Here is a 144,179-nt window from a genome sequence, read left to right as displayed (position 1 = left end):
TTACTCATGCGTAAAGAAAATAGTGTAAATTTGACTTTTTGGAAAATTTCTCCGTTACCAAGTGGGTTTTTCTTTAGTATCATGGGATCATTTTTGACGTATGTGCTTTTAGTTGATGGAATCATTCAATATAAGGGTCATTCTCACAAAAACAGTCATTTTCATGTCCCCAGTATATTTTATGTTTGTTTTACAGCTTATGTGAAAAAAAAAATTCAGGGAAAGTGTCCTTCAGAATGCAAGCTAACTAAAGAATAAAAGTAAAATTATCAATTTTTATTTTTTATTTATTTTAGGTATTTAAAATATACCAATATGTCATTCCCTCACTTGTCCCCACTGCTGATTTAAAAAAAGAAAAAAATTGTTTCTGAAATAAAATTTTTTTTTTACAAATTCGTGTTTTTTATTTCAGAATACTGAAATATAGAATTCAGAAAATCAATTTTAAATTTAATTTCTGATAAAAATATTAACACAGCACTTATTTAAACTTTGTCCCCAGTGTTTCGCGTCATTCCCTCACAACAATGTTCTTATCACCTGCAATCTTCTTAGAATAAAAATATTTTAATAAAAACTTCAGAAGTTAACAACTGGCATCATAGAACAAAATTGCAGTATGTCTCCATCTTCAACTTAAAGAAGCTTTGCTGTGGAATAAATTTGAATGAATCAAACCAGGTAAAATTTTTTACATTTGTCATTCCCTCATGTCATTTTTTAGAGTAAAATAAAATACAACTTCATCGAAAAAGTGGATAATTATATTTTGCTTTCTTGTCTGAATATAATTGTATGTGATTGATTTCAGAAATCAATTAGGCCTAACTGTTATTTTGAAATTTTATTGAATTTGTCATTCCCTCACTAATGTATAAAGTGAGGGAATGATTCAAGAAGAGTATATTATCAAATTTTGTTTGTTTAATCGTGCCAGCCAATTTTATTTCCCAAACCTGTAAAAACTATTAAATATATAAGACTAAATCATAATAAATATTAGATATACTTAGTATGTTATCATTTTCAAAGTTTAGGTAGATGTAACTTAGATAAAAACATGTATTAAGATAAAATATCATTCCCTCACTATTAGTTTCATTCCCTCACTCTTTAAATAGCGAAAATAATTAATTTACTTATTAATTAATTTGAAAAATAAATTAAAAAATTCATAAATTTATTTATTAAATTAATTAACTTATTTATTAAATTAATTTATTAATTATTAATTATTATAAATTAATTAATTATAAATTAATTAACTATAAATTAATTATTTAAAAAATAATTAATTTAAATATTAAGTATAATTTACAGGATATATACTTTCTTTATAATGCCATTACATATTTCTATTAATATAAAAAGTTTCAGAGCTTTTTATTCACTTTACTTTTTTGGGATTTCATGAACTGAAAAATGGCAGTTTTCGTGAGAATGACCCATAAATGAATACATCAAGAACTCTTGTGTCCACCTCATTCATTATCATCTTAGTATCATATATGGCAACGTTACTTTTAAAAAGTAACGAGTAAAAGTACAAGTATTTTTAAAAAAAGTAACGAGTAAAAAGTAAAAAGTTCGTGTTTTAAAAAGTAACGAGTAAAAAGTACAAGCAAAAGTACAAGTACTAAACAAAAAAAGTAACGATTGAAAAGTACATTTTTAGGAAATCGAAAATTCAAAGTAACATAAAATTTTATTGAATAATATTCTTATGTTCTTTAATGTTTTTGCAAAATTGTTATTTATTTAATTATTTTTAGTTTTGAAAGCTTTGGACATTAATTTATTTTTAAATTCGGAAGAATATTATAATATAATTTTATAATATAATCGTATAATATAATTTAAAAATCAAATGTAATTTTAATATCAAACTTTTTATGGATTTGCACGAAAAAGAAATTTTACCTATTGATTTTAATTTTTAGTTTATTATTTTTATTTATTTAAATTACCATTGATTTAAAATTGTTTTACTCTACAGAAATGCGTTTTAAAAACACAAACAAACATAAACAAAGCAAACACGGGGTTTCAAATAGCTTTGTGATCTTTGAGCTAGTAAAAAATAATTGAATGTGCAGTATAAGTTGAAACATAACAGTCTACAGTTTTATTTGTAACAATGGCTAATGCTGAAGTCATGCGAGAACATCATTTTCCGAACATTTCTGCCTAACGGAATAATTAAAATTTGTAAACGAATTTTAGTCAGCGGCTAAATTAATACCTTCGAGTTTTCAAGAGTTAAAATAGTAATTATAATAGTTTTCAATAGCACAAATAGTTCTGAAGTTCTTAGAGATTTGACTGGGCGTTACTTGACAAGGTAAACATAAACATAATTTTAGTAAAAAATGTGCTAGGTAAAAATGTATTTAGCTAAAAATGTATTAAGACAAAAATGTATTATTAGTGAGTTCAAAAAGAAAATTGAAAAACGTAATAACAAAATCCATGATTTTTGATTTAAAATGTATTAAATAAATGCATAAAACTCGAAAATGAATGAAAATAACTTGCTAATTAATATTTTTATTCATTTTGAAAAATAATTGCATTTCGAAAGTGGTGTCACTGAGCCTGCTGTGAGAATTTCTTAGAACGTGCTTAGCTACGCTGAATAAGCACTCTACGGGAGCACTAGAAGGTACTGCAGTATTATATTTCACATATAATTTTTTTACAATTGGATATCGATTCAAAATTGATATGCTTTCCGTTTCGACATTTGAGCTCATGTATGCCATATATTCTTCTGTCGTTGGTCATTGGCATGATGTTTTAAGCTTTAGAAAATTTAAAATCCCTGGTTTTTTTTCTGTTAGATTATTAGTTATAGCAGGGTGTTCAGCTTGGACAAATCTTTCAAATTTTTTTGTAGCCTCCTCCCTAGCTTTCTCTTCCAACCAATTAAATTTGATGCAAGGTACAATTAAAATGCAAGGTACAAGATACAATTAAAAAAACATAAGAATTTTTTTTAAATTTAATTTTTTTTTCTTTTTCGTTTTTAGAAAGCTTACCGAGTTTTAGAAAAAAGTAACGATTTCATTTGACATTTCCGTTACAAATACTTGTACTTTTTCCCTAAAAAAGTAACGAAAGTACAAGTAAAAGTACTAAATTTAAAAAGTAACGAAGTACAAGTAAAAGTATGTACTTTTTACTTGTACCGGCGGTACAAGTAACGAAAGTAAAAGTACTGCCATATATGCTTAGTATAGACATTTTCTCTATATTTATTCCGCACGTGTTGGTATTGAATATCAGTCAACAATCGCAATTATGAACTAATTCAACTTGTTTTGCTCATGCGTAAAGAAAATGGCGTAAATTTAACTGTTTGGAAAATTTCAACTTTAACACTTGGGTTCTTCTTCAGTATCATGGGATCATTTTTGACGTATGTGCTTTTAGTCGATGGAATAATTCATTATAAATAAATACACCACGAACTCTGGTGTCCACCGCATTCATTGTCATCTTAGTATAGAAATTTTCTCTATATTTATTCTGTATGTGTTGGTATTGAATATCAGTCAACAATCACAATTACGAACTAATATAACTTGTTTTATTCATGCGTAAAGAAAATAGTGTAAATTTGATTGTATGGAAAACTTCTCCAAATCGCATTGATTTTTTTAAAAGTGTCATTGGATCATTAATGATACATCAACTTTTAATAAATGTACTAATTCACAATTCACATTACAAACTTTAGTTTATTCACTGTCATTTTAGTATGTTCGAATTTTTACAACATTTATTCTGTATTGAATATTCTCCCGGCTCAGCGAAGAAAATATCCACGTTCTACTGAGCAGCAATTAATTATTTTAAATTTAAAAAAAAATTTTTTTTTGAGAAAGTAGTTATTTTTGTTTGATTAAAAAATATTTAAAACTTGTTTCCTATCGATACCTATACACATTTGCTATTAATAAAATAAGAAATTGGTGTGGGTCTGCTTGAATTACTGCATCTGTGTGTTGCTTTTAACAAGGTACAGTACAGTTATGAAATTTGATATCAAAGATGTCGACAGCATTTGTATATCTTTGCGCCACTTTCCGAATTTCTGACTGGTTTTTTATTGATAGTTTTTAAAATTTTCCAAAAAAATTAACATTGAATTGAAAACTAGTTTTCATGAAATCTATTACTTTTAGAGGGTATTGTATATCCATTATTTTCTTGGAGTTTAACTTTGATTACGAGGGGGCCTTTTAGGTCGGGTCTTTTGAGGCAACTAACCTGCATTTGCGTTACACTGAGAGGAAAATCACAAAAACCACCCACGATTTCAGCCTGAGGCAAGGGGACTCTGTCCAATGATCCTTCTACCACAGAGGATATTTTACTTCAGCACTGTTGACGGTGCGAGCCAGGAGCAGGATTCGCATCAACCAGCCACTGTTGAGATTCTAACTTGTGTCAACTCATATTTTATTAACTTAGAATTAAAAATATTTTGTCCCCGGAAAAAATATTTTGTAAAAACAAATGTTAGAGATTATGCAAAAAATACCCTTGAAAGGCAAGCTATCTTGTCTTTGAGTAAATTTCACTATATCATTGTGTTTTAAAGGTGTGAAAGTATTTCAAAAAGAAAAATACTATTCTAAACCATCTTTTTAAACAAATATATGTTTTGAATTTATTGTATCAGTGACAATAATTTATGAAACTCGAGGTAATATATATTAACAATAATTGATATTAACGTTATGATTTATATTGACAACATTAATTTCTTTCTCTTATTTCAATTTTATTTGCCCTTTTTTTGGCGCTTTTGACAGCAAGCCAGATCCAACCAAATAAAATGATAATATAAAGAGAGATAAATTTTTCGATAACAATGAATAAATAATCTTTAAAGTAAAAAAAAGTGAAAACAATCACGAAAAAGCACTTTAAATTGCAATATGTTTCGAACAATTTAAATAATTTTTTTTTAAAAGTTTATAATTCAAAATGGCCCTTTCATTACGTCTTTCTTTTTTGTAGTTGCATATCAGCGGTCAAACATAGATTTTTTTTTTAACTTTCAGTTAAACAGCTGATAATGATCGAACTGATACTCTAATCTTAACTTTCTGAATTCCGTAAAATTCGTTGAATATTTTTCTACACATCTTCTTAGTTTCGAGTTTCAAGTGAAACAGGTTTTACGTGGCAATATAAAATGCAACATACAGAAAGAAAAAAAATAATAGACTTTGCAAAAAAAAAAAAAAAAAAAAAAAAAAAAAAAAAAAAAAAAAAAAAAAAATAACGATTTTTGTTGGAATAATTTTCGAACAAATTGGAATAAAAAATAAGTTACGTTAGATAAGCAAACTGCAAACAAAGCTCTTTCAGCTTGCCATACTTCAAATATGTAGTAGCATTCCTGCGGCTTATAGAGTGGGCAACAATATGTTCAGTCCTACAAGCTTAACATTCTCGAAGTGGAAATTGAAAACTATTTTTTTAATTCTATTGTATTTCGTGTGCATTTATCAACAAACCATCATAATTTAAAGTTTTCAAGTCGTATAGTGTTTGCGTAGCAAAATTAAGTTTAACGTAAGTTGAACTCCCGAAACAGTGGCGTTGGAGGCCCTCACGATTTTTAAACACGTTGTTGATCAGTAACGAGTTAACTCGTATTTTAATTGCCTATAAGCTGTTGACCGATGACGAGTTAACTCGTCATTGCGCTAGCACTATCTATTTCAATTTATGAAACCTAGGGTGATATAAAATACAAAAGTTTAGCCCATTGCAAGAGCTTAGCGCGTTATAAAGTCTATAAATATTAAAAAAATATCGGTCTAACAAAAGCATGAATAATAGGAACATAATGTATAACGAGAAAAATTAAAATAAAACGCACGAGATTTTTATGGAAAATCAGAGAGTTGCTGATTTTGAGGTTTATACAAGCCCTTTTTATATATTTATTCCATTATTATTACTAATCTGTTACGTGTACTTTACTCATTTTGTTCATTTATGTGTGGTTTTAAATAAATGTGTTTTTTTTTAATAAAAAAAATAGCGCGTGGGGTCCCTCCTCGCGGAAGAAGTTAAACTTCGTAACCTGCGACGCTAATTGTAGAAGAATCAGCAGTCGTAGAAGGATCACTAGTTCTATTCAACGACTCTTTTTCCTGCTCCGCTCGCTTCCGTGCTCTGTAATCACGGTAATACTGTGCATTTTTCCCTCTTGAACCAGTGGAAGTGCTTGTGGTTGCATTTGTATGATAGTCAGTGTATTTGTATTAATAATGTATGTGTATTAATAATGTATGTGAATGCGTCATAATGTAATTTCAAAACAGAAACAATCAATTGATATTCACAAGAGACGTATCTTGACATAAACCTTAAATCCGTAGCATTGTCCGTGGGATTGTTTTCACTCATTTTTTACAATTGTTATCCACTAAATTTGAAAATAAAAAATACTACCCTATTAAATTATGTGTGTATCAAAACAAATTAAAGAAAATATTTATAGAAAAGCAATACTTTTATTATTTTTATGCTAGTGAGAACCAAAACAATATGGAAATGAATGAGGGAAAACTGGATCCTACCACGTGATTTTCCGGCCAATAAAAATGTAGCGTTAAACGTTTAACGCAACCTTGTTGGAAGTCGCATAAGAAGTATAACTTCAAAAAAAAAAAAGGTGCGTGGAGTCCCTCTGCGCGGAAGAAGTTAAACTTCGTAACCCGCGGCGTTAATTGTAGAAGAATCAGCAGTCGTAGAAGGATCATTAGTTCTATTCAACGACTCTTTTTCCTGCTCCCTAATAAATTATATGTGTATCAAAACAAACTAAAAAAATATTTATAGAAAAACAAAAGTTTTATGACTTTTATGCTAGTGAGAACCAAAACAATATAGAAATGAATGAGGGAAAACTGGATCCTACCACGTGATTTCCCGGCCAATAAAAATGCAGCGTTAAACGTTTAACGCTTCCTTGTTGGAAGTCGCATAAGAAGTATAACTTCAAAAAAAACTGTTTCTTAATATATCTTGATTTGTTACAGCTATATTTAATTGGTGGCATCGGTGGGAGTAACTTACCATTTGCTTTTAAGGAATTGTGTAATATTCACTTGTGACGAGCAAAGAAGTGTGATTTAGACGAATTATGTGAGGACTTGGGAGGAACTGTCATTGGCAATGTTACTCTATGTGAGTTGATAAATCTTAAATAAAACTCTAGAAATTACGAATTAGATCTGGTTAAAGAAACGTTAAAAGTAATTAAAGAAAGAGGAGGAAAAAAAGCCAAGAAAGACTAGAAGATAAAACTCGCCAAGAACGGAAAAGACAAGAAGAAAAGAAAGAGGAAGAAAGAAAATTCCAAAAAGAAAAAGAAGAAGAAAAACGCCATGAAGAAAAAGGAGAGGAAGAAAAAATACAAAAAGAACGGCAAAACAAGAAGAACGTCAATTTGAACTAGAGAAATTAAGACTTAGTTCCCAATCAAGAGGTCCTTCAAATCGAAATACTTGGCACTACTCAGCGGAATACGTTGAATATAATCTGATATAACAAAGCTAATAGCAAGAGAATCTGAAGAACTTGAGAATCTGAAATAACTGACAATTATGACCACGTTAAGGAAATTTTAATTAAATAGTTAAAGCTAAGTCCAGAAAGATTTAGGATCAAATTTATTCAGCACCTAAAAAAGCTCGATAATAATTGGAAAGATTTCGTTATTGATTTAAACCTATGCTTTGCTGATACAATAAATTGACCAGAATGGCTTCTTCATGCTAAGAGCCGTACGCAAAAGGTTAAGGAACTACCTAAATGAATGAATTCAAGGATTAGGAATAAAAGATTATGAAACCTTACTGGAACTAATCGTTACCTATCAAACTAAACTAAGAGTGCCCAATGAAATGAGTGAGCATTTTATAGATACTTGGTCAAAAAATAACCTCATCTACAAATCTGGCAGGTCGGAAACGAGTTTTATTAACAAGTAAATTATGAAAATCGGAGATTCAAGTGGCGAGAAGAAAATATCACACGGAAAAATTTACAAGGAGCTGCTGAGAAAAATGGCCGGAATGAAAAAAAATATAGCGAAATATGAGTACAAGCAATCGAATTATGAACAAGTTGATAGACGTAAACCTTATCAATGATACTAATATGGATTTACTAATCACATTCGACCTCAGTGTCCAATACTTAATAACAAAAAGAAACCGAATCAGAATAGGACAAGAAGATGACCAATTATTCAATGATACCAGATTGAAAACTCGATTAAAATTTGAGAATGAAGAATATGCGCAACAATATACGCAAGATATCGGAAATTCATCCGAACTAACGCATCCGAAAAACGGATGCCGTTAGTTCGGAAATGGCTGAAATATTACCAACTTAAAATACCAATTCTGATGAACTTTCTTTGATACAGGTAGATCACGATAATCTATCGAAGCACAATAGGAAAGTTCCGAATTTAAAATCACTTTTCAAAACTCAGGAAGAGAAGGTATTCAGAATCAAAATAGTAAACATCATTATCTTGTTGAAAGAAAATATCTTTTTAGGTGCCAAGGAGGATGGTTAGGAGAAATAAAAAAACTTCTAGTTATACCCGAAGAATTTAAAAGCCGAATTTTAAAGTTAGGTCATGAAAGTATTTCCGGACACCTTAGCGTAGCCAAATCCAAAGATAGATTGGCATGATATAATTTTTGGCCTGAAAGCTGTGAAGTGATAGAAATATGCTCACCTGTAAATCTTCTGGCCTTTAGTGCTGTTACACAAACTGAAATTTAAAAAAAGAAGAAATATTGAAGATATGATGGTAACAACAATAAGTGCAAAGAAGATAACTGGTACTAAGATGAAAAACTGTTCTGAACTTGGCGAGGGGAAAAATAGAGAAAAATGCAGAAGAAAAAGAAGTGAACAAAATTTTTTAATTATCTTACTCAATTGGTTACTGGAGAAATTACTCCCTGGAAATCTGGCTGTTCAGTTACAAAACAGAAAGCTACTTCAGTAAAAGATGCCTCAATATCACGGTGTAGCTCCGCAGCAACACAAACTGTTGCAAATTCTGAATCTCATAAGGGAATAAGTAACAGGAGCAAAAGTACTTCTCAATCCGACTCTAATTCAAAAAGTGGTTCAGAATCTCTTGCCACTAGAATCAAATCAACTGGACGTCCAAATACTTCAATTATATATTGTAGCATGGAGCCTGAAATTGCTGAAACTAACCCATTTAAACCTAAAATAAAAGAATCAACGTCTACTCGGACTTGTCGTAGAAGAAAATTTATAACTGGTGTTGCTGATGTGTCATCTGATGTTAAATCAAAATTATCAAGAAGGGCTAAATTCCCATCAAAGCAAAGAAACTCAAAAGAAAAGGACCCCTCAAAGCTTTCAAGTGAAACTATATTCGGAGGATGACGAAGAAGACTTTGAAGAAATTGGCGATTCGAAACTGAAGAAAAAAATGTTCATGGTAACATAGAATGGTAACATCACATAGAATGGTAACTTTTCCGTTAGGCGGGCGCAAGCGAAAAATCGCCAAACAATGTAGAATTCCACCAAATTTCTTGCAACCAATTTCTTGCAATCATACCATTTTACAATCAAATTTCTTACATCCATAATTTGGCGGAAATCTACATTATTTGGCGATTTTTCACTTGCTTCCGGCTAACGGAAAAATACCAAAATAACTTACCCTTACTAATTAAAAAATGAAATGAAAACGGTTGAGAGATCAGAAGCATAAATGGCAAACAAATAAACCCTTTTACCTCTTTTCTAACGAAATTCAACTTTCGCGTAGGTATACATATCAAACAACCAATCAGATTTAGGAATTTTGGTGGTGTAATCGTGGTGTGATCGGACGTTCAAAAAATTTTCCCGAAATATCTTCAGGAAACCTATTTTGGCGAGATTTTTAAAATATCGCCACGGGGTAGGCTATTCTAAGAACCATCCAAATTTATAAACTGTTAATAATTTTCATCTGAGTTTTATACAGAGGAGCTTTTACGAACATGCGGTTAGTGTAGAGTTATTTATCAATCGAAGTTTCTTTGTACATTTTGAGAGATTGACGAATCTGTGTTACACTTTTATACGTAGTTTCATGATAAAATACTTGATTTGAAAACTTGAAACACTTGAGCAAATTGTTCAGGTGGAGAAGTTATTTCCTAATTCTTACTTTAATGTTGCAACTTCAATAGTCACATTAAGTTTTCCTTCCTTTTAATTTACCAATAATAAATTTAAGCCATCTAAATGATTTCACTGGGCAAGTATGGACACATAAGTGCTGGCTACTATGAACATGTAATTATTCACAACGTTTGAGATTGAAATAGCTCTATAATAGAAAGAATGAATATTCTTTGATACATTTATATTAAAGTAATCGAGCTTTAGTATTATTTACAGTACTTTCATATCTTTATAACTAAAAAATATTTTAATCCAATAGTTTTTTTATTATTAATATGGTAATTATATATTATTTGGAGTATATTCTAATAGGCGTTTATTTAGAGTTATATTTTGATCTCAAGGTATCTGAAATAGGTATGAGATGCCCCTTTCAGAGCATAGACAGAAACGTCTTCACCCATGCTAGATCACTGACTAAAATACTTCTTTCTAACACAAAATTTCCTAGAATTCCAAGTGCCATTCGTAGAATCAAAACATTAAGAACACCTGAAATTGCGGACTGTAAATTAACTGAGATTACAATTTAACTTCAGTCAATGTCTGAACTTGTAAACCTCGCATTGACTCAAAAAAGAATGATTGGACAGTTCTTTTTTGGGTGATCTAAAACTCCAATCAATTATTCTAACGAGTAATAGGTCGAATAGTTTAGATAATAAAATATTTGATCCAGTGCCTAAATTCACGTTTGGTCAAACTGGACATGAGCGATTTCATAACAGCTTATTTCGGAATCCTAATTTGATGATAATTTTCTTCATTTGTTTGTAATTTTTATATGTAGTGATATGATAAAACACTTGATTAATTAGCAAATTGAAAAAAATATGGTTTTTAGGATGGGAAGGTAATTTTCTAATTTGTGCTATAATTGCAACTTTAATAGTCATATATGCTATACTTTCCTTTTTATTTATCAATAATAAGTTTAAACGATCTAATTACTTCCCGTTGCAAGTATGGACATATAGATGTGTCGCTTCTGTGAACATATTATTATTAACAACGTTTGACATAGAAATAGCTGTTTAAGTACAAATACTGAATATTTTTGCCACAATTAAATTAGAGTGATCCAGCACTTATGCCAGTGTTATTTACAGTATTTTGTATCTTTATAACTGCAAAATAGTTCTCTTCACATATATCAATTTTAATCCGTTTATTAAAAAGAAATTACAAAAACGAAAATCTTGTTCATTCGTATTCATTGTAAGGGACAAATACTTTAAACTTAAAGGTAATTATTATTTATTATATTATTAAGAGTATTTACTACTGGGTCCTTACGTCTGTGCTAAAAATTAATAAATAAACTCGAACAAATAATAGAATACTCTTATAGAATTATATATGTTATGCTATAAAAAATTATTAACCAATGCATAAAACTTTATATTAATCTGGCATGTTAAATTCCTCATTATAAAGTAGATAACAGAGATAACTATTTTAATAGCATTTTGTATTTCTTTTTCGCAGAGCTGTAATGTGTATGTAGGTCGCAAAGTGATTGTTGGTATCTACATTTGTGTTCAAACTGATATTTTTAAAGTGTATGTTTATCACTAACAACTTCCTTCTAACAGAATATTAATACGTTGAAGATAATCTCTTTTCCTTAAACACATTTTATCAGAATAAAAAAACTTATTTTTTATAGTTTATCGCTATTGTAGGATTGATTTGGCGTAGGATGGTTGTTTTTTGGATTAATATACTACCTGCTACTACTCTTACAGAATAATTAGTTCTGATAATTAAGCTTGAGACTTATCTGCATGCCGGTTTTCTTCCAAGAACTAACTTTCACTCTTTGCTATCATTTCCAAAATGAATGTTACTTTAGTGATTTTAATTGTGATGTATAGCAATTTTTTGGTAGCTGATCCGAAACAGAATGAGTGCATTATGCAATTTGGGAAGGAAACCAGCAGACTGATTTGCAAAAAGGTCGATAACTTATATACTATTAGAATGTTCTTGGTTCCCCACTTGGAATTAAACGTTTTTGATCAAGTGCTCGTCCATTGCCATGGGGAAGAAAGATGGCAAGTGTCACATTTATTTGATGATATATTTTTTAATGCCAAGATTTATCATATAAGCATGAGATGCCCCTTTTTAAGCATGGAAGACAATGCCTTCTCCCGAACTCATTTACTGTTTAAACTACATCTTTCTCACACTAAATTTCATAGAATTCCAAGTGCTATTCGTAACACCAAGACTTTGGAAACACTTGAGATTGTGAACGGTAACTTAACTGAGATTACTACTGAACTTCAATCAATGTCTGAACTTCTAAAACTCTCATTGTCTCACAACAAAATAAGTTCATTGCTGGGCAGTGCTTTTTTGGGTGATCTAAAACTCCGATCAATTATTCTAACGAACAATAAGTTGAGTAGTTTAGATAATAAAACATTTGATCCGTGCCCAAGTTTACAATTGGTTAAATTGGACAAGAACAATCTCATAACAGTTGATGGTTTATTTCAAAATCCAAGTTTGATGGTAATTTTCATTATATACTTCTATTTTTATCTTTTTCCTTCTGCCTTTAGCATTTATTTCGATAATAAAATTAATGAAACCTGAAATGACTCATGTTTAAAGCAATGAGTTGTAATCGTGAATTATTGAGGTTCCATTCCCTGTAGTGGCTTGAATCTCACACCTAGCTTAAGATCAAAGTTTCGGTTTCATATTCCTCCTAGTATACAGCAGGATATTGCTGTTGTTTGTTTTAATAATAGTAAACCATCGGAAATTTCAGGAAACGTGTTATGAAAAGAACAAGCAATTTGAAAATATTGCATTAGTAATTGCTATCGCGCACTTCAAATCCAAATAAAATAACTAACATCTTTAAAGAAATATGTTTCCCTAATATCAATTTTTAATGCAGTTCTTTTGAGCTTTCATTTTGAAGTAAGCCGTAATTATCTTATTTTATTCATTTAGATATAGCACAAGGACTACAAATTCAACTACCGGATATAAAATATTTTAAAATAGTATTTTTTAGGTTATAATGTTCAAAATTTCTTTAATAAACTTTATTTATAAAGTCTACTTAAAGAAGATTGCTTATTTAGGGTTCTAAACCAGACAAAAAATTGAGAACCACAGCGATAACTTATGAATATTTAACTAATTACGTACTTTTTTTTTTTTTTTTTTACAGAATATCGATTTGAGCTTTAATGCATTGTCAACCATACCTGAAGATCTTTTCAACAATTTGGAAAATATGATGGTTATTAATCTTGAAGGCAATTTCATAAGGAGCATTGGAAACTGTTTCGCTCAAAGTCATCGTTTGGAATATATCAATTTAAGTAATAACTTTATTAAATCCTTCAATAAAACCTTTCACTCATTAAAGTCGTTGAAGACTATTGATTTGCGAGATAACTCTCTTCATAGTATATCACGAAATTATTTTTCATCACTACCATTACTTGAAGAATTGATAATAAGTCAGAATAATATTTCTCATATTGATTCGGAAGCATTTTCTCAGCTAGAAGGATTAAAAAAGATTGATTTGTCTCTTAACAGACTAACAACTTTGTCAAGAGAATCGTTTCCTAGAGCCTTAAGGAATCAAAAAATAAATACAACTGGTAAGCATATTTTTTCTCTTTCAATTGGCATCGAAAAATTCGAAAAGATATTTATCAACCGCAACGAGTGCATGTTTGTTCATCCAACGTTAATATTTAATTCAAAGTTAATTTTCAACGTCATGACTTACATTCAATTTCAACATGCATACATGGACATACGTATGCTATTTACGTAAGCATATATGTTTGTTTATACATGTGTATACACGTATATTATGTATTTCAAAACCTCTATATATGTATATTGTATTCTTGTTAGGTTTCAAGTAACCGAAAAATACGATATACATAAACCTAAAAATTGCATGGTAAAAACTTTCGGCATTGGGAAGAGCAAAGAAATCTCTTCTTAGAGGATGAATCACTTCAGTAGCACTTTAGAAATAATCTGAAATCATAAATACAATGAATTTTCTCATAGATTCAAGCAAAAGCATTGAAAAACATTTAGTATTTTAAAGGGAAGATTTTAAAGCAAAATCGCGCAGTTGTGTTGAAATTTATAAATGCATGTTATGTTTTCTTATGGGTGTTTATGCTATATTTTTCTTCCTTTTATTTGTTTTAACATTATTATAATTAATTTCAATGGAAGTTTTAACATCCCAGTACATTATCAAAAGGCTGTTTTTTTTTAACTTATAATGAATAAATAATACTCCCTCCGTCCGAAATTAATTACTACATTAAGGTCTTAAATTTTGTCTCAAATTAGTTGCTGTATTTCAAGCATGTTGAGTCATGAATAACTTCTTATGCAATTTAGAGGATCGTCACGTATAAAATTAATGCGTAAACCGCAGTATGCTAACTCGTTCGTGAAGTAATGGGAATAAAAAGATAATCACAATTGGAATGAATACATCGTCAATAACATTCGGTTATCGAAGAACATTGGCGTTCTCAGTTGGCAATGTGTTAACAGGATTTCTTTATCCTGATTTAGCTTGATGTATCAAGTATCCCTTTGACGCAGAATTTTTATTTATCCTATTTTTTTTTCATTATTCCGTATAATTTTGGTTTAAAACACAGTTCACTGTTTGTTTAACACGTTCACGCCGGAAAAAGAGAAAATACTGGTAGAAGAACTATTTCAATATTAGATAATATTCGGGAGGAGTTAATCTATTCTCAACAATAGCAATTCACTATAAGGAAATTTATCACAGCGAAGAAGCAATTCAATATAAAAATTGCATCCGTTAAAAACAATTGGTAGTTACGGATTTTCATTATTTTTTTAGGAAAAAAACTAATAAATGAAATTTATTTGTTACCAGTTTTTACTCCGGTGCGACGGCCGATGAGACAATCTAGCGTGACCCAACAGTGGGTCATCCCGGCGTGAACGTGTTAAAACACTGTTGTAAAATTTTAAAAGGTGGTAAAAAAATTAAACAAATGTCGATTATTTAATTTCTGTGCAACCAACATTAAACACTGTTTTCCAAATAAAGTATATATGCAAGAAAATTCCAGCTTCTAAACCACTTAACGAGGAAGTGGTATTTTAAAATAATTAATATCTTCAAGCATTAACCTAAATTCATTACCACTACTAACATTTTTCAAGGACCGCGAGAATCATGCAAAAATAAATGAAAAAGTATTGTATTCAGCATTTAAAAAACCTTTTAGAATCCGATTAATTTAAATACTGATCTAAGGAGAACTGCCAAATTAAAAGCTGGTAGTAGGCTTTTAAATAAATATGGCTTCTTTTATTTGTTTTCTTTTATTTATTTTTTTCTGTCGATTAATTAGCAAATGAAATGTAATACCTTAAAACATTTTCATTTTAGCAATTGGGCAATTATCAAAGCATAGCAACATACAAAATAAATGCGTGACTAATCTCACTTGCCAAATGACAAAGGGTTAATAATTTATGGTTATGAAATATAGCATGCAACACCGGTGTTTCCTTCCTGAGTTAGTGGTAAAATCTTTCATACACGGCTCACTTCCAGACAATAATTTTTTTCTTATTATTTGCCGTTTTAAATCTAAATGAAACAGTTATTCACCATAATAAGTTCTTTAATTTATAAAATCGATATAAATCGTAATTTAAATTATTGATAAATTTTGAAAATATGAGTAGAAAAAAAACTCTACAAACGACTTTTTTTTTTACATTTTATATTTTATAGTAGTACAAATATAATTCCAATAATCGAACAGATTCTTTTAGAAATTATTAATTGTTTTTATATAATTAAAAAACACCAAAATTTATTTTTGCTTGTAATTAAATCATGATATATACAATATATATATATATATATATATATATATATATATATATATATATATATATATATATATATATATATATATATATATATATATATATATATATATATATATATATATATATATATATATATATATATATATATATATATATATATATATGCATAAATAAATACAAGAAAACACGAAGAAAGTTAAGAAAAACAATAAGTTTCATTTATTGCGCTTAAGCTGCAAGTAAACAGAACTCATTAGATAAGTTCAAAATGAAGAATAAAACAAAGAAAAATTATAGACATATGAAAAAAAGGGGAGGGGGAATATTAAGAAAAAAATAACAAACAACAGTTTATATATATAAACTGTTGTTGATAACAACAGTTTATATATATAAACTGTTGTTTGTTATTTTTTACTTAATATTCCCCCCCCCCCTTTTTTTTTCCATATGTCTATAATTTTTCTTTGTTTTATTCTCCATTTTGAACTTATATATATATATATATATATATATATATATATATATATATATATATATATATATATATATATATATATATATATATATATAATAAATAAATAAATAAATACAAGAAAACACGAATTATTCATCTCTCTTAGCTAACTTATTTTTGCATTATTATGAAAAAAATTATACTCTGGATATATTGATAATTTAATTATCTTTAATTTCCAAGATTTTACTATTTTAATAAATGATATATACCCTGAGGAATTAATCTTACTTCGTAATCATGATGATAATATTATTTTCAATTTTTTTTGGATTTGGGTATTATAAAAGTTGAAAATATTGTTGAAATTTGTTGAAATTTCACAATTGTTGAAATAAAGTTGAAATTTGTTGATTTATACGATAAAAAAATTATTTTAATTTTAATATTAATAAATTAATTACTTGGAATTCCAATGTTTCTAGGAGCATCTATTTAAATACCACTTTTAATGAAATGAACAGAATTAAAAGAATATGTAGTAATATTTATTTATCCAAAAAACAAATCGATAAACTTTTTCAAAATTTGATAAAAAACAATGGATACTCAACTAAAGTAATAAAATTTTATATAAAATCATTGAATTAATCGTATATTTTTGTGGATATATTTACTAAAATTTTTTTGTTGTTAATTTATATAATTTTCCCACGTGCAAATCCATTTCCGGTAAATCCATTGCAAAAATTATTTACTAAATAATTTCTTTGTTAATTTGTATAATTTTTCCATGTGCAAATCCATTTCGGGCAAATCGGTGGTTAAAATTATTTACTAAAAAATTCCTTAATAAATAATTTCCTTTGTTAATCTATAAAATTTTTCCATGTGCAAATCCATTTCGGGCAAATCCGTGGATAAAGTTATCTACTAAAAATTTTTTCCTTGTTAATTTTTCCATGTGCAAATCCATTTCGGGCAAATCCGTGTTAAAATTATCTATTAAAATTTTTTTTCTTTGATAATTTATATAATTTTTCCATGTCCTAGTCCATGTCGTGCAAATCCGTGGCTAAAATTATTTGTCAAAGAGGGAATTTATGTTTCTCTTTTCTATTTTATATTTTTTCTTAAATAAAGATCTATATTCTAAAGCAATTTATGGTCAATTTTTAAAATTATCCAGTATAATATTGCCTTGCGCACATCCATTTCGGGCCCATCCTTGGTAACTAACAAATCAATGCACAGAATAACAAATCACTTCAGCAGTGCAGTAAGAATGACACTTTAAAAGCCTCTATTTACACTCAATTTGCGCTTTTGTTTTCATATTTTGTAATCTGGCAATCTTTCAGCGAAAACACTTTTAAATCATTCTTGAAAAATTTCCCGTCCATGTAAGTTGATCTGATTTCGCTACTCGCGTTATAGCCCATTTTTTATACTGTTTTATCTTTTTATTTCATTTTCTGTTTTTACAAGTTATTTTTACTTATTTTTACTTTTTGTGTTCTATTTTATTTATTGTAATTTTTGTAAAAATTTTTTTGAGTGCTCCTCACGCTATTGTATTAATATATTTTGCTTTGACTTTATTGAAACAATATCAGAAAGCACTCTGTTTTGCGGATATAATCGTGTGGGCTGATGAAAAGATTATATCTTTTTTTCCGGTTTTTTTTAAATAAATTTTATTTTATTTTCTTTCTTTCTTTTTATTTTTTTAAGCTGTTGTTTGTTATTTTTTTACTTATTATTTCCTCCCCCTTTTTTCATATGTTTATTATTTTTCTTTGTTTTATCTTCTTTTTGAACTTATATATATATATATATATATATATATATATATATATATATATATATATATATATATATATATATATATATATATGTGTGTGTAATACAAAAATTATAAATACTTTTGTATTAATAAAAGCATTAAAACTCTTTCGTTTTCATATAATATCTTTGGTAAAGGATAAGGGTAGAAATTCTATTTTGGGACTTCAAGGCTAAAAACATGGCAATGAATAATAATTAGATTTATATTTCAAAAGAGAAGTTATTTTAAGATATTTCACTTCCATATAAGGAAAAATTAAACGGATTTCTATGAGTAATAAATAATTTTGATGAGGCGTAAGAATACACAGAAAAGGCAATATGACTGGCCTCTTCACGCATTTTAATTATCGTATAAAATTGAGGAGCAATAGTTTTTGCGTGGCTTTTTGCGTGGCTAATGTTCTCTTACTTTGAATGACATAATTTGAATAAAATTAACATTAATGATAACTGTTTTCATTTTTCAAGAAAAATACAAATTGTTATCAAATTTATTCGTACCAATTTATTATTGAATTAGTAAATTTTCGCAATCTAACATACAAGCAAGCAATTAAATACACTGCCTTGCAAATAAGTCAAGAGTTCATAGATGGTCACAGTGCCATTAATGCTTAAACCTAAAAATTGTATCATAAAATTTTTAAGACTTGAAAAAAAAATTAAACAGCACATGTTTACCTGAAATATTATTTCACTAAAATGTTTAATAAAATGTGGAAAATTGAAGCTATAAAACTTAAAATATCAATCAAGAAATAAAAACTCGGAAACTATAACTTACCCTACAAAAGCCCCAAGGGAAGTGTATTTTCGGGAAGTGTAAAATAAGTTCTCGTTATCAGAGATGGCAACTTGCTCCCTTTTGTGGAAATTTTTTTCTATTGGTAGCTTCGCTTATGTTTAATCCATGGTTTTTGTTTAAGGAAATTTTATTGTGAATTATTTTGTCCACCACTGCAGATAAGTAATTTAAACAAATGTTCAAAAAAAGTATAGTCATTCTTCATTTTTTTATTCCCCAGAAATATTGTTTAAGCAAATGACTACTACCACCTCTTCCATTCTCTCACCATTATCTGCATTTAATGCTAAATTCCATTCGCCCACGGTCATACATTCATATGTCTCAGTCCAAGTTCATATCTTTCTCTGTGGAGCTAATCAAGTGTTAGAAAAAATAAACATAATTTTACAAACTTCGTTCTTACTTTCCTACTTTTCTTAATATAATGATAAGCTTCAATTTCTCCTTCATTCTCGGTGTCGAGTTATGAATCATTTTAACGAAAAGAAAAAGAAAAAAAAAAGAATAATTTTTCCTATCAACTATTATCTGATGTTGTGGCTGTCAAGATATATTTTGGATTAATTAGAACTTTATTCAGCTACGTATCCTTTAATTTTTTTAAAAACATTTAATTCTTTGATTTTTAGTGATTAATAAGAAAAAGAAAGTGAAGTGCGCGAATGATTTTTTTTTCTCTCTTCGCCAAATATTGAAGGAGAAAAAGTGATATATAAATTATTTTTTTTTCTTCTTTCTCAAAATTTGTGATACTATTATGATTACATATTTTAGTGATCAAAAAATTTCTTTTTATTCTGAATAATTGAGTATATTATTAATGTTGGATTGCATTTCTTATATTTATATTCGTTTTATTTTTAAATTATGATATATATTTTTTTTCTTCTCTTCAACGTAATTGATGAAGGTCGACGTTGGAGAGTAGGGTGTCTATATTTTATTGAAATTAGATATGAGTAATGATAAAACTTTTTATTATGAATAATTGAATAGAATGTTTTTAAGAGTTAGATTGCATTTCTTGTGTTTATATTGCTTTTTTTTTTAAAATATGATATCTTGTTTCTATAGTGCATTTAAAATGTTTTTGAAGGAAATAAATGCGGTTCAAACGTCAATTAAATTAGTAACGGCAAACAAAATTAAGTTTTTTTTTAAACTTTTGTTTCCTAATGATTTATCACGATTAAACCGAAATAAAAAAAAAACTTTAAGGAAATTTGTAAAAATTTTGCTTTTTCGGACTTGGTCAAAACTAAATATTCCTATTAAAAAATGTGAAAACTTATATGTTACCTAAACAAAAGGACAGTTAACACTTAACAAAATTTGTGAGTCTCCCTTATTACGATAGGCGAAATTTTTAACTCAGTTAAGTTTTGTTCTTGATACTGATTTACCATATGCTTTAGTAGGGTTGTAGACTTGCAAAGATTTTTGTTTGTTTATTGATTGTGTCGGGCCAGTTGTTACTTAATTTGGTAAGAGATTGATCACCTCTGCTAATTCAAACAATGACAACTTATCTTTGCATATTAGACAGCAAACTTCAAAAAATGTTAAGGTTAAAAATTGTGGAAGAAAAAAAAAAGAGTTTGATGTTTCAATAAAAGTAAACATCGAAAAAAAAAAGGTGAAGGGTAACAAAAAGAAAAGAAAAAAATAGGAAAAAGAAAGAATGACCAAGAAACTGATTATGAATTAAATAGAAATAAAAATGTAAGAAAACAAAATTTTGAAATAGTACATGTATCAAAGCTTAGGAAATATCACAGCCCACTAATGTTAAAATTAAATCATGAATAATGTCCAAAATAATTTTTTTTACTTTCTTCAAGGGAAGAAGTAATCCCTATATTTTTGAGAGATCCGAATCGAGTGTGGAGATGTTTGGCGAGGAAACTTGAAAAAAAAATTTCTCAACACAGTGAGAAAAAATTTTCTAAACTATTTTTGTATTGTCCAGTCTGGATCTCTCAATTTCAATGTGCTTCATGAAATTCTGTTTTCCTCCATTTCAACGGGGAATACAGAATTTCATCTAGTAAATAACCCCATTAACCATACAGAATCTTAAACTCTGATTAAATGACATTTGTTGTCCAGTTCGTTTTGCATAAAAATTTTGTATATTTTTGTGTGGAAAATTTTTTGAAAAGTTTAATAGAAAAGTTTATGTTTAATTTTTCTTTCTGTTTAGTTCACTAAACAGATAAATTTTATTATTATGTTTTTATTGTTGTTACTGTAAATAATTTTTTTCCACATGTTGAAAAAAGGTTATTTGTAACAAAGAGGAGTCATACCAACATAAAGTTTATATATTCATAGTATTCTAAAATTTTTATTTTGGCTTACCAAAATTTTTTTTTTGGGGGGGGGGCATGTAATACAAAAATTATAAGGCTAAAAACATGCCAATGAATAATAATTAGATTTATATTTCAAAAGAGAAGTTATTTTAAGATCTTTCACTTCCATATAGGGAAAGATTAAACTAGTTTCTATGAGTAATAAATAATTTTGATGAGGCGTAAGAATACACAGAAAAGGCAATATGACTGACCTCTTCACGCATTTTAATTATCGTATAAAATTGAGGAGCAATAGTTTTTGCGTGGCTTTTTGGTGTATAATGTTTACCAACTAAACTCCGTCGGATCTGACTAAAAATCTGTCTCCTCCCTCTCCGGCTGGAGAGGGGTGAAACTGCTATTTCACCATCGTTTAGTAAAATAAAATATTATGCCGAAACTGGACTCCTTAATCATGCTGCTTTGATTACTAATTAACTAAAAAATAGCGGTGTGGTTCCACCGTTATTACATATATATATATATATATATATATATATATATATATATATATATATATATATATATATATATATATATATATATATATATATATATATATATATATATATATATATATATATATATATATATCTGATATGCGGTGTATCCACACCGATATTTTTTAGTATTTAAGTTAAAAAGCAGAATTAAAGAGTCCAGTTGCGCATTATCTGTTTATTTATAAGCTATTGTTTATTAATACCTCGACCCGCCCTATTCAGGGCACACGAGAGTAGAACAAACATTCTACAGACAAAACATACATAAAACATACATAAAACACATAAAATTACAACAAGAATATATGACTTATACAGAGAACAGAAAAAGAAGCTGAAAACAACGTCGAAATTTTTAAGGTAAGAATAAAAATTATGAAACTAAAAAGCATTGAAACACTTAAAAAAAACAAAAGGGAAATTTAGAAAAGAAAAATTCTAGACTATAATAGAGAATTATTATTCTTTTTTTTTTTTTTTGAAAAATAAAAAAGAAAGTATTTTTTTTTTTTTTTTACATATAATTTTTCGAATATGAAATTTATCAAAAGCCTAAAATTGAATGCAAATTAAGAAAGTCTATTAGTTTAAAAAGGGATGGAAAGAAATATTTTACTAAGTTAGAGAAATTATAATAATTATCATTTATTTATTTTTCTTTTTTAATGAAGGAGTAAGAGCAAATAAGTTTATTTTTTTCTTTTGAAAAAGAAGGAAGTGTCAAAAGAAAAGAAAAAAAGAAAAACAGTAAAAAGAAAATTAAAGAAAAAGAAAGAGAAAAAGGAAATTAAATCTAAAATTATTATTATTAGTTATTTTTTCTTTCTTCATTAGAAAATTTTGGAAAAGAATGCTTAAATGCATAAATAAAGAGCAAGCGAACCTATGGAACGAATTGTTAAATTCGATGTTGAACCAAATTTTTAGATAGAAGTTTTTAGTGGAGACATTAAAATAGAATTAAACAAATGGTTTGACCTGGGAAAGGAAAGTGTTAAAAACTTTTTTCCATCATTTAAATTGGAATTTACAGAGTCAATTATGATCTGGGAAGATTGAATCTAAGTTCTTTTAGTCTAAGTAGATATGTTGGGCATAAAGCTTCGGATGCTTTGTGGTTGGTGTTGAAATTAGCCTCTGGGTGATCTTGATTGTAGTATAGGCAGTTGACACATTGTATTTGATTTGAATGACAATCGGAGGTTGCATGTTCTTCACCACAGTTTTCACAATAAGAGGAGTTGGCGCTACAGTTGTTTTGGTGATGACCAGGTTCTTGACAATTCCGGCATCTGATAAGGACTAATCTCTTTTTAATAAAGCATCTCGTGAAACCGACAAAGATGTAGTTGAGCTGTAACAGTCTGTTTGCCAGGAGATGTGAACATTTGAATGTGACATGGTGCTTGAGAGGATATCTTTTGTGTGGCATGGAGGTTTTGTTGACTTCCACTCTGTCCCTGTCGTTAACGAAATCACCGTTAGTTTTCACAAAATCGAGAATTTCATCGGGGGAGTAAGCAATTGGAACATTCAGCAGAATAAGAGATCTAAGTTTTGTTTGTTTATCGCTGAGATTGATACCAGAACTGAGAAGTTTTTCTTTAAGACAATTCTTATGTTCGTTGCTATGGAATTTGACCTCGATGAAATTATTATTTTTGTAAATTTTCTTGACCAATGGCTTGGCAACGTGTTTTTGGATATCTTCAAGTAAACCGTCTGTTGTCTGATTCTCATTAGGTTTTATGATGATAGGTGTGGGAGGTTTGGCTTTTTGGAGCATCTCACTGTAAGTATAATCTTTCGATGGTTCGGCAACATGTCCCTTGATTATGTCTAATTTTTCAGACACCACGTTGATATGATGTTCAATGGATGTGAGTTTGTCATCTTGGCTCGTGGAGTTTGGGTTTTGATGTTTGTGAAAGTCTTTGATTTTAAGCAGGGCCTCTTTGCAAGCTTGTCTCTGGGAGATAGGAAGTTTAAATTTTCCACCCGATTTGTAGTCGATGTTTGTGGCTAGGATGGCAAGCAGATTGTCCAATTCATCAGAGGAGTCTAAGGCCGGCCTTTCTGAGACATCCTTCTTCTCAATGACGATTGAGTTAGATGGGGATAATGTTACACTGGTGGATTCCAAATTGTTGTTGTTGAGAGTTCCATCACAGGTTGATGTGTTGATAGGTGGTGATTTCTGTAGCAGACATGGACTCGGTACTCTAATCAATTGAGGCTGTTGGGATGGATGTCGAGGCTCACTAGAGAAGGTTGGACTTAGGCGGACAGTACGCTTAAAAGGAGATTCGAATGATCTGTGTGAAGATGGTAGGTAGCTGTTGCTGCGTTCAAGAGATATGTCTCGAGGTGGCCTGGATAAACCATTTTTGCTTCCGTGAGTCTGTTTGAGGGTCTTATCACTTCCACTATTCGAACTCATCATAATAAATTCAAGGAAAGAAGCAAGAGGAAACAGAAATTAAAAGGGGATGAATTAAGGGAAAAATAAAACAATGGAAAGAAAAGGCAACTGTGAGTCTTTTCCGAGCCCCCAATAGACCCCTTTGAAAATGATGAATTATCAAATGAGTGAGAGAAATCCAATACTCCAATGTTGCTAATGATGATTGCTGATGCCACCATCAGTTGAAAAAAAAAGATTATTTGAATTAAATTCAGAACAACGGATATTATTTAGAGCAATCCGAATAAAATTAAGAAAGCTTGTGAATGCCCTAATCTATGTGGGAGAAGAAACTGTTATAAACAGATCATAGTTGATGTTGGAATTGTTTGGTAACTTCAAAAAGACTTAAAACTGAAATTGAAGGGGGAAAAGAAATGTAAAAGATTTTTGATGATTAGAACCACCAATTCTTATGATAGGAACAATGTGGTGATGATAATGGAATTGATGATCCAAATCCATTAGACTGATATTTGATAGTAACCCCTACGTATGTGGGAGAAAAAATTGGGTTGATTTTCAGAAGATAATTGGCTAGAACATGGCAAAGGTTTAAAAAAAAAAAAAAAAAACAGAATAAATTAAATTTGTACCAACCTATGTGGGAAAAGAAAAAAGAATTAGTTTGATTGTAAAAAGTTAAAGTCCTGAAAAACTAACATAACAGAGTAAAAGTAGACTTAAATGTAGAATTTTGTTGCATCCGCAAATTATGTTGGGAAAATATTATTATTATAATTATTTAGGCAATCTTGACGATGGGCATAAAATTTTATGTGAAGTTGATCTACTGTGATAAAACAAACATAAGGTTAAAATTTTGCACTATCCTCAACCTATGTGGGAAACCAAGACTTATCTAAAATTTGGCGATTAGTTGTGGAAGGTGTTGGTGATAGAAAGTAACAGCAAGAAACATTGTATAGGAGAAATTAACAAATGACCCCAACAAATGTGGGATAAAAAGAATGATACTAAAGCAGGATTTTGAGCAACTGATGGTGACAATCAGACAAAATCTGAATTGTAAGAATTGAAATTTATGCTAGAAAGAGAAATTTAATACAATGGAACTTTAGAAAATTAATCCCAACAGGTGTGGGGGAAAAAAAAAGAAAACAATTTATTTTGAGGTTGAGTTGTGTGAAGTATACAGAAAATAAGATTACTAAAAGATTAAACTAATAAATGCAAATCCTTATTCCATAACATATGATTTATGGCATAAATATACATTAAAAATGAAATAGGTTAAATTTGACTGGCACTAAGCCAGGGATAATGAATTTGAAAATTTTAATATCAAGTGGTAAAATAGGCAGTCGCTATGCTAACACAAGTGAATTTAAGCTATTATTAGGAATGTTAGCGATAGCAGTATATGATTTGACCAGGGATTGTGCTGTTGGAAAGATATATTAACGTAAACAATAATTACAGAGCTACCCGTACAGTGATTGAGATAATTAAAGGCCCTAAGCTATGTGGATATAAACACCTCAATATTTTACAAACGTATGTGGAAACTGGAACAGGGAAAGCTTACATATGAACAAATATTAAAGATCAAGCAAGTAACGCGAAGCAAAATAAAGGTAAAAAACCCTAAATGTCGAATAATTAAAGATAACATTGTACTAAGCTAAGTAGAAAAGATAATAAACGGAGACACTGTAAATGAACATTTTAATAACAAGCCTGTATGAAATTATGCATAAGAGATAATGAAGCCCTAACATGTGTTAAATAAGTGGAAAAAGCATTGAATTAACCAAAAACAATATTAAATGAGATTGTAAACACTGACTTTGGTATTGATATATGTCAACATTAAACTATGAAGAAAAGTAACCATTAGATAAAATAATATTTAGGAAGAGATTGGTCAGGCGTGATGAGAAGAACTTAACTGTATTTTTCTTCATATGGTTTGTTTTGATTTTGTTATGGAGAATAGAACACCATCTACGATGGGAAAGTGATGTTACTTTAAAAATTTATATAAAATCACAGGGTGGGAATAAAATTAAAAGATAGATATCACTTATTCGCAAACATTTGGGAGAAAAACATATTAAAAATTTGGGTAAAAATATTAGCGAAAATATATTGATTTTAGTGTACTAAGACAGCGTTTAAAAAGTGACGATCTTTAACATAGCGAAAGCCTATACCCAAGTTACATATTTTAAAAAGATAACTATAGAAAAAGTACCAGACCACCGGGAAATAAAAAATTTACAATAAACAAAATAAATTTAGAAAGGTAATCGCATGGGCAATTGCAAAGAAATAATTTAAATTAGAATTGAAAAGGAAACAGTATAAATTTGAGAAGTCAAATTTTGCGATATATACCACTTGCAGTGGATGACATGTTAAAATGGCGATCTGGCATCTAAGCCTAGATCAATGGAACATCGGATTTCAAACACTCAATTAAGGAGAAATAGGACAACCAGAGGCCGGAAAAGACTCACCAGAGATGCCTTGTTGGATTACATATTGTAATTAATTAACTTTGAGGAGGAAAAATGGATGTTCAATTCTTTTAGAAGAGATTATTTGGGACTCCAAAGAAGACGTTGTTACAAAGGTGGGGATCTAGTTCCTCCTCTTATTTATAAGCTATGGTGAAAGCATACACATTTTTACCTCCTCCCGCTGGCGATGGGTGGAGACCTATGTCCCGTCTAAGCAGACGGATTTTAGTTAAAGCATGATAAACAACAAAAAGTCACGCAGAAACTTGTGCTCTGCGTTTTATAGGATGATTAAACAGTGTAAAAAGGTTTCAGTCATATGCCTTTTCTGTATTCTTACGCCTCATCAAATTTATTTATTACTCAAAGCAAATCGTTTAATCTTTCCTTATATGGAAGTGAAAGATCTTAAAATAACTTCTCTTTTGAAGTATTAATCTAATTATTATTCATTGGCATGTTTTTAGCCTTGAAGTCCCAAAATAGAATTTCTACCCTTATCCTTTACTAAAGATATTTAATGAAAAGGAATGAAGTTTTAATGCTTTTATTAATACAAAAGTATTTAATTTTTGTATTACATCCCCCCCAAAAAAAATTTTTGGTAAGCCAAAAAAAAACTTTAGAATACTATGAATACATAAACTTTGTTCCAGACGCAACTGCGTGAACGCAGATGCGGTGATTATTTATTATATTATTTATTTTATATATTTCTTACATTATTCTTTTGTTGGCAACATGTATATATTCTTTGTGTACTTTTGTGATAGTAAAAAGAGTTTGTTCTATGAGATATTTGTTTCAGTGTTGATTGTAATTAGAAACATTTACGTTTACAACCAACACATTTTGGTGCCGAAACAACTCGGTTTAAAATTAAATACGAATCAGATGAATAGTTTACGCAGTCACTCTTTTAAAAACTAGCGAAACGTCAAACATCAGTATTGCTCAATGATGGAGAAACCAAACGATAAAGAACTTGGCGATAGTCTGGCACTTTTGAAAAGAAAAAGAAGAACAGTGCGAGGTAATGTTACTCGATTTATTACGCAATTAAATTCCGATCTTTCTGCAACCTCTGACACTTTAAATGAAAAGGTCGAATATATTAGTCATCGGCTTTCCGATTGCTTGTTAGAAATGAAGAAATTGGATAATGACATTCATAGTTTATTAACAGATGGTGATTATGACAATGACATTATTCAATGTGAAGAATACGTGGATAATGCCGAACTCGCTATCTTTAAAGCAAAAAAATTTGGTAGTAGAAATAATTTTGAATTTAATACGTTCCAATCGCCAGAAGTAACCGTTTCTCAAATACCTGTTACACAAGTACCCGTTTCTCAATCTCACACAGTGAAACTTCCTACTATTAAACTGGATACTTTTCGAGGTAATATTGAATAATGGCAGTGTTTCTGGGAACAATTTAAATCTTCTATTGACAATAATAATAGTCTATCATTAATTGATAAACATGTGTTTTTGCGAGGATATTTAGAAGATGAACCTAGACGTTTAGTCGACGGAATCAGTGTTAGTGCCAGCACATATGAAACTACGAAAGCTCTTCTTCAAAATCGATATGGCGACAAAAACAGAATAATTCAAGCCCATTTAGACTTTTTGGAAAATATTTCGCCAATACGTAATCCCACTCCTATTGCATTAAATGAAGTATTTATAGAATGCAACAGAAGACTAAACGCTTTAACGGCTTTAGGAGAGGATATCAACGCTTACGGGCGAGTTTTAGCTCCAAAAATTTTACGCACCTTTCCGGATGATATTTGTCGCCGATGGATCATTTACGCAAAAAGAGAGAAAATATCAGAAGGTGATATGAATAAACTAGTGCAATACTTATCTGAAGAAGTAGAAGTTGCTCTCACAACACTAAAAATTCGAGGTGAGCAAAACTTTGATTACACATTTAAGACATCTACAGCAGCCTTGCATGTGAATTCTAAAAAGATTAACCAGACTAAAAAAACATCTCCATTTTGCCCCTTCTGTGAAATTAACGGTCACTGGCCGCAAGATTGTACGAATATAACTGATATTGATACTCGAATCCAAAAATTAAAAACCTCTGGTAGATGCTTCCTGTGTACTAATCGTGGCCATAGTATAAAAAATTGCCTTCTCAAAGATAAAGCGTTCTGCATAAGATGCAAAAAGAAGCACCATGTCTCAATTTGTAGAAACAACAGTTCAAATCAACCTAGCCAATCTATTTCTACAAATAACATAGATACTCGTACAACTAATTTTACTCACTTACAGACTGCTCGAGTATATATAACTGGCCCAACTGGCATTACTAAGCTTACAAGATGCATTTTAGATTGTGGAAGTCAAACCAGTTTCATTCATTCACATCTTGTAGACTACCTAAAATTAGATGTTATTAGCTCTGATTCACTTGAAATTCATGCATTCGAATCATCATCAAATCAGGCTCAATCGAGACGAAAAGTAAGATTTAAACTATCAAGTATTTCGAATCAGTCAGAAATTTATCTACATGCATTTGAAAGTTCTAATAGATATGCAATTCATCCATCAGTTCCATTAGAGATTGCTTCTACGGCTCACAAGAAAAAATTTAAACTTGCTGATCCGAATGACACCATTCAAGAGATGCCTATAGAAGTTTTGATTGGTGCAGATTTTTACTGGACGGTGGTGAATTCTGAGATTCCTTTCAGACTTTCGGAAACAATTGTGCTCATTCCATCAATCTTTGGCTGGATTTTGTCTGGATCCAGATCTCATACATCTGTTGCTTCTTTATCGTCAGTTCATAATATTAGCATCAAATTACCATATACTTTAGATGATCAAGTTAGGAAATTCTGGGACTTAGATACTTTAGGTATTAAAGCATTGCAAGACAAAGAAATGTCCATTCGCAATTCTGAAATATTGGAAGACTTTCGCAGTTCTTATGAAGTCCTAGAAAATCGTCGCGTTGTTAGATTACCTTGGAAGAAAGACGTTACTCTTTCTTCAAATAACTATCACGTAGCATCAAAACGCTTCAATACATTGTGCAAGAAGCTCCAAACAGATCCTAGCTTAAAGGAAATGTATGTTACACTCATGGAAGATTACATAGACAAAAGGCAAGTTGAAATAGCACCGGAAAATCATGATAAAGAAGAAAAAAGCTATTACATACCCCATCATGTAGTCATTAAAGAGAAGAACGCAGAAATTAAGGGACGAATAGTGTTCGACGCCTCTTCTCACACACCAGGCCATCCATCATTAAACGATGCTCTAGAACAAGGTCCCAACTTACTTCCAGAAATTTTAGCCACCTTATTACGATTTCGTCTTCACAAACAAGCAATTATTAGCGATGGAAGTCAGGCTTTCTTACAATTAACTTTGTGGGAAAAAGACAGATGTGCTACTAAGTTTCTATGGTTCAAAACTAGGAAAAATGATGATGGGCATTTGCAGCTAGAGAATGAAATTGTGATCTATCAATTTACACGTTTACCCTTTGGATTAACCAGCAGCCCATTCCTTCTTTCAGCTACACTTGACGAATTATGCTGCATGTACTCCAACATTTATCCCACAGCAACTAAACATCTAAAAGGCAATATTTTCATGGATGATTTCGTTGTGGGAGTTGATTCAGAAATCGAAGCGAAAACCCTATTTCACGAAATGCAAGAACTCACGAGTCTTATAAGCCTTCCCTTAGCGAAATGGAGTACCAACTCACAAGTTTTGAAAAACGAATGGAAGAAAGAAAAAATAAAGTTTAAAAGTAAGACTCAAGTCTTAGGTGTTCATTGGGATACAGAAGAAGATTCGTTTCATCAAAATATTAAGGTGCATGACCACAATTTATTTAAGGAACCGATCACTAAACGCTTACTTCTGAAAACAATCTCAAAGATTTTTGATCCCTTGGGAATTTTCTCACCATCTACTGTAATAGGAAAAATTCTCTTTCAAGATACATGGCTATGCGGTATTGAATGGGACGAACTTTTACCCCCATCTATCGCATCAAGGTTTTCAAAATGGATTATAGACTTACCACATTTAAACAACATTCGAATCCCCAGATGGATTGGAATATCTTCTGCTGATGTTACCATTCACGTTTTCTGCGATGCTTCGGAACATGCTTACGGAACAGTGTTATTTGTACGATTCAAAGAAGATACTAAATTTCATGTTCGAATGGTTTGCAGTCGTAATAGACTTTCTCCTCTGAAAAGAATAACACTTCCACGCTTAGAGCTGTTAGCCGCATTATTGGGTGCTCGATTACTCCATTATTTTTGTACAGAAACTAAACTGGATAGGAACACAGCGACACTTTGGAGTGACTCAACAGTTGCCTTAAATTGGATACAAGGTGATCCAAATCGTTGGAAAACCTTTGTCTGTAACCGAACGAACGAAATTCTCAATTACACAAATCCAACACAATGGCGGCATTGCCCTGGCAATGAAAATCCTGCCGACCACTTGTCTCGTGGTGTTGCACCAACAGAGCTTAAATCATTGGATCTTTGGTGGCTAGGACCTACCTGGCTGACACAATCATCAGAGTTTTGGCCTTCAAAACAACTGAGTTACGCTAATCCAGATATTCATGCTGAACTACGTAAACCAGCTTCTCAATCTTTATTGATAACTTCTTACCAACCTCTTATTGATATATCGCGCTTCAGTTCATATATGAAACTTCTTAGAGTTACAGCATGGATATTTCGATTCTTGTATAACTGTTGATCCAAGCAACGCATTTCTATTGACCTCACATGTGATGAACTTAACACAGCAAAAAACTATTGGATTCTTACAGTGCAAAAGCAATGCTTTCCAGCAGAGCTTCACGCTTTACAAAATAATTCCCCTTTGCCAAAATCTTCAAAAATTAGCCGTTTTAACCCGTTTCTTCAAGAAAATCTCATACGATTAGGAGGTAGATTACAGTTCACATCGCTCAAAAATGAGCAAAAACACCCTTTGCTTCTTGATGGTTCTCATCCTTTTGTACATCTTTTCATATACTACACACATGTGAAGCTTCATCACTTAGGCGTTCAAATAGTACTTTCAGAGATTCGTTCCAACTTCTGGATAATACGAGGACGTGAAGCCATTAAACGAGTGCTCTATAAATGCCTACTTTCGTGTTGTTGGCGCATATTGGAGAGTAGATGCTGCTCGCCAGAGCAGGTGGTTTCCCGTCTCATGGTATCGATCATTAACAGAGATCAACTTACTTTGAAGTGGGAGATATCTCAGGGTGGCGTAGCTAAAAGACTTCTAGACATCAACTACATCATAGATACTTTTATTTAATCGTCACATTTTTAAGTGAAGTTCATGGAATACAAGATGAAGCATTACCAAGTTCAACACGTGGACTATGTCCTCCCTGTGTGCTCCAGGGAGTATAAATGTAAATTTACTTAAATATCATATTTTAGATAGTAGTAAAATTCTCGAAATAGATGACTTGCTATACGTTAAATTTATGGAGTTAAGAAAGGAATAAACTTAAGATGAATTATAACGGCGTGGAGCACACAGGAGGGGGGGGGGGAAACGCAGCTCAAAAAAAATGAAGCAGCTACACTCCTCAAAAATCCACGGGGAATACTGGTCTATCTCCAAAAGATAGCGTCCCCTCCTTAGCGGTTGCAAGAATCTCTAAAGACGAGCTATGAGTCGAGCCCTAGAGATCCTGCAAAGGCAATGAAGAGGGCGCTTCTGTTGGAGACACCCCAGTATGAAAAGTAAACATTGTGGTGATCCCATGATCACACCACGTCTACCTTGTAAACTCTCACAGGCATCTAGAAGTCAACAAATCGAAGCTCCTTTACCAAGGGACAGAATTACACCTTGCCTTCCATTTACTACTATTGGCATAGACTTCGCCGGCCCACTTTATGTTCATAACTTGAAACCTTTAAATACAGCCTATATCGCACTTTTCACTTGCTCAACTACTCGTGCCGTACATATCGAACTAGTCTCTGATCTCACTACTGACAAATTTCTCATGGCCTTAAAAAGATTTGTAGACAGAAGAGGAATTCCTCATACAATATACACTGACAACGCCACTACCTTCCATGCCACTAATAAAGAGCTATCCATTTTATGGAACAACTTAACATCGTCAAAAGTTCAGCAATATTATGCCCAGACGGGAATTAAGTGGAAATTTATTGTTGCACGAGCGGCTTGGTGGAGAGGATGGTGGGAACGTTTGATCGGACTAACAAAAGGATGTTTGCGAAAATCCCTACGTCGAACCTTGTTAGATGAAGAAGGTCTTTCTACAGCATTAGTTGGTGTTGAAGCCGCATTAAATAGTCGACAGTTAGTTTATGAACAAGGAAATGATGATCCTGAAGAAACATTAACACCATCCCATTTTCTTACCGGTAAAAGACTTACAACCATACCTTCACAACCTGCAGCATCTAATAGAAATCTCCCGACCTGTTCAACTGATCATTCCTCTTGAGGTTGATCAGGGTGGGGAGGATGTTCCAGACGCAACTGCGTGAACGCAGATGCGGTGATTATTTATTATATTATTTATTTTATATATTTCTTACATTATTCTTTTGTTGGCAACATGTATATATTCTTTGTGTACTTTTGTGATAGTAAAAAGAGTTTGTTCTATGAGATATTTGTTTCAGTGTTGATTGTAATTAGAAACATTTACGTTTACAACCAACACAAACTTAATGTTGGTATGACTGTCCTCTTTCCTACTATAAATAACCTTTTTCCAATATGTGAAAAAAATTATTTACAGCAACAACAATAAAAACATAATAATACAATTTATCTATTTAGTGAACTAAACAGAAAGAAAAATTTAAACATTTAATAGAACTATTCTAAAATAACTTTTCAAAAATTTTCACACAAAAATATACAAAATTTTTATGCAAAACGACCTGGACAACAAGTGTCATTTAATCAGAATTTACGATTCTGTATGGTTAAAAAAAAATATTCACAATTTTTATGTCAAAGAGGTGGACAACTAAGTGTCATTTAATCAGAATTTAAGATTCTGTGTGGTTAATGGGGTTTTTTACTTGATGAAATTCTGTATTCCCCGTTAAAATGGAGGAAAACAGAGTTTCATGAAGCACTGTGAAAATTGAGAGATCCAGACTGGATAAAACAAAAATAGTTTACAGTTTTTTCTCACTGTGTTGAGAAAAAAAAAGTTCATGTTACTTCGCCCTCACTCCTAACTGATGCTGAGGTAAACATCTCCACAAAACGCGATTCGGATCTCTCAAAAAAATAGGGATTACTTCTTCCCTTGAAGAAAGTAAAAAATTTTCTGTTGGCGACTATTCATGATTTAATTTTAACATTTGTGGGCTGTGATATTTCCTAAGCTTTGAAACATGTACTATTTCAAAATTTTGTTTACTCAAATTATTCTTTTTATTTATTTTGTAATTAACTTCTGAAATTTTTTGAAGAATTTTATACGGTCCACTGAAAGGAGGTGACAATTTCCTCGTATTAGGATAAGTAAATTCTTCAAACAGAACTAATTCATCATTTTTAAAGTCTATATCTAAAAATCTAGAATCATAATAAATTTTATTTCTTTCATGATATTCTCTAGTTCTTTGAATTGCTATTTTCTTAGCTTCTTCAACAGGTGGATAGACTTTTTCATTTAAGGGATTTTCGTAGGGGAGTCTATCATGCATCAGGTATGCAGGTGGAAATTTTGTTACAGAATGGGGAGTTAAGTTATAAGTATTAACTATATCTTTCAACAAAACAGGCCAGGGAGTTTTAGTAGGTTTTTCATTAATTTTACATTTTAAACGCGTAATTATTGTTTGACCAAGGCGTTCAACCTTGCCATTAGACTGCGGATGATGTGCAGTTGTCAATAATTGTTGAATTTTATTATGTTTCAAAAACTTTTTAAAATGAGAAGAAGTAAAAGCAGCGTTTCGATCACTTAACAAGGATTTAGGGATTTGATTTTGAAAAATTTGATGCAAAAAATTTGTATAAGTTTCTGAGCTAATGGATTTTGATGCAAAAGCCCAAATGTAGCGTGTAAGGTGGTCAATAATTAAAGTTAAATATTTTTTTGTTGAATTATAGTAATTCAATCCACCAACACTATCTATTGCTAGTAAGTCAAAAGACTGATTAACAGGTGGTAAGGATTGTAATAATCCAAATCTTTTTTGTCGCGGTTTTTTATTTAATTGGCACGTATGACAATGTTTACAAAATTTTGTTATATCTGAAGTTATGTTGTTCCAATAATAAACAGGGGTTATTAAGTTAATCATTTTCTGTACTCCTGGGTGATTAAACTTATCATGAGCATTTTGCAGAAGTTTTAATCTTAACGAAAATGGAACAACTATTTTAGTAAAATTTTTCTTACGTACACACAAGACATTATTGATATCAACAAATTTACCTTGTAAGTTATCTTTCCTTTGAGCATCCACTATTTCACTCAAACTCAATAAATGTGAAACATAAACATTATTATTTTTACTATTACTTTGGACAATTGAATGTGTTGCATCTCTCGAAAGCCAATCTGCTTCAAAATTAGCAGAGCCTTTTGTGTATTTAATATCATATTCATACATACTTAACAATAATGACCATCTAAAAAATCTACCTTTTAAATTTTTAACATTTTTTAGCCAAACTAAAGCAGCATGGTCAGTATGTATGGTGAATTTTTGTCCAAAGAGGTAATGATGGAATTTATTTAGAGAATCGACAATAGCAAGACATTCAAGTTCTGTAATTGCATAGTTTTTTTCATACTCCCTTAAGGAACGAGAATGAAAAGCTACAGGATGCAATACACCACATTCATCTGTCTGTTTTAGCACACATCCAATTCCAACTAATGATGCATCAACAAAAAGATGACATTCATGATTAGGGTTAAAAATTTTCAAAATTGGTTTACAAATAATAGCATTTTTTAAAAGTTCAAAAGATTGTTGACATTTTTCTGATCACACCCATTTTACATCTTTCTTTAACAAGTTATTTAAAGGATGTCGAATACTCGCATAATTATCAATAAATTTATTGTAAACATTTATTGATCCGAGAAATCTTTGTAATGATTTTACATTTTTAGGGGGCACTAATTTTTTAATAACCTCAATATTATGGTTATCGGGTGACACAATTCCATTTTTAATTTCATATCCTAAAAATTCTATTTGTTTTTGCAAAAATGAACATTTTGAAAGTTTTAATTTTAAGTTTTCCTGTTTACAAATATCAAAAATCTTTTTAAGATGGGTTAAATGTTCATCATAAGAATTAGAAAATATAATGATATCATCAAAGTAGTTTGTAGCAAATTTAATTTTATGTTTATTTAAAATTCTACGAACTGTACGTTGAAAAATGCTCGGGGCATTCTTCCAGCCAAAAGGTAATCTTAAGTATTCAAATAGACCATTGTGAGTAGCGAATTCTAATTTCTCAGTGTCATCAGGATGAATACGAACATGATGATATCCCTGTGATAAATCTATTTTAGAATAATAACTACTATTAGACAATTTTTCTATTAAAGTTTGTATTAAAGGTAGAGGTTCAGAATCTGTTTTTGTAATTTGATTTAGTTTTCTATAGTCGATACATAAACGACTCTTTTTATTTTCATCTTTTTTAAAAACTAAAGTTACTGGGGCAGCATAAGGGGATGAACTTTCTTTTATAATGTTATTTTTTTAACAATTCCTCTATTTGTAAATCAATTTCCTGTTGTTGTTTTGGGGATGTTTTGTACGGCCTTAGAGATATAGGTAAATCTGAGGTTAACCTGACTCTTTGTGGTTCCATTCTAATTTCTCCTACGTCGTGTTTGTGTTTTGCAAAAATATCATCATAACTTTCTAAAATTTCTTTTAAGTCCACATTTTCTATTTTGCTTTCCTTTTTTATTTTTTCGTCGATATTAACCTGATAATGTGTGCACCCATTACCTAGATCTATCTTCGCATCATTTGAAATTTTTGGACATTTTTTCTTTTTCCTATTTGTCCTTTTCCTTTTATTTTTGTTACCCTTTACATTATTTTTTTCAATGTTTACTTTTACTGAAACATCTTCAACTTTTATTTTTTCAACATTTTTACCCTTAACATTTTGAGAATTTTGCTGTCTAATGTGCAAAGATAAGTTGTCATTGTTAGAATTAGCAGAGGTGATCAATCTCTTACCAAATTGAGTAACAACTGGCCCGACACAATCAATAAACAAACAAAACTCTTTGCAAGCCTGCAACCCAAGTAAAGCATATGGTAAATCAGTATCAATTACAAAAAACTTAACTGACTTAACAATTTTGCCTAATTTAAGGGGAAACTCACAAATTTTGTTAAGTGTTAGTTGTCCTTTCGTTTGGGTAACCTTAAATTCCTCACATTTTTTAATAGGAATATTCAATTTTAACACCAAATCTTTTGGTATTACATTTAATGTTGACCCGGTATCAACATTCAATAATATCTCTTTTACTTTTTCATTTTTATTTTGTTTTGGACGTCCCTTTACGTATTTATTTTTCACTTTACCTCCATTTAGGTATTCATTTTCAACTTCATATCCATTACGGTACTCATTTACAGTTATATATCCGGATACTAGTAATTGCTATTGATTACTTGTCATATTTTGAACGTTCACATCAACCACATTACTAGGGTTGTTTACACACGTAGAACCCATGTGAAATTGATTCAAAAGTCCTTTCTTTGAGCAATATTTACATTGATTCAATGGGTTCTCTTGTGTAGTATGGTGTATTCTGGGTTTTGTCACATTCGGGGTTACATTTTTATTTTTAGGACAAGCCGGGGCTTTATGTCCTGGTGCATTACACTTAAAGCACTTAATGTCATATTTCGGGTTTTCTAACTTCTTAACATATGGTCCCTTATTAGCTTGAAATTTATTTTTATCTAAGTCACTTTTAATTTTTTCATAAAGTTTAAGTTTTTGTTTAAATTCAAAAAGATTACTGGCTCCATAAAGAATTGTTTTATTATTTGTTTGGTCTGGTATTCCTTGAATTATATAAGTGATTAGAGCTAAGTCATCAATATCACTTTGAGTAGCTATTTCTCTCATTTTTAGGAAATATTCTTGAAGAGTTTCATTATACCTTTGTTTTCTTTTTTGCAACATTGCATGTACTTCTGCACTATTGCAACTAAGTCCAAATTCTTCAAGCAAAAGATTTTTTAATTTTTCATACGAATTTAACTGAGTTTCACTTCTAATTAAAGTTAATGCGTTACCTTTCATGCATCTTTTTGCAAATAAAAATTTTTGCATATCAGACAATTTAAATAAATTAGCATGAGTTTCAAAATTTTCAAACCAAGAATTTATGTTATCATAGCGGTTTCCATTAAACATAGGGGTAACTGCTTCAATATCTGAAAAACTAACTACTAATTTTGTTTCATTTTCCCTATTTATATTATTACTAGAACTTTGACTATAGGATACCATATCTTCATCAACACTACTTTTTGTACATATAGAATTTAAATCAACTTGAGTAAATTTATTTACATAAGTTTTAGTTGGTAAATGTGGTTCAAAATCAGTTTGAGTTTGTTTACTTTTAAACTGAATAGCTTCCTCCTCATCTTCGGAGGGATTTTCATTTACGATCGAATTTTTTAAGTGTTTAAAATCACATAAACAATTTAAAATATGCTTTGCAATTTCCTCCTTATTTCCTTCACTGGAAATATTTAGAATGTCTGAAATTTTGATTAAATCCGAAAAATTAAAAGTATCACAAATTTCTTTCATTTTGTTTGCAAATTCATTAGTGTTAGTTTCAAAAGAAAATTCTGAAAAATTAAGAATTTTGTTACGGTTTAATCTAGACAATTCATTTGGAAACAAAAGTTTAAATAATAACTTAATTTTGTTTGCCTTTGTTACTTTAATTGACGTTTGAACCACATCTATTTCTTTTAAAAACATTTTAAAAGCAGTATAAATGTATCATAATAATTAAACTATATATCATAAAAATAAAAAAAAACAATATAAACACAAGAATGCACTTCATATTATTACGAAGGAGAAAAAAAAATGCAGATATGCACGGGATTTATCTTTGTAATAAAAAAAAAATAAGCACTTTTATCACACTTCGAAGGAGGGAAAAAAAAATCTTTTTCCTATAAAGGAATTTTCCATAGGAGCAAAAGCTCCTCTAATTTTTCGAATAAAAACGCGCACATAATTGTTTTCTTCTTCTATGTTTTGATTTCACAACTTTTCTTTTTTCTTTTTTCTTTTTTCACAACATCAAGATTAGGACTTTTCTAAAACACTAATCCAGATAAATTGCACACTTCATTGCTTCTGAGGGCACTAACAGGCAGTGTAGACACAAACGTTTTCATGGCTGTCACAGTTTCTTTCAACATTCTCGTAGCGGCGCATGTACCGGAACTAGTACCGTAAAATCACCGATGAAGCAATTTTTCTCCCGGGTGGTAGAACGGCGTTAGGCGATTTCTTCCGGGTGGGAAGTCTTTTCATTTTCCCCCCACAATCTAAAGCTTTTTAATCTCAGGAGTCCAATGAAGTTTTTTCTCTTCAAAACAAAGGGGGTGAAACAGGGATTTCCAAGGCGACGAAGTAGCAGTCAGTTTAGGCATAGTTCGCAATAGTATTGCACAAAAATTTTCTTTTAAGGGGTTTCCTGCACAAAGCAACAGTCCTGCCGTCTTCTAATATGCGGTGTATCCACACCGATATTTTTTAGTATTTAAGTTAAAAAGCAGAATTAAAGAGTCCAGTTGTGCATTATCTGTTTATTTATAAGCTATGGTGAAAGCATACACATTTTTACCTCCTCCCGCTGGCGATGGGTGGAGACCCATGTCCCGTCTAAGCAGACGGATTTTAGTTAAAGCATGATAAACAACAAAAAGCCACGCAGAAACTTGTGCTCTGCGTTTTATAGGATGATTAAACAGTGTAAAAAGGTTTCAGTCATATGCCTTTTCTGTATTCTTACGCCTCATCAAATTTATTTATTACTCAAAGCAAATCGTTTAATCTTTCCTTATATGGAAGTGAAAGATCTTAAAATAACTTCTCTTTTGAAGTATTAATCTAATTATTATTCATTGGCATGTTTTTAGCCTTGAAGTCCCAAAATAGAATTTCTACCCTTATCCTTTACTAAAGATATTTAATGAAAAGGAATGAAGTTTTAATGCTTTTATTAATACAAAAGTATTTAATTTTTGTATTACATTACAAGTACTCCGCTCAGACAATTTAAAAAGTGAACTAGTTGCGCACATGGAACCCATATTCTATTCTAAAGTTGACTGAGAGAAATGTATCATAGATATTTGAGAATTTAATCTGTAGTGGTAGACAAGGGAATAAGTCAAACCAACCATATTCATAAATTAAACAAATTTTTAGACATATATTTGCTACCACTCTCTTATTTTTACTAGAATTTCTATTAAAGGGTACTTTTGTAAACTGGTTTACCTTGATAGTGGTCTGATCGGACTGCCTATAAAAAACCATGTGGAGGCTTTCAGTTGTAGGAGGCTTTGGGTTGACACGGTCAAATAAAATTGTAAGCTCTGGTAGAAACTCAATTAATCTTTGTTTATTTAATTATTCAATCCTAACTTCTATTCATATATAAAGTGAAATCATTCTTTGCAATTAGTTTCAATAGTAGACTAAAAAAATGTCAAAAAAGATGTTCATTTTAATACATTTTTGAATTTTATTAGTCACCAAATTTTGTATTTTTACTCACTCGTGGCAACCCTGCATTCACCCAAGTGGGAGTTTGAAAAAAAGTTACCCGAGCAGATATGATTGGTGGACGGGGAAATTTAAACTACATCCGTCCCATAATTTTTTATATGTGCTTGAATAATCAAATTATTGAGGTGATCTGGAATGTTAAATGTTAACTTTCTACTTTTTTACTTTTATTTACAAAAATTGGGCACCTGGGCCACTTAGCGGCCCCTATCCCATACATCTAGAAATTTACAGAAAATTTATAGTAATAACATTTTGAATTTAGCAGTCGATGTGGTAGCTAATAGAAGAACAAGCACTTTGCTTGAGTAAATATAACATTTGAATATCTGATTCATCGAATCTAAGTTGACATATATAAATATAAACATAATTTGACATATATATACGTAAGTTGACATAAATAAATATTAACATAAATTGATACATATTTCACTAATTAAATTTCTATATTATAACTAGCACATATTTAATTATGACATACATTGAAGTTCATTCGAATACATTGTGATAGCCATAAAAAAATCAACCCGTTCACTTGTGAAATAATAAAACAATGAAAAATTCAATATGACAAATTGACGTTTTTACATAACATTAGAAATATTGATTAGAAAATTAAAACCATGTAGAGGCTTTCTCATGTAGGAGGTGATGGCCAACCCGAAGAATGTGCAAAAGCCCTAGCTTAGTCTGGTACACAGTTAACATGGTTTCTCGAAGCTCTGATGCAACAGAAAATGAAAAAAAGCCGCTGTTTAAGTGCTTTAAGCTTAAAACAAAGTGATAATTTTAAACTATATATCTCATCCCTCAGTTATGAATTATCCGAGCTTTACAACGGGCAATTAACTTGAATATCTTAAAAGTTGTTATACTTTTTTTTAAAGTCTCCAATTAGGAGGCATTTTTCCCCCTAGATGAAAATTATCAAAATCTCTGTCTCATTCCCAGTTTTTACAAATTTTTATGAGTCCAGATAGGACAGCATTGGAGTAAGTTTTTAAATATTCAAAAATTAGACCACAAATGCTTTTCGTTTTCACAGAACTTCTGCTTTTCTCCATACTGGCGTTTTACGGTATTTTCAGCTAAAGCCTAGACACCCCTAGGCTTAGAGAGACTAAACTTGTCCTCACATTTATCAGTAACTGTTGCCTACTCACAGCAGTGATGAAAATAGTATATTATTCAGAAAAAGAGCATAATTTCTTATGACGACGAAGCCTTCGAAACGCAATCTTAATGTGATGGTACTTCATAAGGTTTCCTTTTAGGTTAATTTATCACATTGTTTAAGGCTTTCTGCACCTGCCTATTGATCTAAATAATTTGCCACGATACAAGAAAGCGACGATTTGACAATAAACAAGAGATAAACGAGTTATATACAAAATTACAAAAAAGGGGAGAAAAAACTATTTAAAATCGAAGGAATCTGGATTACATGAGAAATAAAAAGCGAAATTAAGCTCATCATCTCCCTACCTCACCTCACCCCGGTTGGCCTTCACGGTACACAGAGGGATTGCCCCGTCAAAGCATATTAAATGAACAAATAAGTTCGAAGAATATATAAATTGTTTACGCTATCTACTAAAATACTTCGTGAGAGTGGATTCGGACAATTTCAGAGACTACAACTATTACGAATGTACCGCAGTTTCAAATTATATTTTTCAGTGATAGTGACCTTAAGCAAAATTTTTTTGAAATGAGCAGATATGTTTGTAAATTTTTTTTTCAAATATTAGCATTCGTCTGTATATTATATGTATTTTTTTTTTAAGTAACTTCGCACTGGACAAAATTCTTTTAATTCAACTTTATTAAAATATAAATATAATATTGAATTTACTTTCTTAAACTACAGAAAATCCGCAGTAGTTGGAGTATCTGTAAGTTAGCTACCATTATAATAATTGTGAGGGACACTGGGGACCTGAGAAACAGCTCTAAAACAAGAAAAACAAAAATTCCAAAAGAGATCAATAGAAGCATTTTTTTTCAAATTTTATTTAATTAATCGCTGAAAAGGAATGATCAAAGGATTTATGTTTTAAATCGATCGCAGAGATGCCAACTGCTCCGGACACGCCAAAATAATTAAAAAAACGGTAAATTACTACAAAGTAAATTTGGCAAATATTTGACTATTTTTTCTTTCTTTTTAAAATGTATATGATGACATAAGAACTATAAAGTGGTGAATTTTATAAGCCTACGAATTATTTAGAAATAGTGGCGGGTAAAAATCTACTAAATTGAATTTATTAAACCAAGAATCACAATTGATAAACTACCACTTTAAAATATATATTTGCTCTCCGGAGCAAGTTGGCATCTCTGCGATCGTCGATAAATTATGGTAGTTACGAATGCAAAATTAAATTAATCAATTGAATGGAATGAAAAAAATTAAAAATTTTTTTTAATCAGATCACGTTTCATCACTGGAATGCCTTAGATTAATTCTTTAAAAAAATTTCTTCTATTAATATTCGTTAGGAATGAAATCGGCCCGATTAAATCTCAAGCAAACTTCTTCCAAAGTTGGGAAATTTAATACATTTACGATCTTTCTATGTTGCAGGAAATAATTGGGTGTGTGATTGCCGGCTTTTGTGGATCAAAGAATGGAATGAAGATTTGACTAATAGATTGAAGAAGAATAAATTAAAAAACTTCAGTTATGAGTTCATGTGTTCATCACCACTCATTTTCAAATCAAATATGCTGAGTCAATTGACTAAGCAAGATTTATCTTGGCCTAAAGAAGACTGCCCAACTCGTATTTGTGAATGTTCATGTGTTCCTTACCAAGACGAGGGATATGCGTATGTAAATTGCTCTTCGAACAGACTGAGCCGGGTATTTATTATTATTTTTTCAAGAAATCTATTTCTCTTAATAAATTTATAAATTGCATAATATTTAGTTAAATTAAAAAACTTACGTTGGTTTGCCAAATACGACGTTTTGCCAAAACCTACAACACAATAAGATGAAGTCTGCCAACTGCTCCGCTTTCTGCAAAAGTTTTAATAAATTGGTAGAGAATTATGTAGTAAACTTGTAATCAAGGATAATTCCGCCTACTTTCTAAGAGTGTTACCACGAGATGACTGCAAAAAAGGTTATACTTCATATGATACTTTGAATTCTTCATATGTAGCAGTGGAAAAAGTACTTGAAATAAAAAATACCAAACTAAACATCACTTAAAATTCGTTACCACAGCAAAATATTTTTTTTTCTCAGAGCCAAGATAGTTGGCACATCTGTAAGATAACTAGCTGGGGCTTGAAACAAGTATGTTGAACACTTTTCGAACAACAAATTTCGATCGAAAATTTTAATCAAGAAATACATTAATTCCGACAAAAGATAGTATACTGAAACGATATACTTTATCTCTTTGTTGTTTAAGGAAAAGTGCAAGCGCTTGAAAGCAATTAGTTTTACAATTCTAGTAGTTAATAGTATACCTTTAATTAGTGTTACGGGACTGGCTACTATGAACCGGAATAGGTTCTATTCAAATTTAACGGTAATACAACTCAAATTGAATCAAATTTGTTAAAGCAAGAATCAATTATAAATATAAAAATAAAATGTTTAGCAGAATGCAATTGGTAGTATAAATTGGTTTATTGGAATTGCATACATTTTCAGGCTTGTGTAATACGTTTAGGCTTAAAAACCTTTATCAAATAGAAGGACAGATAGCAAAATACAGAGAATGATATCAAGAAAATACATCCAGGGTAACAGTGGGGTTCGAACCCGCTATCTAGACGCTTTGTACAGAGCTAGGAAGGTGATACCGGTCAGCCAGGGACGTGCCAAATATCAATCACTAACCAATCCTGTATGCATTTTTTTAGAATAAGTGTTTTGCCCTTGTAGGTTAAACAATTAAAAACTTACCTTTTAAAATAAAAGATTTTTACGTTGAAATATAGAAGTTTCTACCAATAGAAAAATCTCATCGACCGTTCGAGGGGACACTTATACCAATCCTGTTGATACCTCTTGAATCTCCATCATTACCGAACTATTTCTGGGACGATGTTTATCATTTTATTATGCTTCGCATTTTTCTATTATTTGATTGCAATGAATTTTATTTGGAATAAGAAACAAAAAAGATAATGTTAGCACCTCTAATTCTTTTAAAGGAGTCTTATGGATGAAAAATTTCAGTACCTGAGTAATTATACAGCAAAAAGTGAGATTTGACTAAGGATTTTGCTTCTGCACATTAAAAAATAATCATTAAAAAATATCTTTTTATCTACAGTTTTTTCACAGCTTGTTATCATTCCTTTTTTGTTTATATTGAAATAAGAAAAAAAAAGTAATGTCAACCTCAAAATTTCTGAAAGCCGAAAATGTCAGATATTTTTTTTTTTGTAGTGAAATTTTTTTTAATTTAAAATACATAAGATCGCGCTTAGAAAGTGATTTTAAAGTAAAATTAAATTTATAGCTTACTATTTCAAAAATAAATAAATAAACTTATTTTTAATTTAATATTTTTAAAAAATTTTATTCTTAGTTTACATAACTATGATTATTTGACTTACAATTTTAACAGCATCAAATTCATATTGATTATTTAAATATTTCAAAAATGTAATGTCTGCAAGTAAGTTACTGCACATCTTGATAACTTATTTGTATTTTTACTAATTCTATTCTGATAGATACAATTTGAGCCCTCTTATGGTGTACAATTGCAATCGCAAAATGTAAAGCACAGTGTGTAAAATAAAACAATAAACCATTCTGACTATATTTCGAACTAATGATCGGATATCACGTTCTACAACTCAATCTTAATGGTTCGTTGGGATTATCTCAAATATGCTAATTAATTAGTGCATTCGATATTTTAAGATACGCAATCAGACTCAAATAAAGTACTTTCTCTGCATAAACAGACCTTTTATAGACGGATAAACATGCCAATTTCAAAAATACGACTTTTTAAAAAATTCAATTTCTCTAGAATTACTCGATCGATTTCACTCAAATTTCATATTTTTCCATCTAGAATTGCATTGCTCAAAATGATATAAGAAATTGCAATCCTTACAATGCAAAAATTTTCTGACAATTATTAAATATACACTCTATAAAATCGACGCACCAAGAAGCAATCATCCGCTCGCTTTGAAATTTCGTATGCATGAATGTTTTGAACAGATATGGCTGGAATGATGCCGACTGGGGACGTATAGTCTTTAGTGACGAGTCCCGCTTCCAACTGTGTCCTGACGATCATCGAAGACGTGTTTGGAGACGCACAGGGCAGAGGGCGGATCCTGCCTTCACTATTGCACGCCACACCGGCCCTCAACAAGGCATTATGGTATGGGGTGCCATTTCCTTTGACAGCCGGACCCCTTTGGTCGTCATTAGAGGTACACTTACTGCACAGCGGTACGTCGACGACATACTAAGACCAGTTTTGCTACCGTTCCTTTTGCAGCGCCCTGGGCTGGTTTTTCAGCACGCAATGCCGGACCACATACGATGCGAGTTGCTATGAACTGTCTGCAAGCTTATCAAACACTTCCTTGGCCTGCCAGATCATCAGATCTCTCTCCCATCGAGCATGTCTGGGATATGATGGGAAGGCGATTGCATTTACCACGGAATGTTGATGACCTCGTTCGACAATAGGATCGAATTTGGCAGAAAATACCGCAAAAGACTATCCGGGAGCTTTATCGGTCTATGCCACGCCGTGTGGCAGCTTGTATCCAGGCTAAAGGCGGGTCAACACCTTATTGAACTTGTTATTGTAACTCTGCAATAAATTATTCAATTGTTCTGAAATTTTAATCATTTACTATTTTGTACATTGTCTTCCTATCCACCAATTTTCGTTTCAATCGGACAACTCCTTCCTGGTGCGTCGATTTTTTCGTTATAGAGTGTAATAATAATAAATTACAAATAATGCAATGCAAAAGTTATTTTCGCATATTTTTACATAAACAGATTTTATAATTATGTGCAAATTTCATATATTCGTTTAAAAAATATTTTTGAGATATGGTGAAATACGTAAAAAGTGAAATTAAAATTAAGGAGTCCAAACGATATTTCTCAGATTGCGGCTAACCCCTGAATTGTAGAGTTGAGACAGCCGAATCCATTGCAGAAAAAGGTACGTTCATTCAGAGAAAGTGCATTTTTGTGTCTGTTTTCGTGCTTTAAATTATATCATCTATGTGTATTAGCATATTTGAGAACACCCCCTCGAACCATTAAGATTGAGTTCTAGAAAGAAAAGAACCGATCAATAAATCAAAAGTTATTCAGGGTGGTCCGTTTTCTAGCTGGCGCAATGTACGTGAACATAATTCTGAAGATTTTTCTATTCATTAAAATACCTTTACATTTTACTAGATTCCAAGTAGATTTCCAGAATTGACGATTGAACTAAATCTTCGAGAAAACATGCTATCTAATCCAATCGAACTCAACCTTCATCCAACGTCCAAGCTACGTACCTTGAATCTGGAACGCAACTTTATTTCACAATTGGACTTTACACTTCCGAATAACGTAGAGACTCTTCTACTGGCAGAAAACAATATCACAAGATTCTACAATAATCCGCCGTCTAAAGTCCAGACTTTCACTCTGTCTCATAATCCATGGCAGTGTGATTGTGATACTCTGCCTTTCAGAAAGTGGATGCTGGCAGAAAGTTCTAAAGTAAGGTATAGTTTGTCTACGGTAAGAACTCCCCTCAGCAAAAAGTCTGAGATCATTTGCTGCTATGGAAACAAGAATAGCTCATTTCAGGGAGGGTAGCTTCCTTTCACTCTAAGGCTAACACAGTAGACCAAAGAGAAAGATTCCCTTTCTCTCTTCAGCCACGAGCCAAAACCTATCCTATGCAATGACCCAACACCCCTACTTGAAATACCTCGTTGCCATAGTAACCGCTACGGGTCCATGTGAATAGCTAGGGGAGTTCTAACTTTACACAAACTATACAACTCTCTCTCTCTTTCTATATATATATATATATATATATATATATATATATATATATATATATATATATATATATATATATATATATATATATATATATATATATATATATATATATATATACACAAATTAACATGAAAACATGAATAAAATAGAGAAACAAGAATGGTAAAAGCATATAGTCGTTATCAAGAAACATCTAATTGCTATAAATGCGATATTTCTGAATAAAGAATAATTATCCTAAGATAAAAATTATTCTTTATATGTGTCGATATCACAAAAAACCTTATGCTGTAAAAAATCATGAAATAAAAGAAAAATGTAAAAAGAAATCGAACTTACCTTCGGGAATTAAAGCGCGGTTTAGGTTTAAAAGTACAATAATAAAACAGTTAACAAAAATCGCGAAGATGTAAAATATTGGAAGTTGTGCTTATAGCTTGAATCGAATAAAATAAAATTAAAAAAATATATATTTGATCGAAGAAGAAGAACAAATTTTTAGTAAAATATTAGTGCTGCCATCTATGAGAAAAAATTAAAAATTTAAAAGAAATAATAATGAAAATGTTTAACGAATTGATTAAATTAGCAGACTAAAAAAAAATCATTCATAGGGAAATTAATTTAAGAGTCAGTCTGTACAATTGGATAGAAAGCCGTTTATAGACTTTATCCTTCATTCAAAAACCTTACATAATTTTACAGATTACACATATCCATATTTCATAGGGTGACTTATTTAAAAATCAGAGCCTGCATACAGGAATAGAAAACCGTTTATAGGTTTTATTTTTCATTTATACAAACTTACATAATTTTAAAGTATACACGTATCACCTGCATTCATTTGGGGTTGTTCTTTACGAACCAGAGCCCATTCCACTTATACAAAAATAATAAATAAATAAATAAATAAATAAATAAACTGTTTATTATACTGGACAATTAAAATTAAATTAATTTCAAGAGGCTACAAATACTAAAAAGTAACTAAAAAATATTTAACTAATCCAGTATAAAAGGTCATACATCCAAACTATTCCGTCCAGTGGCTTTAGGAATAGTTTATCATAGTTAGTTCCTACCTTGAAAAAATCAGAGCTCATTCTTAAAGCAGAAAAATTAAATAAAAATTAAAAATTAATGTACCAAGTTTTTTAAGATATTTTTAAAATAGAATTTAAGAAATGAACTAGGAAAATGGCTTTTAATTAAATTGTTTTTATATATATCAGTATCTAATAAAAACTCGTTACAGTTAGAATTATTCCTGTAAAATCTATGAATTTGATTGGTAATAATATTAGAAAAAACCTTATTGGCTAAGTTAGAGTTAAAATCAATGCATTTTTTAACTGGAAATTTAAAATCATTTCTTTTGTCAAAAAGTTTAAATGTAATATTTTTATCTACATTAATATTAAGAGTCAAATTTAAAAAATTTGCTGAAGAATTACTATTATTTGTTTTATTAAGAATTAATTCATTTGGATAAATATGTTTTGCTAGAATATCGAAATCATTAAAATTAATAACTAAAAGATCATCAATGAATCTGAGAAAGAGAGAATTAATTGGAAGATTAACATGTGATTTTACAAATCTATATTCTTGTAGAAAAAGAAAAATATTACAGATGTTAGTACTAAAATTATTTCCCATGGGAATACCATTAATTTGTTGAAAAAGGTGGTCATTGAAAAGAATATAATTGTTGTTAAGGTTAATATGTACTAGAAAGTTCCAGTTATCTTCATTAATAATATCACTGAGATTAAACATGCTATGAATTTGAAGAAGGTCATCATGAATTTTATTAGTTGGAAGGGAAGCATATAGGTTTTCGAAATCAAAACAGTGAATTGAATCAACATTTTTTAAAGTTTTTAGTGTATTTAAAACCTGGATGCTATTTTTAATATTCCAATTTAAATAATTATTATTTTTAGTAAGTTTATTAATTTTGCTATAAACTTTTTTAAGATTATTCTCAAAGTAAATACCGATTTTTTTCATGTTACTATTAACGCCACTTGCAATAAACCTGAATTTGGTTGGAGTCTTATGGAATTTGGATTGGCAAAAAGAAAAGGTCACTATACAAGACAATTATTTTTCGCTCTGATAAATAATATATATATATATATATATATATATATATATATATATATATATATATATATATATATATATATATATATATATATATATATATATATATATATATATATATATATATATATATATATATATATATATATATATATATATATATATATATATATATATATATATATATATATATATATATGACGCCCGGTGGCTGAGCGGTAGCGCTTCGCGCTGCCGTGCCGCAGGTCCTTGGTTCGATCCTTGGGCCGGGCAAGGCCGACTCAGCCTTTCATCCCTTCAGTGGGTCGATAAAATGAGTACCAAGCTTGCTTGGGAACTAACACTGGGGGTTCCGCGTTCGGCTGACCACCTGACTGGAACACATGCTCCTGCACCCCAGAGCCCAAGGTCAAGAAAACTGAGATGGGCACAGTCGGCCTTGGCCCTCTTAATGGGCTGTCGCGCCACTGAGTTAGTTAGTTATATATATATATATATATATATATATATATATATATATATATATATATATATATATATATATATTATTTATCAGAGCGAAAAATAATTGTCTTGTATAGTGACCGTTGAACAAGCAGTTTAACAAATTTTATCCGTAAAACAAACAAAAATGGCTGTTGAATCATTATAACTATTTGTGTTTAGTGCAGTGTAAATTGGATGGATATATATTTCTCAGGGAAAATCTCTGAAGCATTGTCTGCCAAAAATCAAAGGTTTTCAACCTATCTGAGAACTAAGGGCAAAAAGAAGCCATACACTTATGAGAATGTGGATGAATCCAGCATTTTCCTGACTGGCATTGTTTTCAAAATTCCATCTCAGAGAAAACAATTGAGGCCGATGAGAGAAAACAAATTGAATAGAAAATTGAAGTTTCGATTAGAACATCGGCGAATTGGATAAGAGAAATTTTTTTTTATCCTGAGGCAGATTGGGAAAGAAAATCTTTCAAGATTTTGACAAACAGCATAAGTCACATTATGTGCCAATATGTACGTTTTCTTTTTTTTTAAATTATATCTTCTCACAATTTTCAATTAGAATTTTAAAACCAGGAACTAACAATTGAACGACTCTCTAGCGCGTAAATATGATTTATAAAAATAATAAATATTAATAATAATAAATAATTCAATGAGGTAGACTGGAGAAAAAACTTTTCAAGATTTTGTCAAACAATGAGTCCCATTGTACGTTAATATATATTTTCTCATTTTTTAATTATTTCTGCTAACAGTTATCTATTAAAATTAAAAAAAAATATCTAACAATTAAACGAGCAAAGAAGATTTATAAAAATAATTAATGATTAAAAAAATATTTAACTGTTTAGATGCATACTTTTGCTTATTTGACCCCCCCCCCTCATAAAGGAAATATTTCCAAAAAGTTGACTTTAGAAGCAGTTGGCGTAACTACGTTACGTGACAACTTGGCGTAACTACGTTACGTAATAAAGTACGCCGGTAGTAAGGATATGTTTGCCTAACACATTTTTGAATTTTTACTAAAAGGGAAAGTAATGAAAGCGAATTTAAATATTATAATACCAATTTCTCCCACTAATTGGCGATTTTAATTACTCTCTTACTGAAGTAAGCGAAAAATTTAATCGAAATTTAAAACTAGGCAAAGTAACCCTAATTGACGGATTAATGCCATTTTAGAAAATTTCTAAAATTTCGAAATATTTTCAGATTTTAGATGTAAACGAGACACGATGCAGCTTTGAAGAAGACAGAGAGAATATGAGAGGGAGAGTAATAATTACTCTAAGTGAAATCGAGCTTTGTCCTAAACTAATACGGAACTATATCTTAATGGGGGTAGGTGGTGCGGGTAAGTATCAATATCAAACATGTCTTGAACTACAGAAAAGTTATGTTAAAAGATGCTTTTCTTTTATCATTTATGTTGTTGTTTTTAATGTCACTTGCCTATGTAAGCAAGTAACCTCGGTGAAATTTAATGCCGATGGTGCGTTTCTTGCTTATCAGTGCTATGTCCAAAAGTACGACTTCAGCTGTACACTCCTCACAGCCCTTTTTATAGGGCGGAGCCATTCACATATTCATTCATTCATCCACAGAATCGTAATTCTAACCTGAACAATAGAACAATCAATCTCCAATTCAGTCCTACGAGAGGTATAATTTGTTATGGGAACATGGAGGACTTCATGACCCGACAGATTTAATGCGCACCAGTTACCACATACTACAAGAAGAATCTCCGACAGAACGGGATCGAATTCAGTACCTCTTAGATATGGGCCTAACACCTTTCCAACCAGGTTATCCCGGCCCTTCTATCATCTATACCAAAGTAAAGCTAGTTCAAAAATCGTCAAAACCCAGAAATCTCCTCCAAATAAAACGTTATTAAACCAATTGCAAACTGTTGTGTACCTTTTACATTGTGAATGAAAATCCAGATAGTACGCAACACTATGTTAAACGTTGTATTTTCATTTGGTCGGCATAGAAAGATTGATCAATCAATCTTTTTTAGACTTGGAAGAAATATTAGTATGCAAAATTTACAAAAATGAGATATTTTCGTCTTTTACTGTAAATCTTCTTTTTGCCTTTTTCTTCTCTCTAGCTTTGTCCAAGCTCTGAAATGCAGAATTATGTTTGCGTTGAAAACTTGTGATTAGGCTAAATTGGTTTTACTTTTTCACTTTTAGAGCTTTAAAGAAAGTGTGAAAAGCGCGAATAAACCTTGTTTAAGTGAGGGTTATAAATTCTAAATGAAATCTTGGAAAGGTGAATTTATCCTCGGTTTGGAAACGCTTTTCTACTGTTGATTTGAAAAGGATGATTTATTCGTGATTTCAGAACGTTTTTCTAGTCTTGTTTCGCAAAGCCAGATTCAATCTCGATATAAAAGGGTTGTTTTTGCGAAATTAATGCGAACATTGGTAGCATAGTTAAATTTCAAGCTTGCATGGTTTATTTGCTAATCATTTATAACCCTAGTACAGGGGTTGCGATAAAGGTTGTTGATGTCATTAAAATCAACCTTGCACTACTATCTGGGATTACTCGACCTCATGTTTTCGGCTTTGGATGGATTGGGTAAGTAGGGGGGGGGGGATAATATTACGAATCAACTTTGTAAAAATAATTTGCATTTTAGAGCTTCCTTTTTTTAATTTATTAAAACTGACGCATTAAATTGTCCATAAGAACAAAGCAAGGAAAATATAGCAAGCATATGAAGTTGACCTTATTCATGGACAGTGCATATTTCGATTTTATTAATACTGCTCAGAACTGTATGCAAAAATCATTATCTTAATATTAGTCCCATGTCTCGATATTGTTATCCAACGGTTCAGGATATTAAAAAATACAAATGCAGTTTTGCACAAATGCAGAAGCAAATTTAGAGAGGAATATTTGTTTTCTCTTCCCCGTTTCATTTAAATGTAGTGGTGTGTTGAATAAATTTGAATCAAATTTACAAAATAAAGAATCATACATTAAAACATTAACTCAGCTACCACTAGAAGAAATTTTCACAAAAAGATCAGAAAGTAGGCAGCCTAGCGTTTTTTTCACCCCCCAGATTCGATAAAACTAGAGAGTAAGGTTAATGTGGGCAATTTTTATTAATTTGCCAGTAAAGATTCCTAATCATTATTTTGAGCATATTAGAAAAACTGTTATTTCAATTTGAATGGTTGTCAAAATTTTGAATGATATATAACCTAATTTTGGGTGTATATATTACTAATAAACAATTTTCAAAAATAATTGTTTTTTTTTATTCATACCTTGCAGTGATTCTAATGATGACAGTGGCCTCCATTTTGTTGTATTTCCGATATCGATATCATTTAAAAGTGTGGCTCTATTCGAGAGAATGGAGATGTTTCAAGAAACGAGACAAAAGAGATGACGGAAAACTATTCGATGCTTATATTTCGTTCACTGATGAAGACGCTGCTAGGGTCCGAAAACACTTTCTGCCAGGTAAGTTTAAAAATGCCTTAAAATCTCAGCTTCTTGCTTTACATTTTCTTAAAACAATTCATAATCGTGTGGTAGCAAAATCCTCAGAATGCCAGATTAAACTTTTATATTATTTTTAAGTGCGACAAAAGCAGGCCTGCCAACTACTAACGCTTTATTCAAAATATTTTGTAGAGTAGTAGACATTTAAAAACCAAAGCTTTCTGTGTTTTTTCCAATGTAGCCAACATTTTAAAAGCCTCACCATGAAAGAGCTGGAACAAAATGGCGTTGAATATGAACTTTTAAATCATTAATGCACAGTGGTGTGGAAAATAAGTTTAAAAAAACTAAAATTAATACATTTAAGCATAATAGTAGCTACCACTAAAATAAACCTTTTAGTGACGTTCTGGGAAACATTCCTGAGGATGATCTGAAGACGTGCCATCCGAATTTTGATCCTCTGCAAAGGGGTGCTGCCCTGATTCGGTAACAAGACGACCTTCGAGAAGTCGAGCTTTTCACGGTAGAACAGTTTAACGCACCTCACACTCTAGATCCATTTGCAGGCAGATCAAAGTGGTCACTCACCCGCGCACTGACCACAGCCAGTGATGCTTGACTTCGTTGTGCTACTATGAACACTGTCTAAACGATCAGCTCAATGAGGAACTGTTTGCAATTATAAATGTCATTTCACAGAGTTTAATGAATTTTTTTGTCAAATTATATAATTGAACATACGGTGGTTGCAATAGTTTTATTTCTTATGACATAAATTTATATTTTTATACCATTTTTCTGAGCAACATAAATTTATATTTAAATTGGTTTTCACCGGCATTACAAGTAAATAAATTAAACATTCATGTAAACATATGATAGTTAGATGAGGGTGTGTTTAATATCTCGCGAAATAAAAAAAAGGTCTCAAATTGTAATTCAATTGCCATTTTACGAATATTTGGGGAAATTGATTTTGGATGAAAATTTTCTATGTTGGGTTATGGTAAATGTAATTTTTGTTTTACTACCACTAGTAAAAACATCTCTTATTTCGTGTAAAGTTCGGCAGCTATGTACTATTGTTTCATACATATAGGGAAATGTTCAAGTTTTAACCCTAAACAGGTAGACGGGATTTGATAATAACATGGGATTTCATAACTTCTATTCAAAAGAACATATAATGCAATTTCGCCATGAAAACTACATACTGCTGTTTCTTCATTGATCAGCATTTAATTTTTTTTTATCCTCTATTTTTTTTTCTTCTATATTTTTTACTTCTTTTTATTCTTTCTCTTCATATTCTTTTTTCTTCTTCTTCTACTTCTACTCATTTTCTTCTTCTACTTCAACTCATTCTCCTCTCTTACTTCTATTCATTCTCTTCTACTTATTCTCTCTTTTCCTCCTCTCTCTCTTCCTCGCCTTTCTACTTTGTCTTCCATATCACCATCTACTTCTTCTTCTCCTACATCTTCTTATTCTTATTCATATTCCAAATGGGTGAAAAATATTATTTAAGTTAGAAGGAGGTAATAAACTGCATTTTTTACCATTGTTTATTTTGCTTTTCCTTAGAACTGGAAGAGAAACATCCATTTTATAAATTATTTGTCCCCCAGAGAGACCTCAAAGCTGGAAATTTCGAAATAAACAATCTAATGGAACGAGTGGTGGATAGCAAACGAATCGTCATTTTGCTCACTAAGTAAGTGTCATTTCTCTTAACTATTTTCAGCCTAAATTTAATCGATATAATAGCAGTTTAACACAGTGAGATAAGCTGTTCATGTGGTTGCTGAATAAGTAGTTCGAGTACTTTGCTGGAGTTAATTAAAATAATTGGAAATAATAAGAAACAGCATGCTGACAAACTTTGGTTTGAAACTAAACTGATTTTAAAAATAGAAAATCCCTTAATAACCAATAAATTTAATTATTGAAAGAACAGTCTCTTTTATCGAAACAAAAAGGTAATTTTTTTTTCTTCTTAATTCCTAGATTTTATTCTTGCAAATATAGAAATGGCAACTTGCTAAACATTAAGTGATAACCAAATTCATGTCTAATATTTAATATCTGATACTAGGTTTCAAAAATTAAGGAAAATTAATTTTATTTACAACTCCATACAACTAATTAACATATATATATATATATATATATATATATATATATATATATATATATATATATATATATATATATATATATATATATATATATATATACGTATATATATATATATTATACTAGCTGACCCAGCAAACGTTGTTTTGCCATATGAATTATTTCTAGAGTATGAAAATATATCTTATTTATTGTAAGTGTGTCAGTATGTGGTATATGAGTGGAAGAAGCATGGAGAGCTGTGAACGATGACGGAATGTGAAAATAACAACACACCAAATAATAGTTTTTTTTAATTTATTGTAACATTTTTTTAGAAATTATATATATATAACGAATTCGGAAAATATTAGTCAACAAAATTAATCTCTTAGTGCAATGGAGTGTACAATATTTTATGCCATTCCATCTTTAGCTAACACAAATAAACTGAATGGTTTGCCCACTCGAGAGCATGCCGCGTATAATTGTACGTGTGAAAAACATGGTGTGCTCAAATCTAAGACACAAACAGACATAGTTTGGCTTTGTCATTGAAAATGTCAATCTAATGGGAAACTGAATGCGTTTAAATTGAATTGGCACATCTGTGGGTATAATAGGGATTCTTGGAAGTAATATACTTTCACCCCGGAAATTGTCATTTAAAATAATGACTTCGATTGCGTTGTTCATTAATTTTGTAACGACTAATCGCGTGCCGTTGCACAGCCGTGGTGGGTTCAAATTACGAAGCAAAATAACCGGAGATCCAACTTTGAGTGCTAAATTATGCGGTGGTATGCCTGGTAAATCCAATGAGTTTAAGAACTCTGTTGGAAAATGTGCAGCTTCAATGGGATCGAAAACTGCATCAACGGATTTATTTGTCACCTAGTTATCTGGCAATAACTGTTATATCTTCAGATTCAATTCGTTGACGTTCACATTTTTTGCTGCTAAAATCACCCTTTCTGACAGCCACTCATGATGAATGTATTGTGTGTGTACAGTCAGCAAAAAAAAAAAGATATCACCCTGAATAACTTTTGTTACAATGATCGGATTTTCACGATCTAAGTGTCAATCTTAATGGTTCCCGGAGGTGACCTCAAATATGCTAATTAATTAGTGCTAACTATTAATTAAGTTACGAAATCTGACACAAAAACGTACTTTCTCTGAATAAACATGTATTTTTTTTTACATATTTGGATTCCTAACCTTCAAAATATAGGGGGTAGCCGCAATCTGGGAAATGTGGTCCACATAGTTTGGTCAGGAGAGCGATCCAAAGTTCGTACCCCTTAATGTTAATTTCGCTTTTTGCGTTTTCAGTCATATTTTCGAAACTAATGAAGCAATTCAAAAAAAATTGCACCCACTCATAAAACTCATTTACCCAAAGATAATTTCATGAAAAAAGTAATTTTTAATAATTATTAATTATTTTTTATTATTTAATTAAATTGAGGATGAAAAAATTTTGAATTATAAGGTATGAATTTTTTTATACCATAATAATTTACATATTTTTCAATAGAAAAATCTAAAGTTTCAACTGTTTTTATTTATTAGAAGCTGAAAAAAAATTAAAATTAATTATTTTTAAAAAAATAATTTGGCGACAATAAAAAAATGATTAAATGGGGCGATTAATATTAAAATGTGATAAACTTGCGAGGAACTTGACTTCGCGCGCGTAGTGTAAAATTTCATTCATATTTTTTTCGCTAATAATCGTTTGCTAATCTTTTTATTTTTATTTCTTTCAAACTATAAAATACGATGTTTCTTTTTAGTCATTTAATAACGTATTTGTAATTTAGTAAAGAAATTATGAATAAAACATTTCGAATAAAAAACACTTTATTCAACGAATGTCTAGTTTTATAAAGGCGTGCTTCTGATAGAATATGATTATGCACCAGATTGTGCTTACTTAATGTGATTATTTTTTTAATTTTTGATTTTCTTTTTCAATAACTGATACAATTCCAATAATATACACACGTATGCATAGATTTGGAATAATATATTTATCAATTTCCTGAATATATATTTTATAATTATTAATACGAATGCGTAGTCAACATTTTTAATCATCTTAAAACTTCCCCCGGTGGCTGAGCGGTAGCGCTTCGCCCTGTCGTTCCTCGGGCCGGGCAAGGCTGACTCAGCCTTTCATCCCTTCAGTGGGTCGATAAATAAGTACCAAGCATGATTGGGAACTAAACACTGGGGGTTCCGCGTTCCGCTGACCACCTGACCGGAACATCTGCTCCTGCACCCCAGAGCCCTAGGTCCAGAAAACTGAGATGGGCATAGTAGGCCTTGGCCCTCCATGGGCTGTCGTGCAGCTGAGTTTAGAGTAGAGTTTTTTGAAACTTCTTTACATCTTATATATCGCCTTAATCTTAAAATAAATTTGTAAATTACCTGTCTATGCGTGTTTCGCAGAATTATTTTTCTAACTTTTTTATTGAATTTTAATGCAATTTTTTTTAAACTCTATTATGTATATTTTTTTCCAATAATATACTAATCAATTGTTTAAGTACTTTAATTTATGTTTTTCTTTAAAATAAAATTACTTTTTAAATTATTGCTAAGTTCTTATTGAAAGAAAACTTAAAATTATTGCCAGCTATCTGAGAATTAAATCTTGTTAAGAAATTAAAAATATTCTACTGATCACACTCAATATCATTCGAAGCAGAACAGCTGACTATTTACTAAAAATACTATTGTTTACGAAAAATGTAGATAAATTATTAATTTTATTTTTTTTATTACTTCTTATTTATTCGAGTAATGAAAAGTAAATGCGTATGTGCGTACAGGGGAAAAATTTAACAGATTGTTTTGTTTTTTAAATGAACAAAAAACTATGGGCATGCAATTTTAATTCAACATTCAAAGTTAATCTTGTGCGCTAACCCTTTTAAGTTACCCTTTTGTCTTAAAAAGTTGAAAATATTTTCTTTAAAAGTTGTTTGTATAATTTCTCAACTTTTGCACAGTTCAAAAAAATATTGCTATATCAGGAAAATGTTCGATATGCCTTGTTTTGTTAAACAACTACTAAAATAAAAAATTGCACAAAGATTTGAAAAATGTGCTATTTTTAGAATCATCATCTCAAAAATTGTTCTTTTACTCCATTTGACTTTTTTCTTCTTAAATAACTTATAATCATAGTTTTAACACACGTTTTGAAGAAATTATGTATACAAATTTCTCCTAATATTTCGTAATAAAAAAACAAGAATATTAATGATTTATTTATACAGTGAAACCTGCCAAGTTGACCACACTTGTAAGTTTTACACCTGAATAAGTTGACCTCAATTATCAAGAACGGAAATTTTCCTACATAATAAAGAAGCAAAACCTTTGTAACTTGACCACCTGTCTATCTTGTATGTTGACCACTGAAATAAGTTAATTTTGTCTAGGAGTATTATGAAATTCTATTCTAAAACCCTCATAAATTGACCAGAAAAAAAAAATTCAGAAAATTTTCTGTCATTTCGCAATGTATGTTAATATTTCACTTGTTTGGTGAAATAGTGTAAAAAGCTAATCTAAACCTTTTTGTGAGTTGACCATCTGGGGAAACTGTAGGGAGTCAGCTTTTGACCATTTCTTTCATTCATTCATTGAAAACAGGTGTGTTAGTTGAAAAGTTGCTCTTCCAGTTGCAATAGTGAGCAAATAGGTTTGTATGCGTAGTAATAACAGAATAAATTTTAAAGTGTTAAAATAATTTTGTTTTGTTAAAGTTTTCAATGTTTTCGTGTTCTGATATTTTAAGAAATTATTTTTATTAAACACTTCACATGCATAACTAACAAAATAATTTTTTTTTAAAAGTTAGTTAAATATTAAAATTATTTCTGTGTAACAAATTGAAGTTCGTTTAGGTTTAAACACATTTCTTGAGATATTCATTTGGCCATTTGCTAAATCAAATTTTTAAGTCAAGTAAAAAAAAAAATTTTAATGTATAGCAACATGTAGGAAACGAAAAAGTAAACAATGTCCCACCCCTTCTATAAGTTGACCACTTGTCTACGTTGGCCACTAAAACAATGCACATGAAGTGGTCAACTTACCCAAGTTTTACTGTAATTGTTTCATTGAACCAGAGTAGTTAATTGTTTTCGTAATAATCGGCCTTACAACTATTTAACTTAGATTCTTTGGACTAGGCGTCACTTCATGCATGTCTTTCGAGATTGAAATTTCAAAGATAAAATGTAAAAATTACAAGAATGCGTAAGCTGGTTTCAACTAACAAAAAAAAAGGGACAAAATCGTTGGCAAAAGAAGTTATCTCATGAAAAGAGTGTCAGAGTTGAAAAATTATTGTAAAAACTGTAACAATTGTTACTCTTGTTTAATTAAGGGTATTATAAACCTAATTATCTTTTAATCATGTTTTTTAAAGAACTAACGAAAGGAGTGTGTAAATAACATCAACTCTTTTTACTGCAAACTAAGTTTACTTAATATCATTTGCAAATATTAAGAAGTACAAATTCTTGACTTGCTCCATAAAATAAAGTTTTATTTTAATCGTAGTTGAAGAAGTACGGATATAGTTAAGGGAGGTATGCGACATTCGGAAAAAAAAAAGTCGTGTGATAGAGATAGTTTTAAACAGAACGAATTAGTTCTTTTAATTGAAATGCTGACAATATCATTACAGCATTTTGGTTAACAAGTGCCATGAAAAAAGGTTCTGAACTTAAGATATGGATTTTAATATATTTTCCTATTTACATACCTCCTTGATCTCCGCACCGTTTTAATATTCTGTGAAGCATAAAATGAAATAATGTTGAATAAAAAAATAGATTTCAAATGAAATATTTTATTTTCCTTAATACAGGGTATCTGTTACATTTTAGATTTTCAAATTCATAACTTTTCATGTCTAATTCCAAGAATTTTCATGATTTAACGAAGTTACTATTTTCTCCGATAAAAACAGAATAATAAATTCAAAAAGCATTATAATCACATTATATAAAATAGGTATAACCAAAACACTGCAGTAAGAACGCACTTTAATACAAAACCCCTCTATTTAAGCCTTTAGCTCAATTTCCGCTTTTGGTTTCATATTTTGTAATGTGGCAATCTTTTTCGAAAATATTTTAAATAATTCTTTAAAAATTTCACGTTCATGTAATAAGTTCATTTGAATTCGCAGCTCGCTTTATAGATTTCGTTTCATGTTTTATTCTGTTTCTTCTTTATACTTAATTTTCTGATTTCGCTTGATATTTTTACTTATTGTGTTCCATTATGTTTGTAATTTTTTTGTAAAATTTTTTTGAGTGCTTCTCAAACTATTGCATTGATATATTTTACTTTGGCTATATTGATACAATAATAGAAAGTACTATTTTTTTGCTGATATAATCGTGTAAGCTGATGAAAAGATTATATCTTTTATTTTCCGGATATTTTTAGAATTTTTTTTCCGGTTTCTTGCTGTTTTATTTTTTATTATTATTTTTCTTCCCCCCTTTTTTATTGTTCCGTAATTTTTCCCAAGTTTTTTCTACATTTTGAACTTATTTACTTATTTTATGAGTTCTATTTACTTGCAGCTTATGCTCAATAAATAAAACTTATTATTTTTCGTAATTTTCTTCGTGTTTTTCTTGTTTTTATTTATTATGATATATATATATATATATATATATATATATATATATATATATATATATATATATATATATATATATATATATATATATATATATATATATATATATATATATATATATATATATATATATATATATATATGTATATGTATATATATATGTATATATATATATATATATATATATATATATATATATATATATATATATATATATATATATATATATATATATATATATCAAAATGCTTTTAAAATGCCTTATAACATTTATTAAGTTTTACAATTTTATCGAAAATAAATACCGTGATTTCTATAAAATTTTGCGATTATGCATCAGAATAGCTATCTTTTTTCAGGTCCACCTTTGCTTGATCACTTTTTTTTCCTTTCCTAAGAAACTCGAAGTGCGGGGCAAAAGCATTTAACCCTACAACTCTTCATAAATTTATGATAACTTATGAAAATTTGGTTTTAATTCAAAACTGTCATACAAATTACATTAAAACAGCTTTACAAAAATAAATAATGTCAGATAAAAATTCAAAGATTCTATAATCTTGGAGAATCAAAAATAATTTATTAATTTATTTAAATTTCCTTTTTAAAGGAGATTTAAAAAAAAAAAAAAAAGCCCAGAAAGCAACGTGAAAAATTCTTTTGGTTGCTTAGCAACGAGAAGCACTATCTTTTCCCATCCTGTCATTCATTCAGTTTCTTTATGGTTGTTATAAATTATTTCCCCTTCTATGGCGAGGTAATTTGGCATATTTTTAAACCATCGCCAGATATATAAATCCCTATTGCGACCTAATTTACAACCCATTTTTTTCGAAATTTTGTCTACCCCCCCTATTTTAAGGGTCAGAATTCCAAATATGTAAAAAAAAATACATGTTTATTCAGAGAAAGTACGTTTTTGTGTCTGATTTCGTAACTTAATTAATAGTTAGCACTAATTAATTAGCATATTTGAGGTCACCCCCGGGAACCATTAAGATTGACACTTAGATCGTGAAAATCCGATCATTAGAACAAAAGTTATTCAGGGTGATATCTTTTTTTTTTTGCGGACTGTACATCGGGAAATATTAGGTTAATGAGACCATGTTGTGAATCAATGATTGTGCAGAAATTGTCCGGCAATCTTATGCATCCAGTCTCATCCTTAGTAACTTTTCCATCACCGATATCTAACAATTGTTCTGAGAATGTTTCAGCAGATGGATCTTGAGGCATTTAGACACGCATATTTACCTTCAGTTGAATTTTTTCAACATTACGCAACAGTGGAGATGATTTCAAGCAAGCATTGATCTCATCTGCGTACGTTGAACGCGGAATGACGGGAAGTGTTTGGCTGAAAACACCTGAAAGGAGTAACAGAGAGCAGCCAAATAATTTGTCATTGTTTTTTATATCTTTCCATGTCCTGCTCAACGCCTCAAGCGAATGTTTGTGAGTCATAGTGCATTCATCCCAGATGATAATTTTACAGTGTTTCAACACTATGGCCATAGACGATTGGTTTTTTATGTTGCACACTGCATCTGGGTTGTTTTGAATATTCAGTGACAATTTAAATACTGAATGAGCTGTTCTGCCTCCATCCAATAAAGTTGCCGCAATGCCAGATGGTGCAACGGCCAACGCGATGCCATTATTTGATCGTATTTCAGCGAGAGTTAGTGAAATAATAAATGTTTTGCGAGTTCCACCTGGTGCATCCAGAAAAATCCACCTTGACCTGCCGAAACTGCAAGCATAATGCGTTCATAAATGTTCCTTTGTTCCTTATTCATTAGTGGAACATTGCGAGTAACAATCGCTGCCTTTTCTACCGTATTGTATTGAAGTTCACGACTCATGTCAGTGTTTAATAACTCAGAGGCACTTCGGTTTGGCTGAGGCATAACGAAATGAATGAGTGGCAACTTGGCAATAATGATGCAAAGATCCTCAATAGCAATCAGTGCTTCATTGTACATAGCATCGCTGAATGCTATCGTTAGATCGTTGCAACGTGTGCGATGTTCATACCGCATATCATCCGTCATCGAATCTTAGTGATTGTCCCATAACGTTTCTGTACGGACCGGGAAACATGTAGTTAATACTATAGCAAATAGAAGGCGAATTTGCTTTGCAGTACAGTTCAATGCTGCTTCAGCAAGCATACATTCCCATTGATTGTCGTCTTCCAGCAAGCCGATTGCAAGGCATGCATCTTATTACGTTGGATGCTCATGTCCATCGAATTTACGTATATCTTGAAATGACAATGAGTCGGTGACATTAACCAATAAAAGCACTCAGTCTGCCTTGGATTGACTGTAAATACTATCCCCAAGGCATTTGATTTGAATAAACCGTGACAGGCATCAATCGATGTGCCTTGCTTGCGGGGTGTCCATTTTTTTTGTTTGAGCCCATGTGAAATAGTGTGGTACTTCTGAGTAGAGTAATGTCCGTGCAAAGGCACCAAAAGCATCCGCACGATTACACAATTCAAAAAAATTCTATGAGTGTAGTTTTTGGTGGATTTAGAGCTCGGTCAATCGCTGTCTCGTTCGTGAAATATACGCTCTGACCATTTTCAAGATGGACGGCTAAATGACTAACGGTTGGATCCCGTTCATGAATTGGGAATCCAAAGATACGCCAAATAGCTTCATTGGGGCTGATGTACTGTCCAATTTGGCACAGCGTTATTCCGTCATGGTTATTCATTGGAAGAGCAGTCACTTTGGTATTTTCAACTCGAAATACTGCCATACTTGCAAATATGCTTGATGCTCTTCTTTTAAGGGCGAGCATAAGTATTAGAGTTTAATATGACTTGTTGCAACGTACTTGAATAATGTTTTTTAATTGTTATGTTTCTATGTCTAGCATGTATCCGAATACGATTAAATAAAGATATATTTAAAATATACTTTAAATTTGTCCCAAAAATGAAAAAAATTAGTTATAAACCTACTCTCAGACCTACTGAATATACACATAAAATTTCATCAAAATTGGTCAAGCCGTTTCGGAGGAGTTTAAACACTAAAACTGTGACGATATATATATATATATATATATATATATATATATATATATATATATATATATATATATATATCTTATTTTATATATATATATATATATGCTGACATTCACCGGTGAAAGTGAGAAATAAGGGTATTACTCAATTAAAAAGTAAATTAAACAATAAATAGATGACGATTGACAGATTCGGTAGCCTATCCCCGAGAAAATTAATTAATATCCACTTTTTTTAAAAAAACACACAACTTTGTTGTTTCATGTCATATTGAAATATGCAGAAAAAAATGGTCTGAATTAAATCTGATGTCTGATTCTATTCTTGGATAGGCGCTATCTGAGAAACGAGTTCTGCATGGAGATACTTAGAGTGGCATTTGCGAATTCACTGGAGGAGAAATCGCATCGGATCATCCTTGTGAAATTTGGACCCTTTCCTCCCATGAAAGAGATGGATCAGAGTCTGAAGATAGTGATGGAATCTTCAAGGTGTCTCAAGTTCAGAGAGAAGTTATTCTGGGAAATGTTGCGATACGAAATGCCTGAAAAAAGACCGAATATTGATGATTATGAACTGCTAGATGACCAACCTAACGATGTGCCTTTGATACAAGAATTCTAGATGTGTCGGGAAGTTCTAGTTTTATAAATCTAACCTTTTTTGGACCTATATTTTTATTTTTTATAACTGAAAATTGCAGTTGGTAAGAAACATTGTAATTAATGTACAGTCAGAAAAAATTAAACACTATGGAATACGTTTTAAATTTTTTCAATTTTGATTGTAACTCAAAGAAGCTCACATGAGATAGATGCTATTTAATTCATGGAAGCTATAGACGCAATCATATTAACTATTCAGAATGTTTTGGCCTATTTTCTCCTTTTTGCTGAAAATTATCACTCAAAATAATGTATCTATGAGTCAACATTTCTCATGTGTAACAAAAACAACAGTTTTTTTACTGTTATGCACGAAAACATTGTAACATATGCTCAGAAAAATAAACACCATGAAATGCACTGTAATTTTTTTACATACAGGGGGGAGACATAAGGGATCAGGAGAAAATTTCTTTCCCCTACGTATAATTTGAGGAGCCTCACAAATTGCGATGGCATGTCTTCGGTTCATCCTCAGGGATGTTTCCCAAACCGACGACAATAGCTCATTGTGCAGCTCAAGTGCAACGTGAATTAAATATCTACCTTCCTATGTTAGGGTATCACAAGCAAAATAAACGTCAAGAATTTCACGAATTATGGTGATGAGGCAATACCTCCTGAATCAGAAAACCTTCACACGGTTTTTTATAAGTTATCTGCTCAAATTATTTAAAAAGTGAACCAGTTGTGCGCATGAACCCAAATTCTATTTCGAAACTAATTGAGAGCAATGCGTTATATATATTTGAGAATTGAATCTGTAGTGGTTGACAAGGAAATGAAACGAACCAATCATATTCATAAATTGAATAAATTTTTTAGACATATATTTGCTACCACTTTCTTAGTATTACTAGATTTTCTATTAAAGAACTCTTTCGTAAACTGGTTTACTTTGATAGTGGTTTGATCGGACTACCTATAAGAAACCGTGTGGAGGCTTTCAGTTGTAGAATGCGTTGGATGAAGACACCGAATTCGTATTTTAAAAGGTATATGAAACTGCGATCCTGTTATAATAATATTTTCTCTTTTAAAGCATGTTTATATAAACTAAAATTATAGAAAGGGAACTAATAAAATAAATTTAAAGATATCAACTAAGCAATTGGAAAATTGTCGTAAATTCTGAATAACACGTTTTAAATAGTTACAGAAAAAAAATTATACTTATTTTAGTTTATTTAATTGTGTTGTGATATGCTTTTCAGTATTGAGCATGATTTTTATTTTGTTGATTAATACGATTTGCTAGTTATTTACTTTCTCGTTATTTTTCATCCCTTACGAAGAACTAGCATTTAACTAGTTAATAACAAAAAAAAACCATTTAATAAATTAGTTTATGAATAAAGTGCAGTAAAATATGAACCTCGAGAGAAAATTATGAAGTTTGTATGTACAATTTAAGAATAATAATAATCCGTAACAAAAAAAAAAGAATCATGGAAACTTTTGTTTTACAAGAAGAGGGTGGAAAATTATGTATTTCTGCTTTAAAATGAAAAAAATCTGGAGTATTGCGGTTATTAATTATAAATTTAAGTCATATACTTGTTTACAGTCGTAATTATGTTTTTAAAGTAATACTATAATTAAAATAATTAAATAAGTAATAATATAATTAAAATAGCCAAAATAATGCAGAGTTTAAGTTCTTAGTAAAAAAGGCTTTTGTATGGAATAAATGTTGTCTCATTTCATCTCCGCTAGTTTTTTTTAATTCAAGAGAGTTTTCTTTAAATGCAGAGAAAATGACTTTGACTTCTTAATTCTAAGAGTTTTATTAGTAATATTCCATCCTCAATTTCTTTTTCAAATAAAAAGAATGAAACCTCTCTAAAACCTCTATCTAGATTTGCGGCACTCTTCGACAGGGATTTGCAAACTATGTCCTGTGCAACAAAATCACAGTAACTGGCATTACATTGTTAAATATCTGGCATAAAATAACGTATTTTTATTATATTTTAAAATTTAAAGCGTCAGTAAATCTTGCAAAATAATAATCAGGACAATCGCAATAATTGGGGATCACAATGAAATGCACGGTTTGAATTGTAATTAGTTATAAAATTTGTCCTGAAATTAATCACGAAAAACAGAATAATTTTTTACTGATTTACTCTTATATCCAGTGCTAGAGGCTTGTTGGCTTGTTTCAAAAGCACAAATTATCACTCATTTCAAAACTACTGTACGTTTGTATGTGATGAGCTAGTTAAAAGGATAAACGCCTTAGAATACCCATAATGCCTTAAATCAAAAGACTTTAAAATAGGACTACGAAATCGAAAATGAGAAAAATTTTGAAGAAGTTGGAAAAATTTGTTGTAAATTTTTCGTTGTTGTATTTTATTTATTTCGTAATACAGCAGATCGATGGTCTATTGGCAACGGTATGAGAAACATCCCTGAGGATAATCCGAGCACATGACATCACAGTTTTGATCCTCTGCAGAGGGAAGGGAGGGCATCCCCGCTTCGGTAGCTCGACAACCTATGTGGGAAATGGAGCATTTTACGGTAGAACAGTTTAACGAGGATCAGGCAGGATTACATAGTTGACTTTTTCATCTTTGTTGAAGTGGAAAATAAATTAATGTTTTTTTTTAGTGTAACTTTTTATATTTAAGTAAAACTATTTATATCCATTTGTTAGAAAAAATATCTTGCAATTCGAGAGGGGTTGAATCCAAAGATTCCTAGGTGCTTTTATGCCAAAAAATGCTTTTATACCAAAAAAGAACCATGACTTCGTTACCTATTCACTGTTAAATATTTTTATACTTTTTATTATTTTATGCTGATTTGAACCAAAGATATCTGGATTTTATTTGTTCATAAACGAATGTATCATGTGAATTTTCTATACACTGCCTGAAAACAGGAACTACTTGGAAAATGAGTTATACATGGAGATATTTAGAGTGGCATTTGCGAATTCAATGGAGGAGAAATTGCATCGGATCATCCTCGTGACGCGTGGACCCTACCCACCCCTGAAAGAGATGGATCAGAGTCTAAAGAGAGTGATGGAATCGTCAAGGTGTCACAAATTCGGAGATAAGTTGTTCTGGCATATGCTGCGATACGAATTGCCTGAAAAATCTCCTGATACTGGTATTGATTACGAACTGCATGGCGATAGCTCTGATGATGTTCCTTTAATACAAGAGTTCTGAGTGCTTATTATATCTAGAAATAAAGTGTGTAAATATATTTTGATTTCCTATAAAAAATAAATGTTCAAGAATCTGTATAAACTTTTGCTTATTTAAATTTTAAGCAAACATGGTAACATGCAGTCGGTAAAAATAAAGCAACATTTAATACATTCTGAGTTTTTGTATGTGACTTTCCCGACTCAGTTATGAATATAAATATAGTTATAGTTTTAATTTATTCATTGACCTTATTCATAATGATTATTTATTTCATTCTACTTAAAAAATACGGTATTCATCTAATATTCTCATTGACATGTGAAAAAGGCATAAAAATAATATAAATAAATTTTCAGTTTGATATAATGCAGGGTGTTTATAAAGTCCCGAACCCATTTTGATGTTTAATAATTCATAAAATAATAAAGATCGATTAAAATTAATAACATAAATGGTTAGATAGACTCAAAAAGTTACATGACCCTTGTCAATGAACTTCCACGTGTGCCCCCTTCGTCGCACGGAGAATATCAAGTCGATAGTCAATTTCACGCCAGGTAGCGGCAAAGCATGTCGGCATCCACAGAGGCTATTGCGGTTGTTTCCAGTTTCTAGAAAATTCTTTTTCCACAAGATCCGCTTTTGGATGGAGGATCTTTTCGGTAAATTCTTCAGCAATTTCTCTGTGCTTGCACTATCGATTTCGTTTCTATGAACCACCATAAAATCTGTGCTTTCTCTTGCCGCGTATGCATTCTCTTTAATATCCGCTCGAATAAAACATCACATGGAAAAGTATTACATGGAACAAACACATCAAAAGTAAACATAACATTGCAATAAATGCCAAAAACAAAAGAGAGAAAAATGCGATTAATAAGCAGACAATATTTAGAAAAGTATAGTTATTTAGACTGGAAAATGAAATTATCTGAAACTAACCACACGCGCGGACGATATTTACAAAAGTAAAGATATTCAAACCTGAAAAGGAAAATATATGAGTTATTCCACCAATAAATACCATAAGTTTGTTTATATCTTCATTATTTTATGAGTTATTAAACATCAAAATTGGTCCGGGAATTTATAAACACCCTGTATAATATAAGTTGATCAAAAGATCGCAGAAGCACGTCCAGAAACCAATATGTGTTTGTTTAACTATAAGTTGTTTTGCTAATTGCAGTTCTGATGATTTTCCTCTAAAACAAGAGTTCTGAATAGATATGGAAAAAAAAATTCTAGAAATAAGAAATATGTATGAATAAATATTCGTTTCTGAAGTTTTATTATAATTTTCTACAACCAAAATAAAAGTCTAAGAATTTGTAAAACTATATTTTTCTCATTTAACTTCAAGAAAGAATGGGAACATACTGTCAGAAAAAATTAAGCTACTTTTTAATACAATTCGAGCGACTTTCCCGACAGAGTTATGAATTATTAATGTATTTATAGTTTAAATTTATATTCATTAATTTTATTCGTGATACTTATTTTATTTATTTCAGTTTATCAAAAAATGGCACGGATCTAATATTAAAATTAGTATATGTGCCAAACATAAAAATAAGAAAATTTTTTTTTCAGCATAATATATTTTATGTCATCTTGCTCAAAAGACTGTAGAAAAACGCCCGAAAATACAAATGTAGCTTTTAGACATAATAACTTAATATTAAATGTAGATAATTCCGCTTAAAAAATCTTCCAAAAAGGTGTGTTTATTCATATGCTTGACCAAAAAGTCCCCTTATCTTAGGGCTTGGGTACAAAAATGGACAACGCTATTGAATAGTTGCACGGACAAAGTGAAAATTGCATTGAACGAACAAAGGAGTTGAAGAGCTGATCATCCGTTTTTTAGATCAACAGTTAAACAGCGATAATGAATAAATGAGAATAAGAATAATTCAAAACATGACTTTAATTTTAAAGTATAGCTATTGGGATTATTTTCAATAAAAAATAGATATTTATGTTGTTAATTAAATAGGATGACCATGAATGTCTCGTCTCTCATTGATAAACTTCATGATTTAAATAGTTAAGTGACCAGTCTTGCTCTTTTTGAAAAATAGTTCATAACAGGCCTTTGTGTTTTACTCGGTTTCTTTTTCCACAATAGAACTTTCACAGTTTCATACTTCCCTTTCTTGAAAAGAAAAAAGTTTGGCAAAAATAATTCATACTCACATTGTAATACGTAAAAAATGAAGTTTTTACGGTATTACAGCTTAATAAATGCACGTGACCATTAATTTTATATTTACTAATTGACACTGCCCTCCTCTTCTACTCACTTGGCTCACCAACCTCCATGATTTCTGTAATTATTTTTTGTTTCTAGAATATGAATGGTTGACTGAACGTAAACAATAAAAAGCTTCACAAAACAGGAAGAAATTTTGAAAACTTCCCTCCGCTTATGTTATGCTTACGAGGCGATGTAGGAACAGGCTTTTAATATTCTAGGAAGTTTTATAATTGTGATTTTTATTGGGAAATTTTAACATACATAAAGCTTTTCTGTAAATTATATACACTGAAGAGCCAAAAAACTGGTATAACTGCCTAACATCGTGTAGGGCCCCCGGGAGCACGCTGAAGTGCCACAACACGACGTGGCATGGATTCGATCAATGTGTGAAGTAGTGCTGGAGATAATTGACACCATGAATCCTGCAGGGCTGTCCATAAACCAGTGGGCGTAAGAGGGGGTGGGGATATCTTCTGAACATCACATTGCAAGGCATCCCAAACATGTTCAACAATGTTTATGTCTGGAGATTTTGGTGGATTTCCGATACTCACGGTATACTCGTGAAATGGTCGTACGTGAAAATCCAAATTTCATTGCTATCTCGGAGATGCTATGCCCCATCTCCCGTGCGCCGACTATAACACCACGTTCAAAGTCACTTAAATCTGTATAACTCTTTAATTAATTTATAATATCAAGGGAGAATTTAATTAGATTTGATCACAATACATATGATCAGAGGCTTCTTAAATTTTCAATATTTTGCTGTCAGAAAGAAAAATGATTACTTTTCTAATAGCAGCTTCCTTTAGTTTAATTTCTAAGAATGAGTAATATTTATTTTAAAAAAAGTTATTGTCCTTAAAAAAAAAATTAATAGCATTATGTCTCTAATTATATCATGTTTGAAAAACTTTAAAATCTGACTTTGTTTCATTAAATCAGTTAAGTTGTCACTACTTCTCTTCATCTGATACTCGTATAATAGTGAATAACATAAATATTTTATAATTACTTAATGTTTCGAATTTACCCATAAATGCAAGATTATTAAAATTAGAATAGTTTTTCTGCAAATCTTTGATAACATGTAATACAATTCTTGACTATATAATTCCTTTGATAATCCTTTTATTTTGCATCGATAGAAAATACGTCTTAAAGTGCGCCGATACGAAAATTGTCACTGGAACTGTTTCTCCAAGGTATGCCTCTGGAGGGGGGGGGGGTTGTAAAATCTTGACGGTCTTTTAAATTCAAATTGGTGGTGGTATCACTTTTCTTTTGGTAGCGGCACACGTTTTTTTCTCTTAAAAAGTAATGTTTAAACAACCAATACTTTTGGCAACTATATATGTATTTTTCTAAATAATTTATTCGATGTTACTAAACCAAACATTTTGGGCACAAAATTTACATTTTTAGGCATTAAAGATTTAAAATATGAAAGCTATACTTCATTTAATTAAAATATAATACGCATTTAAAAAAATTCTAGAGTTTTATTATTTCTTTGATCTTGAATAAAAATATTTTCGTTATTTTTTCGAATTTTGCCATTTAAACTCTTAATTTATGACATGAATAAATTTGAAAATAAAACCTTAGTGCTTAATTTTTGATTATGCGAGATTTCGCAACGGAATATTTATATCCCAAATTAAGAAATCTTCATTATTTGAAATTCTAAAATTATTCTCTTTTAAATTGAAAAAAAAAAAACTAAATATAATTTGTAATTTAATGGCTTTCAAGAAGTTACATGTGTATATGAGCAAATTTTTTTAAAATTTTTTTTACTTATTTCCTTAAACAAATGTTACAATATTTATCGAATTTGATCTACAAATGTGTTTATTACTACAAATTGAATAGTGGAAACAAAATTTCTAACTTTTTAATAGTATTAAAATTAATAATTTTATTTGCAAACATGGAATTTTGTATTCTGAATACTTTCATTGTTCACTATTCCACGGAAGTTACATTTTCATTCATTTTAACAGTTTTATGCATTTAAATGAAAATTGAGTATGTTTTAAATTAAAACTATATTTTTTCTTACATTTGTTTGATTTAAGTTTATTTTGAATTTTCAATTTTCTTGAAATGTACTTAAAAATCGTAATTGTCTTGTACCTGTACTCTTACGCGTACTCGTTACTTGTACTTTTTTACTCGTTACTTTTCAAAATCAAAACTTTTAACAATTTACTCGTTACTTTTGCCTAAAGTAATGATACTTTTACTCGTTACTTTTTAAAAGTAAACGTTCCCATGTATGATCTGGAGTAGAGAATATGCAATGTGGTCATCGACACAATGGAATTGTATAATGTTTACTGATCAATTCCTGTTTATCTTGCAGTCGGATTTATGGCGGACTTTTATAAAGAGAACGCCAGGTACCTGTTACCTAACGAAACCGTTATAGTGGTTCAGGATTGCTCGTTTCTGGTGGAATTATACAGGGTGGAATTATACAGATCTGCATGTTCAAGTCGGAACAGTAAAAGACAAAATTTATCGGGACATTATTCTAAAACAACAAGCACGTTTGTTTAGGAGTGCTATAGGAGCAGAATTTGTGTTTTCGGAGGACAACACCCGTCCTCACCGAGCAAATATCATGAACAAATGCCTTCAATCCGAGGATATCAACCGAAGGGAATAGTCAGCATTCTCACCAAACTTGAACACGATAGAGCCTGTGTGGGACATTCTTGGCTGACGAGTTGTAGACTGTCAGCCACCTTTCAAAACTAGCTCAATTATTTATTACTCAGAATACCTAGGTGTTGTCCAGAGTGTGTTTCATTGCATGGGAGACGTAAAAGGAATTAACCATCATACTCACCATGTAATTTTAAGTATTGTCAAATAAGTCACTTCTGTTTTTTTCTGAATCTTTAATTTGCCAGAGCTGCTATTATCCTTCGTTTATGGATAAGAGTAAATAGAACCAAGATGTCTTGATCTCTTTTTATCTATAAAGGACTAATCTATGTGATGTATATGCCCAATGGAAATGCGGGAAACAGTAGTACCACAATATAAGTCTTTTCAATAAATACCGTTTTGTCAAAGAAGTACAATTCTTATAATCACAAAGTAAGTGTATATTTTTTCAAATTTCGCTTAATACTGCAGAAGAATATTATGTAGAATATCTACACATAACTTTATTGCTTCATTTCAAACTAAAAAATGTAGGAAATTTTTTTTTGAAAAATAGACTACATTAAATCTGATGTCTGATTCTATTCTTGGATAGGCGCTATCTGCGAAACGAGTTCTGCATGGAGATATTAGAGTGGCATTTGCGAATTCACTGGAGGAGAAATTGCATCGGATCATCCTTGTGAAATTTGGACCCCCTCCTCCCATGAAAGAGATGGATCAGAGTCTGAAGATAGTAATGGAATCTTCAGGGTGTCTCAAGTTCAGACAGAAGTTATTCTGGGAAATGTTGCGATACGGAATATCTGAAAAAGATCCTGATACTAAGAATGATTACGAACTGATAGACGTCAAATCTGATGATTTATCTTCGGTACAAGAATTGTAAATATGTAGAAAGTATTTTTCTTCTTCAGAAAACAGTGAAGTTTTATAAATCTATCTTTGATGGCTTTTTATTTTTATTTTTTACTAACAAATAAATGTCCAAGCAGCAGTAAAAATTGCATTTTTGTTACTAATATTCAGAAAAATACAATCTGGAAATATACGCAAAGTACCGTTAAGAATTGTTTTAGTTTTGATTATAATTCGTGGATCTCCCTTGAGATGTTAAATATTTTTCATGGCAGTTATTTCCCACACAATCTAATAAACTTTATTAAAAAATATTTCAGTCAATTTTCTAAATTTTGTCGAAAATGATTACTCAAAATACTATATCTTTGAGTCAAATTTATTTATCATTTCTTTCTTGCAAATACCGTTTTTTTAATTATCAATGAAGTTTGGTAATTGTAATAATTTTCAGCTCACCTGGCTAGAGATTTCCAACGTGCTTGCGCAATGTATACTTCCGGCTCAAACAGCTGAAAAATATAAGTTGTTTGTTTACTTTCGATGAAGACACCCACACTTTCTATGCGTTGAATGAACATAAACTGCGCAAAAGGGGTGGATAGTGAAAGATGTTACAATTTTTGACCTCTGGCACACCTAACGCATCTGGACAAAACTTCAAAAAAATGGAGTACAAGGGAGTTTCAGAATACTTGTAGCAACCTTACTTACAGCTAATTTTGGCAGCTAGAATAATAAACTACGCCTTATGTTCGCCAAATTGAAACCACTGCTTTCATACAATAACTCTCAATATTTTGAGTGAATAAATTATGCAAAATATTTTGTACTTATTAAATTTAAAAAACAAAACAAATTTGACGAATAAAATATGATATATTTGATAAATAAATAAATATGAAAGGAAATAATGTGATGTTTGTACAATCAGTTACACTTATCTGTTCCTGATAAGTTACACACCCCTCTTGAATTAAACATAAATAAGCTTAAAAAAAGTCAAATAAGTAAATAAAGTATTCCTCTACGTTTATATTGTTACCGAAAGGCTAAAAATCATGTTATCGCTATAAACAGACCTTATCGAAACTTTTAAAACGTTACTTTGACGTGAGTAAATATAAAATGACATCTCGTAACTATGAGATGACAATTTCGCTAGTTTTAGTGAAACCATTAGAAAACAAACCAGCCGGTAGGCAGAGAAATATTTTTATTGCCTCAGTATATTTTTGAACTTAACCCATGCGTCCTTAACAATGGACCATTCTTTCTCTTTTAAAAAAAATTAACATAGCCATTTAATTTCGTAGCATTTATTTTGCAAATACAAAATTGTCCTGTCTACCATAATGTATTATAATCATAAATATTCATATTAGGATCTAAAGTAGAGGCTCCATCTACTACGGGGTCTTAGTAGTATCAGAAAATAATTTCCCTAATGGTGGAAAGGGTAATGTATGAATAATATCTATCTTATTATATAAAACGATAATACGTACGTATGTATGTATCAATAAAACCGATGATATTTCTTTTCTCGCGCTGGCAACAGTTTTCATTTTTAATTGATAGGCTTCGGCGCGCAAGAGCACGTAGTGAGCATCATATGTCTATCTATCTCCGATTGTCACCGAGAAAAAAACGGTTGGTTGGTTATGAGTACTGAAATAGTTCCTTTTCATTGGCAGAAATGAGAAGTGTTATGCTATTGCTATTTTATTTTGAATTGAGCGCTTTACTATTCCACGTTTTGTTATATTATCTTTACATCCGGCGTTCAGTGGCAGACTACTATTTCATATTGTTTTACAACACATGGCTTTAGTCCTTTTGTGGGAAAGATTTTAAAACAAGACATACAACAGTTACTTTTCTCAACAACTGAAATGTACAGGTTTAGAATTTTCTACAGTGAAAAGTTTTCGGAACTTCAGTGTTCAAAAAAGTATACAAAAGCTAGACGTTAAGAACGTATCCAATGAGCGAGTAAAGCGAGCATCGGATTGCGAAGCAATCCGAAATGAACTGCGAAAGCAGTTCCGGGGGTTGGCGAGCGCCAGCGAGCAGGGAGCGAAGCCACCTAGTATTATATAAAACGCTAATACGTACGTATGTATCAATAAAACCGATGATATTTCTTTTCTCGCGTTGGCAACAGTTTTCATTTTTAGTTGATAGGCTTCGGCGCGCAAGAGCACGTAGTGAGCATCATATGGCTAATCTATATTATATAAAACGCTAATACGTTTAAATTGATAGGCTTCGGCGCGCAAGAGCACGTAGTGAGCATCATATGTCTAATCGGGTGAATTCTCACCGAATTATCAAAAAAATTCTCACAAAATTATCTTCATCGAAGCCGATGCTTTACATCCGGCGTTCAGTACTATTTCACATGGTTTTAGCCCTCTGGTGGGAAAGACTTTAAAACAAAACTTACAGCAGTTACTTTTCTCAACAACTGAAATTTAGAATAGTGTGATTAAGAAAAATATGTGAACTGTTTGTAATTTCAAATTAATATTGAAATGCACAGGTTTAGAATTTTCTACAGTGAAAAGTTTTCGGAACATCAGTGTTCAAAAAAGTATACGAAAGCTAGACGTTAAGAGCGTATCCAATGAGCGAGCAGGGGGCGAAGCCTCCTAGTTTTAATATATTACAATTACAAGTATTTTGCACGCCACTAAACCCAAGAAATTTAAACAAATACATGTAACGTCGCATTGACAGACCTGTCAACTTTGTACGCTTTTTGAGAGAATATATTCTTGTGGCATCGAAGCTTATGTTTTAATGTATAATTCTATGTTTCGGAAACTTGCTTTTATTTTAATATTACTAAGCTATTTTTCGCAACATTGCATAACTATTCAAAAAGTTCGTATAAAACACCGCATTCTTCTAGAATCTTGTAAGGGTAATGTATGGATCTAGAATCTAGATCCATCGTGGTGAGGCTTTTAAGATGTTGGCAAAACTTTTAAAAGCTTTAGTATATAATTATTTACCTATGTGTAAATTATTTTGCAAAAAGCGTAGTACTCCGCAGCCCTGCACAGACGAATGCTTAAGTTCTTATATATTTTTTTTAAAGAAAATTCTATTTGTTTCAAAGTATTTTGCTTTGATTCACTACCACTGAAAAAAAATTATTGGCAACAGCCTGAAATAATTGTAGCCTCTGCTGTTGTCAACGCTCAAAGCGTTTTGATAACCAAATTTATATTTGAAATAGATAAATATCCATTTAATTCCAGCATATATATAACTTTCAAATTGAACTATCGTGGAATAAAATATTGGTCATAGAAATTTCATGCTGTTAATAAGATTTTTTTTCCTATTTAAGCCTTTTAAGTGTTTATCATTGGTAAAAGTCAAAAATTAATTACGGAAAAAAAACACTGAAAAAAAATGCGCTGGAAAGAGTATCTCGTTAAATTCTTTTATAAATTTAACGTTCCATTCGATTGGGGTCGTTAAACCTGAATTAAATGTAATTAAATAATTATTCTGGCGTATTTATATTTTTTAAAAGAATAACTATGGCACAAAGTTAATTTTTTTTTTCTGTTTAAGTCCTTTAAGTGTTTATCAGTAATGAATTAATCATCAAAGATGAATTCCGGAAAAAAGGAACATTTCCATGCATTTTTTTTACTTTATAAATTAAATTTTTTTTTTACTTTGGGATATATTTTTTTTCATAAAGTAATCTCAAAAATGTTTTTATGTGTAAAAAAATACATCTTTTTTTACTTGAGGAACTTTTATTTATTCATAAATGTTTAATTGTAAATGCAATTATATGAACTGTATATAATATCATTATAAATAATGTATCAAATAACAATAGTCCCATCGGAGTTTAATCGTTTGATAATTTAATATTATTTACAAAAATAGTAAAGCATAATTTAATTTTTAACTCTTATTTATTTATAAATTTTTAATTGTAAATGCAATTATATGAACTGTATATAGTACCATTATAAATAATGTATCAAATAACAATAGTCCCATCGGAGGTTAATTTTTTGATAAGTTAATAGTATTAACAAAAATAGTAAAGTATAATTTTGTTAATTTGTATAAAGAGGGAAAAATTTCTTTCCGTGAACTTTAAATTAATCCTTATATGTCACTTAACTTTTAAAAAAATACTTAATAATATTTGACTTAATGATAAGAACCGAATCAGTTGTTAAATTCATATAATTACTAACGATGTGTTTTTTTCCGGTACTCCTTATTCAGACAATATTTAAATTCCATAAAATATATCAATTAACTCACGAAAGAAAATTAACGGAGCCTTTCTGTCGTCACTTATATTTTAAAAACGACTGCAAATTGGGATTCTGGACATTGTACATTCCTTTCCTGGTTATAGACCAGGTGAAATAACAATTAAGGTGAGAAAAATTTGTTTAATATAGCTGTCACTTAAAAACTTAACAAATCTTACACATTTGTTTTATTTGTTTCAATATCATGGTGGCCAAATTATTGTATATCAACTTTACCAAAAATAAAATATTAAGTAGTAACAATTGCTACCATTTTAAAATATTCCAGAAAAGCCTCTCTTGCTAAAACAGAAAAAGTTGGAGTCAATGTTTTTATTAGGGTTTATCAAAAGCAACTTTTTTTAACAAAAAAAAAATATTTAAAGAAAAGTCATCTAAATTAGCATCTGCATCACTGCAAGTGAAGATAAACGTTCAAATTCTAATAAAAAATATTACTCGATTTGTTTAAAATTATGATTAGGATGCTTTTTTTCAATTTTGTTTACCTCTCTCCTATCTGATTTTTATAAATTATTTGGCTACTATAAAAGGGCAATTATTATATTTTATAGCTAAATATATTATTTAACAATAAGAGAGAAGTTAATCCTTAACTATGCTTTGCTACTTTAAACACTTGTTATGCATTAAATTATTATAATTGTAATTAGTTGACTAGTCGCAATTGTATACGAAATTTATAAAAAGTGAAATGTAACTAATTTATTGTTCAGTAAAAGTATAAAATATTTAAATAATTAGTATGGTAAAACTTATGCTTAATACGTAATACTTGATACTTAACACGTAATACTTAATGCTTAGTTTTTTAAAAAAAATTTTGATAACTAACAGTCCCACAGTAATCAAAAGAAGCGATTTCCAGTAGATCTTCGAAGTCAAGCATCACTGGTTCTGGTCAATGAGGGAGTGATTGACCTCAATGATGACCTTCCTTCAACTACAGTACGTTGAATGAACACGTCATCGGTCTACCAATACAAGAGAACCATCCGCTTTGCAAAAGATAAAAATGCGATGGCATGTCTTCAGATCATTCTCAGGGATGCGTTTCAAACCGTCGCCAATAGCCCATCGTTCAGCTCTCATGCAACGTAAATAACTCCTAATACTACTGTAAAACTTAAGAAAATAGTAATTAGTGAGAATCATGCCATGTGATTTCACTCTCCAATAATGATCGTTAGCAGGTATAATTTGATTTTATAACGTTCGAAATTGAAACATTAGGTAGAAAAAATGAATATACTTATAAATTGTATCCCTAACCCACTCGTAACTTGATATCAGTTTTCCGTCAGCAAGAAAATGCTATTTAAGATTCTTTTACAGAATAGCTAAATGATTTAATGGTTACAAAAACAACTTTTACATGTTCTTCTTGTAAGTTTTAGTACAATTATCCACATTGCAAACAGTGTTAGGTTTTTTGCTTTAAATTTCTGCTCCACAATTCCAGTTTTCTACAAAAAGCATTAACTTTATCACTCGTATCCAATATATGTGTATTTGCTTCCTGGAGTTGAAGATTCAAGTTATTTAATTTCTCGAATTTGTTGACCAAGTAGCTCAATTTCATCACAAGAAAACCATCGCGAAAATTCCCGGCTTCCGGACTGTTTTCTTTCGCTAGGAAAATGGTAATTTCTTATCTAAATTCAAAAACACGTTGTAAAAATTTCTCACGTGAATCTATCTTGTCTCGCAATAAAATAGTATTGCTGAATGTACTGAACCCATGTCTTTACAAAGTGCAGAAAAGATTCTCGATTTCAGGGCTCTCATTTTTACATAATTTGCTACAGTTACGACCATAGTAAACACAATATTCAGATCAGGACTAATTTCTTTCGAAGCCAAAGCTTCTCTGTGGATCAAACAATGTGTCTAAACGCACTGAAGCGATTTTTGTATTACAAGTGCTTGTATACTTTGGAATCTTCCGGACATTGAACGAGCACCATCGGTGCATATTCCGACGCAATTTTTCCAATCTATGTTTGCCTCGTTCATAAAATCATTTAAAATAGCAAATAATGCGGGCGCTATTGTTTTGAGTTCTATTGGTTTGCAGAAAAGTAGTTCATTCTTCTACTACTGACACATTATCTCAAAATCGAACATGGGCAATTAAATTAGCATCTTTATTACAATCTGTTGCTTCATCGAACTGTATTGAAAACAATTTGTCACGCAACTTCGAGAAAAACTGACACTGTACATCTTCTGCTATATCACCAATTCGACGAACAACAGTATCATTTGAAAGAGGTATGGACTGCAATTGTTTTGAAAAATTTATTACAATCAGGTTACAATTCATTTATATTGCACTGTAGAATTTTGAGAGTCTTCATGTATGATGGAGACTATGGCATACTTATCGAACGAGGCCCTCTGCTAAAGTCCTGTTCCTAAAGCGAGTCCCTGATTATTCCGCGTGACGGACAATGCAGCTTCAAAATCATTAGTCAACTGGTTCATGATGAGGTAATTTGCAACTTCTGTTTGTCCGAAGACTGGAGCACCCGGAGGTAGAAGACTGTCTTAGCTCCTCAGACACCCAAATCGCTTCTTGACATGCAGAACAGACGCTGTGCGCTGGTTTGGATCGGAGTTTTCTTTATCCTAGGTATCTCTCTTAGTCTGACTCCTACCCAACGAAGACCTGTTCGGCATGGGAGACCCTACCATGATGCTGGAGCACGCAAGCCCACCCACCTCGACAAGGTGACTAATTTATCTTAAACATCACAGTTAAAACCACTAAAGTAACATTCATTTTTGAATAGATTGCAAAGAGCGAAAGTATTTGGAAGAAAGAAGGCATGCAGATAAATCTCACGTTAAATTATCAGAATATATCGTAATTCCGAAAGAATAGTGGCTTGTCGTGAAGTAATCCAAAATAAGAAAACAAATCTTACGCTAAATCAAACCTATTACAACAATCATTTGCATTACTTGATAATGAAAATTCTTAATACCATTTTGATTTTTTTTCTTTTTCTGATAAATAGAGTTTTAGAAAAGGAGATAATCTTCAACGTATAAAAATTCTGTCAAAAGGAAACTTTTTGTGATAAACTTGAAGAATGTCAGTTTTAAAACAAATGTTGATTCCAACGATCATTTTTTAGGCTGATCAAAGCGGTTAGTCACTCGACAAATAATTGAGATTAAAATAGTAAATGCATAATAAGTGCTTAATGTGACACAAATCCCCATTAGAAATCAATTTCTCGCTTATTGTTTAACAATAAATTTAGCTAGGATGGGGGTAAATAATACTAATGAAACTGGTACAATTAAAAAGTAATTTTTTTCTGCATTTAAAGAAAATTCGCTTAAATTTAAAAAGTCGCGAAGATAAAAATGAGACAACATTTATTCCATACAAAACCTTTTTTACTAAGAACTTAAACTTTGCATTATTTTGGCTATATTAATTATAATATTATTTAATTATATTTTTACTTATTTACTTATATTAATTATATTATTACTTTAAAAGTATAATTATGTTTGTAAACATGCATATGACTTAAATTTATAATTAATAACAGCAATAGTCCAGATTTTTTTTTCATTTTAAAGCGAAAATACGTAATTTTCCACCATCTTCTTGCAAAACAAAAATTTTCATGATTCTTTTTTTTCTTTCGTGTTATTATTTTTCCTAAATTGTATGAACAAACTTCATGATTTTCCCTCGAGGTACTTACTATACTGCACTTTATTCATAAACTAATTTAATAAATGAATTTTTTTGTTATTAATTAGCCGAATGCTTGTTCTTCGTACGGGATAAAAAATAATTAGAAAGTAAATAGCTAGTAAATCGTATTATTCAACACAATAAAAAACATGCTCAATACTGCAAAACATATCCCAACACAATCAAATAAACTAAAATAATTCAACTTTTTCTATAACTATTTAAAACGTGATATTCAGAATTTGCAACAAATTTCCAATTGCTTATTTGAAAGTTTTAAGTTAATTTTATTAGTTCTCTTTCCATCATTTAAGTTTATATTAACACTCCTTAAAATCGAAAGTATCATTTTAGGAAGAACGTGGTTTCATATACATTTTGAAATACGAATTCGGCGATCTCATCACCATACTTCATACGTGAAACTCTTGACGTTGATTTTGTTTGTGATACCCTAACAAAGGTAAGTAGGTACTTTATTCACGTCGCGCTAGAGCTGCACAAGGAGCTATTGTCGACGGTCTGGGAAATATCCCTGAGGATGATCCGAAGACATGCCATCGTAATTTGTGAGGCTACTCAAACTGCACATAGATCTGTAAGGGAAAGAAATTTTCTTCAGATCCTTGTTTCCATAGTACTGATTAATGACCGACCGCAGGACTATCGGTTCCCCAGATTTTACGAGCACGTATATCGCATGTACTCATTGGGTCTGTCGAGGATTGAACTCCATCCCCTCTGAACCGGAGTTAATATAATTGTTTCTTTAACTACCATGAATAAAATAGCATGTATCTCATGGGAGCTCTTGGAGTTACAATACAAAACTGAATAAATTAAAAATATATTCCATAATGTTTAATTTTTTTTCTGACTGCATATTACAATGTTTTTTACAAACTGCAATTTTTATATATTTCAGATATAAAAAATAAAACTATAGATCCATCAAAGGTTAAATTTATAAAAAAAATTTCTCGACACATCTAAAGTTCTTGTATCAAAGGCACATCATCAGTTTGGTCATCTAGCAGTTCATAATCATCAATATTCGGACTTTTTTCAGGCATTTCGTATCGCAACATTTCCCAGAATAACTTCTGTCTGAACTTGAGACACCTTGAAGATTCCATCACTATCTTCAGACTCTGATCCATCTCTTTCATGGGAGGAAGGGGTCCAAATTTCACAAGGATGATCCGATGCAATTTCTCCTCCAGTGAATTCGCAAATGCCACTCTAAATATCTCCATGCAGAACTCGTTTCTCAGATAGCGCCTATCCAAAAATAGAATCAGACATCAGATTCAATGCAGACTGTTTCTTTTTCTACATTTTTCAATATGAAATGAAACAACAAAGTAGTGTGTTTTTTAAAAAAAGTAGGTATTAATTAAATTTCTTGGGGATAGGCAACCGAATCTGTCAATCTTCATCCATTTATAGGTACTTACTGTTAAATTGAGTCGCCATGTTTTATATACTAGTGAATTGTAATTCAATAAATGTAGTTGTTGCTACGCCACAGTTAGATACAATATTAGAGATTCCTTTGAGTTATTGACATATAACACTTTACATAATGAAAATCCGTAATCAAAAGGTTGATTAAATTTTTTTCTAACTTTGCATATAACTTTTATATATAACTTTTATATATAACTTTTACATATAACTTTTGCATATAACTAACTTTGCATAACTTTTTACAGCAAGTAAATAGTTCTTTTCGATGCTTTTTACTTAAGCTTAAATTGCTTTATACTTTGAACATAAATATTTTATATATTAATAATATATTTCGCTTTATTAGAAGATTTCATAAATTGGTACAGTGCTAAATTTTACAACTTTCATCATTCATTTTACTATGGAAAACTGTTTTAAAGTACCACTATGGCACAATCGAAGCAAAATGATATCAAACACCCACAATTTATTTTCCTTAATTTTCTAAACCTAGAATCAGATATTAAAACATGAATTTTGTTATCACCTAATGTTTAGCAAGTTGCCATTTCTATATTTGCAAGAATGAAATCTAGGAATAAAAATTTTTTTTTACCATTTTGTTTCGATAAAAGAAACCATTCTTTCATATATTAAATTTAGTGGTTATTAAGGAATTTCATAAATTGGTACAGTGCTAAATTTTACAACATTTATCATTCACTTTACTATGGAAAATTGTTTTAAAGTGGCACAATGGAAACAAAATGGTATTAAATACACACACGCACACAATTAATTTTCTAAACCTAGAATCAGATATTAAAACATGAATTTTGTTATCACTTAATGATTAGCAAGTTGCCATTTCTATATCTGTAGAAATAAATTGGAATAAAACATTTTATTTTACCATTTTTTTTATAAAGGAAACCATTCTTTCTATTATTAAATTTAGTGGTTATTAAGGAATTTTCATTATTTCATCAGTTAATAGATTGAAAGATAAGTTTATTTAAGTATTCAGAATTTTTTTTATTTAATCACTTTTTAACTTAAGTGTGTTAAACCAATAAATAACCAGTATCTAAATGAGAAAAAATGGTAGTAAAAGACTTTAAGCTAAGTAAATCATGGCTTTACCTATATCATATCCTTGAGCCAAGTGCATGGACCTCATTTACAGACAGCAAACTAAAGTTTTTGAGCAAGCTGCTTCTCATTATTTCCAATTATTTTAATTAACTCCAGCAAAGTTCTCGAACTACTTATCCAGCAAACACGTGGACAGCTGATCTCACTGTGTTAAACTGCTATTATATCGATTGAATTTAGGCTGAATATAGTTAAGAGAATGACACTTACTTAGTGAGCAAAATGACGGTTCGTTTGCTATCCACCACTCGTTCCATTAGATAGTTTATTTCAAAATTTCCAGCTTTGAGGTCTCTCTGGGGGACAAATAATTTATAAAATGGATGTTTCTCTTCCAGCTCTAAGGAAATGCAAAAGAAACAATGGTAAAAAAAAAACAGTTTATTACCTCCCTCAAGCTTAAAAAATATTTTTCATGCATTTGGAATACGAATAAGAAAATGTAGGAAAAGATGAAGATGATGATGTAGAAGAAGGGCGAAGGAAAAAGAGAAGAAGAAAACAAAGAAAGAATAAGTTGAAGAGAATGAGCAGAAGTTGGAGAAGAAAATAAGTTGAAGGAGTAGAAGAAGAAAATGAGTTGAAGTAGAATTAAGAAGAGAATAAGTAGAAGTAGAAGAATAAAATGAGTAGAAGTAGAAGAAGACGAAGAAAAAGAAGAATATCAAGAGGAGGAATAAAAAGAAGTAGAAAATATAGAAGAAAAAGTTGAGGATGAAAAAATAAATGCTGATCTGATGAAAAAACAGCAGTATGTTGTTTTCATGGTGAAATCGAATTTAATTTTCTTTTGAATAGAAGTTATGAAATCCTATATTATTATCAAATCCCGTCTACCTGTTTAGGGTTAGAACTAGAACATTTCCCTAAATGTATGAAGCAATAGTTCATAGCTGCCGAACTTTGCACGAAATAAGAGATGTTTTTACTAGTTGTAGTGACACAAAAGTTACATTTAACATCACCCGACATAGAAAATTTTCATCCGAAATTAATTTCCCCAAATATTCGTCAAATATCAGCTGAATTAAAATTATAGATCTTTTTTCTGATTTTGCGTGATATCAACTTACATGAATGGTTAATTTATTTATAAGTAATGGCGGTGAATTAAATTTATATCTGTTTTATATCTGTTGAAATATTAATTTCTGTCATAAAAAAAACATAACTATTGGTACCACCGTAAGTTCAATAATATAATTTGACAAAAAAAATTATAAAACTCTGTGAAATGACATTTTTAATTGCAAACAGTTCCTCAGCTGACTGATCGTTAAGACACTGTTAATAGTAGCACAACGAAGTCAAGCATCACTAGCTGTGGTCAGTGTGCGGGTGGGTAACCACTTTGATCTGTCTGCAAAGGGACCTAGGTTGTGTGGTATTGGTCCTCGTTACCCTTTTCTACAGTAAAAAGCTCAACTTCGCACAGGTCGTCTTGTTACCGAAGCAGGGGAGCCACCTATTTGCAGAGGATCAAAATTCTGATGGCACGTCTTCATATCATCCTCATGAATGTTTCCCAGACCGTCACCAATAGTCCATCTTGCATCTTTAGTGCGGCGTAAACCAGCAACAAACACATCAAACAAAATATTGCAAAAAATTTATCAGCCTTTGAGAAACCAAACCAAACATTATTTTCCTAGTATTAGCATTATTTTACTGGTACACACGCAGGGTTAAGCAAGACATGCAAAGATGCATGTTGCAATTTCGGTGTCATTCAAAACCCGCGACCTCCAAGCTACAGAGCCTTCGGTGAGTCGGTAAGGACGCTTGGATAGTTTATCTAGAGTTAGTATAGAACTTTATCCATTATTAAAATAAGCATCTGTATCCTTCAATTGTTTAAATATATTATCAAGACAGAGTTATTAAAAATTACATTTTGTTATCCCTTGAAATATAAAAAATAAATATTTCCCCAAAATCGGGACAGTTGGCAACTATGCTCAAAAAAATTAGAAACATAAATATTCAATTTTCATCAGACTTACATAAAAATATGGCAGTATTTTGTACCACTGTTTCTGTAAAACTCATTTTTTTAAAAATTGTTTTGGGCAAAATATATGCATTTTATTACTTTGAGCCTATCAAAATACAATAATAATATGCAGGGTGCAAATAAAAAATTAAACGCGATAAAAAATTAAACGCAAATAAAAAATTAAACGCGCCTGAAACGCGAAGCATAATACAATGATTTACCGGACTACCTGAGACTATATGCCAAACCTGAGATCGCTGAAAAAATTAAATTTCGTCAAGCACTGACTAATTTTCATTACTCTAATATCTTTATCTAATTAATTTGAATTACATTAAAATGCTTATCTTTACAATACCTTTTGCATAGCTACCAACTTTCAACACTTTTTGCAAAAGGTTATTCTAGTGGCAACTATGTGCATGCTTAAATATATTATTTTTCGTTCATTTAAACATATTTTCCACACCACTGAATAAAGTTCATATGCAACGCCACTTTGTACCAGTTCTTCCTTGGTAAGGCGTTTAAAGTGTTAGCTACATTGCAAAAAATTCTGAAAACTTTGGTTTCTTAAATGTCTAACACTCTATAAAATATTTCGCAAAAAGCGTATTAGTTAGCTAAGCCTGCTTTTGTCACACTGAAAAATAATATAAAATTTCAATCTTTCATTCTGAGGATTTTGCTACCACACGATTATGAAATGTTTTAAGAAGATGTAAAATAAGAAGCTGAGATATTAAGGCATTTTTAAACTTACCTGGGAGAAAATATTTTCGGACCCTAGCAGCGTCTTCATCAGTGAATGAAATATAAGCATCGAATAGTTTTCCGTCATCTCTTTTGTCTCGTTTCTTGAAACATCTCCAACCTCTCGAATAGAGCCACACTTTTAAATGATATCGATATCGGAAATACAACAAAATGAAGGCCACTGTCATCATTAGAATCACTGCAAGGTGTGGATAAAAGCAATTATTTTTTGAACAGAGATTTTGAATAATATATACACCAAAAATTAGTTAACATATCATTCAAACTTTGACAACTATTCAAATCGAAATAACAGTTTTTTTGATATGATCAAAATAATGATAAGAAAGCTTTACTGGAAAATAAATGAAAATTGCCTATATTAACTTTACTCTCTAGTTTTATCGAATCTGGTCGAAAAAAAGCTGGCCTGCCAACTTTGTGCGCTTTTTGGGAAAATTTCTTCTAGTGGTAGCTGAGTTAATGTTTTTATGTATGATTCTGAATTTTGTAAATTTGATTTAAAGTTATTCAACACACCACTACATTTAAATGATAAGGGAGAGGAGAAACAACTATTTATCTTTCAATTTGTTTCTGACATATTTTTTAATATCCTGAAACGTTTGAGAGCAATATCGAGCCATGCGACTAATATTAACGCAATGTTTTTTTGTGTACAATTCTACAAAGTAATAATAAAATCGAAATATACACTATACATGAATAAAAGGTCACTGCATTTGCTTGTTGTATTTTCTTTGCTACCCCCCCCCCCCTTTTCCCAATCCCACCAAAGCCTGAAACATGAGGTCGAGCAATCCCAGGTAGCAGTGCAATGTTGATTTTAATGTAAGCAACAACCTTCATCGCAAACCCTGTACAAGGGTTATAAATGATTAGCAAATAAACCCTACAATCTTGAAATTTAGCTATGCTACCATTGTTCGCACTAATTTCACAAAAACAACCCTTTTATATCGAGATTGAATATGGCTTTGCAAAACAAGACTAAAAAAACCTTCTGAAATCACGAACAAATCATCATTTGAAAATCAACAGTAGAAAAGCGTTTCCATTGTAAACATGTTGTTGTGTTTGCAACACAAACATAATTCTGCACTTCAGAGCTTGGGCAAAACTAGAAATAAGAAAAAGGAAAAAAAAGGTTTACAGTAAAAGACGAAAAGATCTAGCCGAGTTGTAAATGGAGACTGGTGTGCGTTATATCTGTCAGATCATTAAGTCCTCCATGTTCCCATAACAAACATGCCTCTGCGGTGCTGAATTGAAGATTGATTGTTCTCTGGTTCAGGTTAAAATTACGATCTGTGGATGAATGAATGGATACATGAATGATTCCGCCCTACAAACGGGCTGTGAGGAGTGTGAGGCTGAAGTCGTATTTTTGGACATAACACTGATAAGCAAGAAACGCACCCTCGGTTTTAATTCGCTTAATTTCAGCAACAAGGCTTGCTGATATTGGGAAGTGGCATTAGAAACAGCAACATAGATGATAAAGGAAAAGCATCTTTTCAAATAACTAACATTTTTGTAGTTCAAGAATATGAAAGAAATGTTTGGTATTGATACTTACCCGCACCACCTACTCCCATTAAGATATAGTTCCGTATTAGTTTAGGACAAAGCTCGATTTCACTCAGAGCAATTATTACTCTCCCTCTCATATTCTCTCTGTCTTCAAAGCTGCATCGTGTCTCGTTTACATCTAAAATCTGAAAATATTTCAAAATTTAGAAATTTTCTAAAATGGCATTAAACCGTCAATTAGGGTTACTTTGCCTAGTTTTAAATTTCGATTAAAAATTTAGAGTACTTCAGAAAGAGAGTAATTAAAATCGCCAATTAGAGGGAGAAATTGGTATTATAATATTTAAATTCGTTTTCATTACTTTCCCTTTTAGTAAAAATTCCAAAATGTGTTAGGCAAACATATCCTTACTACCGGCGTACTTTGTTACTCAACATTGTACTTATGGGAGGATTTAGAGATGCGTTGTATTCAAACTGCCTCAAATGTCAACTTTTGGGAAATATTTTCTTCGTGAGGGGGAGGGTCAAATAGGCAAAAGTGTGCATCTAAACAGTGAAATATTTTCATAATTATTAATTATTTTTATAATTAATCATGTTTGTTCGTTTAATCGTTACATGTGTTTTAAAATTTTAGCAGATAACTCTTCGCAGAAATAATTAAAAAGTGAGAAAATGTGTATTAACGTGCAATAGGACTCATAGTGCGTGGCAAAATCTTGAAAAAAAATTTCTCCAGTCTGCCCCATTGAATTATTTATTACTAGTGGGCTGCTCCCATTGCTCGCTAACGCTCGCCAACCCCCGAAAATTGCTACGCAATCTTATATGGTCTGCTTCACAAACCAAGCTCGCTTCGCTCGCTACTAACTTAGGTACATTGCAAATGCACACAAAATTCTAAGAATTCAAAACAATCATTCAAATCCATATAAAAACTTTTTTTTAAAAAAATTAAATCTTTTTAGTAAATTCTCAGTCATTAAAATAAATTTGAATTTAAATAAATGACATGTAATTCGTTAAACCTATTAGAAATGTGCTATAGTATAATTCGTGATATAAATCAAGAATCGTCAAATAAATTCGTAATATATAAATTCGTGAAAAAAAGCGCTTTCGACAAAATACTAAAATAGAGATCTATCGACAAAGACTACTCACTTCTGCCTAGCTTAATAGTATGAGATTGCTGCAGCTGATGCTCTCTCAGGTTATTTCAGTTTCCGTTTTTAAAAGATCTATATGTTGAGCTACCTCAGCTAGATTTGGCATGTGACATTTTTAGCGGCAATCATTGGTCGATTCACCGTGTAAGAGAAATAGTAACGTAAACAAAACAAAGCAAACGTTGCCACCGGCGGAAAAGAAATACAGCCAAAATTTGGAAGCCACGTAAGAGAATTATATATATTAGATTATTAATATTTATTATTTTTATAAATCATATTTACGCTAGAGAGTCGTTCAATTGTTAGTACCTGGTTTTAAAATTCTAATTGATAATTGTTTGATGGAAGAATTAAAAAAAACGTACATATTGGCGCATACTGTGATTTATGCAGTTTAACAAAATCTTGAAAGATTTTCTTTCCCAATCTGCCTCAGGGTAAAAAAAAAAACTTCTCTTATCCAATTCGCCAATGTTCTAATCGAAACTTCAATTCTCTATTCTTCAATCCGTTTACTCTAATCGGCCTCATTGCTTCCTTTGAGATAGACTTCTGAAAACAATGCCAGTCAGGAAAATGCTGGATTCATCCACTTCCTCATAAGTAAACGGCTTCTTTTTGCTTTTAGTTCTCACATAGGTTGCAAACCTTTTATTTTTGGCAGACAATGCTTCAGAGATTTTTCGTGAGAAATATCGAAACTTCTTTTGATTTCAAGTAGAGAGCACTTTAATAAATTTTAACGCTTTAATTCATTTATATCGTTCTTTTTTATTAGAAAAATTGTATAACAAATAAAAGTCTTCCTTATAACTCCAATCTGAATCTCATGCTAGATATTTTGATAATCTGTGTATTAAAGTATTATCCCCATTTTCTAGTAACCCCATTTTTCTATGGATCATGGCGGAAGATTGTTAAACTAAAAAAAGTGTCACGAAAACTAAGGCATAAATATTCCACAACCATATCCATCCGATGGGCATTATATTAAACACAAATAGTTATAATAATTTATCAGCTATTTTTGCTTGTTTTACGGATTAAATTTGCTGAACTACTTGTTCAACAGTCACTATGCAAGAGAATAATTTTTCACTTTGATAAACTATAAATGAAAATGAGAACTCTTAATTTTATTTCATTTTATTTTATAACCGACGCTGAACAGCCGACTATATATATATATATATATATATATATATATATATATATATATATATATATATATATATATATATATATATATATATATATATATATATATATATATATATATATATATATATATATATATATATATATATAAAGAGAGAGAGAGAGAGAGAGATAGTTGCAAAGGATAATATAACAGCTAGATGAAATTACGGCTAGAGAGTTATATAGTTTGTCTAAAGTAAGAACTTCCCTAGCCATTCGTCTGGACCAGTGGTGGTGACTATGGCAACGAGGTATTTCAATTAGGATTGTGGGACCATTGTATAGGATAGGTTTTGGTTCTTGTTGGTGAGAGAAGGAATCCTTTCTTCAGTCTACTGTGCCATCCCTAGGATGAAAAGAAGCTACTCCTCCCTGAAATGCTCACTTCTTCTTTCCATAGCAGCAAACGATCTCAGACTTTGTGGCGAGGGGAATTCTTACCTTAGACAAATTCTACCTTACCTTAGAAATTTCTGCCAGCATCCACTTTCTGAAAGGCAGAGTATCACAGTCACACTGCCATGGATTATGAGATAGAGTGAATGTTTGGATATTAGACGGCGGATTACTGTAGAATCTTGTAATATTGTTTTCTGCCAGTCGAAGAATCTCTACGTTATTCGGAAGACTGAAGTCCAACAGTGAAATAAAGTTGCGTTCCAGATTCAAGGTATGTAGCTTGGACATAGGAGGAAGGTTGAGCTCGATTGGATTAGACAAAAAGTTTTCTCGAAGATTTAGTTCAATCGTCAGTTCTGGAAATCTACTAGGAATCTAACAAAATGGATAGAAATTTTAATGAATAGAAATATCTTGAAAATTATGTGCGAGTACAATGCGCAAAGTAGAAAACGGACCAACCTAAATAACACTTGATATAATGATCGAATCTTCACTTTCTTAATGGGTCGAGGGAGTGACCTCAAATATGCTAATTCACGTGGACAATATTTTAAATTACGAAAACAGACTCAAAAAAGCACCTTCTCTGAACTTACCTTTTTATTCGATGGATTCGGATTTCTGAACCCCAAATTTAGGGGTTAACCGCAATCCGATAAATATGGTCGTGATATTTATGCAATGGTCAATCCGATATTATGCAATCCGATTAATATAGTCAGGAGAGCGGTCAGATGTTTGGATCCGTTAATTTTAATCTTAAAAACATTTTAAGCGAATAAAATTTGCACACAATTCTAAAATTTGTTTATCTAAAAATAATTCCATGAAAAAATAACTCATGCATGACATTCTTTGTAATTGTTTACTATTTTATTTAATTCTCGTCAAAAATCTTTTGCTTTGTATGGATTGCAATTTTTTATATCATTTTGAACAATGCGATTCTAGATGGAAAGATATAAAATTTGATTTGTTGTTGTTGTTGCTTATCCTCTTCTGGCCTGACGAAGTCAGACCAGATCTATGAACCCTTTGACCGGAAGAAAATCAAACACCAAAAGAGCAGTAGAGTAAATGTCTTCCCAGAGAAGACTAAGACAGTTCAGGATGTGATCGGCGGAAGCCCGGTGTAGAAGGCGTTTAGGGCAGAGGGGGTAGGTTTTAGTTCCCTCAGAAAATAGTAAACCTTTAAGATGGCCGGTAGCTAGGCGGGAGATGGTGGTGCAGACTCTCCTCTCAAAGGGAAGGGTCAAAGAAGCTCCTGGCTTTTTTCCCTCGTACCAATGGAGTGAGGGGTAATCAACGAGTCTCTGAGAAGCTGGGATTTCTTCAGGGAGTAAAGTTCAAGATAGGTAAGATCAGAAGAGGTAGGGTGCGGTTGGCTGCAACCCTCTTTAGCTAGGCTGTCCGCTAAATCATTACCATAGATACCGACGTGAGAAGGAACCCACTGCAGGTGAATATTATGTTGGAGGGACAAGAGTTTTAGGTTGTTTACGATGAAAATACTGGTTTTGTCGCCAATTTGGGTCCTGTTGTTGAGATGTTGCAGGGAGCTGCGGCTATCAGAGAATATCCAAAGGTCTTTAAAATAAAGGTCATTTTGCATAGCAAATTCCTGACCCCTGTTGATAACCAGAAGTTCACTTCTGAAAACGGAGCAGAAGTCTGGGTTACGCTGGCAGAGAATAATCCCAGAGAAATTGATTTTTTTTAAAAGTCGTATTTTTGAAATTGGTATGTTTATCAGTCGAAAAAAGGTTTGTTTATTCAGAGGAAGTAATTTTTTTTAGTCTGATTAGCGTAACTGAAAGTATCAACTGCACTAATTAATTTGCATATTTGACGTAACCCCATCCAACCATTAAGATTGAATTGTATCTAGTACATGAACATCCGATCATTACTTGAAAATTAATTCATAGTGGTTTATTTTTTTACTATTTCTCATTGTGCTTTATGGTTTGCAATTGCAAGGTACACCATAAGAAAGCACAATTGAGTCTATGAGAATAGAATTTGTAAAAATGCAAATAAATCATTAAAATGTTCTGTAACTTTCTTGCAGGTATTACATTTTTGAAACATTTAAATAATCTATATGAATTTGATGCCATTTTAATATTGTAAGTCAAATTAAAAACGAAAAAGTAATCACAGTTATGTAAATTAAACATAAACTTCTTAAAAAATATTAAATTTAAAATAGGTTTATTTAATTATTTTTAAAGCAGTTAAAGTTAAAAATTCAATTTTAATTTAAAATAACTTTCCAAGAGTGATCTTACCTGCTTCAAATGAAAATTATTTTCTCTGCAAAAAATAACTATCTGACTTTTTCAGCTTTCAGAAAATTTTGCGGTTAACATTACCCTTTATTCTTATTCCAATATAAACAAAGAAAATACGAAGAAACTGTGTAAAAACTAGAGATGAAAAGATATTTTTCAATGATTATTTTACAGTTTGAAGATGCATGAACCTTACTCAAATCTCAGATTTTACTATAATTATTCAGGTAATGAAATTTTTCATCCATAAGATAAGTCTTTTTTTTAATATTTTATATCCGTCTTTAAACAGCCGACCCAATTTTAGGTTTACGACTACTAATGTTCAACTCCGCAGCCTTGTAATTTTGAACCTGTCCTGATGACAAGGAAACTCCTGGATCAGTACCCTCAGAGTTATTGATTTACTATGGGAACATGGAAGACTTTGCTACTCGAAAGATTTAACGGGCATCAGTCACCATTCACTACACGGGAGGTCTTCGGCCGGCCTGGGATCGAACAAACGAACTCTTTTGCATGAGCCCAGTGGCCTACCAACCAGGCTATCACGGCCCTATAAGGCTTTTTTTTTAAAAAAAAATTGAGGTGCTAGCATAATCTTTTTTTTTCAAATAAAATTCATTGCAATTGAATAATGGAAAAATGCTAGGCATAATAAAATGATAAACATCGTCCCTGAAATAGGTGGGTAAAGATGGAGATTGAAGAAGTAAAAACAGGAGTGGTATAGGTGCCACCTAGTACGGTCGTTGCATACCTGCCAACTCTTCCGGATTTTCCGGAGGATTTTATTTTCATATTTAAAGTGGTAGCAATACTCATGTTATTCCAATTAACTTTTTGAATTATAATGATAATTTTAAATGAGTTTGACCACCACTACATATAAATATTTACAATAAATATATAAAAGCATAGTAATCCTTGCGCAAGTGAATTTCAACGAGATCAAAATATAAATATATTTTTGAGTCAGATTGTTTTTCGTTAACTGTATTACAACCACTCTGAAAATCCATTCTCGGAAAGAATGAAAGTTGGCAGGTATGTCGTTGAGATTTTTCTTATTGGTAGAAACGTTTATATTTCAACGTAAAAATCTTCTATTTTAATAGGTAAGTTTTAAATTGTTTTACTTACAAGGGCAAATCACTTATTCTAAAAAATGTATACAGGATTAGTTAGTGATTGATATTTGGCGCTTCCCTGGATGAGCGGTATCACCTTCCTAGCTCTGTACAAAGCGTCTAGATAGCGGGTTCGAACCCCGCTGTTACCCTGGATGTATTTTCTTGATATCATTCTCTGTATTTTACTATCTGTCCTTCTATTTGATAAAGGTTTTTAAGCCTAAACATATTACACAAGCCTGAAAATGTATGCAATTCCAATAAACCAATTTATACTGCCAATTGCATTCTGCTAAACATTTTATTTTAATATTTATAATTGATTTTTGCTTTAACAAATTCGATTCAATTTGAGTTTTATTACCGATAATTTAAAATAGCTTAACCTATTCCGGTTCATTGTAGCCAGTCTGGTAACGCTAATTTAAGGTATACGGCAAACTTCTAGAAATGTAAAACTAATTGCTTTTAAACGCTTGCACCATTCTTTAAACATTAAAGAGATAAAGTATATCGTTTCAGTAAGATTATTGTCTATTGTCACAATTAATTTATTTCTATTAGACTATCTATTGTCGCAATTAATTTATTTCTTGATCAAAATTTTCGATCGAAATTTGCTGATCCGAAAAGTGTTAAACATATACACGTTTCAAGCCATCTTGTTATCTTACATATGTGCCAATTAGCCCCGCTTTGAAAAATAATATATTCTTGTGGTTACGAATTTTAAGTGATTTTTAGTTTGGTATTTTTTATTTCAAATAATCTTTCCACCGCTACAGATCAAGAATTCAAAGTATCACATGAAGTGCAACCATTTTTGCAGTCATCTCGTGGGAACACTTGTATAGAGTAGGCGGAATTATCCTTGTTTACAAGTTAACTATATAATTCTCCACTAATTTATTAAAACTTTTGCAGAAAGCGGAGCAGTTGGCAGACTTCATCTTAGTGTGTTGTAAGTTATGGCTAAACGTGAATAAAATGTCTACTTATGATGCACTTTAATTACAGCTACCTTCACCGACTTTTAACAGCAGATTTTTGAAAAGTTTTCTTGTCCGAAACCTAACATTATTGGTTTCGATCATATAGTTTTATACTTGATAATAATTATTTTTTCTTTTATGTATATATTTTTCTCTATTTGAGTAAGTTTCGTAAGAAATTAATATTTCCATAATTACAAACATACAACTCGCATTCCTATAGCTGCACGTTTATTTTACTTCTTCTGTATTTTTTCTAACGGGTTGAAATGTTTTTTTATAAATATTTAAATAAATAGTGAATTAAATAAATAGAAAATTTTACGAATGTTTGCCACTAGGGTAACAAAAAATAAGAAAATCTGAAGGAGAAAAATTAGAAATTGCGTTAAAAACAGGTAAAACAGTGCTATTGGACACTGTTCAATATTAGACCAAGCTTAATTTTTATCAACATTCCTTATCGGCCTACAATCTAGGACCAATATTGGGTGTAATATTTTGTAACTGGTCCTAAATGAATCTTGGTTCAATTTTGCCAAACATTTCAACAAAGTCTTTTAGGACAAATATTCCATGGGTGAGACATCCCAATACTTATCCCTCTGTATACATGCAATAGACTTCTTAATAACTTAGTAGTCAGTTTTTCCTCAAACCAAATGAGTCGGTGACCGATATCGATAGGTACTTTTAATTTAATAGTCACTTTTTGCAAGAATTTCTTTTGTTGCTTGGATTAAATTACATTTTTTGAAAAAATTCACTTTTGAAGTAATCTACAGCTATAAAAAAGCTAATTTAATGCCAAAAATAGTATAAATATGTGACAAAATTTAGTTAAACATACTGATTTTGAAGAACTTAATGTAAAAATATTTAGCTAGGCAAAATGCTCGTAATGTATACATTTCAACTTTGAAATATGTGAATAGTTAAAGAACTCTTCTTTCACATGAGTATTTCCCCCAAAAATTGAAATATTCTGAAAGATTAAAATTTTGAATGGACACTTTGGATATTTTAACGAAAATTCTCTTTCTCAGATTCTTTCAAAAAGTGACTAAATTGTTTACTTAATTTAAGGCTTCGCTTTGTTTCACAAACTCGGTACGTGATGAGTTGTTATTTTCAGGTCTACTTTTAGGACCCATGTTGAGGCGAATTTAAGCATAACTGAGAGGGGGGCAAGATAAAATTGTTATCAGGGAGGCAGATTAAAAACATGAAAAGAAATTCAGTAACTATTCAGAATTCCATTCTTAACAAGGCTTTGTTTTTAATTTAACTAAATATTATGCAATTATAAAGTTAATTAACCAAATAGATTTTTTGAAGAAAATAATAATAAATACCCGGCTCAGTCTTTTTGAAGAGCAATTTACATACGCATATCCCTCCTCTTGGTAAGGAACACATGAACATTCACAAAAACGGGTTGGGCAGTCTTCTTTCGACCAGGATAGATCTTGCTTAGTCAATCTATTCAAGATTTTTGATTTTATACTGAATGGTGATGAACAATTGAATTCATAATTTAAATTCTTTAACTTTGCATTTTCACTCCATTCTTTGATCCATAAAAGGCGGCAATCACACACCCAATTATTTCCTGCAACATAAAAAGATCACAAAAGCTGAGAATAAGGCAGAGATTTTGATAATTTTCATCTAGGTTGATAAATGTAGCGAAATTGGCGATTTAAAAAAAATTAGCAAGTGTGACATTGCGTCACTTAATCTCAATTTTCTGTTGGGATCGTGACCTAAAAATTAGACCGAACCCTGACCCCTGTGACGCCTCACTGTCTGTCGACTTTCACGCCTGTGACCTTCGGCAGCCTTTGATGTGAACACATGGAGACTGGTTAGCTGCAGTTACAGTTTGTGAATAATTGTAATTTGATTTTTCGCAGTTAGTGTATTCACTTCAAATCCCATTTTAGGGAGTTTAACTTCCACTTCTTGCTGTTTCTGTAAATATCGCCCATTTTTTTGAGCAGGGGCATTCGAATCAACTTCCGTATCAATACTCTACGATCCCTTAACAGGGATTTTTCATTTTTACCCCCTCCTCTCTTTGAGAGACGGAGTTCTTTCTTCCACCCACCCGTGGGTGCCGTTTGCGGTCCGGTGATCGTATTTTCCTTCGCCATGGCCTGGTTGGTTTTTCTTCCTTTGGTTTTTGAAGTAAATCACAAGCGTAGTGAATCCGTATCCCGTGTGCCCTGGTGTTTTTGACAAAAAGCATTCCAGTTCATCATAGCCTGGGATCGTGATTGTAAGATCTCGAGTAATTGATGATGTGTTTTCTACAAAGTGTTGTGAAATTTCTTAAAAACCGTGCTGTGTCCATACCTTAAAAATAGATGTTGTGATTCCCTATTGTGAACATTCCGCAGCAAATAAAAAATAAAAAGAATATGTTTTAGTCGCAACCAGAACTCATTTCTTCTGTTTCTTTTTAAGATCATTAGTTATTGTTTCAGGAGATAGACAGCTCAAAGTAAATCTGCAACAGGTATGTGGAACTCAATTACAATGACGTATTGATCTTTTTGTTTGTTTTTTTATGTTTTTCATTTCTAAGGGTTATTGTTTGCAATTTTTAAGTACTTTTCCACTATTGGAGTAGTCACGCGCCGTAATTAACTTGTTTTTTTTACAACCTTGTAACAAAAGAAATTAATTACCTAAATCCTTTTTTTCAATTTTCCCAACCATAAATTGTAACTTTTTGTACCTCACCAATTGTATTTTTATGTTAGTTATTGAGGCACATCTTTTAAATTTTACCTTTTTTTCTGTTAATTTTTTTGTAACAACAGCATCCCCAAGCAACAGCAAGTTTTAAAATATTTAAGTTATTTGATAGTTCTAAAGCCCAGATAATTCTTCAGGGCAAGATGAGATATATACACTGCTGGCCACCGTAAATGCAACACCCTGAAGAAAGCATGCAAATAACATGAAATTTACAACATGCTTAGCGGAGGTGAGATATGCAAATGATTAGAATTTCAGAGCAGACTTAATTTTACTCGTGCCTGTGGCACCACTTTAAAACGCTATTTAAAACTTGGACATTTCGACGATTTCAAGTTCGGCAATTGTGTTTTTCTTGTGCTTTTTTTCAAAAAACGTTCTCTTATGTCTCGTAGAAAACAGCGATCATCTTTTGATAAAGTATCCGAGTTCGACAGAGGAAGGATAGTGGCCTACCGAGATTGTGGATTATCTTTCAGGGAAATCAGTAGTCGTGTTGGACGAAACCATACAACTGTAATGCGGATATGTGATCGTTGGATGCAGGAGGGTATGACGGTCCGACGTGTTCGATTGCATCCACCTCAGTGCACCACTTCACGTCATGACAGGCGAATTGTGCGCATGGCAGTGACTGATCGCTCAGTCACATCACAAACCATGGCACAGCACATTCAGTCTGTAACTCATCATCCTGTGTCTGCTCGTACCATTCGACGCCGTTTACAACATAGTGGTCGTCCATTGCTTCGCCTACCCTTGACGCCGAACCATAAACGTCTCCGCCACCAATGGTGTGATGAAAGAAGGATGTGGACGAGAGAATGGAATGAAATTGTCTTTACTGACGAGTCACGCTTCTGTCTGCAACACCTGCTGAACAGCTGCGTTATGCACCGCCACACTGGTCCTGCACCGGGTATTATGATATGAGGCGGTATTGGATATCACCCTCTGTTACGCATTACCGGTACTTTAAACAGCCAACGCTACATCTCCGAGTTACTGGAGCTAGTTGTCCTTCCCTACCTTCAGAGCTTGCCCACAGCATATTTCAACAGGATAATGCGCGACCACACGTGGCACGCATTGTCCAAGAGTTCTTCGTCAATTGCTAGATTGAATTACTTCCCTGGCTAGCTCGCTCTCCGGATCTTTCACCGATAGCAATCATGTGGTCCATGATTGCTCAGCGATTGACCCAGATTACATCCCCGTCTGCCACACCAGATCAACTTTCTCAACGAGGGGAAGCTGCTTGGTTTGCTGTACCCCAAGAACACATCCAAAGTCTCTTTGAATCAATGCCGAGGCCTGTGGCAGGGGTGATTTCCAACAATGGCGGCTACTCTGGCTACTGTTTTGGGCAGGAACCACACTTCACAGAAATCTATAAATTTAATCATTTGATACTTGGTCAACATGTTATCTACAAAATAAATTTTGTTGTGATATCTCTTGTCTTTCTTGGTGTTGCAATTTGGGTGGCCAGCAGTGTAGTTTAAAAACATCACTTTGCTTCACGTTTAAAGCACCTAAACTGTGGCTTTTTTAAAATTTTCTTTGGCAGAGCTTCGAAAAACCATGCTAACTGTGTAAAAGAAGGGATTTTGCACATTCCACGGGTAGACACGGTCCACTAAAATTCTAAGAACTGGTAGAAACTCAATTCATATTTATTTATTACTCATTAGCAAAATAGTAGTTTTTTTTTGGGGGGGGTTTGATGACGCGCACACCTTATTTTGAAGTCATCACACTTTTCAACCGAGTTCAAGAGTAATAGCAAACAGAGCGCATGCGTCGTCACTGCATGCATTGCTATGACGACCACTGCTGTTTGATATTTTTTTTAGAATTCTTTCTTTTACTTTTAATTTTGTTACGCATTAAGTTGGTGAGTTTATTTTTCAGATATGGGACCAGAGAGATCTCATAAAAACTTCTTGAGTTATGAATAAAAGAGAAATTCCTCATTTGAACGATATTTTTATTTTTATTGTTTCAATTAAGAATCAGAAATTCTAATCTACAGTTCAAACTGGATCGTTTTCAATACTAATTCAAGCGAATATCACAAATAAAGAAGGCCCTTAACTGATTGATACGGTCCCGAAGGTTAGGCAAGAAAAAAAAACGATGACAAGGCCTAAACGTACCGAGGCTGAAAAGCTAAAGCCAAAGAACGTAGACGGGAATGAATACCTTAACCCTTCAATGGGCCATTTATTTCTAGTAAAGGTAAATTAAAGTATTTTTGGAATTGAAATTGTTTTAAAAATAGTAATTGATATCAGAAAAAAAACTCAATTAGTTTATAAAAATGCCATTTTTTTGGTGGTAAATATATTTATAACTTTTATACGTTTTTTTAAATAAACAAACGGTTGCCAATTTTATTCAAACTCACTTCAAGAAAGCAGAAGTCATTAACAAATGGAGACCTACACTAAAAGTGGTAAAAAAAAGTGGTGGTAAGTATATTTCCCACGGCCTTCGAAAGGGTTAAGCGACACACAAACGGAAAAACAAAAAGATTCTGACGCAAGGGTAAGCCCGTTCGTTCTTCACAAAACATGAATCATGAAAATGCATTGAATCGTAAAAGTCGTTACAAGAAGCGCCACCTCACAGACTTGAATAATACTGCTCAAGTTACAGGTGTTTAGAACCAAAAACATGAAAGCAAACGGAACAGACAAACGGAAAGACAGCGTGCTCAACGCATGCGAAAAGCCCGCTCTTCACAAGGCTACTTAGATCATGAAAATGAATTGAGGCATTTTTCATAATTTTTAAATAAAAATTAGACAACAACCATTTTGCCTATGGGCAACCTGTGATTCGGAGATCACAATTTTTTAGAGGATTATTATTTTTTTTAATTATTCAATCCTAACTTCGATTCATATATTTTAAATTATTAATATTTAAAGCAAAATCATTCTTTGCAATTAGTTTCAATAGTAATCTAAAAATTTTTTTAAAAAAAAGTTGTTTATTTTAATGAAGTTTTGAATTTTATTAGTCACCACATTTTGTATTTGTACTCACCCGTGGCAACGCTGCATTCACCAGAGTGGAGGTGTGAAAAAAAGTTACAAGAGCAGATATGATAGGTGGACGGGGAAATTCAAACTACATCCGTCCCATAACTTTTAATATGTGCTTGAATAATCAAATTATTGAGGTGATCAGGAATGTTAAATTTTTAAAAATATGAAATACTTATTTATGATGCAAATTTATCACTACTTTAGATTTAAGAATCTACTGGACGTCTTGGATCCGAGAAAAAGTAAGTAGTGATGAATTTTTGCTACTAAGAAATCGCTTTATTATCGCTTTTGGCAGAATATTAAGAAAAGTGGGAAAGGAAGACAGAAGTTTGTAAAGTTATTTGTATATCGTACTTTTAGGTTACTTGTAACCTAGCAAGAATAAAACATGTCGATGTTTTGAGATACATAATATACGTTGTTGTTGCTTCTCATCCCCACTGGTCTAGCTCCGCTAGACCAGGTCCATGAGTCCACTCACACTCAGGAAATCAAAAAACAAAACCGGGTCACGCAGAAAATCCTTTTTTTTCCAAAATCCACACAGCTAAGGAGGTGGGCCGGGCTGGCTGCAGTGGAGAAACATTTGTTGCAGGTGGGATAGACCTTTCGCTGCTGTTCATACCTTATGCACTTTATGTGGTCACTGATGAATCTAGTGAACTCGGTCTGATCACCTCTATTACCTCTGAAGGTCAAAGCACGACCCGGCTTATCCCCAGAGTACCAGAAATGTACTGGGGGAGAATTCCAGACTAGCTGGACACTTTTCTTTCTAATGGAGTGAATTTCCGAGGATGTGAGTGTCAAACTTTCCGGCAGAAGCTCGTTTGTGTCAAGTTTTGCCAGCGAGTCCGAGATCTCATTCCCGTACAGACCAACGTGGGACGGAATCCACTGCAAATAAATAACCCGTTTCACAGAAAGATTACTGAGAAGTTGCAAGATTGCCGTTCCAGCCCTATCGCTCACTCTGGGCCATGCACTCAAATATTGGATAGATCTTCTACTATCCGTTAGGATCCAGATAGGGTCTAGCAGCGAATCCTCTTCAATTGCATGCAGTCCTGCCTCAATAGCAAGAAGCTCCGATCAGGAAACAGAACACGAATCCGGGTTTCTCATTTAAATGTTGATATCGCCATCAGGTCTCTGGATGTAGACTCCACTTCCAGTACGACTCCGGTCGTCCCCGCTACCATCTGTAAAAAATATGTACATGTATATACGTATATACTTGTATACACGTATATACTTAAGTAAATAACATACGCATATACATGTATGTCCATGTATACATTCTGGAATTGAATGACGTTGAACATTAACCTTGAATTAAATATTGAAGTTGGATGACCAAGCATGCACTCGTTGCGGTTGAGAAATTTCTTTTCGAATTTTCTGATACTAATTGAAAGAGAAAAAATATGCTTACCAGTTGTAATTATTTGTTGAATCTTTAAGGCTCTAGGAAACGATTCTCTTGACAAAGTTGTTAGTCTGTTGCGAGACAAATCAATCTTTTTTAATCCTTCCAGCTGAGAAAATGCTTCCGAATCAATCTGGGAAATATTATTCTGACTGATTATCAATTCTTCAAGCAACGGTAGTGATGAAAAATGATTTCGTGTTATACTAGAAAGGGAGTTATCTCGCAAATCAATAGTCTTCAATGACTGCAATGAGTGAAAAGTGTTATTGCAAGATTTAATCATGTTATTACTTAAATTGATGTACTCCAAACGATAATTTTGAGCAAAACAGTTTCCAATGCTCCTTATGAAATTGCCTTCAAGATTAATAACCATCAAATTTTCCAAATTGTTGAAAAGATTTTCGGGTATGGTTGACAATGCATTAAAGCTCAAATTGATGCTCTGTAAAAAAAAGTACGTAATTAGTTAAATATTCATTTGTTGTCGCAGTAGTTCTCAAATTCTTCCTGCTTTAGAACCCTAAATAATCAATCTTCTTTTGGCAGATTATATAAATGAAGTTTATTAAAGTAATTTTAAACATTATAACCTATAAAAGACTAAAGTAGTTAGAGTTATGAAGATTTTTAATTGTCTTGTTATCAATAATCTTAAATTATATTTCATGTCCGACAGTTGAATTTGCTGTCCTTGTGCTGTATTTAGTCAAGTTAGGAATTAGTATTCGGCGTGTATACATTTGTTGAAAATGAATTTAAAAAAAAAAAAAAAGAAAAATTACGGTTTACTTCAAAATAAAAACTTAAAAAGAACTGCGTTGAAAATGGTTATTAGGGAAACATATTTCATTATTAAAGATATTAGCTATTTTATTTGGATTTGAAAAACGCGATAGGAAATACCAATGCAATATTCTCTAATTGCTTGTTCTTTTCATATTTTCTTCAATATATTGTTATTGGAAATATCATATTTTCTTTTAAAATTGTCATTTATATTTTTTATTACGGAAACCGAAACATTAAATAAATTATTAATTAAAATTTGGATCTAAATATAATCTGATGTTTTAGAACATTACTGATGGTTATAAAAGCGCTAGCTAGCGGAACACCATTAACTCTTCAACGGAACCCTAGGGTTCCGCGAAACACCATTTGAGAACCGCTGAGTTAAAGAATTTACAGCATGAACTAAAACAATGAATTGCGTTTTAAGGGCGTCCTTAGACAAATAGAAACGAAAACTTCAGGAAAATCAGTAGTAGTTGGCAGCAATGGTTTTTATTACTAATTTTAGAGCTTCGTGCACTCACCAAGTTCCTAAAGTAGACAGGGAACTTCTGGGAATACTCATTGATAGGATAAGAGTCTTTGATCCTATAGTCGGGAATCGGGTGTTGTGGATGCATCAGATATAAATGGGAATTGATTCAAAGTAGCTTGTATTGGATGCTGCTGCTCACAGGGATCATTCATAAATATATAAACTTTCTTTCTTGAGGTATGTTCAATGATAAAATTTTATCAATAATTTAAATATTAGGTGGACCGGAAAGTAATGTCGCTTCGTTGCATTTGATATTTCTTATCAGGATTTTACTCTTAATCAATAATGTATTCATTCTCGTCAGCAACAACCTTTTAATGCCGGATCGAAAATTAATTGAAATGGATGGAAAAAAATGAAGTGGTTTTTAAGACTAACGAATATTTAATGCGCCGAAATGACATTACTTTCCAGTCCCCCTAATATTTCAAGAGGATTTTATTGGAAAGAAAATTCCTCTCGGTAATTAGTTCTTTAGTATAATGAGCAAAAAAGAAAAACAGATATTACCTAGAATTAATGGTTTTTTAATGATCACAAACTAAGGAGCAATCTTAAACGTTTTGAGAGATGATCTCATATATTCTGATTAATTAGTGCTAACTATTAATTTAGTTACAGAATCGTACTCAAATTCGTACTTTCTCTAAAAAAACATTCATTTTACTGGGATGGATTCGGAGTTTTGTTTATCAAAATATTGTGGACAACAGCAGTTCGCAAAATAGGGTCCCAAATATTTTAGATAGAAAAATTGTTAAAAGTTTAGCCTCTCAATGTATATTTTATATATTATGCGTATTGTTAAATGTCTAGGAATTTTTAAAGTGAATCTAGCTATTATGAATCTTTTGAAACTGGATTTTCTTTAAAGCTAAATGTTATAGCACACAATTATAAAATTTACTTATAAAATTCGATTATCAAAAGATGTGAAAATAATTTTCTATAGATATTTATTATTTTTTAATACTTTATTTAACATGATTTGAAAATGTTTTAAATCGTAAGATATCCAAATTTTTACACCGTTTTAAAAATTTTGCTTACTATGCATGGAATCGCTATTCTAAATATTCAAAGGAAACATTTTTGAGTAAAACTTTACCTCTTGCCTTTAGTCAACTATATAAGAATGGATTGTTGAAATACTTCCTTGATAAGAAGATAATCAGTTAATTATGTGCTTTAGCTTTTAAAGGGAAAATGCACTATGCGGTTGAACACGTTTTCGGAAATTTCTGATTGTTAACTCTTAATAAAACAAACAATAACAACAACAGTCTGTTGTATACTTGGAGGATTATGAATGTTTAATATTTACAATTTCGTGACCAAAGATATCATAGTGGCAATGAGGACAGCATTGCGTACTGACTGTTTTTACTTCCCAGTCAATCTGATACCGAAAATTCGATCTGAAACTAGGTGTGAACTTCAAGCCACTACAGGGAATGGAACCTCAATACCTCATAATCACAACTCATTGCTTTAACCATGAGACATAGCGGGTTTCATTACATTCCTCATCGAAATAATTGTTAAAGGCAGAAGAAAAAATATAAAAATATATAGTAAAAATTACCATCAAACTTGGATTTTGAAATAGACCATCAACTGTTATGAGATTGTTCTTGTCCAATTTAACCAATTGTAAACTTGGGCACGGATCAAATGTTTTATTATCTAAACTACTCAACTTATTGCTCGTTAGAATAATTGATTGGAGTTTCAGATCACCCAAGAAAGCACTGCTCAATAGTGAACTTATTCTGTTTTGAGTCAATGAGAGGTTTACAAGTTCAAACATTGATTGAAGTTCAGTTGTAACCTCAGTTAATTGACCGTCTTCAATTTCAAGTGTTTTCAAAGTCTTGGTGTTACGAATAGCACTTGGAATTCTATGAAATTTAGTGTTAGAAAGATGTAGTTTAGACAGTAAATGAGTTCGGGCGAAGGCATTGTCTCCGATACTTAGTAAGGGGCATCTCATATTTATGTAATGTATCCTGGTATTAAAAAATATATTATCAAATAAATATGACATTTGCCATTTTTTTCTCCCTTTGCATTGGACAAGCACTTGATCGAAAACTTCTGATTCCAAATCGGTTAACTTTTTAATAGTATAAAAGTTATCCACATTTTTGCAAATCAGTCTGTAGGTTTTATTCACTGATTGCGTCTTGCATATGTTCTGTTTCGTATCAACTACCAAAAAAATGCAACTCATCACAATTAAAATCACTAAATTAACATTCATTTTCGAATGGATGGAAAAGAGTAAAAGTTAGTTCTTGGAAGAACGCAGGCATTCAGAGAAGTCTCACGTTCAATTATTAGAACTTTTAATTATTCTGTAAGAAAAGTAACAGGTCGTAAATTAATCATAAAAACAACCATCCTACACAAATCAATCCTACAATGACGATAATCTATAAAACAGAAGTTTTTATTTTTTTTCTTCTTTTTATTCTGATAAAATGAGTTTCAGGAAAAGAAATTATCTTCAACGTAATAGTATTCTATTCGAAGGAAGCTGTTAGTGATAAACATGCGCTTTAAAAATATCAGTTTGAAAACAAAGATTAATGCCAACGATCACTTTTGGGATCTGCATACATATTCCAGTTTTGCGGGGGCGGGGAATACAAAATACTACGAAAATAGTTTTGAAGGTTAGCTATTTTATGATGAGGAATCTAACATTCCTGATTAAAAAAAGATTTTAAACACTGGTTAATAATTTTTATTACAGCACATTAATTCAATAACTTTACTGGGATGCCAGAAATCACAAGAACTCTCTCTAAAGACTACTCCTCATTCTTCACTGTATATATATATAGATTTTTTTTCTTACTTTAATTTTATCTTTGTGTTCTTTTTGTGTTAATATACGTTTGTCATGTGTTTTCTTTGTTTGTTAATGTAATTTTTTTTTACTCCTTGTTTATGTCCACTTAAAGCTGAACTGTATATGGATTAGTATTTCCAATAAAGCCATATGTAACAACAATATAATTCAATAATAGTATTCTATCATTTGTTCTAATTTATTCATTATTTTTTGGCACAGAAGTAAGGGTCTAGCAGAAAAAACTATAAATAAATAATAATAATGAACTGTAAGTTTAAAATATTCGACCCTAACAATGAGTACGAATAAAAAAGATTTTCGTTTTCATAATTTCTTTTTAATAAATGGATTAAAATTGATATATGTGAAGAGAACTATTTTTCTGTTATAAAGACACAAAAGTACTTCTAAATAATACTAAAATAGGTGCTCGATTACTTTAATATAAATGTGGAAAAGAATATTCAATCTTTCTACCTTAACAACTATTTCTATTTCAAACATTGTTAATAATGATATGTTCATACAAAACCCCTTACCTATATATCCATACTTGCCCCGGGAAGTCATTAAATTGTTTAAACTTATTGTTAGTAAATTAAAAAGAAAGCGTAAGAAAATATGACTATTAAAGTTGCAATTAAAGCGCAAATTAAAAAATTACCTTATCACCATAAATGCCATATTTTTTTTATTTGCAAATTTATCAAGTGTCCTTTCTTATAACTAAATATGAAAATTCATATAAATTAAAGAAAATTACCATCAAACTTGGATTTTGAAATAGACCATCAACTGTTATGAGATTGTTCTTGTCCAATTTGATCAAACGTAAACTCGGGGACGGATCAAATGTTTTATCACCTAAACTATTCAACCTATTGTTCGTTAGAATAATTGATTGGAGTTTCACATCACCCAAGAAAGCACTGCCCTATAGTGAACTTATTCTGTTTTGAATCAATGAGGGGTTTACAAGTTCAGGACATTGATTGAAGTTCAGTTGTAACCTCAGTTTAGTTTACGGTCTTCAATTTCAAGCGCTTTTAAAGTCTTGATTCTACGAATGGCACTTGGAATTCCTTGAAATTTAGTGTTAGAAAGATGTAGTTTAGTTAGTGATCTAGTATGGGTGAAGGCGTTTTTTTCTATACTCAGAAAGGGGCATCTCATATTTATTTCAGATATCTTGAAATCAAAAAATATAGCTTTAAATAAATGTAGCTTCTGACATTTTTTCGTCACTATGCAATGGAGAAGCACTTGAACAACTGGTTTTAATTTCAAATCACGAACTAAGTAACTTATAATAGTATATATAAGTTAACCACATTTCTGCAAATCAGTATGAGATTTTTTTTTCACATATCGCACCTTTCATATATCCTTTTTCGTGTCAACTAGCAAAGAAATGCTAGTTAAAACCAGTAAAGTAACATTTATCGTTTTAGAAATGATAGCAAAGAGTGAAAGTTAGTATTTCGAAGAAAGCAAACATGGAGATAAATTTCACACTCTATTATCAGAAAGTTTGATTATTCTGAATAAATAGAAACTGGTTGTGAATAATAAAAAAAGAACAATCATCTTAGACCACATCAATCCAACTATAGTGATGTTTTCAAAACTCTTTGAATATTTTTCTTATTCTGATAAAATGTGTTTCAGAAATGAACATTATCTTCAACGTATAAGAAATCTGTTAAAAGGAAGCTATTTGTGATTGATAAACATACGCTTTAAGAATATCAATTTGAAAATAAAGGGGAACACCAACGATCTCTTTGAGATCTGCATACCTATTCCTGTTTTGCAGAAAAAAATAGAAAATACTATTAAAATAGTTACGTAAATTAGCAATTTTATAAGCGAAAAATAATGTTTTTGTACACCCTATGCCAAACAATAAAGGGTTAAACTTGTAACTTTTTGTCAATTGGATTGATTATTGTAATGTGTCAATTGTGTTGTATATTCCAATGCAATAACTGAACAAAATTTCGCAAATTTAGCTTAAATATTCATGAAGATATGGGCTTTTTTATCTAAAAAAGGGACTAATATTTTGACTCGTGTTGTCTTACTAAAAATGCAGAAGTATTCAACAAAATTATTAAACAAGTTATTATGAAATTATTAAATAAATTATTATAGATATTAATTGTAATTTTTTATTGATAACTAGCCGCCTAAGGCGGCCAGCTGTCCGCCACGCTAAAGGTTTTCACAAATAAAGTTTTTTGAAACATAGCAGGAAATCTGAAGATTAGTGGACAATTAAAGTGTTCCTGTCCTGCAATTTTGTCTTCATATCCAGTTCTGCTGCAGATGTGTTATAGCTCTTGAGGATGTTTGAAATTTTATAGTTACAACGCTTAAGAAAAAAAAACTGAAATGCTAAATACATGAAAAGAACACGAAAACGAATTAATTTTTTATGGTATCAATTTCTATATAATTTTTTATGGTACCAATTTCTATTTCTATATCGCTTCAAAAATTATCGTTTTCGCTTAAGAAAAAAAAATAGAGCGTGGAAAGAAGAAGAAACACTTATTATAACAATTATGAACAGCGACAAATATATCAAAGCGAAGTGTTCTATTTAAGTATCGAATATGTTGCCACATTTTTAATACAAAAGTTAAACTTTTCTCCATTTTGATAAATATAAACTAATGCGAACCTTACAATTAAATTATTAATTCCTTCGTATATTATTGGTTTAAGTTGTCGAAAATTAATATTTCAATTGTAAGGTTCGCATTAGCATGCATTTATAAGAGTGGAGAAAAGTATTCGCGATCGCAACGCTCGAGTACGCCCTCTAGTGGGAGCCTGTAAATATCAGACATTAATTTATCACGCTTTCATTTAGTTCCATCAAATCAGAATCAGACGCCATTTTTTAGCAGCAAATAAGAAACAAAATTTCCCTAAGGAAAAGGCCGAAGAACTTGAAAAAAGTCTCCAGAATATTAGTAAATCTTTCAGGAACAGAACACGCCGAACATTTGAAGAAAAATTCCTCAATAATTTTTAATTCCTATTATCAACAAACTTGCAACTGATGACTTCCGATTTCGGATACTGTTACAGATGTGTGTATTAAGGTAAAATGCATTTCTTCTGTCTTCAATTCATTACAAATTAAAGTGAAGTCAACATTGCTTTCGTCATTCCAGTGAAAAAATATGAATTCAGAACATACAGAATTGTAATAGTTATAGAATATTCTTCTTCGTTATAGAATAGTATATATTTCTGTATCCAAATAATTCGGAAAACAACAATAAAAAATTATCCAAGTTACTTGAAATAGTGCCATTTGTGCTGATTCTTAATTAATTTTAATCGTTTTCTTGGTAAGTATTTTTTAGTTTTGAAGGAATAAGTTCAACTAGAATTCAGCTATTCTGTTTTTAACTACATATTCAAATTCATATCAATTGGGTATAATATGAAAAAAACACAACTACTTCGATTTAGTAGGAACAACATCCCATATAGCACTCATCTTCCGAAACCTTTCCCTAGGACCTCCCAAATGCATCCCTTTCTTCCGAGGGAAGATGCGGATAAATAGGGGAAAGCCGAGGGAAATTCCATTCTAACATTCCTACGGATAACGATACGTAGGAAGTCCTTCGGAAACATCGCCTACGGATATTCCTCCACCGGTCATCCGTTAGAAATCAATCCAATGGATTTTTCTCCCTGGTTATTCCGTAGGAGCATCATAATTACTTATGTCTGTGTGTGCAACCGGCTGAGCAATTGCGCATACGCTAGATGTGTTTGACTAGAATTTAATTCTCACCAAAGAATTTTTGAAAAGAAATTCCGCGGAGGTATACATAGTTTGTTGCTTACAGGTGTAATCAAGTGTAGCTATGTTGACTGTTCTAATTTTGAGTTCTTCATTTATGATTCAGTAAATAAAGTAAGTTAATCGTTTTGAATAATTTTTTTCAGTTTATAACATTGAATCTATGTATTTTAAACGTTTACCACATTTTATAATTCTAATTATCTGTGTTAAAGTAGTTAATAATTTCCACGTTACTGAGTTAGGCCTAGTAACATACTTGTTCTCCGATTTTATCTTTGATATAATAAGAAATGTCTGTTAATAAAAAGAGTATTATTTTAAAGATACGATAGTTTATTATTTTGTACATAAAAACTATAATCAATAAAAAAATTTCTAAACTGTTTTATTCTTTTATGTGTGTAGAAAAGGTAAAATATAATAAAAGGTAGGTGTCAATGAACCATCATTTACAATTAAAAGGTTTTCAATTGTAAATGATGGTACATTGACATTGATAATTACTTTTCTTTAAAATTATATAACCGTATGTCGTAATGTGGTAATTGTAGACTTGTATATCACATTGAATGAAACTTAAGTTAATAAAAATCAGCACTGTAATAAATCTATCAAATGTTATCTGATACATTTATTGTTTCATTAATGGTGTAGTTTTTAGTAAATGATGTATTTAGCGACATATTTTCAACTGAATCTACTTGTGCAAAGTGCCAGTAAAGTTAAGATTATTTTATAATTATTTATATTTTTCATCAATAATTGATGAAATACCAGAATGCATATAAGTACAGTAAGATTTCCTAAGCAGAGGTTGTGCAAGCATTACCTTTAACTGTGGAGAAGTGATCAAGTTTAGCGATTATCTATGATGCACGATGGCTCAGTGGGGCTTTAGTGAGGGAACTTGTTTATTATTTTGATATCAAGTCTTTCCTTCTATTGCCCCTTCTAAGCCGCATCGTTTGATTTCCACAAACAACTTGGAGTTTTTGGGAATCTAATAATGTAGATGTATTAGTAAGTATAATTATGTGTATTAGTAGCCTAAGGGAAAGCCATAAGATTCAAATCTACCTCAGCACTTCCTAAAGAGAGTACCCGAGGAAAGTATGCGACCTTGAAACTTCCTCAGTTCTTCCTTAGGAGACTGCCCGGGGAAAGCCATCGGAAAGTATGAGACCTTGAAACTTCCTCATCATTCTTCCTCGGCTCCTCCTATGGAGTGACTTTCGGGAAGCCCGCCGGAGGAACTGAGGAATTGAAAGGTGCGGACATTTTGCATTACTGAGGAGCTCCGCGGGAGTAATTCGGGAAAAGTCGGGAGCTCCGGGGGAGGTTGAGCGATTCCTCCGTATGAGCTACTACGGAAGAATTTTTGCTATATGGGATATGACGCAATGCTAAACGAATGGAATTTAGTTGCTGTTTATTTAGTTATTGTTATTAGTAGTTGTTGTTATTTGTCTTAGTTGTTGTTGTTTATTTAGTTGTATTTAGTTTCAACAACTTTTCTTTATAATGCAATAAAATCTGGCGAGCAGCTATTTAAACGATCGAACACTTCGTTTGTTTATTTGTGGCTTGAAGTTAGGCTCGCAGAAAATGCCGTTCATGGGTTAAATTTAGTAGGAACAACACAACCTGTGACGTAGGCTATATTATACCCAATTATAAAATTTTGCTGTGTAGTATGTTATCTAAAAGTAATGGAGGGATAAATTATGTATCTATTATTTGAGAATAAAGTTTTCAAACAAGGAACATATCATTTTGGAATTCTCCGGGAATTATAAATCAGGTAAGTGCAATGATTTTTACAATAAAAAATTTGCTTGTAAATATTTTTTTTTTCATTTGATGATACTTCTCTACAGAATGCTTTTTTGCGTCTGATTAAGAACTATAAGAATAAAAAGAAAAACAGTATGGAAGTTTTTTATTTCAATATGGGGAATTTTTAAAATCGTTTTTTTATCCTAAGAATTCTTTATTTTACGTTTTTTAGTTCATAATTCTTTGATAAAAATTGTTAAAATAATCGTTTTGAAAAATTAAATCTTATAACATTATGTGTTAATGTATACTTCTTGCATATTCTAATGTTTGAAGTAATATGATTCAAAAAAGTATGGAATAAAAATTCGGTACTTACGTAATAACGTCACCGCAACTACAGATTTGGCGGTTTTTAAGTGCCACTAATCTACACCAAACTTTTTGCGACAAATCATAAAATGAAACACTTTATTTAAAATCAAAGTAGTTTATCGGATTTCGGTGGACAAAATATTTCGCTCTTGAAAAAATAAAATTGCATCTTGTTCTATTTTTGGCAAATACCAAAGACGCATTTTCGTAGCACTAAAAAATGGTAACAAAAATCGAAGAACAAATCATTTCGGAATTTTTCTGATTTATAAAGCAGGTAAGTGTTAATTTTTATGAAAAAAAAATTTTACTTATAAGTAATTTTTTTCTTATTTGATGATAGTTTTCTATAGAATGGCTTTCTGCGTCCGATTATGAATCAAAAAAGAAAAAACATGAAAGTTGTTTATTTTAATGTAAGGAATTTTTAGAATTGGTTTTTTCTTTTTTGCTTTGTATCGTAAGCATTCTTTATTTTACGTTTTTTAGTTTCTAAATAATGATTTTTATTAAAACTTAAAATTTTTTGAAAAAAATTGTTGTCAAAGAACTTTTTTTTACAAAATTAAATTAAATAAAATTATGAAGCTTATGTATACTTTTTGCTTATTTTAATGTTTAAAGTAATATGATTCTTAAAACTATGGAATGTAAAGTTTAAATAGGCCTCTCAGGTTATATCATTAAATTTAGTGAAACTATTTCTCAGGCATTAGGTTTTAACTCTAATAAGAAGATACATATTTTTTTCTGTTTATTTGCAAATATTTTTCAGATGTTCCTTCTTTAAAAAAAAGAGATACCACCTTGTTTTTGGGTGCGTAAGAAAGGATATCAAACATTTTTATTTTTTAAATTTAATAAGCCACGATAAAGAAGGAACGTTACAATGTTACACGCTACATTAAAGACGTCTCCAGAGTAACTGAATGACTGTTCATATAGAAATCACAGGTATTAGTTTCATGCAACAACGCCCCCTATAGTTCGTTGCGATCGAGAATATGCATTTTTTAATAGTTTTTTGAATATGGCTCTTTGAAGACGAAAAAGCATAGATTTTCTTACAAAATGACTGATAACTAAAAAACTAATCCAAATTTTTGAAAAAGAAAAAAAATACTTCTTCATTATGCCAAAACACAATTATGTGCTGAGTTTCGTGCCTGGGCGAGGCTTCTGGGGCGATATATTGTGATTACAGACACACACACAGCCGCGTTTATTATTATGTATAGATAAAAATATATTTAAAAATTTTGAAAAAAAAATCGTTAAAAATGCGTAAGTATTTACAAAGCATTTAAATTAATCATTTCAAACTGCACATGCTCTTAAAACATAAACAAATTCTTTCATAGTTTAGTTCAAAATCTTATTGGTAACTTATGAAAAAATCTGATTTGAATATCTTCAAAAAAAAAAAAGCTTCTTGCAAATTTCTAAGCATTCGTACTTTGTTTTTGTTGAAAGCTCTGAACGATAAGACGTTTCCACAAACATTATTTTGTAATATAAACAAAATTTAAAAAGTAATGATAATACCCCAAAATAATAGGAAAGGTAGGTAATATAATAGGTAAGGTAATAGGAAATAAAACAGATGGTGTGGTCCAATTATATAATGCCAATGTTATTTTTAATAAATATTGCATAATACTACAAATTTAAATTTGAGGTAAACCCCTTACCATTTAATAACTTTCTTTCCAAATTAACAAATTCTACTTAGAAAGTCAAAGTCTTATAAAGTCAAAATCCTATAAAGTCAAAATCTTATTAAGTCAAAGTTACTAAATAAAAATAATTCTTAACTCAGCTATATACAAACATGACAACTACATAACTTAATTCCATTATTGTATTATTTCATAACTAAGACATAGAGGCAGTGACTGAAAGTTAGATAGAATAATTTTCATATAGTACTGAATTTTTCTTGTTTTTTCAGATCTGGAGGCGTTGTTTTGAATATTTAAATATATATTGACTTAAATCTAAGCTACAATATAATCGGGTAAAATAATATTGCCTTGGTAGAAAGTATGTGCTTATTTATCTTTTGTTTAGTTCTGTTATATTCATTAGAACTACTTTTTTAGCAATACATCCACAAATACCTTTCCTTTCCACAGGCTTTTCGTATTTCGGTTATATGAATTTTGGCTAACGGAACAAACATCATCGAAAAATTTTCCCGAGTCTACTTCCAAGCGATTATTCCTTTTGTTCCGATGAAACTCGTATTTTCTTTCTGGATTTAAATTTTGACGATTTTTGCATGTTTCCTGTGATTTCAAAGTATTTCTAAAATCACGTTTTCAACTATCAGTGATTGACTTTCCGAACACCCGTTGAACAAACTTTGGTATCCTACTCTTTACATCCGATGCTTAACAATGTATCATATTCATTTACACTACTAACTACAGACATTAATTCAAAGCAATCGTTTAGCAGGAAGGCTTTTCTGTAAATTTTAGATATTCTGAGAAATTTTTTTAAAAAGGTATCACAAAAACGAAAATCCATCGTATTTCTTGTTTTTTACTTGAGACAAATATTTTAAACCTACTGTTCTTTATTATTATTGCAATAATTATTTATTATTTGGAGTATTTTTTAATAGACCTTTAATTCTCTGTCTAAAAAGAATAAATAAACTAGAACTAGATTACTGAAATATGTATGTACTGTAATAAAAAATTACAGACCAATATTTAAAACCTTATATTAATCTGGAATATTTTATTCTTCATTATAAAATTGATAATATACATAACTATTTCAATAGTACTTTCTATTTTATCTACAAAACAGGAATACGTACTTCAGATCGTAAAGAAAATGTTGGTATCAACCTTTCTTTTCATATTGATATTCTAAAAGTGTTATCTTTTTCACAAATAGCTTCCTTTTAACAGATTTCCTATACGTTGAAGATAATCTCCTTTTCTGGAAGACATTTTATCAGAATAAGGAAAAAAATTCAACGGGTCTTAAAAACTTCATTATAGTTGGATTGATGTGGTATAAGATGATTGTTTTTTTTTTCATTGTTCACAACGTGTCACTATTTATTCAGAATAATCAAGCTTTCTGATAATGGAACGTAAGACTTATCTGCATGCTTGCTTTCTTCCAAATACTAACTTTCACTCTTTGCTATAATTTCTAAAATGAATGCTACTTTAGTGGCTTTAATTTTGATGTTTAGCATTTGTTTGGTGGTTGGCACGAAAAACAATATGTGCAAGGTGCAATATGTGAAAGAAAATCCCAGAGTGATTTGCGAAAATGTGGTTAGCTTACGTGCTATTAGAAGTTACTTAGTTCTTAATTTGAAATCAAAGCCAGTTGCTCAACTGCTTTTCTATTGCATAATGACAAAGAAGCTAAGTTTATCTCGAAAAATATTTTTTGATCTCAAGATATCTGAAATAAGTATGAGTTGCCCCTTTGAAAGTATAAGAGACAACGCCTTAACCCATACTAGATCACTGACTAAACTACATCTTTATCAAACAGAATTTTGTAGAATACCAAATGCCATTAGTAGAATCAAGAGTTTAACAACACTTGAGATTGTGGACGGTAGATTAATTGAGATTACAACTGAACTTCAATATATGCCTGGGCTTGCAAACCTCTCACTGGCTCAGAACAGAATAAGCTCACTATTAGGCAATGCTTTCTTGGGTGATGTGAAACTCCAATCAATTATTCTTACGAGCAATAAGTTGAGTAGGTTAGATAATAAAACATTTGATCCGTGCCCAAGTTTACGATTGGTTAGATTGGACAAGAACAATCTCATAACAGTTGATGGTCTATTTCAAAATCCAAGTTTGATGGTAATTTTCTTTATTTTATATAAATTTTCATATGTAGTTACATGAAAGGACACTTGATAAATTTGCAAATGAAAAAAGTATGGCATTTATGGTGATAAGGTAATTTTCTAACTTTTGCTTCAATTGCAACTTTAATAGTTATATTTTTTATGCCTTCTTTTTAATTTCCCAATAATAAGCTTAAACAATCAAATGATTTACCGGGGCAAGTGTGGATATATAGGTGAGGTGTTTTGTATGAACATATCATTATTAACATCGTTCGAGGTTGAAATAGCTCTTTAGTAGAAAGACAGATTGCTATTTGCCACATTTGTACTAAAGTAATCGAGCACTTATGATAGTATTATTTACAGTACTTTTGTATCTTCATAACTGAAATACAGGTCTCTTCCCGTATATCAAATTTGTTCCGTTTATTAAGAAGAAATTACAAAAACGAAAATCGTATTCATTGTTAAGGAGAAATACTTTAAGCTTACAGTTTATTTTTATTATTATTTAGAGTATTTTCTACTAGGCCCTTACTTCTGTGCCAAAAAGTAATAAATAAACTAGAACAAATAATAGAATACTCTTATTGAATTATATGTGTACTGTAATAAAAGAATATTAACCAATGTTTAAAACCTTAAATTAATCTTTAATGTTAGATTTTTCATTATAAAATAGCTGACTTACATAACTATTATGATAGTATTTTGTAGTATTTATCTATTTTTTGAGAAACTATTAGCAAATTTCTAAGTGGCATTCGCACTTTATATTGTTGAAAGCTCTACTAAATGATGAAGCTTTTCCACTAACACCATTTTTTAGTAGAAATTTGTTTTTAATAATTAATAATAATACCCTAAAATGATGGATTGGACAACACGATGTAATGGTAATAGGAAATAAAACAATTTGTGAGATCCAATATATAATGTCGGTATCATTTTTTAATAAATGTTGTTTAATACTACAAATTTAAATTTGAGGAAAACCCCTTTCCATTTATAGCTTTCTTTCCAAATTAACAAATTCTACTTATAAAGTCAAAGTCTTATAAAGTCAAAGTTAGATAATTCCTAACTCAACTATATACAAACATGACAACTACATAACTAAATTCCAATTTTTGTATTATTTCATAACTAAAACACAGAGGCCGTGACTGAAAGTTAGATAAAATAATTTTCATGCAGTACTGAATTTTTCTTGTTTTTTCCGATCTGGAGGCGTTGTTTTGAATATTTAAATATATATTGACTTAAATCTACGCTACAATATAATCAGAGGAAAAATAGTACTGCCATTTCATCTTTTTCGTCACTCAGTTCGTGCTGATTGGCTTATGCTTTTTAAAAATACATACCTGCCAGCTCTTACGCATTTGACGTAAGATTTTATTTCTATATTTAAAGTGGTAGTAAAATGTATGCTTTCTATATATTCCTGTATACCCATTTAGAAACTTAATTTGTAATATTTTTTAACCACCACTATTTTTTAAAAAATTAAGCATATATATAAATATGAAATACTTCATATTCAATTATATAAACACAGTACTCTAGTCGCCTACAGCCTGTAGGCTACAGGTATCAACACAGACGAAGAAGTGGGGTGAACGCTCTGCGGCAGGTACTTCGTACTACATCTCAGCCTATGCTATTGAATTACGTATAAGCTTGATTTATATTCATTGTTTCTGTCAAAAATTGTTACTTAAATTCCATTTAACTACCACTGGGGAAAATCATCCTTGAAAGGATTAAAAGTTGGCAGGTAAGTAAATGTAACCTACGTCTCTAACTTAATTTCCCTTTTCGTAATTTCCATCACAAGAGTTGTTTTCCGTATGATTTTGCTAGTTCCAAAATTCCTTCGATTGCCTGTATCTACCTTAGTTCCATTTGTCGTATTTTTTTTTTACTTTCTGGGTTAAGCAGCATATCTTCAACCTACAAGAATGCGATATTTTAGAGTGCTTTCTTGATCCCCTGCAGGAATCTTTAGTACTAAGCCATCTAAAAAGCCCGCTTTATCCTCAGCTGAAATTCTGTGCTTATTTATCTTTCTTTTATTACCTTGATATTCCTTAGAACTACTTTTAAGGCAATACATACACAAATACCCTTCCTTTCCACAGACTTTTTCCATTTCGGTTTTATGAATTCTGGCTAACGGAACAAACATCATCGATAAATTTCCTCGAGTCTACTCCATGGCGATTACTCCTTTTGCTCCGATGAAACTCGTATTTTTTTTCTGGATTTAAATTTTGGCGATTTCTGTTCGTCTCCTATGACTCTAAAATATTACTAAAATCTGGTTTTCAAATGTCATTTATAGACTTTCCAAACACCGTTGAACAAACTTTGACATCCTCCTCATTACATTTGATGCTTAACGATGTATCATATTCATTTACACTGCTAACTGAGAATAGTCATCAGTTTCTAAACAATCGCTTAGCAAAATGGCAATGTAAATTGTAGGTAGTCTGAGACATTTCTTAAGATGGTATTGCAAAAACGAAAATCCATCGTCTTTCTCATTTTTACTTGAAACAAATATTTAAACCTAAGATTCTCACCTCAGTTTCTAACAATCGTTTCGTAAGAAGGCATATATGTAATTGTTAGGTAGTCTGAATCATTTTTTAGCTTCCAGATTAAGCATCTGGCATTCATTTTTTATTAAAGTTAATTTATACAGCTTGAATAGTTCTTTTTCTAAACACAGAGAGAAATAAAATGAGACTCTTAGCAGCATCAACTTTTCTTCTTCAGAATCAGATATTATTCTTTTAAATAAAGACATATCAAACTTTCCTCAATTTAATGTTGCCCATTATACTTCTAAACTAATTAACATGCATTAAGAGAATTCTTCTTAAATAGAAGAGTATTCTGCCTTCTGGCTCATGTTGTAATTAGTTTGGTCAATGTATTCTAAACTAATGACTTTCTTTTTTTCTTTTTCTTACAGAATATAGATTTAGGTTATAACCTATTGAAAACAATACCTGAAGATCTTTTCTACAATTTGGAAAATGTCACTAGTGTTAATCTGAAAAGAAATTATATAAGGAATGTTACAAAATGGTTTTCTGGAAGTAATCGCTTAGAACATATCGATTTAAGTATCAACTTAATCGAATCATGCGATTATGCATTTCAATCGATGCAATCGTTGAAGACTATTAATTTACATGATAACCGTCTTAGTAAAATAACAAAGAATTGCTTTTCGTCGATTCCATCGGTGGTAGAATTGATACTCAGTCAGAATTTTATTTCCCAAATCGATTCCAAAGCTTTGTCTCAGCTAGACCGGTTACAAAGCTTTGATGTGTCTCTTAATGGACTAAAAATATTGTCAAGGGAATCATTTCCTGAAGTTTTAAAGATTCAAGAATTATTTGCATATGGTAAGTAAATTTAATCTCCAACAATTTTCATCGGAATTTCAGAAACAAACACAAAACACACAAAATTATTTCTATTCAATTCCATTGCTTTAAGAATTGATATTCTTTGAGAAATGTATTTCCCGAATCGATTCAGAAGTACTTTTTCAACTAGAACAATTAAAAAAGATTGATTTGTCTCTTGACAGACTATCAACTTTGTCTAGAGAATAGTTTCCTAGAGCTTTAACGATTCAAGAAATAATTACAACAGATAAGCATATTTTTTTCTCTCTCGATTAGCATCGGAAAATTCGAAAAGAATTTTCTCAACCGCAACGAATGCATATTTGGTCATCGAACGTCAATATTTAATTCAAAGTTAATTTTCCGCGTCATGACTTACATTCAATTCGAATATGTATAACTGCTAAGCCACTGAACGCGATTACAGCGCCAATAAAGTTATAATTAAAATGAAGTGTAGGTTACAAAAACTGTCCTGTAATAGACTGCAAACTTTGAAAAGAGAATCGTTCCCTGGTGTTTTAGAGATTCAAGAAATATTTACATTTGATAAGTACATTTAATCTCCATCAATTTGAATCGGAATATCAGAAAATGAAATTATCTTCACAGTTGTAGCAAGGATTGCGTTAACCAGGTGGTGATAGTCTAAGTAAAAAATAGTGACAAATATCACAAGTGGCTGTTGAAAATTTGGATTCTTTAATTATTAATTATCTGAGTTTTTTAAAATTCTATATCTCAGGAACTATTCGACCGATTTCGCTCAAATTTTATATTTTGGCATCTAGATCCACTTTCTTTAAAATGATGTAAAAAGCTGTATACCTTACAAATCAACTTTTTTTTAATTTAATAAATAAAATAATAAGAAATATGAAATATTTACTATAGTTCTATTTGCCTGGAATTTTCATTGGAAAAAACAACATTTTTAATTCTGTTAAAAGGTTTTTCAATTCGCTTAAAAAGTTTTCGAGATTTGGGAAAATACGAAAAAAGAAAAATTAACATTAAGGGGTCCAAACAAACAAACTATAGGGAGCATATTTCCCAAATTGAGGCTATTCCCCACATTTCGATGATCAGAGATCTGGATCCATCGAAGGAATGGTATGTTTAATCAGAAAAAGCAAGTTTTTTTATTCTGATTTCGTAACTAATTAACACTTATTAATTAGCATATTTGATTCTACACTAATGAATTAGCATATTTGAGATTATCCCTTCGAACCATTAAGATTGAGTCCTAGAACGTGAAGTTCCTCATATTAGATAAAAAGTTATTTAATTTGATCAGATTGTTATTTACGCACAGAACGTTGATTACCGAAAAGGTACTTTTCTTACATATATGAGAATAAATTGCTCATCAACATAATTGAATGAGGAATTTATTATCATATTTATGGCTCACGTTACATCACTGAGAAAAGTATCTGATATTTTTAATGTATTCATCAAAAAAAATTTTACAGTTCAATATTTATAAGAAATGAAATTGGCAATATCAACTAAACTCTTCCTAATTTAAAAATTTAATATATTCACATTCTTTTTATTTTATAGGAAATTATTGGGTGTGTGATTGTCGTCTTTTGTGGCTCAGAGATTGGATGGCAAACACAACATTAAATACATCAAATTTTGATTTTTCCTGTTCTTTGCCAATCAGGTTCAAATCAAAACAGCTGAGCCAATTGACTAAAGAAGATTTATCTTGGCCAAAAGAGGACTGCCCATTGTATTGTGACTGTTCGTGCGATGCTTTCAGAGACGAGGGATACGCAAATGTGAATTGCGCATCAAAAAGATTGACAAAGGTATTTATTATTACTTTTTATAATCTCTCAGGTTTAATTACTTTTTGAATATCATAATATTTATTAAAATAAAAAAAATCGTTTAGAGGAATGCTCAAAATAGTTGGATACTAAAGAATTTCTTACTTTACTTTTCTACTGTCATTTAGTGTTTAGACACTGAAAAAAAGTTTTTATTTAAAGAACCAGAACTGTAGTTTTGGTGCTATTAGGTCTATTCCGGTATTTTATTTTACGTTGTTTTTAGTTTTATTCTTTTCCTTTTTTTTTTTTTGCTCCAAAATTTAAAAAATTTTATGCTTGCATAAAAGTTTCAAACCAATTTTATATTTTTGCCGATTTAGTTCTAATAGACTAAACTGTAACTCTTTTATGGAATGTCTTAAATTTATGAAGCTCAATCTACAATGCGCACAAAAAAAAAGCTAACACCTTTAATAGTTTTCGATTTATTGATCGGATTTCCCGGAATTAAGACTCAATTTTTATGATCCACGGGCTTAACTATAAATATGCTGTGATTAAATGTGCTATTAATTCTGTATATGAATTCGTTATTGAAAGTATCGTTTGCACAAATCGATTGTCATAATTTAGGGTTAGTAATTTAAGGTTAACTATTGAAGGAAGCAAATACACAAGAATTTCTACTTCATTGTTAGGAACGATATTGGAATGTCTAAAGAGTAATTAACGAGTAACAAAGAGTGCTACTTATGTATAATAAACCGTTTCAACAACAAGTTGAAATTAATATCTAGAGATCCAAACTATCATCCACACTACTCACCGAACTATCGGGACAATATTTTCCAAATCGGGGTAGCCTCCCTGAATTTTAAGGTGAAGAGTTCGAATCCGATTTAAAAATTGTATGTTCATTCGAAAACACATTATGCACGTTTAATTTGTAACATAATTAATCGTCTACTTTAATAATTTAGCTTATTTAAGAATTTATCTTCGAACCATTGAGGTTGACTTCGAATACGTGAAAATCTGACCATCAGATCGAAAGTTATTGTCGGCAACAGCTTCCTTTTTTTTTGTGCAGTGTAGATATTTTTTTTTATAAAAATTTCTATTCTAATATCTTTTTAAGTAATAGCATATCTTAATATTTTTTCTAAGATACCAACTAGATTTCCAGAATTAACTGTTGAACTAAATCTTCAAGAAAACTTGTTGTATAATCCAATCGCGATCAACCTTCCTTCGACGTCCAAGCTACGTATTTTGAATTTGGAACGAAACTTTATCTCACGATTGGATTTCAATCTTCCAAACAACATAGAGGTTCTTTTACTGGCAGAAAACAATATTACAAGATTCTTCAACATTCCACCGTCTAATGTCAAGACCTTCACTTTATCTCGAAACCCGTGGCTGTGTGATTGTAATACTCTACCGTTTAGAAAGTGGATCATAGCACACAATTCTACGGTAAGTTATAACTTAAACCATTACCAATCAATTGCTAAATCAATCTTATTAAAATGCTCCAAAACTTAGAAATTAAAAAACACGCAATAAAAGGTTAGTTGCCTGAACACATAAAGCCGGAGTGATAGTGTAGATTTGCGAAATTCTTCCAAATATGTTCATATTTAATGCATATATGCTAACATGTTTTTTAAGGGTAAATTTCTTTATTAATAGAATTGTTCCCTTTTCTTAAACTACTACATAAGTTTTTTTAAATCATTAATTTTAAGTAATGAGAAGAAAGATCATGTAAACACTTTCTAGCAATAAATGTCAAATGACCAAATTTGTGTCGATAACAATAATCGGTTATACTTGTAATTTTAATTTGCATTGTTACAGAAAATGATTGCATCGCTCAAAGTTATTTCCTTAAATGTGAAATATAAGTAAGGTTTAAGGGGTTTATATAAGGAAAGCAGCTACACCTCTAAAGCTTCGTTTTGCTATATTATTAATATACCGATGCCTAGTTATGGACATGCACTCGTTTCCATGGGACATTTTTACTTTTCAGAATTATGGTCTGCCAAAGTAAGTGAAACATTCAGTTTTGAGCGTTTTCTGCCCTGAAAATCTTGGTTAAACAACAACACCCTAATAAATATTTTTTTTGCTAAATATTAAAGTTCACTGTTTAGACAACACTGGTACTCAGCACTTTACTGGATAAATGACGCTTTTAATAAATATAACCATTGAAGCATTCAAAAATTTCAAATTCTACATATTTTTATTTAGATTATCTCAAAACAGCATCGTTGCTCACAAAAAAAAATGTATATATAAATAGGGTAAAGCAACCAGTGAAGGAACAATTCATAAATATTTTGCAAAACTAAGATTTCAAACGTTTTTACTTAAGGCCTGGTTTCTTAAGACAAGCGCCTTATCTGAGCGTTAGCGGGACGTTGACGTACCGCTGACGCCAACCTGTCCTAACAAACCAGGCCCTAGTTAGCTCAGCGTGAGCAGTCGGTCCAACGCACAAGCGACTAGGGGGCGGACGATTCCATAATGTTTCGTCGGAAGAGTAAAAATAGGGACAGAGGGAAATTACACTGAGAATATTGGGTATTTTTTCATTCGCTTTCTTGGCGTATTGACTAAATTTCAATGGTTTGCCGCCACCGTTCGCTTTTGTTTACGTTTATTTTTCGCGACATTTGCTCTCATTTTTGAAATCGTATAAAATATCTTAAGGCCTGGTTTCTTAAGACAAGTGCCTTATCTGAGCGTCAGCGGGACGTTGACGTCCCACTGACGCCAACCTGCCCTAATAAACCAGGCCCTAGTTAGATCAAAGTCAGCAGTCGGTCCAACGCACAAGCGACTAGAGGCGGACGATTCCATAATGTTAAAAACTTCGAGTTTCGTCGGAAGAGAAAAAATAAGGAAAAAGGGAAATTACACTGAAAATATTGGGGATTTTTTCATTCGCTTCCTTGGCGTATTGGCTAAATTTCAAAGGTTTGCCGTCACCGTTCGCATTTGTTTGTGTTTATTTTTTGCGACATTTGCTCTCATTTTTGAAATCGTATAAAATATCTTATTTGTTGAATTTTTTCGTTATGTTTCTGTTTTTATTATTGTTTATCTGTTTCGCTTTTGTCATAATTTTTTTTTTACTTTAAAATTAGTTTTTTTGTTGTTGTTAGTTTTAATTTGGTTATTTGCGTGCTGCAGTTTATAATGGATGATGTTCAACATAAATGTGTTAAATGTGAAAAGATATATTCAATTTGTATAAACATATACGTCTGAAGCATCCGGATAAAAGTTTGGAAAGTATGCTGTTCGGATCACGATCCGGCATCAAATGTGCTGTTTGTAATAAAACATTTCCGTCTAAAGCGAAATTGGATTTTCATGTTGAACAGACACATGATATTAAAATCCAGAAGGAAATTTTTAAATTTTCTTCGTTACACTCATTTTCATCTTAGAAAGAAAATATTGAGCATGAAAATCATGTAATGTATGTCGAGAATTCTGGATCTAAAGAGAATGGTAGTTCTAAAACCACCTTTTACTATTGTTATCGAAGTGGAGTGTCTAATTCTAGAGGTATTGGAGAAAGAAACATAAAATGCATGGGTAGCCAACTTCTTATTAACAACAAACTTCTAACCAGTAAAGGAATCGGCATGTTCCTTCATCGGGAATAGATATCCCAGTGAATGAACAGTAGGTATGAAATATGATTTCACATGGCTCTAAGATAATTAGTAGTTCTGCGATATAGCGGACACCCAAAATTCTGTAAAACGTTTTATGAATAATTTTTAAAATATTTTCATTTCAAAATGCTTATTTAATTGCCATATTTATGGAAAGAATTATAATCATAATTTATTTATAATTTATCTTTATAAATGTAGTGGTTAGCTTCATCATACGTTCAACAGCTTAATAAACTATGTTTATTAATCGAAAACTACATAAATATAATAATAAAAACTTAAATAGAAAATTTTTTTGCTGGCTTTCGTGCCAATAATTATCCTAATGCGGTCTTTAACGTCCTGACGGGAACTGGTAGGAAAAATCCATTTAAAGACAGCCATCCAGGTGAAAAATGCGTGAAGCTTTTTTAAAGTCGGCATCCACTGATAACTCAGTGCTATGCGAAGATAATTTCAAAAGGCAAAACTTGCCTTTCAGAGAATAATATTCAAGAGTAATTTAAAGAGTTTTAGAGGAATCTTAAGGAGGGAAGTAGCGGCGGCATCTTCTTAGAATGTGATCGCATCTGCAATGCGAACGAAGCATGAATTGAATACTGATCTTAAACGGAAAGATCTTTGGCCCTAAAAAGTTATAAGGATTTATATTCTATAATTCTTAGGAATGAAAAAGAAAGAACAACAGTTTTGGGCAACATTTCAGCTAGTGGGAAAAAAGTACCTCCATTAGTAGTTTTTCCTTAGTAAAGAAATCCTCGAGGCATTACAGAATCAGTTCCTGCTATATATTTCTTTGGAAAAAGTGATTCATGAAGTGAATCGATGACCACAGCAACATTCTACGAATATATTACAAATGCTTCTTTCTACCCATTGGCTAATAGAAAATTCTATCAAATTCCTTATTTTGCTTCTTCTGGAAGGGCATAAATCTCATATCAATTTGAAACTGAGCAAGTTTTATTTATCAAAACAACTTCTCTGGTTTAGCTTTCTATCTAATTCAAATAGTGTATTCAAGCCTTGTGATGTAGGCGTACTTCGAGCTTCGAAAGCTTAATTGAAACTTCCGTTAGATCTTGAAAACAAAAGAATCGTAAAACAATATGTAGTGGTAATTTACACCTATTTTTAATAGGCTTTTGAGGCATCAACTGATGAAGTTAAAATGCTTTTATAAAATGTGGTATTTTTCCATTTGGTGTTGAAAGCGATGCCTTTAGCAAAGTCATGCAAGAAAGACGCAAAAAGTTAATGAGCAAGAAAGATTATTACCATAACACATACTTCGATAAACGAGAACTTCGAGTAACGATGTACTATTTCTTTAGAAGCTTGAGAATGAAATCTCACAAGATATATTACAAATTTTTAAAGGAACATTGACAGAAGAGTCTAATCTCCCAAATATCCAATAGTCAGTGCTTTTCTCAATATGGAAGAATTTATTACAAAAAGAACATTTGGTAAAGTCAAACTTTGACACTGAAGCTGAAACAACTAACATTGATAATGAATGTATCTTGAAAACTGATTTGGAAATAAGTCCTCTTGAGGCATTGTTAGCTGCAAAAACAATTCGTTCCGTTAGTAATTAAAGTCAGAAAATGGTTAGTACTGCTGAAAACCACTAGATATAAGTCAATGAGACATGGATTTTCCTCAAACTTCGAAACACATTTTTCCCATCAATTATCCAGTGAGAAATTCTAGAAATGGTACTGGAAAATCAGAAGAAATTTCGAAGATACATTTACATTGGCCAAATATTGGAAAAAAGAGGACGATCAAATTAAAAGAAAAAGAAATAAATTACCTTTTGCATTAACTTCAGAAAAAGGACGAAAATTTAAAGAGATTGAAAGAGCTGGAAAAAAAGTTAAAGCAAGAAAGTATGATGAAGAGAAAAAAATTACTCAGAATTAAAAATGCTTCAAAAAATAGGGGGGGGGGGAGATTAAACAAAAACGCGTTAAAATAATAATAATAAAACATGATCGGATTTCATAATGATAAACATTAATGATTTAGTATCGACTATTAAACTGAGAGAAAGGAAATTAAATTTTTTATTTTTATTTTGTATTCAACCCCATTTTACTTTCCATTTCATGGCTGCAAAAAAAAGTAAAATTTTCAACATTAACTGTGGTTATATGTTATAATTCCAAGAAAAATCCTGTTTTTAAGTATTTTTATGGTCTATGAATTCCTAAAGAGCATAAAAAATTTCCAAAATTAAGTGTTCATTCACTGGAAAATTTAGTGTTTATTCACTGGTAAGAACTGTTCCTTCACTTGGTCATCTTACTACTTATTATTTGAACCACCAAAAGCTTAAAACAATATTAAGCAAGATATCTAAATTCTTTTTACAAAATTTGCATTTAATAACAAATATATTGGCACTGTCATTTAGCTAAAATTAAATTTTTTTTTAATTTTGATGATTTTTTTAAAGGAAAACTAAGCTTAAGTGTTCCTTCACTGATTAGTTTACCCTAAGTGTACCATAATGTAGATGAATGTATCTAATAACAAGAGAAAAATAAAAATAAATTTGACTTCGTAACATTTTCAAGAAAAAAAAAATTATCAAAGTTCCATATACTAAACCGAGATCAATTACCAAATTTGCACATAATGAAAGCTAATAAGAATTTATTATTTTCTTTTAGTTGCGAAATTGAAATTCTAATTTTAATGTAATATACTGATCTTAAGAATTTTATTTAAAAAATGATTTTATCTATCGCGTTGTTTAAAAGCTGTGATAATTACAATGCTATATTATAAACTGACAGAAAAAATGTGCTTACTTAATTGATGTTTTCATACTACAACTATAACTTTTGCAATAAATATTGCGGGACACTCTGTGACCTGACAACTCTGTGAGGCATATAATTTTCTCGATTCTAATAAATAACACATTTTTTTTTAACACAATACTTCTTAAAATGTCAAAAGTTTGAATTATTTTCAGATTTTAGATGTAAACGAGACCCGATGTAGCTTTGAAGAAGACAGAGAAAGTCTGAGAGGGAAAGTAATAATTACTCTGAGTGAAATCGACCTTTGCCCTAAATTAATACGGAACTATAACTTAATGGTAGCGGAGGTATCGGGTAAGTACTATTATTTATCGAATCCTTTCATATCCCGAGACTCCGAAAGGAGTTAAGCTAGTCATTTAAATAAGAATTTTTTTCTCTATAATTATTTTAACTGTAAAGATTGCTTATAACCCTTGCTTAAAGATTAAGATTAATAAAGATTAATAAAGATTGCTTCAAAACCCTGACACCCAAAAAATAGGGTTCACTCAGTAACAAAAAGTTCATAAATTTAAAACTGCACGTTTCTCAGTTTTTAGACTTCTTAAAATCTAATTTTATTCCAGTTTAAACTAATGAAAACCAATTTAGATGACACTAAAAAATTATTTTAACGTTAACCCTTTGACGGTTAGGGAAATGAGCAGTTTTCGTTTCATTAATTCGCACAGTATTACGAGCAAACAATAGTCGAAAGTGGCAGCTGTTTTCCCCCGACGTTTTTCCGAAAATGCCACCCTTCTCTGATGCCAACTACTCCGCTTTCTGGAATAGTTATAATAAAGTGGTAGCAAATTATGTAGTAAAATTCACTGGAGAAGGACAGTTACGCCTACTTTCTAATAGAGTAACCAGTAGATTGTTGCTTGTCTTGTTGGTTGGTCGGGGTGCCTGAGGCCGAGATGGCCCTTTACCCCTTCATCATGAGATGAGGATCGATGAGGTGGAACACTGAGGTCAGGAGCATAAAGCCAAAGGTGAGATGGGGGGAAAATGGCACTTTGCCATGATGAGGAAAAGCTGTGAGATGACTTGAAAACGAGTTGAGAGTAATCAACAAAAATGAAGTCCACTCTGCTTTGCTTGAAGAAAGCGTCTCGCTGTTAAGATAACTTATCTCGATTAGATAATTAACATCTCCAGTCTCCGCTAGTAACTAAACTGGGCGAGGACCCGAAGGACAATAGATGTTAGTAAAGCCAGACTCCTACTTGTTAAGCATGCTTCGACCAGTCGGTTTCAAACGCAAATGGCATCCATTAACAGTTTGATCGGACAGGTCCTAGATGCTACTGACGAAAGGTCAAATCAATCATCACGTTCACGTACGTCGAAGCTAAACAATTTACTACTGCCGCTTTCATGGTGTGTTCACGTTGGCTGGATTTGAAAACTATTTCATCTTAGTATTCTGTCTTTCAAACATTGATCAGTGATCGACGTCGCAGAAGTACTGCAGTCATCAGGCTTGCATCAAACGCTCACGAAGAGAGGAAGGAAACATCGCTGAGGCTATGAGGTGGTGACGACTGGCTGCCGGAAGTCATCGTTGATCATCCCACTGGGTGACGGTGACGACCGAGCCCGCGGCTCGGACAACTCGCAAGGCACGCCTGTCTCTGAAGGAGTCTTCTTTTCTTTCTATCTTTATTTATTTAAACAAAACTGGGTGCCTAGGCCGCACAGCGGCCCCTACCCCATTCATCATGAAAATTATATACAGTGAATAAAACATTTTGAATTATGTAACAATGTGGTAACATTATAATAAAGTAACCATGGTTAGAAGTATGTACAAACTTGATCGGAGATTTGCATTAATTGCCATTGAAAAATGAATACAGCCATGATTAGATGGATATACATGAAATACAAGCTTAATCAGTGATATTTACAGTAATTGCAGTAGAAATTTGAAATTGAGCATTAAAAATTGATGATAGCATATATACACAAAATCGTGATTCAAAAACATGCTTAATCTGTGATATTTACATTAATTGCAGTAGAAATTTGGAATTGAGCATTAAAAATTGATGATAGCATGTAGACAGAAAATCGGGATTCAAAATCATGAAGATTCTACATAAATTTCGCTAAGCCTTAGTGGCGTCATCTAGTGCGATCAGCATTCAAAAATATTAATTTGTATAGTAATAGAGATACTAACTAAAGTTCAAAAAAAGAGTTCATGTTTAGTCCAAAAGTGACATTATTTAGAAGTGGCCTCACGCATGATTGTTAGCAGCAGTTGTAAAACTTCTCTGTTTTTTAAAAGTTCCTTTAGTTTTTTGATGATTGAAACCAGTCTATGGGCTTGACCTGTCGTTGCAGATGGAATTGTAGCTGGAGTTGCACGAGGGCCTCTCCTGAGGGGACGGATGCTGCATCCCGTGTAGTTGGCAGTGTGTGCCTCCAGACAGTTGCAGCACTTGGGTGGTGTATTTATGTCTTTGTGGCACTCAAAAGAACGATGGTCTGCGGCACATTTAAGACATATGGTTGTGAGTTGCAAATTCGCTGCGTGTGACCGTAATTTTGGCAGTTGTAGCATTGGATTGGGCTTCTCCCGCAGCGGAACCTTTCAATTTTCACCGATATCGGTCACAAATATTGGTAACTGAGAAGATTTGTTGATTTTGATCTGCTTCGATTAGTATTGTGTGAAAAAGGGGGAGGAGCATATAGGCCTCGCCCTCTTTTCTCCTGAACTGTATTACTTTTTGGGTTTTAATGCCTGTCTTGGCCAATGTATTGGTGCCAATGTAATGATCTGTATTGGTGCCAGCTGGAAGTCCACGGACTAGAACTTTAATATTCTTGATTGGTAGTTATGTTTCTAAAGTTGTGGGTGGAGCTGCAGTTGCATTGTAATCCTCCTTGGGTTGGGCTAAGTCAGGATCTACATTGGTTTCAGATAGTTGTAAGGAAGTGGCGACATCTAGTAGTGATGGAGGGCTGCTATTTGTAGACATGGAGAAATTTTCGATTTCTCCAAGTTGTTTTGCTTTTTCTTTTTTCGTTTTTTGGGAGGGGGTTTTGTGTTATTTTTGGATGAGTTTCCTGAATCGATGGACGATGCATTCCCAGTCTGTTTCAAAATTTGGCGGCTTTTATGAATTTTCATGTCAGTGACTTCCGCTGATGTAGTCGGTATTTCGGGCCTATTTGGCACGGGCATGAGAGACTGCTCCAAATTATTTCGTTTCTCAAGTAGTTCTTTATTTTTCCTTTCATCTTCTTCATTTCTCCTTCTCACGTCTGCTAACTCTTTAGCCATTTTGGTTTCAAAATCCGAGCATTCCTCATCCGACGTTAAACCACGTGTAGGTCTTTCGGTCAGCCGCTTTCCGCCACGTGCGTGGTGGTGATACGTAGCCATTGTTGCACGATTGCAAATATTAACTTCAGCAGTGATGTTAACGTAAATTAAAGCTACCATATCGGGCAGAATCGTTTAACTTAACTTGCATCTACTTATACTCTTAAGTTAATTCAGAATTAGAAAAACATACATGATTGCAAGAGTATGAAATAGGTATTACTCACTCAAAAGACACCAATGAAAATCCGAAAGTTCTACGACCTCCTAAAAGCACAAATTGTTTCTCCACGACATCACATCATAGCATCACTCGAATACCTCCATGACTTTCTAATCGTAGCAACGAAGCTTCAAGATTGTTGCATTTCATATGATACTCATAATTTTTGATATTTAGTGGTGAAAAAATTACTTAAAAGGAAAAATACTAAACTGAAAGTAACTTGAATTTCTTGTCCACTGGAAAATACTATTCTACAAAGCGGAGCAAGTTGGCATCTCTGGCGATGCCGTAGATAACTCGCCTCACGCGTTTTAAAAATTTCTTAAATTATTTGTAGTACATAAATAACAGTTTTTACGTACTTTAAAATAATAAATGATAATTATTAATAGTAAAGTATAAATGATTATAATCAATTATAAATATAAAGACAAATATTAAATTGAAAGGACTAAATAAGTACAACTAATGTAAAACTTTATGAAACATTTAAATACAGTAATTACCTATATACTTTGAACAAAGTGTTCATCAGACTCAAAACTAGATAAGCTTTTTGTATCACAATCACAATCATCAATATCTAACTCTTGCTTTTCAGCCAGTTTACTTTACAAACACCCTAAAAACGCGCCAAAATACGCATAAAAAGAACAAGTTAAAAAAATAAATACCCCCTTCATTATGAAAAGAAATTCATGGAAGCCGTACTGCCATCTGTAGGCAATAAAACTAACTACGTTTCGCGAGTAGAATTCGTTTTTAACATAGTCAATGCGGAATAATAATGGCGAACGAGCTCAGCTCGTCAGCGCGCATTGGGGAAAAATTTCACTACGCGAGTAGTGCTCGTTACTAATCATTACGGTCGAAATCTTGCTCGAACTCGTTTGCGCTCATTGTGAAGCACGATTCGATTGCGAGCCGAACTCGCTCATAACCGTCAAAGGGTTAATAACACAAAAGCAAAGATACCTATCAAAAATATCTATAACAGGCTACTGTATACAATTTAATTACCTTTCAGAAACTGTTGATTGCAGAATTGTATTGGCATAACTTTGTCTCAGAATTTAATTGATAAGCTAAAATACCATACGCTTTACTTCTCAAACTGTGATTGGGTGGAGCCCTGCCATTTTACATGTATCGAAAGAAAGTGCAAAATGTTCTACTCGGGCTGCATGCCGCCCTCTGGCCACGAGTTTGACACCCCTGCACTACACGTTTTTTTTTAATAAGTAGTGTGAGCAGACTATTTAAAAAGTGAAAAATTTGTGCACACAAAACTAGATACCATTTTAAAAGTAAATCAGAGAAATTTATATTAAATTGAAGATATTTGAGAATTGAATCTGTGATGGTTAACAAGTAATTCAGGCAAACTAATCATATTCATAAGTTAAAAAAACATTTATACATATATTTGCTACCACTTTCTTATTTTTATTAGATTTTGTATTAAATACCGCTTTCGTGAATTCGTATATAATCATAGTATCCATAAGATATCGTGTGGGGTTTTCTAAGAGTGAGCGAATGAAATTTGAATATGTTTAATTGCTATATACCTACAATTACTAGCGTCAAGCTTCTACAGATGCTTTATAAGTGTTTAAAACAAAGCCGGCTCATTTGCGTTCCATGTATGGCATTAGAAAATGTAATTGTTTATGTTTTGGTCATAGATTTATCTTCTTTTTTTTTAAAAAAATTACTAACCACCTTTATCGACCTTCCCTTGATTCCAGTGATTCTAATTATGACAGTGGCCTTTATTTTGTTGTGTTTCCGATATCGATATCATATAAGAGTGTGGCTCTACTCAAGAGGATTGAGATGTTTGAAAAAAAGAAGCGAAAGACATGTTGGAAAATTGTTCGATGCTTATATTTCTTTGTCCGATGAAGACGCCTCAGAGGCTCGAAAACACTTTCTACCAGGCAAGTTTAAAAATTTCTACATGTTTTAAAACATTTGTTTTTGTTTTACATTTTCTTAAAGGAAAGCAATTCATAATAGTTTGGTAGTAAAAAAATTAACTTAGATGTAGATAGTAAACTAATATGCAAATATAAGTCTTTGCATGACACATTTAACTCGTTAACTTAGCCGGATTTTAAGTAGCTCTTTTTCATTTTCAGTAATTTTTCCACCACTACTTATCGAAAATTCAAAATATGATATAAAATGAAATTTAATTGCAGTTATCTCGTGCAATTTATGTAAAACACCGTTCAAGTTAGTATATACTTTAAATCAGGTTAATATTCTTGTAAGTGTTACCACAATGTCACAAAAACAAGTAAATTTCTTATTCACTGCGCGGCATAGGCATGAGTGAAAGCCCTTATATAGCAAGACGGAAAAGAGAAAAACCTGGTACGTAAAACATTTCATTCCAGCATTTTTTTCGAAAAAAATGAAATATCTGTAACTATCAAGATTTCTTTTATAATTCTGGCACATATATAAAACTGCTTCTTTTCCAAGATAAAGTAGATATTGTTGAAAAATTTAAAAAAAGAATAAGTAAACTCCTCCCCAAAACTAGCTATAACTGAAATGGTTTTACTACCAGCCATTCCTCTTTTCCGTCTCGCTTTCACCCCTGGGCCTAGGTACCCAATTTGAGTTAAATAAAAGCAAAAAAAGCAGTTATCTCGTGGTAGATCTTTTAAAATGTGAGCTTAATTATACTTACTCTAAAAGTCTTACTACTTTTAATTAGCAAAATTTTTTTTAAAAGAATTGCTGAAAGCGGAGCTGTTGGCATCCCACGTGTGATGAGAATGCAAATAAAGTAAAAGAAAATCTTGATGACAGATGAACGTTAAATTATGATGTGTAATTATATACAATGTGGTCATAAAACATTAGGGCAGTATATAATGCTTGCAAATTCGATATAATCCAGTAATTATAGCAAACAAAAATGGTGTTTTTTCGGAATAACTGATAAACAAGTTATGTTTTGACAAAAAGCTTCCTTATGTTGTTAGAAATGATACTTAAAAACTTTCCTATTTTTTACCTGCACGTTTCCCCTTTTTTGGAGCAGAAAAAAAGGAATAATTTAGGGGGAGGAAGGAATTTTTTTCTAAGAATCAAGTGAGGCCTATTTTCCAATGTATTTTCTCGGACAGAATTGAATAGGATCTATATGGAGACGATCGGGCTAATAATTTAGAAGTAAAAGATAGAGTTTGGTGATAATCATGATGATGATATTAATTAGATATGTGACTGAGTTAACATTGATTAAAGTGAAAGTAATATAATTCTGCCAAATTAGCCATGCCCTCATTTAAGCTAACGATTATTATTATTAATCCATCCTGATTTTGCACGACTGCTCTTATGAATCATCCGCACCAAAAGGATTAATTTTTATAGCATTAAATTTTTATTTCATGTGATATTTACCACCGTTACATCAAAATTAAGCATAGTATATTCACAGACATGTTAACTATAAGATGATGTGTTCACATTCTGGCTAAACGAAAACTTTTTCCCCTTGATTGTAATTCAATTGACATTTGAGAAAAATTATCTATGTGAGGAACAAAAGATAACAGATACGTAATCTTATTCTAGCTTCACTACTATTTACAAGTTTTACATATGAGCTAAACATCGGCAGTTATTTATGAATACTCATAATAACTGAGTGAGTACTCTAATAAATGAGTACTCACAATACTTATTTCTGTTTAAAAATTGTAGCTTGTCTCAGCATAACTGCCAACTGATAGCTTGAATGGTTTCGTAAGGATTTTGTTTTAGTCTTTATTTGTATAATTTTTCCTTTTGCCTTAAAACTAGCCCAAGAGTATGAAATATAATTTCTAAGCTAAAAAGTAGTCATATATTGTAAATTTTTATTATTGTTTCATTTGTATTATCCATTAGTGCTGGAACTGAAGCATCCCTTCTATAAATTATTTGTACCCCAGAGAGATATCAAAACAGGAAATTTCGAAATAGACAATCTGATGAGACGAATGTTGGATTGCAAACGTACAGTCTTTTTGCTCACTAAGTAAGTGCTGGAACAGCATTCCGTTTTTATTGCCTTGACTATTTTCAGCAAAATTTTATGCGAAAAATATCGAGATAAACAATTTAACGTAACAAGTGGTGAATAGTAAACGAACAGTCATTTTACTCTCTAAGTATACCAGTTTCTTTCGGTTTTATTTCCTTAACTATATTTAATTGAATGTAAATATCATGAGCTGCGAATTTATTAGTAGTATAATTTTACTGGTGTCGATCTACTTAACTGCATAGGATGTTACTAATGACACACTGGCTGTTTGTAAAATATCAATTAATTTAAGACAAAATTTGCAATTTAAATGTAGCAGCTAATTTGAGACCGGAGGGAGAATAATATTTGCATAACTGCCAACCTTTAATGAGTTTTCCCAGTGGTAGTGGAATGGAATTTAAATTTCAAATTTAGGCTGAAAAATACGCTATATTTTGGAGATGTTTATGCTGACTGCATAAAAGTATTCCAAATTAATATATAAGCTTAATTTTTTTAAAAATAGTGGTAGTCAAAAAGATTATAAATTAAGTTTATAAATGCAAGGAACATATAGAAAACATACATTTTACTACCACTTAAAAGATAGAAATAAAATTTTACGCCAATTGCGTAAACGTTGGCAGGTATGTATTTGGTCTATCAGGAAATTCTGTAAGCGAAAGTACACGCCTTTTTTCAGTTATGCGAAAGGTTCTTTTATGAAGGAAAGTGGTAGGATATTTACCTTTTAATACAACTGTAATGTTCCAGTTTAAAGGTACATAGAATATATGGCACTAAAAAGCATGTGCATGCACATTGATAATCGTAACATTATGATCTGACAGAACTGAACGGTACATCTAATGTATACATTTAATGTTAAAAATCCAACCACTTTCCTTTTATAAAAACATTCTTTATATTGTTGTATATTGAGACTCACAAACCGTGAAAAAAGCCACTTATCTTTGTCTTGTTCTAAACAAACATCGCACATGGACTGATCACATCCTACGTGTTAAGAATAAGGCAAATGCTGCAGTAATTAAATTACAGAATCTTCTCAATCAGGGACACCTACAACTGAAACTAAAAGTATTATTCTATACATACATGATAAGACCAATAATGATATAGGCACCGGCTTCCTGGTGTAATCTAACAGACTACAAACTGAAAAAACTTGCGACGCTACAAAACATTATTTTGAAATGAATTACCAAGGCAGTCATCATTTGCATACATTCATTATTTGTTTCTCTGAAGGAATTGTTAATCTTCATGTATTGTTTTGTGTCTGAAAGCTTATCAATTTCATCTCGATCAACTTAAGATGAAATGTCATTTATTCCCTACCGTTCATCCTATATGTGTTCCTGTTACCTTATAGATCTACCACAAAGCTCCAATATTTCAAAATGAATGGTAAAAGGAAGCATCTGAGGCCTCAGACTCCTAATTTGAACTTGTGTTCCCAAGTTGAACTCCCAATTTGTGACTGTTGTGTATTAAGATGCGTTCTTTAGTAAACATAATTTTTTGATAGACAAGTTCTGTCCGTAACTGTACAGTGCGCCAAAAAATAGCGGATCACACTGAATAGCTTTTGATCTAATAATCAGATGATCCCGTTTTAGGACTCGATCTTAATGGCTCGACCTCAAATATGCTAATTATATAGTTCGATAACAATATTCTGAGTTACAAAATCAGTCACACAAAACACTTTCTCCGATTAATCTTCCTTTTGTTCAACGAATTCAGATTTATGATCCCCAAGTTATGAGGGGGGGGGGTAACAACTATCTGAGAAATATGGTCCCCACAGTTTGCTCAGGAGAGTGATACAAAGTTTGGACCCCTTAATGTTAATTTTACTTTTTGTGTATTTTACCATATCTCGAGAACTTTTTGCGGAAATTGAAAACGTTTTGCACGCAGTTATAAAATTTGAATATCCAAGGATAATGCCATACAAAAAATAAATTTTTGTAAATATTTGTTATTTTTTATTATTTTATTAAATAAGAGTCAAAGACATTTTTAACTGTAAGTATACAGTTTTTTTTACATCATTTTAAAGTATGTAAATTTACATGACAAAATACAAAATTTTAGTGAAAACGATTGAATGGTTCCCGAGAAATTAAATTTTAAATATCTGAGTTGTTTAAAATTCAATTTCTCAGGAGCTATCCAACCAATTTTACTCAAATTTCGTAATTCACCATTTAAAACTATGTTCTTTAAAATAAAGAAAAAAATGTGTACATTAAACATCAATTTTATTAAATAAATTAATAAAACCATTCAATCATTATTAAATAAATTAATAAAACCATTCAATCATTATTAAATAAATTAATAAAAAATAATATATATGTAATAAAAATTATTTTTTGCATATAATTATCTTTTCTAATAAACAGTAATTATAATTTTATGCAAATTTTTTTTTCAATTCGCTTAATAGAAAGAAATATTTATATCAACTATTTCACACAGATGTATAAAAGTCTCTTATTGAGACTGAGTATTAATAGGTTGAGAATCAGGCAATATTACACAGTTGATATTTTTATTTTTGTTGAAATGAAAAGAATATTGTCTTTTTTAGTATAACTATTTATATTTTAGTTATATCTATTTATATCTTATTTTTGAAAAAAAATTCTTTCTATTCGAGTCGGAATGAAACTATAGGTTCTTAGGCATTTTAAGTAAAACTCATAAATTTATGTAGGACAATGCTTTCTTATCCTGAAAAAGAACCTTGGTTTTGTAACTAATTCACTGTTAAATACATCTATAACTTTTATTACTTTTATGCTGATTAGAACCACAGAAATCTGGATTTTACTTGTTCATAAACGACAATATCATGTGAATTTTCTATACACTACTTGAAAACAGGAACTACTTGGAAAACGAGTTCTGCATGGAGATATTTAGAGTGGCATTTGCAAATTCATTGGAGGAGAAATTGCATCGGATCATCCTTGTGAAATATGGGCCTCTTCCACCCCTGAAAGAGATGGATAAGAGTCTGAAGACTGTAATGGTATCGTCGAGGTGTCTCAAATTCGGAGATAAGTTATTCTGGGATATGCTGCGATACGAAATGTCTGAAAAACGTCCTGATACTAGCATTGATTATGAATTGCAAGACGATAGCTCTGATGATGTTCCTTTAGTACAAGAGTTCTGAGTACATATGAAAAAAATTCCAGAAATAAAAACATTTAAAAATAGATATTCGTTCATGAAGTTTTATTATTATTTTCTATAACCAAAATAAAAGTCCGAGAAAGTAAAACTATACTTTTCTTATTTAACTTCAAGAAAGCATGGTAATATACAGTGAGAAAAAAATTATGCTACACTTAACACATTTCGAGTGACTTTCCCGACTGAGTTAGGAATATTAATGTATTTATAGTTTTAATTTATGTGCATTAATTTTATTCGTGATACGTATTTCATTTATTTCAGTTTATCAAAAAAATATTTCACATCTAATGTTATAATTAACATATGCGCCAAACATAAAAATAAGAAAAATAAATTTTTAGCATGATATAATGCATGTCATCTTGATCAAAAAACTATAGAAAAGCTCCCAAAAATACAATATGTAACGCTAACAGTAATAGTAAATGTACATAAGTCCGTTTTAAAAAAATGTTCCAAAAAGGTGTGTTTATTCCGATGCTTGACCAAAAAGTCCCTTTATCTTATGACTTGGGTACAAAAACGGACAACTGAATTGAATAGTTGAGCGGACAACGGGAAAATTGAAATAAAGAGACAATGGAGTTGAAGAGCTGATCATCCGTTATTTAGATCAACCGTTTAACAACGATAATGAATAAATGAGAACATATTGTTCAAAACATAACTTTAATTTTAAATTATAGCTATTGGATTAGTTCCTATAAAAATATAGATATTTATGTTGTTAATTAAATAGATGACCATGAATGTCTCGTTTCTCGTTGATAAACTTCATGATTTAAATAGTTAAGTGACCAATCTTTCTCTTTTTGAAAAATAATTCATACCAGGCTTTTATGTTTTACACGGTCGCACCATCAACACAATCCACAATTGTACCACAATCGCACTTTTACTTCTTTCTAGAAAAGAAAAAAGTTTGGCAAAAATAATTCTAACTAACAAGGTAATACGTAAAAAATAAAGTTTTTACGGTATTACAACTGAATGCAACCAGGTGACCATTCATTTCGTATATTTTTAATTTTGTATAAAGTGACCATTAATTGCTAATTGACATTGCCTTCCCCTTCTGCTCATTTGGTTTACTACGAAATTTTACCAGACATAAAAGTTTTCTGTAAAATATAGCTTTTAACAGGTCGTGAGCCAGAAGAAATTTAAAAATTAATTTAATTCATTCGTTCCTAATTCATTTACTCTTTGTTTCTTTTAAAGTTAAATTGAAGGAACGTGTTACATTGTAAACACTACGAAATTAAAAATTATGGATGGAACGCTTTACCAAATGTATGCGTTAAAAATCATTAGGAAGTAGTAACCCGGAAGTCTTACTACGAATTTTAACCTCTAGCGGCATTTGTGCATAGCCTTACCAACGCCTCCTATAACTGAAAGCCTCCACACTGCTTTTTTATAGGTAGTCCGATCAGACCACTGTGAAGGATATCCACTTACCGAACGAGTCATTTAATGCAGAATATAATTAAAATCAGAGAGTGGTAGCAAATATATGACTAAAAATTTATTTCATTTCTGAATATTATTGGTTTGCCTTATTCACTTGTCAACCACTACAGATTCAATTCTTAAATATATAAGATAAATTTCTCTCAATTACTTTTATAAAAGGTTTTGGGTTCATGCGCACAACTGGTTCACTTTTTAAACAGTCTGCGCGGACTACTTATAAAAGACCGAGGATGTAGGAGGTGATGGCCTTATACGGTCCATAAACAAATTGTTACATCTAAGTTAAGAAGTATTCTATTGAAAGATCTCTAAATAGTTATAAATATTTGGTTTTACAGATCTTGTTCTCAAAACTTTTGAGTTAAAATTCTAGCCTACTCATTTTGCATAGTTATCATGACAGATTCCTGTAATTTCATTTTTTAAATTCTTTTTCAATTTTTGAAAAAAATTATAAAAATTTGCTGAATGTTAATCGTTGAAGAAATTTTTTTGTAGAAATTGTCATAATCAGTTGTAATTATTTGTATTGGGCTTTTTAATTAATTTGTAATATTGTGAGAATTTCATTAGATTTGATCAGAATAAAATAACATTTAATATAATTTATTTACCCTAAAAATAAAATCTGACAACAAAATGTTTGCTATTGCTAGCTAGGTTCGTATGTAAGTAGTTCAGTTGGGTGAAAACACGTTTTGATGAGTAACAAAGTTGATATGCAATGATTTTGACTACTACACTTAAATAATTAATAAAAGTTTAAGATACATTCTTTAACCCTATATCATGCAGTGTAACGAGTCTGGCAACACTATTTCAACGAATGCAGGCCTACAATTTTTTTGCAAAATGTTTTATAGAGTGATAAACATTCCATAGCAAAAATTCTTGATTTTAGCTATTTCTTTTCGCGTGACTTTCTATCTTGCGTATATTGTTGCGCATATTCTTCATTTTCAGCTTTTAATCGAATGTGATCTGGTATTAACTGCGTTCAAATCTGAAATTTGCATTGGCGTTATTTGTAGATTTGACAATCTAGCCACTGTTCTATTCCCAAGGAGATATCGACATTTATTCAACTCACCTCCAACCGCAGCCGCTTTGGTTACAATGTCGCCAAACTGTCCAAATATCGAAACTCTTGCTAGTGGTAAATAAGTTTGGCTTTCATCTTATGGTTGTTGTACCCACACAGTTTTACCAGTAAACATATCTGGAGTCATATATTTTCTTCATATGACATTAATAGTTGCTCCTGAATTACGAAGTACTGGGAATCTAAATCCATTTACTTTCGCCATAAGAGTGTACGGAGTGAGTAATTCGTCTTCTTGTCCTATTCAGATTCGATTAACTTAAGATTAACTGAGCATTGATAAGGCTTACGTCTATCAAATTGTTCATAATTCGATTTCTTGTACTCATATTTTATAACATTTTCTTCGTTTCAGTCAATTTTTTTCCAGCAGCTCCTTGTAAATTTTTCAGTGTGGTATTTTGTTCTAGTCACTTGAATCTCCGATTTTCATAATTTACTTCCGAATCATCTCGTTTCCGATTTACATGTTCATTCTCGTACTCGTCAAGTATCTCTTTCAGCTTTGTAGATGAGGTTATTTTTTGACCAAGTATTCATAAGATGCTTACGCACGTCATTGGGAACTCTTCGTTTAATTTGATTGGTAACCATTAGTTCCAACAACGTTTCAATATCTTTTTTTCATCTTTGAATCCACTCATTTAGGTAGTTCCTTTTGCGGACAGCTCTCAGCATGATGAAGTCATTCTGATCCACTTATTGTATCAGCCATAAGCAGAGGGTTAATTCAAAAATGAAATCTTTCCTACAATTACAGAACTTTTTTGGTGTTGAATAAATTTGAACCTTAATTTTTCTGGACAATTAGCTTGAACCATTTCATTAAATTTTTTTTAACGTGGTCATAGTTGTAAGTTTGTTCTTCAGATTCTTTTGCTATTAGTGTTATTTCAGGTGAAAGAAAAGATAAGGGATGAGTAACATACTATTCTTTCGAAATTTCTGCTCGTTTTGTTTGACGCTCAAAAATAACTAAGAGATTAAT

The 144,179-nt window shown here is 31.2% G+C and overlaps 5 protein-coding genes across 5 annotated transcripts; 4 read left to right on the top strand and 1 right to left on the bottom strand.

Moving 5' to 3' along the window:
- Positions 1-28,056: 28,056 nt before the first annotated feature.
- Positions 28,057-31,875, top strand: LOC147808704 (uncharacterized). The gene is made up of 2 exons (XM_087162697.1): positions 28,057-28,366; positions 28,601-31,875. The coding sequence occupies exons 1-2, from the start codon at positions 28,057-28,059 to the stop codon at positions 31,873-31,875; spliced, it is 3,585 nt and encodes a 1,194-aa protein (XP_087018823.1).
- A 1,006-nt stretch (positions 31,876-32,881) lies between these two features.
- LOC107445007 (protein toll) lies at positions 32,882-66,216 on the top strand. The gene is made up of 7 exons (XM_087162696.1): positions 32,882-33,545; positions 43,580-43,857; positions 47,410-47,721; positions 51,846-51,987; positions 53,937-54,128; positions 55,698-55,827; positions 65,293-66,216. The coding sequence occupies exons 1-7, from the start codon at positions 32,882-32,884 to the stop codon at positions 65,582-65,584; spliced, it is 2,010 nt and encodes a 669-aa protein (XP_087018822.1). The 3' UTR covers positions 65,585-66,216.
- Positions 66,217-83,476: 17,260 nt separating this feature from the next.
- On the bottom strand, positions 83,477-107,333 carry LOC122273301 (protein toll-like). Its single transcript, XM_087162695.1, has 8 exons — positions 106,926-107,333; positions 104,011-104,452; positions 98,106-98,362; positions 92,392-92,703; positions 89,601-89,739; positions 88,008-88,199; positions 85,459-85,588; positions 83,477-83,922 (listed from the first exon to the last, which is right to left on the bottom strand). The coding sequence occupies exons 1-8, from the start codon at positions 107,331-107,333 to the stop codon at positions 83,631-83,633; spliced, it is 2,172 nt and encodes a 723-aa protein (XP_087018821.1). The 3' UTR covers positions 83,477-83,630.
- Positions 107,334-117,566: 10,233 nt separating this feature from the next.
- On the top strand, positions 117,567-137,095 carry LOC147808703 (protein toll-like). The gene is made up of 7 exons (XM_087162694.1): positions 117,567-118,037; positions 121,014-121,455; positions 123,031-123,284; positions 124,416-124,727; positions 129,942-130,083; positions 135,092-135,283; positions 137,070-137,095. Exons 1-7 carry the CDS (start codon positions 117,567-117,569, stop codon positions 137,093-137,095), a joined length of 1,839 nt encoding a protein of 612 aa, XP_087018820.1.
- A 149-nt stretch (positions 137,096-137,244) lies between these two features.
- On the top strand, positions 137,245-140,626 carry LOC147808702 (protein toll-like). Its single transcript, XM_087165223.1, has 2 exons — positions 137,245-137,385; positions 140,296-140,626. Exons 1-2 carry the CDS (start codon positions 137,339-137,341, stop codon positions 140,588-140,590), a joined length of 342 nt encoding a protein of 113 aa, XP_087021349.1. The 5' UTR covers positions 137,245-137,338; the 3' UTR covers positions 140,591-140,626.
- The last annotated feature ends 3,553 nt before the right edge of the window (positions 140,627-144,179 follow it).

The sequence above is a fragment of the Parasteatoda tepidariorum genome, chromosome 5 (genome assembly GCF_982258835.1).
Source record: "Parasteatoda tepidariorum strain Cologne lab strain chromosome 5, Ptep-v5.0, whole genome shotgun sequence".
NCBI lineage: Eukaryota > Metazoa > Arthropoda > Arachnida > Araneae > Theridiidae > Parasteatoda > Parasteatoda tepidariorum.
This window is presented reverse-complemented; position numbering and strand designations above follow the sequence as displayed.

Excerpts from the sequence above, each read along its gene's own strand:
- LOC147808704 (XM_087162697.1), top strand. The coding sequence starts at position 28,057 with ATGGAGAAACCAAACGATAAAGAACTTGGCGATAGTCTGGCACTTTTG. Across the intron at positions 28,367-28,600 it reads CTTTAAAGCAAAAAAATTTG|GATATTTAGAAGATGAACCT; the intron begins GTAGTAGAAATA and ends TGTTTTTGCGAG.
- LOC107445007 (XM_087162696.1), top strand. The coding sequence starts at position 32,882 with ATGAAAAGTAAACATTGTGGTGATCCCATGATCACACCACGTCTACCT. Across the intron at positions 54,129-55,697 it reads CCGAAAACACTTTCTGCCAG|AACTGGAAGAGAAACATCCA; the intron begins GTAAGTTTAAAA and ends GCTTTTCCTTAG. Across the intron at positions 55,828-65,292 it reads ATCGTCATTTTGCTCACTAA|GCGCTATCTGAGAAACGAGT; the intron begins GTAAGTGTCATT and ends ATTCTTGGATAG.
- LOC122273301 (XM_087162695.1), bottom strand. The coding sequence starts at position 107,333 with ATGAGATGCCCCTTACTAAGTATCGGAGACAATGCCTTCGCCCGAACT. Across the intron at positions 104,453-106,925 it reads TTCAAAATCCAAGTTTGATG|AGCATCAATTTGAGCTTTAA; the intron begins GTAATTTTTACT and ends TTTTTTTTACAG. Across the intron at positions 98,363-104,010 it reads TCAACAAATAATTACAACTG|GAAATAATTGGGTGTGTGAT; the intron begins GTAAGCATATTT and ends TTTATGTTGCAG.
- LOC147808703 (XM_087162694.1), top strand. The coding sequence starts at position 117,567 with ATGACAAAGAAGCTAAGTTTATCTCGAAAAATATTTTTTGATCTCAAG. Across the intron at positions 118,038-121,013 it reads TTCAAAATCCAAGTTTGATG|AATATAGATTTAGGTTATAA; the intron begins GTAATTTTCTTT and ends TTTTTCTTACAG. Across the intron at positions 130,084-135,091 it reads AATGGTAGCGGAGGTATCGG|TGATTCTAATTATGACAGTG; the intron begins GTAAGTACTATT and ends CCTTGATTCCAG.
- LOC147808702 (XM_087165223.1), top strand. The coding sequence starts at position 137,339 with ATGAGACGAATGTTGGATTGCAAACGTACAGTCTTTTTGCTCACTAA. Across the intron at positions 137,386-140,295 it reads ACAGTCTTTTTGCTCACTAA|GAACTACTTGGAAAACGAGT; the intron begins GTAAGTGCTGGA and ends ACTTGAAAACAG.